We start from the raw sequence: 144179 nt of genomic DNA, 5'->3' as shown, positions 1-144179 counted from the left end.
ATGTGGGTTAGGACACTGTAGAGGATGTACAATATTAACTGAGTGAGCTTCAGAAGTTTTTGGAAGAAAATTGTCAAGCTTTTTTCAGCAAGGTGAACTACAAACAGCTAAACAGACATTCAGGCGTGTAAGAGGTTCTGATAAATAGGTTTACATCAGAAAAAGTAATAAACTTATACGCAGAGATATACAGTTGAGCTGTGCAAATCTTCTGAAAAAGTTGTTTTCCCTTTGTTTCAGACACACTCCTATATGAAATATACATACATACATATGAAAATACACACATCTGTACATTTTCTCATATTAAACTGCTTAACAGAATGGATGAGAATACAACAGAACGTTGATAAGGAAAGGAAAATAACATGGGTTTCAAATGCATTAGAACTGCAGTGTTAGAAAGCGAAAATATCCTACAGTGCCTTTGTGAGATCAACAGGAAATGTCATCCCTCTTTTCACAGTACCTGTATAATTCCATGTGACAGTATTACAGAGCTAGGGCAATGACTGAACAGGACTTGAGGGAAGAGGGGAGTTAGGAGGTGAAGCAAAGCAGCAGAAGGGTCATACACAGAGGCAGAATGCTATGAAGGAAACAGAAGCTCTAAGCCACCAGGATGGAAGAAGCCTAGGGAAACGAGAGCTGGGAAAGTTAAAAATCAATAAGAAGAAAAGGAAAATAAGCCAAAGACTGCTAGGATCAGAAAAGGAAAGTGAATCAAGATGCATCTTTCAATTCAAATAAATTTCGTGGCCATATTTTAATATTTACCTATACTTCTCAAATAAGTAGCTCAATAAAATATAATGAAACTGTTCCACTGTAGATGCAGTTCAATAAGAGCAATGACTGTGTTTGACTAACATCAAGGTCTACAATTCCCACTGTATGGAACAAAAAAAATCTCAAGATAAAGACCAGGTTCTTTTTATTCTTGAGTATGATGAAGAGGAAATACTGTAAATGCTTAAGAGATGCAATTCCTTAGTAGTACAGGATCTATTAATACAGGTTTTGTTAAGGGAGTAGTAAACGTATGCTTATATTCCAAGATACACTTGGTATATACACTCTGGAAATTATACAAGTTCTACCATTCTAGCAACACTTCCTAAAATGTTATATTTATTTCCCCACTTTTTTCACCAAGGTGAAAAGCCATGGAAATAGTTCTATTCGGTACAGCAATATTACTGAACAGGCAAAGGCTGTTTTGGTTCTGTGTTTCTAATTTCTGTTTTCCACAGCACTGCTAATAATAAACTGCCAGATGGCAAATGAAAGGAAGAGTGTGCTATGTGACCTTCACTTGCTAAAGCAGAATGAACTTAAGGGAATCCTGTCATTGAGTGACACAGAAAGATTAGAAGGTGCCAAAATTGTTGATACTGCCAAAGTCACATCAGGTAGAAGAAAACTACTACTTACAGTGGAATCATATAAATAAGGCAATTTAAAAAATTATTTCAAGTCACCCATAGGAATCTCTAATTTAAATCAAATTTGCTATTGACTCTTCAAATCTCTTTAAACAATTTTGTGAATAAAATAATATGGACTTTTACATTGAAGACAGTATGTAATATTCATTCTTGTATTAAGCTACATAAACAGAGGAGACATTAAGAATGGCAAAAACTGAACCACATTAGCATATATTGTATTAAACTCCATCTTGAGCATTGCACAATTTGTAACCATTGAACTGTCTTATATTACAAGCTGATAGTTCTTCTTCAACTTTCTTTTTTAAAAAATTGGAAATTTTAAAAGTCACACAACTCTGGAGGAACAAACTTTAATACTTCTACAATCAGGTCTCATTTCAACTTGATACTCTCCCTGCCATTTTTTCTCACCTAAAATTGTGAATTTTGCTTTTTCAATTCTTAGTCATCTGTTGAGCTTTAAAAATAAAGTCTCTAAATCAAGCTTGTGACTTTATACACACTTCAATGTAGTTTTTTTTTTTTTTTACAAGAATATGATCTGCCACTGCCTTCTTATAAGATTATTTTTCTTCTCAGTGTAGCCTACAGCCCTGGTATTTCTAGGCAGTTTCCCATCCCATCCAAGTAGTAACCGGGCTCAGCCCTGCTTAGCTTCCAAATCCTGACAATGTCAGTGAGTCCTGCCTTTGGCTAAAACTACTTAGTTTTAGATGATTAATAATGACAAAATTGAGAATATTGTCTCTATACCTGCAGAGTAAACTGCTGGCTATGAACTTTCATTCAAAACCTGAAGGAGCTTTGGATCAAGGTAGCTGGTTAATGATTTCCACCAATTCATGGGAGTGACTTTGTTCAAAACGTCAGTACCATTCGAATATTTTCCTTCCAACCATTAAATATAGTGGCAGATATAACTGAGGACTAATATTACAAAGCCCATACCACTGTAGCAGCATTTCATTCAGAATCTAGATATTCTTGTTCAAATATATGTTGATAATATTGAAATACTATGAGAAACAGTTAGTGTTTTATGTATTTCCTTCAGTTTAATTTTTCAGCTAGGTATTTCTTCAGCTTCCTGAAATGCCTTTTAAATTACAGTAGCAAAATCTCTGAAGTTTACTAAGTATACTTTTATATTAAGTATATAATCTTTAACTCAGTGTTAGTTTAGTTGAATTGCTTTCTTCGATTCTATAATAGTATTTTTCACAAACCGTTATGGGAATAGGCTTTTCTTTTAAAAAAGCTAACAAAATTAGTCACAGAATTCTATAAGACACCTTGAAGAAAAATTAGTTCTGCTTTCTTCACCAAATCTGAAACAAAATGGTTGTTAAGGAAATAACCTGCAACTTCAACTTTTAAAAAAAAAAATCCCTGAGAATTACTTAAATCTTTGGCTAAAAAAAATCCATTAAATGGACACTGCAGCCATGGACAATTAAGACCTTCTTTTTACTTTTTTTCCTAAATAATCTTCTTATCTTTGCCAGAGCACTGTCTGTTATCAAACTGAGTATATAGCATTTTTATTCATGGCTTGTGGCAGTTTTAGTACTTCTTCTTTTAAATATATGGCAATGTGGACATTTCTCAATGCATCAATCATTTTTTAATGATATGAAACCTATCTTCACCCACAATATTTCTTGCACTGTTCAAGTCTTTTCTTGTACACTGAATTTAGCAATTTTCCACCAAAATATCTGTGCTACCAGAATGAATGTAGGCTAGTTGTAAGAGCTCAACTGTATCAATGAAGTGTTTATTGCTTACAAAATGGAAAGGAATATGTATGACATTAATGAACTGAGAAATATTTTCATGTGTAATATATTATTAGTATATGCTGGTCCTTTCCTCATCTATAATTTTATTTGGAGGATTGAAATATTTACTTACTTGCTTGCTTCTGTTGTTTTATTACCTGTAATGCATTTAGTTACAGTACTATCACTAAAAGTATCAAGTTGCTAGATAGTTAAAATCTCTCATGCTAAAATGGAATCCAGAAACAAAAATGAATATAATTAATCATTCAATTCTTTTCACTCTACTAGGCATTTTTTTCCACTAATCAAAAAATGATGCAACATGTTTATTTTTGGCACAGACTTTATGATATTTTACAAGAACAGGGTTTTTTTTCTAATTTGAAATTTTCATATATTAATACTTACCATAGAGGTGACATGACTAGATGGTCCATAATATTTTCCTTTTTTTTCTCTGTTAATGTTTGTTATTACCTATGTTCTTCTGTTGTTTAATTTTTTGTTCATAGTTTGTTATGTATCTTTTGTGGTTAGTTGGGATTTTTGTAATTTTATATTTTTAAAAAACTTTAAATAAATAATTTTAAAAAGGATGCAAGACCATTTCTAACTAAAGTGACCACTCTTACAGTTCTCTTATTTTTGGAATAAGATACATTAAATTGATCTCATTGGCACTTCTATCTTTTAGGGAAAAAACATAAGATGGGGAACTGTCAGGTTCAGTCCAAGAAGGGGTAGCGAGACAGTCCAGAATCAGTTCAGCTCCTTTATTAGCTTACACCTAATAGAAAGAATCTCGCCAGACTAACTCTAATTCCGAACAACAGCAACTATAACCATGATGCCCTTAGGGAGGGGCCAGTCTCCTTCTCTTGACTTTCCCACACTCCAGCTGGGGGCTGAGGAGGTGCTTTCCCTTGAACCTCTCTTCCCCCTCCTGGCAACCTTGAAGCTCCATTGCAGAATCCTCCCTGCTCATGTCTTCCATCACATCAACAGACCTGAAATAATCATTATGGTCTGCCATGTTCCTTCAGAATAAGGCCTATCCAATAAAATACTACTATCAAGTAAGAAAATGACAAGTGGAAACTCCAGATTTTGTCTTACTATATTTTTTACTGACTGAAAACTTGGATGATAGATTTTAAACCTAGTTAATTTAACAAGTTATTAGAATTTACCAAGTTATTCTTTTCTGTAATAACATTCAACAGAATGTCTAGGAATTTCCTTATATTTACATTAACAGGAAAAATGTTTAGAAGACTCACAAAGGGAATTATTTAATTTATTAACCAATTCATACACATTTTTCTAAGCCATATCTGCATTTTAATCCACATTATATTTTCTCAATAAAAAGTTCTGATACACAAACACCCACCCTATTTTAAAACTTAAACTATCAAATATTCCCATTTTGCTGCCAGAGGAATGATCCTGGAGGGCACAAAAATGGGTCTGTGAACAGATTACCTATCTTTACTCTTTAAGTTCACAAATTGTGTTTAGCCATAATGTGGTGTGTATATTGTGGGATTAGCATGATCTGTAATTCTAACCCAAGAAAGAAAACATTATTTCCAAACCTCAGTGGATAAGTTTACATATCATACTAAGTCAAAAATAAACCATATTATGCTTTACCACAACACATTAACCAGTTCTTTGTTTTAACTAATTCCTGTTCCTTGCTTGCTCCATAATCATGAAACCATAGTCCTAGTAAGCCTTTATTTTCACAGAATGAATCAGAAACGGAGTCCAGAACTATCTAGAAGCAAAAGGTGACAGAGAAATTCAACCATCCCTCCAAGTGTTTTTTTCAGAGTTGTGGATATGGACAATGATATCATGGCATCACTGGTTAACTAGTTATGAACCATCCTCTCCCTGACACAGTGACACTTGCTAGAGTCCTGAGAAAGTTCACACAGAAATATCAATTCTGCTTATCTAACTGCAACTAAAATATGTAGGTTGTGTTCCAGCAAAACCTTACTAAAAGTCTATAATCCATTTAAAAAGAATAAGAATTTTACAGGGCATAATATACATATGCATGTGCAGACAGACAGATAGACAGTCAAGCCTAGGATAGCGGGGATATACAAGTTCTTGATTTCTATCTGATAAACCACCAACTATCATTCTGTCTTAAGAATTTAAATGCTTAAAACATTGAAAGTAAGAGGCCATTAATGTCACAAAACCTTTTCAGATGCAGAATAAAATTTGGTAAATTACTTCACCAATGAATAGTAAACAAAATAGGGTCCTACCAACATCTAAGGATAAGAATAAGGAGCTAGACTGGGACTGGAAGGTCTAGATTTAAGTTCACCCTCAACTATGAAAACTCAATGGAGACTGGGCCTTTAAGCATCCAGCCTATTTCACAAGAGTTGTTCTACATATAATTGGCGGATGGTGTGCTAGTGACATACTTTCAGCTCCTGGAGAAAAGAGAATTATACCCCTAGCCAATCAACCAACAACCAAATATTGACCTGGCTGATTAAAATTTAACTGGGGTTTGTATCAGTATTAACATTTTGAGAATATTTCAGAAATCCTATTTCAGAGTTGTCACAATATCCTGAGATGAAGGCACAGTTTAAATAACATTTCTGGGTGAATCCTATATACATGAACCTTAAAACGTTATTGTAATGATTGAAAGTGTTGGACTAGGACCAAGTCCAACCTCGGTCATGGAAGTTAATTGGGTGAATTTGGATGAGTCAGTTTCTCCCAGCCCGACCTATCTCACTTGGTGATTGTTGTGGGTAAAACTGAAGAAAGGACTGTTATGTAGTGTTTGTTGAGTTCCTGCAGAAATTTAATGGCTATAATTTAATAAATAATAATAAATAATAAATAACAATGTTATATAATTCGGCAGATGGCATGAGAAAGGAAATAAGGAATCAAACATTAGATTAAAATATTCTCTTTTCCCTCTACCAAGACAAATTCAGGCAGAAGAGTCACTCTTCTTTTGTTACATACATATAACCAGAATGTAATAATACCACCATCATAAATTTAGGATATTCTGTCACTAATATATACATTGCTCATTCCACTCATATTTTAGAGCTTGGTATTTTAGTAATCCCATTCCCCCAAATACATGCTATTTTTTGCACCGACTTTCATTACAGATCATTAACAATACAATAACAATAAATTACAAAGTAGGTTCACACTGAATTCTGGTACCCTCAACTTAATCATAGAGAAGGTATTGGGAAAAACTGATGGGGTGTCCATAGAGATATTAGCATCAAGTTGATTTGTACTATTGTGATTATGCAGACTTAGCTTTTCCCATGTAAATAAATTTTTAAAAGATTAAAACCACAATTTGGACAAATCCTTCACCTTTTCAACATCATCATGCAGTGAACATTTTTGGGAAGATCCCTTTTTGTTATTAAAGAGTGTTTGATAATAACAAAGACTTTACCAGGATCTCGTTCAAAGAAGTTTGTGAAACAGGACTTGAATACATGATAACATTCCTTTTGAGTTTTAAACCCTGAGGCAAAAAGTACCATCCAACCATTCATTCTTCCATCTTGGGAAACATTCCTTACTAGTTCAAAAGCCTGGGAAACCACATCCCCAGATACATGCCTGCACATCTTTTCCCTTGTAGAAACATGCAAGACACCAAAGTGGGTCAAAAGAAATGTTTATAACACTTTTTAACGGATATTTAACCAGGTAACATTATTAGAACATAGAACAATCATATTAATTTATGAACTGCAACATTTAATCTTTCAGACATTTATCAACCACTATATATTACATGAAAGTACTACCATAGCTTTTCCTTTCCAATCAACCTGGACATTAGGACTGTACATGCTTTGAAAATGATTGTGAAAAAGTGCTTCAGACCTCACATAAACACAGCATCTCTACTCTCTCTACTATTTATTAAAACAGCCTGGCTTTTTTCAGGGTTTCGTGTGAAAAGAGTTGGACTCATAAGGAATGAGTGGATTCCTTAAAGTAGTACCATCTTTTTTTCACCCTTATGTGGAAGCCTGAAAAAATTTGTACTCTTAACAAACAGTAGAGAGGTGCTATGTTTGCACAACGTCCAAAACACTTCTTCCAAATCATTTTCCAAGTGTGAGGCCTAACTGACATATGTGCAAATCTCTTCCCAAAAGCACAATTAATGGAAATGTTTATGTCTCTACATTGAAGTTTTTTGTTTAGACAAAAGTTTAGTGTAAATACCAAATTCAAGTTTTGATCTGATCAAAAATAATTTATTTGTAAGATTGGCAGCATAGCTCTTACTGCCATTTCTGTTGTTCTGTCAACTCCTTCATAAGGCATAATAAATTACACAAGAAATAAAATTTAAGAAAAAGATTGTACCATAACAGTATTTTTTTCATTATTAAAAATGCAGGATATAATCCTATCTCAAAACTCTACTCCACAACTTTTACAAAAATATAGGCTATTACAAAAATTTACAAATACAGAAACTATACAGACTGTACTACAAAAATATAGACTAAAAATATAGACCGTAGAGACTATTGCAATGTGCTGTACATGAGGCTACCGTTAAGAAGTATCTGGAAGCTACAGCTGGTGCAAAATGTGGCTGCATGAACAATTCTGGGTGCCCCTAGGATGGCACATGCAACACCTTTGCTGCGGGAGCTGCATTGGGTGCCAGTTTGTTTCCAGGTCCAATTCAAGGTTAACACCTATAAAGCCCTACATGGCATGGGACCAGGCTACCTGAGGGACCATCTCATCCCCATTATGTCAACCCGTCCCAGCTGATCAGGCAGAGAAGGTATGTTACAGACTCCATCTATGAAAGAATATCGACTGGCAGGGCCCAGGAGGAGAGCCTTCTCTGGCATTGCCCCCACCCTATGGAACACTCTTGCCCCGGAGGTGAGGCGGGCCTCCATTCTCCCAGCCTTCCAGAAAGAGGTGAAGGCCTGGCTCTGCAAACTCGCATGGGGGTTGAGGAGGGGTAACCAACCCTGGGAGCGGCTGAAACCTTGAAGGTGTTCCCGAGGTTAACAACTGTCACTTACCATCAATTACCTTGGAAGATGTTATTTATTAATTGAACAATGGTTCATTGTATTTTAATCAGTATTTTAACTGGTATTTATTTTTGTTTTGCTTTTACTGTAAACTACCCAGAATTGCTCATTGAGTGAGTGACTAAATTTGAAAAATAAATACATACATACATACATACATACATGTTGTTACAAGAATTTATTTTTGAATCTCAAGAAATTATAGCACATATACAAATTGTTCTTGGTCTAATCCAACATAAAATGCTTGGAGCATTCTGGGCTCTGTATGTTGATCACTTTTAAAAGTTATATTCCAACCAGTTAGGTGACTGGTATCACTCTTGCTTTCTAAAAAAGATTCTGTATATACTTAATGTGCACCCTAATTGCTTTATCAAAAGGAAATATTCAATACAGGATCAATTTACACTGATAATGTATCATGCTATAGAGATATGTGTAAACATTTTTAATAGGCAAGGGCCATGTTAATTCTATGTTTCATACAACTGCTCAATGAAGAAAAATAAATGTTAAATAATAACAGCAGAAGTTAGCAAGTTTGAAGAACAGGAAACAGTTTTTCATGCTTTACATTAATCAAAAAAAGGTTAATCTATCTGTGGGAAGGAAGGAATAAGATTAATGTAATAAAGATTTCCACACCTGGAATTCCACACTTCCAAGAATATCCCTATCCTCCTCCGCAGAGGAGGTGGACTGCTCTCTTTCAAAATATTTATATTGATTTTCGTTCCTAAATCTTCACAATTTCGTATAGGCTCCCAGAACAAAATGGCAAGAATAAACATAAATGTAGTAATTTCAATTCAACTTATTGATGGCTAGTTATATGAGTAAAAAGTATTTCTATTTGTGCAGGGCTGAGATACGGCCAATTTCCTCCCATTTTCAGCCACATTAAAAAAAAAGTTTGCTTTGGAGGATCCTCTGAAATGCCCCCCCCCCCAACAACTAAAGGTATTTGTTCAGGGATGCATGAGGGATGTTCCAGTCAAGCAGCAAAATCCTGAATGGCTTACATTTAATCACTTGCCCCTATATGTTGTTTCTCAAATATTCCTGACAAGCATATTCTATCTTCTGTCTACTTGCTCAATTTACTCTTCCCTTAAAACTCAAATGTTATTGAGCATGACAGCAGAATCATTAAACTAAATACATTTATAGTGTTTAAAATGCAAGATATCCAATGGAAATGTTTTGTTACATATTCTGTTTTCCCAAAGGAAACCCAAAGGTTAGATCTGTAATACAGTTCATGTTCCATACTATACATTATAAATTAATGATAACATGGCAAGAAAAGTTTCTCCAAATTTTGTATATTTGCAAATTAGCTGTTCTTTTGGTCCTAAAATGGTGCGAACCTAATCATAAAATGAAAGCAATAGGGAGCCTTTAACATGAGAAGGGACAGATACATTGAAGGTACTAATTCCTAACCATATTTCTCTTTCTGCATTTTATCATCCCAGATAAGTTTCTCCCAGCATCCCTAATGCAAAAAAATGAGGTGGACCAAAAGTTAAAGTTGTAGATGCAACAGAATGCAGGAAGACAAAATAAAGTTCTCTCTACCCACCTGTGGTTTAGAATAAAACATCTCTTCTGCCTGGTTAATAAATATAAGGAGAGAGCAAGCAGGTATGGCTCTCCCATCAAGCCTCCTTGGTCCTTAGAGACTCAATCTTAAATTTCTCTGTAGAATGAAGGTGAGCAGGAGCTGAAAAGATGTCTATCATTTTACAGTAGCAGTTCACTGATGCTTAGATTATCAGGGTCATCAGAGGATTATATCTAACCACTTAACTGTAATAATAATTTGCTAAATAAAATAATTTGCTAAATATCTCTGCTAGCAGGTTTCTAATTTTAGTAGTCTTGTCTTCATCATCTTATGCACAGTTGAATACCTTCACTCAATCTGAAATCGGGCTCAATATCTACCGCTAAACTTCAAATATTCTAATAGCACTTAGCAGATATATTCTGTGTGTAAATTATGACAGAAAAAAGAGAAAAAAAGCTTACTATGTGTCGGACCTTCAGGAACAAAGAATTTGATCAGAATCTAACTTGTGATGTTTTACTCAGAACAAGCACATATATGCAAATGCACACAACTTGGTCACTTTCTTCCAGTGGTATTTTCAAGTTTATTAAAGAAATAATCATAGAGATACGGACTGAAAATTAATACTATTCTACATATTACATAATTTGGTGGGCTGTACCACTTGAGAATGGGGAAAGGTATCACATCCACACGTTCCTCTAAATAAATAATAAAAAAAATAGAAATTCCTACCACGGAAGTCCTCTAATATCACAGAGACTAGTTCAAACCAATCTCTCCTTGCTGTTCTGGTGGAAGTTCTTTTAAAGATTTTTATAAATAAGAAGATTGAGGTCCTATGTTTCATTCATAATTTCTATACTGTAAAATCTTTTTCAACTGGATGTGCACTCTTGCCTTGACTGTGAAATCACACATGTTTTGATGCCACCTAAAAAAAAATTACACTTCCAACAATTCATTTGACTTCTTATGTGCAACCATCTTGCATTCTGGTTGTTGTTGTTTGGTCGTTAAGTCGTGTCCGACTCTTCGTGACCCCATGAACCATATTGTGCCAGGCCTTCCTGTCCTTCACTGCTTCCCTGAGTTTGCTCAGTTTCATGCTCATTGCTTCAGTGATGCTATCTAACCATCTCATCCTCTGCCGTTCTCTTCTTCTTTTGCCTTCAATCTTTCCCAGCATCAGGGTCTTCTCCAAAGAGTCCTCTCTTCGCATTAGGTGACCAACTAATCCAGAATGCAGCTATGGGTATGCCTCAGTATGCGTACTCCTGCTCTGCATGCTGTGCTGCCTGCCAGGTGCTTTTCATTGGGGTTCAAGGTGCTGGTTATAACCTATAAAGACCTACATAGCAAATGGTGCAGTTATCTGAGGGACTGTGTATCTCCTTTGGTGTGTGCTTGGCCAATACAAGCCAAGAGAGTGGGCATATTTTGGGTCCCTTCCATTAAAAAGCATTATCTTTCAGGACCCAGGTAGCACATCTTCTCTGTGATGGCACCTGCCCTCTGGAATTAGGTTTCCCCTGAGATCTGGGTGGTTCCCACCCTGATGGCATTATAGTGGACCTTAAAGACCTGATTGTTCTCCCATGCCCTGGGCTAGGGTGGCTGGAGTCCCTCATAGGAGGTGTTTGTATATGTCTTCTGTGTTGTTGGTCAGATCTGCCATCTTGTTGTTTACTTTTATTTTTATATGTTCTTAGTTACCTTGCTTCTTATTTATATCGTATTCTATTTTGTCTGTTCCACTGTGAGCCACCCAGAGTTGGCTCACAGTGGAACAAAAATTATTTAACTTTTTTTATTTGAAAGACACTCTAAACAGTTTGGACATAGACCCTATATTTTGAATTCTTTGCGCCTGTGAATATTACAGAAGTTTTTTTTAACAATGTTTTCCACTCCAGAAAATACAGCTGTTTCCATGGTTGCAAAGAGAACCAAGTATGTTGGGATAGCCACACATAACATCACTGAACAAGATTTTCTTGGGGAAAATAATGCATAATAGTATACATCAAAATATTGCTTAAAATAGACATTTTTTCAGTTTCACCTAAATAAAGTTCAGTAAAGTCCAAAATGTCCCTGAAGACATTTTCAAACAATCTCCCTTTCCCCCTCCCAAACCATTAATTTCATGATGAAAACCGATTTAGGACAGCTGCTCTGATTATGTAATGTTACCAAGACACTATGATATGGGTATGTTTACTTCTTGATGAGTGTATTGTGTTCACACGTAACTGACAATCAATCAGAACTTGTTCTAGGCTAACTGGTTCATAAAGAGGGTTCATCCCACAATTTCAGTTTCATGTGCAAAAGGCAAATTATTTTTGTAATTAGGGGGAAAAAAGTAAAAACTTGTATTTCAGGTGCTTGTTAAGATGACAAGCTTCCAAGCTCCCACCTTGTATATTGTGACATTTTTACATAGTCCTAATTTCCTGCCACCAGGCCAAGATACCAGGAGTTGGAACATGGGGCAAGCCAGGCCTGCCCTCCAATGATGCCACTTCTATATCAACCATCACTATCTAAAAATGGAAAAAGTCACAACAATGACTTTTGGTCATTGGTAGCTACCAGCAATGGTAGTTCCCAGCTGATTGGTGGGGGGGGCGGCCAATTCACAAGAGCCCGTAATCAACAATTCAAAATATGGCTTTTACTGTCTTCATTGTTTGTGCCAATGAATATCAATAAGTGAACTCTATTCCCTGAAAAAAATGCTAATTTGAATATAATTTTGGATTATTCATGAAATATGTACATTTTAAAATCTTCACCTATAAATCAAACTTGAAACCATTAGATCTCAAAAGGATGAGGACAAACTGAGTACAGGTTGCCATAGAGTTATACCACAAACGAAAGGGGCTACAACTTTTTCTGCCCCAGACCAGAAAAAAATCCCCACATCTCAAATAAAATCATTAAAACATCAGGCAAGATTGCTGAAATCTCTGAGTTGGATGAGATTTTGCAGAATTTCAGCCATTTTATTTTACAAATATGGAGGGTCCATATGATACTGGCAAAAGTGCAAGGTAAGGGATTAACAAAAACATGGGGTGTAGTAGCAAAACTGTTCACTAAGACAGGGAAAACTCAGGTCGAAGTCTGCCCTCAGACACGGGTATTCACTGGATCTATCACCAACTCTTAGCCTAGTCTAACTAACAAGATTATTTTCTGTTGGGAAAAATTTGGAACAGGGAATAAAGGGCAGAACATCTTGAAGGCCAAGAGAAAAGATGCAATACAAATGTGATTGTAACTACTATTACTATTCTTGACTTTTTAAGACATATTAGAATTGTGGTTTGCAGCCTATGTAGTCTGAGAAGACCTACAGCCCATATTACTATTAAAGTGCCACTACTTACTTTTCTTCCAAAAAAAAAAAAGAATTGGACAAGTTTCTACCAGGTCAATGTGGGCAAGAGCAACTGCTGAAACTTTTTATCTTTTGCATTTGTATCATCAGATTCACTACAATGGCATTTTACATTTGTGTTTATTGTTCACATATTGTGGAATGAAGTATTTTGTTCCTTGAAAGGGAGGTAAGTAGCAAACTGCAGGATTGCTGTACATCGTTAATTCTGCTCATATGCAATGTTCACAGACCACTAACCCTTTAAATTGACATAGCACATTGCTCTGTATTAGTCAGATTTTCTTTACGGTATAAAAAAACAAAATTGTGTTTTCCTAATAGTTTGCACTGCAAATTCTACTGGCCTAGTCAGTAAAGCACATTGCCAAGGATTGGTTAATGTCTCTTGTTTTATAGCACTGAAAATATAGACTTAGATTTGCTTTAATTCATTTAATTCATTAATTAATTACATTTTGTCAGTATCTCTCTCTCCATTTAGTAAACTGAGCTTTCCATATGTATGGATGCTGGATACCCAAGGCCAAGAATTCTTCCTAGGGTATGGAGAAATGCTAGATGTTCTTTTCTTCTCTTGATTCCCATTCTCTAAAGAACACACACAGGCTATGGAGAGAGAGAGCAGGTTTTCCAAAAGTTAAATTCCCCAACTTCAAATAGTGTAAACATTTGCCTGCAAAATTGAAAGTGTTGCTAGCTAGACATTATAAAGCAGCATGCATTATTTTGGGGGGGTGGGGGGTGGAACTTGCCTAGTAAACGTTCAACATATTGTTTTTTACTTGAACAGTGATATATTACAATCCCTGTCTTAAGGCACTGCACTAAAAAAAATCATATTAATTTTTAAATTAAAATAATGCACACATGCAGACCATATATCTAATACAACAATCAGAGTGAAACCATCAAATAAAGAAATGATAATATTTCCATACTGTTAGCTTTAAGATATTCCTATCTACTACCAGATTGGTGTGAATTCTGTGACTAACTTGATATTGGCACACCGAATGAACAGTCACAGAAAAAAAGACTATAAAACAAGTAACCGCATATAGGCTCTGCAGTGTCAATGCTACAACATTCATAGCAGTTCTGTAACTTGGATAGGTTGTCTCTCATTAAGAACAAAAACAAAATGGGAGAAACAATTCTGTTCTGGCACAATGGAGCCTTGAGAATAGTGCCAGGAAAATGGTTTAAATTATTTCTGAATGGATGTTAAACTAACAAGGCTGGATATAGCAATTCACAGTTATTATGTTCTAGATATTGGGATTGTATCCTATCTGTCAAAGTTGGGTTGATATTACTTTTGTTTTAATCATTTTTTTTAAGTTATCCCATGCCATTTATTTTCTGCTGTTTGCTCTTCTCATGCTGAAGTTTTAAAAATGTCTTGGTGTACATAAAGTAAAAGGAACCATACTTTTTCATATTCCATATGGTAATATGTGGTTAATTACATAGCTGAAAACAGTAATAAGATGCTTGATTTGTTCTTCACAATGAAAAGTGTTCTGTTGTTGATGCTGTTTATTCAGAGCATTTAGTATTCATTTGTAGGTCTCCCAAGTTCAGCTCCAGGAAATCTACCCTAGGATTTTTTAAGAGCCATTACCACTGCCATCCCTCAACACTGTTTATACTTGGAACCAGCAAACAAGCAATTAAAACACGTCACAGAAGAATTGTGTTATGACATTTTAAGATCAAAAAGCATACTGCTGAATTCGCCTCCATCTGTGCCAGTATAAACATTTTCTATGGCTCACCAGTGATTACTATGGATCAAAGATAAGGGGAGGGGCAAAGCGGGTCAGTTCCAATCATGAGGACTGTGATGGTAACAAAGCTTGGAACAGAATCATAGCTGTGCAGGAACATCAACATTTTGATGAGATAATCAGTAGAAGAAATATTTTAAAAGAGTGGCTGCTATATCCACTTCCCTAAAACACATACTTCGGAAAAGATCCAATGCAGAAAAAAAACCCTTGGTTTTCCACTTTGCTTTGCAGACTTGAGGCATAAACAAACCTAACGTACTCCCTGCCTCTTCATTTAATGCAGTTCTTGTAGTGGAACAAGTTTATAGAAATTCTACCTATCTTATGACTTAGGAATTGCTGGTTCTGGAATCTTTCTTGTTGCAATACAAAGTTTCTTAACAGTGTCAAGAAAACACAGACACAGAGACACACACATGCTACAAGTTAGCAGCCGGTCATTTGCTTCGTGTCTACAATGGTTTGCAAACATTGTCTAATTAATCCCCAAAGCAATCCTTTGAGGTATTACTACATGTACGTAAGAAAACTTGCCCAGGGCCACAAAACTTTTCACTAACTCATTCAGGATTAGACTGCAGAGGTTTCCAATCCCAGCTCCTAAATGTAAGGCCACACCTCTTTTTCATATGCGGCATACACGCTAGTGCAATCACACACACAGAGGACTCCTTTCTTTGCAGCTGCAATTGTCTGAAGGTTAAACAAGTAGGGCAGTAGAGCACTAACAGACACTTCTCAAAATTCCAGCCAGAAGTAGATTAAGAGATTTCATAGAGAAAACACCCACATTACAACTAGTAAAATAATAACAACAAAAACATCTAGCCTGGACATGTTACATACTTAAAAAGAGACTATGGTTCAGGGGTGCTCCATTATATGCTGTCTTGTTTCCAAACTTTTAAATTATAAAACCAAGATACATAGCAATCTATTCAGTGTCCCATTATCAGGACTTTAACTGGCTGTGATGTTTTGTAGTTCTTCCTCTTTGTGCAACTGGCACCATAACCAAGATCAAATGCTCTTCAAAGGTTATTACACAGCAAAATGTTTTAGGTTATTATGCACACACACACGCGCGCACACACACACACACACTTTCTGTAATTAACAGGCTTCAAAATAATCAGAGCCTGATATCTTACTTTATGTTATTAAAAACAATTTCTCCCTCTACAAGTAACAACCCTTTCATAAGATATTTCTTTGAACTATGCTTGTAGTATATTAGTAAACAGAATACCATCTCTAATCCTTACCTGCTTTAACTAGAATGAACATTTTCCTCATCCTTCTTTTAAACCAAGTGATACAGAGAGCATATTCTAAATCCAACCCATTAATAATAACCTAACAAATAAAAAGGGTAGTAGACAGCAAATGGGACTAAAGGCAAAGTGGATAACAGAACCCATTCCATAATCTGTGCTGACAAAATATGATCTAGCCATGGTCAGGCAGCTTGTTCATTAGGTGGTAACACAAATGATTCAAGTCATCCTTGGTGATCATACAGAACACCATGCTTCCCATCTTAAAGCTAAGAAGTAGTGATTAGCTTACAACATGCTCACCTTGTCTCCGGCTTCTACTGGATGTCCTCCCGCTTGTGGAAGCTAATGCTGGCATATGCACTTAATTCATCACTCAAGTGGTTACTCCCACAAGGCTGCTTTGGAGATTTAGGTGGCTGATGCTGCTGGGGCGGTTGCTTGACCCCTAGCAGACTAGTACTCTCCTGAGGGTGGAGACTGCGATGGTGATGTTGGCTGTGGTTAAAATCCTTCACTAAGTCCAGGTCAATGTAATTGAGCCCATTCTCAAAGCCTCCCCCAGATCCACTAGCTGCTTGCTCCCTCCGCATTGCTGTCCCAAGGCCCAAAGAAGCAACCCCCAGTGCCCCAGATGCAGGTTTGAGCCAGACGTTTTCAAAGGAGGCTGAATTGTGACGTTTTGGGTCATCAGGACCTCCTCCTGGTCCATGGAGTAGAGCTGAGGCTCCAAGACTACTACTAGGAGTGACAGAAGACGCAAATGTCTCAGAACTGTGGCGCCGCCGACCTCCTTGGGGGTCAGCACGGATCACTTTGGCACTCTGGGTGCTACGGCTGGGACCAAGACTGACATGTGTAAAGGCGCTGTTCGTTCCCGGGGCCCCAATCATAGATGAGGAGCAGGAATGGGGTAAAACCTCAGCCAGTTTGCCTGGCTGAGCCTGAGAAGGTGGAGAAGGCAGCTGCATGGGTGGTGGGCTTTTCTCAGAATAACTCAGCAGAAGGGCCGGGGAAGAAGGTGATGGGGTGTGGGCACAGACTACGTACTGTGCTCCACCACTCAGCTGCATGCTCATATAGTCCCGGTTGCTGCTGTGGGTGGTCCCACTCCGGCTTGACTGCATGGAGGCCAAGCTGACTGGGCAAGCAGCTCCCCAATCCATATTCATATACTCCTCTGAACAGGAGCCAGCCTCTCCATAGGATAAAGGTGAGGGGAAGACTGGTTGCTTAAACTCAATGTTCACATACTCTCCAGGGCTCTTGGGCTCTGGGAGCTGTTCCCGAGTGCGAGGCAAGGTGCTGGCCTTTGGGCCATCCAGGGATAAACAAGTAGGTCTGGCCAGATGGCTCTTGGTCCGCACAGCTGTTTCCACAGTACAAGCAGCAGGCTGCAATGGCTGTGTTTGGATGGGAAGAGGATACCCACCACCCTCCGGTCCTCCGGGACAGCCAAGGCTATCACTACTAGTCGAGGAAGAAGAGTCCTCAGCAGCAGCATAAAGCAAGCGGCCAGAGCTGAAGGACATACGCATTTGGGCATTTTCTTCTTTGCCTGTCTTGCGCTGTGTGTGCTTGAAGGAACGTGGCAAGGAAAAATAGGAATAGATGGGTTTATGTTGGGACTGGGCAGAACCATGCACTAGTTGCTCTTCTGAGCCTGGAGGTCCTGGGCTAGTAAAGTAACAATCTGGAGGGGTGCTGGTAGCAGAACCGCTGGCTGGAGACATATTAATATAATCACTGCCTCCACTTGGCAGCTTCCCCTCATTACTCTCCACTGAGAGTTTTGTATGATTATTAGCCCCATTTATCCACAGCTTGCTGTAGCCAGTGGGACCATTGTCTGGAGAACAACTGCCACTAGGAGACATCATCATGTAGCCATTGGAGTCCACCATGGCCTGTACATGACGACCTCCTCTCCCAGGATTGATGATCTGCTGCGGAGCAGACACACTCTTGGGGCTCATGGGCATGTAATCTCCACCTTTGGGTGTACTACCCCCACTGGGCAGAGGTGCCACTCCTGGTAACATTGGCATGTAGCCATCATCAGAGTTGGTCCGGTGGTGGTTTCCCTCCATCTGGTGCATCTCTAGACACTCCTCAGGGTAAGAATGGGTTGGCACAAAGGCAGAATGTCGGAAAGAAGAGAACCTGTTGCCACCACAGGAATACGAGGGAAGCATCTCAGTATATTCTTCAATGGAGGTCACTGAGGACTGCGAAGGAGTCTTCTGATGGGAGATGGTAGGAGAGGTTCCAGCAGAATGTGTCCGTTTCCTGAAGCCTTTTTCCAAATCACCCACATCCTCACTGCCAAGCCGAAGGCAGCATGGCACACCAGGGTAGCGAGTTTGCTGCTGCAGATGGCAGGTGCGGGGGGCAAAATGACCATTGGGAGTTGTGATACTGCAGCAGGATGAGGCAGCCTTCCCCCCCATACATATATAGTTGCTAAGCTCCTCATCTCCCCGGGCAGGAGGAGTGTGTCCCAGGGAATCAGGGGTAACACTACGAAACGAGCTGCGGAAGTCACAGGGGCTTGATTCATATTCATCAGAGGAGATGAAACCTCCGTCACTGGGAGAGCCAGAGACTGATGCACTGGATCGACGTGGGAAGAGACAGTCTGAAGTGGACCCATGGCCACTGGTACTGCTGGATGACAGGCTGACCGGACTAGTGGCAGAAGGGGAACAGCGTGAGGAAGGCATTGGGATAGAGCGACTGTGGTTGAGAGGGGGGTGAAGCCTGGAGCTGCCGCGGTGCCTATGTGAGTGGGTTCGGTTGGCACTCGGACTCATCGGACTTCCATCCACTGAAGCTGGTCTGGACATGGTACCTTCTCCATCGCTAGAGGCTCTGACACGGAAAGAGCTCGGTCTGCCTCCTGTCCCTCCTCCCACACCACTGCCAGCAGGAGAAGTGGCAGTTACGCTCTCAGTCCTGGACCTACGGGTAAGTCCCACCTGGCTGGGGGGTGGGTTGTTGACATGATGCCTGCTGCGGAGAGGCACGGATATGGGATTGGAGCAATTGGAAGACGACTGGCTTTTGCTACGAGGCCGGAATTCCTCACTCATTGCCCGCATAGCCTCCAAGATGGTCTCATGCATATTCTGTGCTACTACTGAGTCATCTACCTGCATCCAGAACTCACCTGGTCCAGTGACTGCAGAGCGCCCCACCTCAATGAAAAAAAAGTTCTCCGAGTGGCCACACCGCCGGATGTTGAGCAGCTGCAACACAACAGCTGCAGCATCCGAATTCAGCTTGACAAAACTGATGGTCTTGTTGGTTAGGCACAGGCGGTAGATTCCAATCAGGTTCTTAGTTTGGCCCAGACCCTTTGGTTTCAGGATCACTTGCCAGACTTCCTTGAACGCTGGGCCAGGAGCTGTGTCACCATAGCTATCCTCCCCTGCCTCTCCCATCCCCAAACTCCCACCTCCCACTGTGACATCTCTGTGGTGATGGTGGTGGTGGTGATGATGGTGGTGATGGCTCTTGGCACGGTTGTGCAACTGCAGCAGTGCCTGGTACCAGCTTTCTTGCTCAAGCTCATTGTCAGCAGCAATGGCAAAGTGCTCGTCCTTGGTGTAGAGAGCCACCAGATGCTTATTTTTGGAATCTGCCCTCTTGTTTATGTTGAAGCAACTCTCCAGAGGAATCGAGCGCTTGGGGGCCCCCGATTTGTGTCTCCATTTCTTTTCGTTCTCATAGTACTCCAGCCGGGCGGGTCCCAACTCACTGGCTGCCCTCAGCACGAAGAAGCGCTTATGCATGCTCTTGGGTTTGCGCAAGTAACCCACCTTCCTGACATCTGAGAAGAAGCCCTCATTATTATCCGTGGGGCTGGCCATGCTGGAAAGAGAGACAAGGTACAGCAGCTCCTGCTGCAAACAGCAGCTTTGGAAAGAAACAACAAAACAGAAATCCACACAGCAGCAAATCACCTCCTTCACTCCAAAATAAAAATAAAAACGAGGCAGAAAGACAGTTCTGGAAATCCGTTCCAAAAACAGAGGGGCGGAGGAAAGAGTGGCAGGGAGAGAACAGCTGTTCAGTGGCCAGAGCCGCCTCCCAGCTCCAGAAGCAGGGTCTGGGTGGCAGTTTTATTCCCAAATCACCCTCCGCAGGAGAAATGCAGCTTTCAAAAGTCTAGTTTCGATGTCTCCCCAGGAGAAACTGGTCTGAAGAGCCGCCGATGAGAAGAGAAAAGCGGGCATCGTTTCATCCATGCGGGGTGGAAATTCCTCCAACGCCAGGAGCAGGATGGGGTTCCCCCGTCTCTTCTCTCCCAAACAGCCCCTCCCCTTCTCAAGTTATCCCTCCGAGAGGTTTTCAGGTGCCGATTAAATATACTCACCAGAGGGAGAGGCACGGGGCAGGGGAGAGAAGAGAGCTTGTTTTGCAAGAGAGAGAGAAAAAACGTGGGACGCCCGAGGGACAGGAGCAGTCCCTTTGAAATAATAACAATGATAATGGTAATATAATAATGGTAATAAGAAGAAACCAGCGAGTCAACACCGCATAAGCCACCGTGTTTTCTTCCTCGCCCAAAACGCCAAATAAAAATATCCTTCGCGGGAACCACGGCGGTTTGCTCGTGGACTCCAACGAGCAAACAAACACATCAATATCCCAAATCAGCTCGGTGACTGCAGGCGCTTCTCGTCCAGCTTGTGCAGGAGAAGACAGCGAGCGACCTCATTCAGTCCTGCTTGGTTAGGCAGAAAAAGTGTCATTTCCACACCGAATACACGCAGGCGGCTGCACGGTCGAGAGCGAAGACGAAGAGAAGCTGCCCGAGAAGCGAAGGAGGCGGAGGCACATTTTCGCGGCGGCGGCGGCGACTTCCACCTCCTCCTCCTTTTCTTCATTCCAGTCAGGGAAGTCTCGGAAGGCAATATCGGCGGCAGCGAAGTCCCTCCGTCCTGCACCACCTTCTCCTCCTCCTCCTTCTCCTCCTCGTGCGCTCCAGAACGGAGGAGGCAAAAAGCGCTGCCGGGCAGGAACGGGCACCGCGACCGGTGGACTTGGGGCTCGCGCTCCTTTGACTGGGGACGGCGAGGGCTCCTGCCGCAGGAGTTGCAGCTCCGCAGACTTTATTGAAAAGCTCCAAACCAAAACAATCGGCTGCGTCTGCGTTTATGAGTCCAGCCCCCTCCAGCCGCCGACACTTCGTCTCACTCCGAGGAGAAAAACACGTGACGGCGCCAATGCATGGACCATCCCCATCTCCAGCCTCGGCGGCGGCGGCAATACAAGCGCGAGAAGGACTCCCGGCAGCCTAGCTTAGTAGTGCGGCATTCCAATCCGCCCTCGCCTGCCCGCCTGCCGCGGCTTTCATTCAGCACCGCAGCGAACGCGCTTACCTTTGGGCGTCGATCCGTTCGCAGCCCCGAGGGGGTCGTTCTCCGATTGGAGTACCTACCTGTCCTTCAAACCATCTAAGGAGGTGGGAAACCGTAGGGGAAGCGCCCATGCTTGGTTGAGAAGCACAGAGTAGTATTATTTTTTTTAATAGAGAGGAAAGAGAGGGAGGGAAGGAGCAGACGCCATTCAGTCATGTTATTTACAAACGAATGGGTTGCGAATTGCTCGATCGCTCTCTGCCGAGCGGTCGCTGTGATTTAAGCAGAGGCAGAGGCCTCTGCGTTACTATTTCTCCAGTTCTTGCCTCAGCCTCTTTACAGTTTGCATTATTAATAAATCTTACAAATTTGTCACATATATTGTTTAAGCCGCTCTGCATCTTGACAAGGAACAGAATGATGTACAAAGGGCTAAAATAAAATATAGCAACACCGTTTCAAAACAAGCTGTGTAGGCAATGAGGAAGCTACAAGAAAAATCCATAATCCATAATTGTCCAATTATTTTATTAGGATCGACCACATACTACAAGAGAGTAACAAGCTTTCAAGTTCTGGAATACCATTTAACAACAGAAAAAAAAAGTAATATAATTTCTGGTTGAGTAAAAAAAAAGAATAGCAGACGTTTAAAAGTAATAGATAGCAATCTGCAAATTAAATCATTTTTCACAAGTCTTCATCAATTTTACTTTTTACTACTTAATACATTATGAGGTCTGTAAGTCTTTCCCACGGGTGGAAATAAATCTCACTGAAATCAGCAGGTCTCACTTCCAGATAAACGTGTTTAGGATTAAGCTGGTTCTTTCAAGAGCCAAGGCCAGAAAAGATGCCCCTAACAAGATAAACAGAAGGGAAGTCATGGATCATGACTGTTAAAATACCAATTTCAAGGGGAAAAAAAAATAAAGCAAATATCTTCATTTTGGGAACATGCATACTAAAAGTGCACCAAGACAGGCTACTTCACTTGTAGCAAATGACACATGAATTAATGAAATGCTTTGTTTTTCTTCCACACTGACTTGCATACTTACAAAAAAAAATAAAAATGATTAAGCTTGTTATTTAAAGCTACTTCCAGGTGTGGTGTTTAATCACCTTGCATCGTTTTTAAGAAATTGTATGAGGTGTCCAGATAATGACCTTCCATTTGCAATATTTTTATGTTTTGCCTCTTTTCCCTTATTTTTCTTTCCAGAAAATTCAGTTACAGGAATAACAGAAGAGTTTCACAATGTCTTTTCATTGGTACTGATAGGAACCAACTGTTTGGAAGCACCTTAAACACTATTTGTTGCTGTTGCTGAGTTGTGTCTGACTTTGTGACCCAATGCACATCATTCTTCCAGAATTGTGTCACTAACCCCTTCTTTGAGTTCTGGTAGCAAGTTCATGCTTCAGCCATTAGTGAGAATATTTAGTATTATCTAGATATCTAACATTATTTAGTAGTGGCATTTTTAATAATGGCTAAAATGGATCAAATAATCACAGAGGCCAGGTCTGTTAACATGTGCTATGTTTAGGTAAGTAAAATCTCAATCTGCAGAAGCAGAATGTAACTCAACCTTCTGCAATCTAGTGTTGTTTCGGTGAGATGAAACTATAGTTCCCTAATACCGAACCACTGGGCTGGCTATGAGCTCTGGGAGTTGTTTGGGAAGGAACCAGGTTCAGGAAAGCTATACATACTGAATACCTGCTGCCAATAACACTAGGACAGAAATGCTTTTTGACTACTTGTAGCCCCACAGGAAACACCAGCTTTTAGCCCCTGTGGCAAATGAATATTCAACGATATAGTCCATTGGTTTGATCTATCATAGCACTTCTTATGTTCACCCTTCTTGGCAGAAGCTTAATTCTTTATTTGACAAGCATACAACACTGCTAAAGTGGGAACAGAAAGTACTGTCCAATTTCTCCCCCAGCCAAATGCACATCTGTTGTGATAGACGTGTCAGTCCTATTGAAGAAGAAATGGATCCTGTTTCTGATCCTATATCAGTCTCTGAAGAAGTCTTGAACTTTACCTATTAAATTCAATTTCTTTCAAAAACCAAACATAAAGTGGATGTTATCAAGGATATCATTCTCCTGCTATCACCTATCTTATATTTTATTCATACTTTATATGTTACATTTTTTTTCACACAAAGGACCTTACAAATCCAAGAAGTATTTGGGCTAATCACTTTTATCCCAGCATACCTCACAGGTTTATCATTCTGTGGATAAAATTAGGACAGATTATCATGTAAATTACCTTTATCTTCCAAAGAAAAGTTGGGATATAAATGTAATAAAAAAAGAAAAATGAAATAGTATTTGTCATGGGAAAGTCAGGGAACAGGAAGCAACATTCTCATGTTGTTTCAGTTCAGATAACTAACCAATCATGCTAGGTTCACATCAGTGTTGGGGCTGCTTAGTATATTGTATAAAATGGTATAGTTGAAGATGTTTTTTCTCTCATAGTTTACAAGGTTCTTCTGCACATATCCATAAACAAGGATATGTGTGTGTCTGTGTCTGTACACAGTTATTTATATTTGAACAATTACTTGTTTTTTTCATGTATTATTTATCCATTACCATTATGTCCTACTCTCATCTTTCAGGATGCATTCTGTATCAAGAAATCAGCTTACACTTAGTCTTAATCACCATAAATAAAATCAACAATAATAATAACCACAACTTTGGGGATACTACCCACAGAGCAGTTGTTAACAACTATTGATTTGTTGAGATCAGAGAATATCTCAGTATGTAAACTAGGTTATCTAGGTAAGTTAAGTAGTATCAGTAGCCTAGGTGTGCAATATCTCCAACTTCACTTTTTTTAGGTCTGTAACATCAGAAGACAAAGTAATAATAAAGTGGAAGTCTAATTCCATTGCCACATATACTCTAAAGGTGTTTTGTAACATATCATCTTTATTAATATTTTTTTTTCAGATCAATATATGCAGGAGGAAAATGATGCATGCATCAAATCTTCTCTTCATTTACACATAGTATTCTTTCCCATCTTGCAAAACACACTTCTTAATTCTGAATGTTGAATTGTGTACAAAATCATAATACGGTATTTGCTCTGCAGATTAGAAAAAGTGGATTGAGGACAAATTAGCAGAGTTTGTTATATCTGCAAGGATGAACATATAATTCACTTCCTTCTGAAAGCATTGGAACAAGAGCATGTAACATTTATGTTGTCCACTACTATCAATATCATCATTAGTATTCACATGCCATAGTTTGTTATCATTTCTTTAAGCTAAACTATTTCATGTTTCATTGTGTGGTGTGGTGATTACCATAAGATTAGTACTAATAATAATTAATAATAATATTAACACAAAAACAATAACATGGGATGAAAGTTATTAAGAATTAACCTAGAATAAAAGAATATATATATATATATATATATATATATATATATACACACACACACATACATACATACATACTTACAATAACAAGACTGTGATATCAGAGAGGAGGATGGTATGAAGAGTTGTTTTCCTTGAGAAAATAGGTAATAATACCTATCTATTTTTTCTTCAGTGAAATTACATTATGGAAACATTATTTTTCATATCTTTTAAAACAATAATAAACTGAACTAAGAAGTACCAGTTAATAATAACTTAAAATATGAAAGAGCTGCTTTCTGTATGTGCATTCCAGAATTTTGTAAATAATTTCTGAGACCTCTTTAGATCTGGAAGACATAATATAAGTTAAATGTAAAATCATCATAAATAATACAGATAAGCTATCACAAACTCTAGCATATATGCGACATGTTCTCAAATAGCTTCTCTCAGAAGTAGTTTCTGATGAATGCAATTAGTTCACTGACATACTTATTATTGAGCTCTAACTACCATCTGATAGGATCACTTCTTTAGTCATTTTGGACACAGTTCCATTTATGTCTGCAGGAATAAATATTGTGCCATTCATCAACATGAAAGAAATAAGGTTCAGGTTAACCCCATCTAATTTATTCTATTGCCTTTAATGGAATTTAGTATCAAGTATTTTAATCTTTTGAAGTTGTACTCCATCTTTCCCTCAAAGGCTCAAGATGGTATATACAGTTCTTCCTATTCCAGCTTGATCTCTATAATAATATGTCTGTGAGGTCCATTGGACAATGACTGATCCAAAGGTAATGAAAGCTAGGAGTCCTTGTTTTTTTTAATTAGCCAATTATTCTTCATTAACTTTACTAGCATAATAGTCTGGGAATTGTCTTTGTATATTTCAGTGACTTGCATATTTAGATTAAAAGACTGTACAAATAGCTTGTTTCTAAGTGAAAGTATTAAACTGGGGCTGGGGAAACCTAGGTTCAAATCCTCACTCAAACACAAAGCTCACTTTTCTCAAGTCGACCTACTTCAAAAGGCTGGGTTTGGGGGAAATTGCATTTATACTGCCTTTTGCTCCCAAGGGTAAGATGGGGTAAAAATGCAATGGTAAATAAGTCAGTTATAAGTTAATGATAATTAAGCATTTCATTAGTGATGGGATATGGATGTGATGTTTTTTATATGTGTATGTGTGTGTGTATACGTATATATACACAACTCTCTCTATGTATATGTATATACGTGTGTGTGTGTGTGCATAATTAGATTCTCTGTAGCACCAGAACAGAACTGTAATTCTTTCATGCTTGTCTATAAAGATTTCAAAATGAATCACATTTATGAAGAAGGAAAAAAATATTTTTGCCAATTCTTGTTTTTTCACATTTCTTTTTCAGCATTGTTCACAGCAATTGCCTCCCAGTTTTATTCCTTCTACCTACTCACTTTAAATATCTCCATTGTGAAATGATGTCAGGCAATCAGGGACAATGTGAGGAATGTAATTTGACACACTTGAGAACAAATGTAGTTGAGCTGGAGAAAGAATAGTGTTTCCAAGTCAGGTATGAGGTCTTTCCCTCTGATAAAGCAGCACCATAGGCAAACAGATTCCTCCCCCCCTCCAAAAAATGTATTTGCTGAATGCCTGCAAAGCACTGAAACCTTGATTTAAGAAGTGGGAAGATCATGTAGTTTCCCCCTCTACTGTAAACAAGGGTGCTTTTCGTATATGAATATACTGTGACACTTTTCCCTCCTGTTCGTAAGAAATAATGTCACATTAGTATTTTTTAAAAAGCTACGTTAATTTAAATATGGAACATAATCCATATGTTTTGTACCAGATTGTTTGGTGCATGTAAATAGTTCAAGAATCCAAAAATGGGAAATAGATTGCTCAATGCTACCATCTGTAGGCCAGTTATATTTGTTTAAAGTTTTTGAATGCAGTCAGTCCAAAGGTACTTGCTCACAATAACATTCAAAATATTTGTTCACGTACTTTGCATGATATGATAAATTATTCAGTGTGATCCCTCTGTTATGAATTAATGAAATAAAGTAGGTGGATTTTGGTCTTTTTGTTTCTATCTACCACCATTCTCTGATCAATAGCAAACAGGTAGAAAATATCACTTTACTGAATCACTTTTGTTATCTGTTTACAAGATCATGGACCTATATGGCTGTGTTTAGTAACTATGAATAAAGACTGAAGGAGTAAAAAAATACATACAGCTCTAAGACTTGATACATGCAAATGTTCCCCATCTTTCCTTCTGTTGGTCAGATTAATAATCCAAGAATTTAACAAAGTATTTACACCTATGGGAAATTTATCCCTCCATAATGTCCATCCTCCTATGAAGTTCTTCCCTTCTTCCTCTTGAAAAACATGACGTCTCACTGCTGTACTATTAAAAAGTGCAGTAAATATAATTGCTGGGTAGCAACTAAGTTGAGAACCCCTGAAGTCTTCTAGCAATAATCTTTATCATTTTTTTCAGATAAGTTTATCAAAAATAAATACTATTAATATGTTGTTCTTGCTGATACGTGTTGTATATTCTGAAATCATCTATCTAGTAAGAATTTGAACTGCAATAATAAATGATCACCAGCAATCAGGAGAGGTGAACAGATATACTTGGATACACACTCTCTCTCTCACTCACACACACACACAAATAGGTGTAAGGTGTAACATAAAGGTGTAGAGGAAGCCAACTCCAAGGTATATGTCATACTGAGTTGTATCTATTTATATACCAGAGATTTTCAATTCCATAAAATTTTGGTAAGTGAACTATGAAAGGAATTATAATGAGAGGCAAAAAAAGCAATTTTTTTAAAAAAGACAATTTTAAAAAGAGTATCATACATGTTTCTCTAATCTTTCTAATGATAAACATATTTTAATAGGCTCTAGAGTGCAATGTATTTATACACTAATAACTTAAGTTTATCTATTAAGAAATATGCAAAAATAGTTAGAGAAATGAATGGGAATGTTGGATTACTGAGCACAATCAGCCTATTACTTTGAAGAGATAAGAATCCTAGTAATCCCTGTCTAACAAAATGTCTATTTTTCACTTTCATTTGATTTGCACAGTAGTGAACGTTATTGAATGCAAGATGGTGCAGGATCTCATATGCAATTTCCGTCCTGTGGCCTAACTTCAAAAGCCTGATTTCAGGCTCTGTTTAGAGCTTCCTATCTCTTCTTGGCAGCCTATTTCTTGGGAGAGAGGTTTTGGTGTTATAGAAAAGGGAGGGGTGACTCTAAGGTGCCTTACTACTTTTGGCTGTAATTACCACCAGCAATGTGGATTTCTCCATCATGTATCCTCCAAAAGATTATCCTGAGAGCATGCAAGGGTTGACCAGGGAAAGATACGTGTCTATCCCCATCGTAATTCAATGGTAGTGAATACTGTCGTTTAGATAGACGTGCTCTGTGCATAGTACTTATGAACTGCCCGCTATCATGTTCCTACAAAAATTCACCTTTTATTTATGTTTGTTTTGCTGGCATAGTAACATAGCAGATGTCAAGGAATATCAATTCATCTCCAAGAACAATCTCCTGAGCATAACAAACTATGAAGCTAGGGCAGTTAATGACAGTTCTCAGTTTCTCATCAGATACCACACTGACAAACTTCTAACACAGCAAACTAAACATAAAATTAACAGACTCCTAAATTGCAAGAAGATACAGTTTTGTTATATGATAAGTTAATACTATGGCAAAGTAATATCCATAATTTGGAGTATTATTTTGTTTTGTTTCTCTGAATATGGCATCCTGAATTCCAGAACTTAACCTTAATCTAGAAATGGTTTGTGTTCCTGCCAAAATACAATTATATTCTTGGGAAAGACAAGGAATCAGCTGTTTCATTTTTGCAGAATTTTCCTTGGCAGCACATATTAAACCATACAGTGAAAGTCCATTGCCCACACATCGACAGAGTAGCAGTGCATAATCGCTATATGGAATTTTTGAAAAATTCTGACATAAGTAATTGTTGAAAGTAACTTTGCTTGTGCTTCCTTTTATAGGCAGCTCAGTCAGGACCATGACTTTGCATGCAGAACAGCTTATGTTTAGTTGCTGGCTTCTAAGTTATAGGACTAGATGGCAGATGATGTGGTAAAAGGTCCGAGAAGCTGGAAGCCAGTGGCAGTAATGCTATAGCCTTATACTGTAGTATAAGTCATCCAAGTCTTCTAATATTAAATAAAGGTGCATTAATAGGGAGGGGAAGTGCATGCTTTCCAGTTCAATCATTGGCATACCCCCTTAAACAAAATATTATTCATACTATTCACAAAGAAATATTACAATTCTCTAAGTCTCTGCCAGTCAAAGCAGACAATATTGTGCTTCATGGATGAATAGTATGACATGGTATAAGGAAGGTTTGTATGTCCATAAATTATGCTTAGTGATTAATAAAATGGGTTTAAAGGAAACAGCTGGCAGGATCTCTCAAGTATCATTCATTGAGAGGGGTATCATATGCCCATTTTCATAACTCGAAAGCTGTCATCTCTCTTCAGCTTGGCTTGTCATGGAGATTAGAGCAAAAGGGATACAAATTTCAAATTGCAGATTGCCATAGGAATTCTGCTACAAAAAGATTCATAGGTTCAACTTACGAGCAAATGTTCATGTCATGCATAGCTAATGTGCATTATGTAGTCATAATCTATAGCACACTGTACAATACGGTTAACTGCAGCGGCTTGCGTTATTTCCTTGTTTATTATTAGTCTTTTCATCTATGGATATGAAACCAAGGAAAATCAGTTCCAGAATTGCCATCCCAAAATGTATAGCCAGAAATAAATGCAGTGTATGTGGAGTAGGAAGCACAACACATTCACACATAGCATATGGACTTTGGCAGTTAAGAAAATGAATAAATCTACTCCAACTCTAACACATTCACAGTTGAATGGAACCTAGAATCAAATTAACTGTTGAACTGAAACTTAGATTATATATCACTGTGCTTACTAATGCAGGGTAGAATTTGGTTCCCCAGTCTGGTGCCAGGGAATGACAATGTGTCTACTGATTAATTCCTTGGCACTTACCAAATCCCCATCCAACATAATTTTATTTTTAAAAACATTTTTTTAATTAAACAAAATGGGAGGCTAACATGCTGCAAAGCAAGGCACTGCCTTTAAATCTAACCTATCTTTCCAGCAATGCTCTACCTGATCTGATGCGAAGCTCCAGAGATAAAGGGTGTCTGGTCTAATGACATAAAGACAAATGGCAAAGGCTGGGCAACGAAATTCATCCTCATGAAACCTGCTACATTATTTGGGCATTGCAGACAATTAAGTGTTAACCAATTCTTTAAGATAGCAGCGATGTTCTTTCAACTTTATTTCCCTCTTCTACATTCTTCTGTCTTCCTATCCATGCAGATTCTTAATGGATTCAGGATAATGGCAACTCTGTTAAGATTAGTTCTAAGCAGATTATACACAGCATATAGGCTTGATAGAAAAGCAAGCTTACATCCCTTCAGTCACCAGGAAAGTACTGTATCTATCAGGAGCCGCCCTCTGTTGACAGTTCTTTCCCATACCTTGGTCTACACTAAGACAGGAAAAGGAATCCCCTATTCCTGCCATTTATATCTCTTCATTGTATAAGATATTTACATTTGACTTTCCAGCTTTAGCCTGGTGCAAAACATTACTGCCTGTGTTCACCAAAGCAACTATATAAAACATAAATAAAAGAAGAAAGAAGTGAAGGGGAAAAAAAGCAATGGAACAGGTTCTCACTAACCACCTCCTTATATGGTAGTCCTCTGCAGCTCCACTAAAGGGATCTGCTCAATTTCTAGTAACATACAATTCTCCCAATACCTTTGGCTGAAATATTTTTAGAATAATAATATCGACAGGGGAAAAAAAAATCTTTGTATAGATAATTAGGATTTTAAAAAGCTTAATTTGAGGTTGAAGTGAAAAATTTAAAGAATTAGGGTTTTGACATAATCTTAAATTGAAATATGTGTTCAGTTGAAAAAGCATTGTTTTTTCAGCATCACATACTGCTGAAATCAAAAGTACAGTACAAAATACTTACCTAGAAGTGCATCATGTGAAGTAGCTGTTCATTCAGCACCTCTTGACTCATCTAGCAGATAATATAATCATGTCTCTATTGAACTTTTTATCATTTTATTTCAGCAATGCTAGTTCATATCTCTGTCTATGCCAATGTTTGTCAACTTGGCATCTTTAAGATGGGTGGACTTCAGTTCCCACAATTTCTTAGCCAGCTTCTTCTGGGAACTGAAGTCCACCCATCTTAAAGTTGTCTAGGTTGAGAAACACTGATCTATGCATTTGTATCTGAGTATCTTACTACAGTATTAGACAGCACTGATTATATAAACTCATACATACATAAGTACAGCTTGTGCTTGATCTCAGGTTGCCAGGGGAAACCAACGTATAACAATATTTGACTTAGTTCGCCTTCTGTTAGTCCTTGCTTCTCTGAAGACTCCATGACCTATCAAGTTGGGAAGAGCAGCAGGAAAATCCTATAACTGAACAATCTGTCATATTCACTATATGTAGCATTGCTCTGGATCCATTGGGGCTTCTATCTGTCAATTCTTGGAGAAGACTAATAACTCCTTCCCTGCTGCCCCACAAATGTTTGACTTCACCTCTGCCACATTCTTAGGAAGCCATCCAGCAGTAGTAGAAAAGACTGACTTTCAGTTATGCTGGATACCCACCGCTGAGGAGCTAATTCTTAATGGATTTTGAGTGGCCTTCCTGGGTTCTCCTGACTGGTGTAAAATCTTTGCTGAGTTCAAATATTTTACATGTTATCCAGCTCATTTTTGGCTTCTACTGTCTGAGAATGAAAGAGTTTCCTACCCTGAACTTCTTCAACTCAGGTACCAGATGGCTCTTTCAATTTATCTACCCCGGAGATATATTAAACACTATTTCCAAAGTAAACAGCAATGGAGAGGGTGATTTTAATTAGCGCTTAGAAATGAAGCCCTGATCTAAGAAATTCAGTCCTTTCAGTTCTGAGGTATTCAGCAACTATTTCATTTTGATAGAACAATCACTAACAATACATTTTAATTTTTGTTTCCTGCTTTCCATTTATCCTATTACAGTCTAAATTGCCTGCATCTGATGGGGTATGAGGGCTATGATACAATGGTATGCTTCACATGTGAAGGGTTCAAATCCTTGACCTTTTCTGATAGGAGGTCTCCACTGAGGATTCCTTGTTGAACTAAGACTCTAGGAGACCTGAGAGCAGAATGTCCATGTGTGTGTGTGTGTGTGGTGGGGGGGTATTCTTTAACAGGTCTTAAAGAATCTGGATACCTTTTTGGTTGAAGACTGGAACAAAAACGCTTTAAATAAGAAATAATAACTTCCACACCACTACCATTTCCACTTCCCCAAGCAGTTGGAATGGAATTTGCAACTGTCTTCACTTTTATCAACTTGAAATGCTGAGAACACAGAAGAAAATCACTGATGTCCCCTGAGGCAAGGTGCAGCATTACTCCATGCAAAAGTGTCAGCCCCACTAGGGAGGCCAGAGAAGAAAACCACAGAAAAGCAAGAGCTATACTTTATTGAGATCAAGTATAGTAATAGAATCTTGCAAGTCTAATTGTACTTTACTTCCCCTCCATATCAGGGGATTCCCCAGTGAATCAGGGAAGCATTTCCCTCAGCTACTTCCAAATACTATCCTACTTTCCAGAACTTAAATAATGCTTCAGCCCTTTGCTTAGATGGGTCCTTGCATATTTCTGTCAAGGTCATCTCCCTTTCTACCAAAAGAGGGCTACTAAAGGGAAAAGACAGAGCTGGGCATACTTCAAAAATTATTCAGAAAAAGGGGAATTTTCTCACAAAAACTTAGCACTTTGTTATTCATTAAATTAGTATATTTTTTCAGGTATGCTCCTTTAAGAAATCCATTCTTTTACGTTAATATGAGGTTTAAAGCAGCCACATCATTTTTTTGCAGGCTGATGCAGAGCCTCAAAAGGTAATCTGCTTTAAAGAATAGCAGAAAGGTGCTTTCCTAGCACCACATCTGTAGCATTTATTCTAAATCCCAGTAGCCTTAATAAAAACCCAGAAGCAGCCTGGCATTTTGCACCCTGGCCCACCCAATGTTGAAGAAGAGGAAACTGATAAGATGCTTGTACATTTGACCTCTGCATTTTATCTGGGCAGCTACAAAGCCATCAAGCAGTATTTGTATTAGAAGAAATACAAAGCACAATATTTGTATTAGAATTTTCTATTCAAAATCTATTTACTTACTGAACATCTATACCAAATTCTCTGACCAGTTCACAGATGCAAAATATTAAACCATTAAACTTAGAGAATGCTACTGCTAAGGCTGAAATCTGATGTACCCTTATGGCACAGTAAGCTCCAATGAACCCAGTCAGACATATTTATTCAAAGGATTATGCTTTAAGTGAACTTGTCTGACCCAACAGGACTCTTTATATCTTCTTAAATTCAGAATTGGACTGCTATATTATTGGTGAATCTACTGGAGTAGTGAAGAAGTAAAGTGGAGCAGACTCTGAAACAATAATGTTGATGCAACATACAGAGGAAATAAACTCATATACAATGTGACTCGTTTTAAAGTCTTCAAATGAAATCAACATTAGAGGCAGACAGAGGCACAAACTGTACACTATATAATTGTGACATATACTATAAAATAAACAGGACTACAATTCTGAAATTATACAGATTAGAGGAATAAAAGCATCCATACCAATCGTTCTTCCTTAGATTAAAAGCAGCTGATTACAACATATGTCTACATGATCCCTCTAAGGCAAACCCCACACATATTTCTTAAGTTCTGGTGCTCTCAGCATGTGCATTTCTAAAAGGAGCTAGTAATTAATGCAGATTTAGCCAAAGCAAATACTCTGAGGTTGGGGGTGTAACTTCTCAACACTTCCTTAAAATAATTCTGGCATTCCAGATATGATACAAATATACAAAACAAATCATAGATTTTTCAGTTGTTTTTTACTGGCAAAATCACTTCCAGGTAATATCATGGGAGATAATGTATGCATTGATGTTTTGCTAGTCAAAAGTAGATCTAAATCTGAACTTGACAACAGATGTCACATCCTTATATACTGCCTGTGTTTACTGGAGTGGAATAGCCACAACCAATTGCTTACTGCTATGTAGATGATATTGATAACACTTTCCTCTCTTTACGTTATTTGGATATTTATTCATTTCCTTCATTCTGGGGAAATCTCTTTTACAATGTGCCAAGATGCTGAAATTTTTTGGCTCTATTTTGTGATTTCACCCTTTGTGACAGGTATCCAGCCAATACCAACTGTCCAATATTTTAAGCTTAATGTTCCATTCATATTCTTTAATTATGCATTCTAGTATGTTCAGTGCTGGAGACTGTTTTACTTTACATACTGCCTTAGTTTTTCATTTGGAGAGCTTATCTTTATTAGAGAGCAGTAGTTATTCCATTTTGACCTCTAACCCAAATCTTATTATATACTTTTTTTTGTCCTGTAAGCCCCAACTGAGATGTTCACAGACTTCATAATTTTTTGCTGTGGTTGTTTGGATATTTTTCTTACTATAGTTATCACTTTTAGAATATGTGCATTACTAAGGAAAGCATTTACACAGGTGTTAAATCTCATTTGGCTTCCTAGTTGTATCACAATGATCTAATCGTTGATCTTTTTTGTTGAGGATGGTGGCTTGATGAAGTATTTAGGTAAGAATCTATATACGTCTCCTTTGCATATACTTCATGGTTTAGAAGTCCATCATTACCTTGCTTAAACAGCACATGCAAGAACAGGAAACTACAATTGTTTCTCAATTTCCACCATCAATTTTATGTTCTCATAAATTTTATACAGAACATATTTATTGTACTCTGGGCTGAATTATGCCTACTTGCAGTAGAAAGGGGTTTAGAAGTAATAAGTAACCATATGGATGATTTCAAGTCTTTCTATTTAGCATTATTTTAAAATTCTATTTTCATATTATTAGCATAATAAATTCACAAAGATCTGTTTTTAGCATTATTGTACTTCACTGACATTACTCTAAAATGTTTAGAAATAAACTCAGCAATAATGTTCCATGGATTGTGGTATTATCAAATTCAGAAACCATAGCTGGGTGATTTTTTAAAAGAAGCATTATTTATTTTATTTATATCCCACGGTGAGTTTGATCTATCCAAAGCGCACTCATCCATTTATTGATAGAGTAATAAAGCAAGCTAGTACTCAAACACAATCTAATTCAACAACTACCTTAATAGGAAAAGGATTTATAACACTAGCAAAATAACCTCACAGCATTATATACCTTTGATCTTAAATGAACTCACTGTAAAATAACCTCATCCTGAAAAGTTATCTGTCTTTGAAGAAAGGCTAATTTGAAGACAGTAATTCGATGGCTGCGTCCCAAGTGCTGTTAAAAACATATGACTAGTTCAAAACACTGCAACTGTTCACTTAAATATAAAGGTCTCACAATACTTCTGAAAAAAATGCTTGAGCTGGAACTATCGTATGTCTAGAGGAAAAGAGGTGGAGCACTAATTGAGAAGGAGTGGGATAGCTTAGCGCTTTGCCTTTTGGCACAATGAAAAATACACACTGAGAAGGGATAGGAAGGAATGTACGTCTCTCCCTAGCAACTAGTTATGTTTCCCTTAGGGGACCTCACAGTTTTAAAAGCACTAGAACAGCAAGAGAAGAGTTGCTTGTGTTCCGGGAAAAAAAAAAGTTTCTGAAATTCTACATGCGACTGCTGTAGCAAACCAAATGGAGCATGAATCTGTTGTTTTCTTCATTTGATTACACTTTAATGATATTATTTCTACCATGAACCAAAATAAATTGAGAGATAGTGATTAAATCATTTGGCAAAAGCAGACAAAAACGAGAACCCAGCCTTCTGAGTCAGTGTCTCAGCCACAGGACTTCATTTTCTCCTGAGTTCAACCCAACCAGCAAAAAAGAAGGTTACTATGTGCATATGTAGCACTTCAGCTACAATGTACAATCAGGAGTAACTGGATTGCGAGGGGAAACCTTCTTGCAATTGAAAGACAAAAGGAAAAAAATATCACATGAAACAGCTGCAAATGTTATAATCATAAAAGAAATCTTCCCTGACTAGCCATATGAACTTCTTTCTTATTTTCATTTCTAGGATAAGATGTTCATTCTTTGATGTAATGACTCATAAAAGTTTGAGTTAATTGAATAGTGGCTGGAAGAGCCTTTTAAAGAATGAGAAGCTTACTTGAGAGTTTATATTGAAGTTGTCCTGCTTTTCTGCCAAAATTTTATTTTTCAAAATAAAGAATAGGGAAAATTTGCTTGCTTTGGCAAATTCAACTCTTTTCATTCTACCTCCACCCCATTTCTAGGAATGAAGCCTTTTCTATTATGAGCTGCATGATATTTTTGGAAAGGTAAAATATATTTTTTTCATTACAAATTCCACTACATATTTTGGTAAATTGTTAACTCTTGCCACAAATAGCCAAACTGTTACACCAAACAGGCTTCTTTGCTAAAAACTCTAGTTCATCACTGCATGAGTTTTACTATGCCATGAATATGAAGAATATACCATTTTTATCCATAGGTGCATAAAAATGCCAAATCCAGTCTAAACTTCTGGCTGACTGTGCGACCAACAACAACTGTAACAAGCCTTTCTTTTGAAAAAATATATGAAATGTATTACTCTTTGGAAAAATACCTAAAAAGGAATTATGGTATAGTCAGTAGAAAATAATATATGTAGCTCAGGGTTGGTGTTTTCTTGCAAACATTTTGTTACCTGGCTAGGTAACATTTGCAAGAAAACAACCAAGCTCAGAGAACTCCAAGGACTCCACAGTTCAACCCTGAGCTACATATAATCTTTTCTATTGAATATACCATAATTCCTTTTTAAGTATTTTTCCAAATAGTAATACATTTCATATATTTTTTCAAAAGAAAGGCTTGTTACAGTTGTTATTATTCTTGGTCGCACAGTCAGCCAGATGTTTAGACTGGATTTGGCATTTTTATCCACCTATCGAGTCCTTCCCAAGGACCTGGGATAGGCAGATGTGGTTGTTGGATGGTGCAAAAGGTATTGTCACAGGATGTAAGCTGTTCCAAGTAAAGCTGCCTTTTGCAATTGATGGTGATTTTGTCAATGCCAATGGTCTTCCACTGGTGCTGCAGATGTTTTGGGATTGCACCTAAAGTGCATATAACTATTGGTACTATCTTTGTTTTCGTTTGCCATAGTCATTCTACTTCCATTTTCAGGTCTTTATCTTTTGTGATTTTCTCCAGTTCTTTCTTTTCTCTTCTGCTGTCTCCAGGTATTGCAATGTCCACCATCCAGACATTTTGTTTTTTCTTATCAACAATTGTTAAGTCTGGGGTGTTGTGTGGCAGGTGCTTGTCTCTTTCAATTCTAAAGTCCCAGAGGACTTCAGCTTCCTTATTTTCTATTACTTTGTCTGTTTTGTGGTCCCACCAGTTCTTGCTTGCAGGCAAATGGTATTTCTTGCAGATATTCCAGTGCACTATTGTTGCTACTTTGTCATGCCATTGTTTGTAGTTTGTGTGATCTTCTTGCAGCAGCTAACTGTTCACTGTTCGCTGTTTCTTCAGCTTCTTTGCAGAGGCAGCATTCGCTGTCTGTTGCTGTCTTCTCAATTCTGGCTTTGTATGCATTTGTTCTTAAGGCTTGGTCTTGTGCAGCCAGAATTAGCTTCTCTGTCTCCTTCTTCAACTTTCCTGCTCTTAGCCATTGCCAGATCTTGCCTGCTAGTGTGGCTGTGTGTGTGTGTGTGTGTGTGTGTGTGTGTGTGTGTACTGGCCATGTAATACTTTGCTTTGCCGTGTCTCTTTTCTATTCTTCATTTGGACTTTCTTGTAGTCCAGTTTGGTCTCTTCAGTATTCAGTAAGCCTTCATTGTGTACTAGCTTTGGTGCATCTTCTTCACTGTCCTTCAGATATTCTTCCAATGGCCTTTTTTCTTCTTCAATTGTCTGGTGTACTTGCAACATTCCGCATTCACCTATACTCCTTGATAAGTAGAGTCTGTCAACATCACTGTGTGGATGAAGGGCATGATTCATTGTCATTATTTTTCTGATCTTCCTATCCAGAGCTTCTAGTTCTGCTTGAGTCCAGTCCACTATTCCAGCTGTGTATCTAATGAATGGAATTGCCCAAGTGTTAATTGCCTTGATGGTATTTCCTCCACTGAGTTTGGACTTTAAGATCTTCTTGACTCTCATGCTGTATTCACTACTAACCATCTTCTTCTTCAATATGCTTGATGTTGTCAGCTTGAAGGATGCCCAGGTATTTGTAGTGATTTTCTTCATCCAGACACTTGATGTTATTTCCATGGGACATCTTGATTTCTTCAGTTTTCAATATTTTTCCTCTGTTGATGGTAAGGGTGGCACATTTGTCCAGTCCAAATTCCATTGCAATATCTTGGCTGCATATTCGGACGGTATTGGGCAGCAATTCTATTTCAGATGGTGTTTTTCCATACAGTTTCAGATCATCCATGTAAAGGAGGTGGAATAATCTGGCAGATGTTCTTGACATTTGATAGTCATGTCCTGACTTGTTCAATATTGTTGACAGAGTACTCAATGCAATGACAAACAGTTGTGGTGATAGTGAGTCTCCTTGAAAGATTCCTCTCTTGATGTTAACCTCTCCCAGTCTATCACCATTCAGCAGCAAATGTGTTCCATTGTGCTATTGATCTTTGCACAAAGCTCCTGTGTTTCTACTGACTTCTGTCATTTTTAGGCACTTGATTATTGGATCATGTGGCAGGGAGTCAAATGCCTTCTTGTAATCAATCCAAGCTACATTCAAGTCGGTCTTCCTTCTCTTGAAGTTTTCCAAAATCATCTTGTCAATTAGGAGCTGATCTTTTGTTCCTCTGCTGTTTGGGTGGTTTCCTTTCTGCTCAGATGGAAAGAGCTTGTTTTCAACCAGATGCTGTTGGACTGCATCAGTTACCATACCAGTTAGCAATTTGAAAGCTGTTGGTAAGCAGGTAATTGGCTTGTAGTTGCCTGGTGCTGCCCCTTTTATTGAACATTTTATTATCAAGTAGGTTTTGCCAGATGTTAACCAATCTTCAATTTCACATCTGTGCAGTATGTTGTTAAACTGCTTGGCAATGAGTGGATGCAAACCAGTCAGATGTTTCAACCAAAAACCATGCAGTTCATCTTCACCTGGTGCTGACCAATTCTTGATCTTCCTTGCCCTTTTCTCCACCATTTCTGCTATTTTTACAAGTTCTTTCATTTCAGCTTCTTTTTTATTCTTACCTACCTCCTTTATCCAAGCTGCATTCTTGTTGTATTTCTTTGGGTTGTCCCATAGCTGTGGCCAGAACTGCACTGTTTCTTCTTTGTCAGGTGTTGACTGGTTCATTGCAGTCTCTCCATTGATGGATTGGTAGAAACATTCGACTGAAATTGAAGATTCTGCCTATAGTGTGCAATTCGAGCTTCATATCTGCTGATCCTTTTGGCTATGGCTGTTATTTGCTGTTTTATTATTTCCAGGGCTTCTTTATCTTCCTTGTTTCTGGGTGATATTTCTTGATCAGGTATTCTTTGGTGTTCTTGTTCTTCAGCTTCTTTTCTTTCATCTGTTTTGGCTTACTTGCATCTGATCTTAGCATGCTGATATTTTTTTTTTCCAACCTGATCATGCATTTTGATGGTGCACTGTTTGGCTTTTTTTCTTGTTTGTTGATTTTGCATCCAAGGTATTCAGTTATAACTGCAGCCATGCTGTACATCAGTTGGTTTGTTTCTTGTAGTGAGCTGGTGCTTATATTTGATATCACAGTATTTGCATCTTTCAATACTTGTGCTAGCTGTTTCTTTGTAAGAAGCTTCAATGCAGGCAACCTTATTCTGTTCTTTTTGTGCTGTTCTAGATGCTCAGTTATTTGTTGTTTCAATTTCTTGATTGCATCCCTATTCTAAATTAAACAAATTGCTGCTCTGGAAAATACTTCCAAGCAGGGTGCTGCTAAACTCATTCAGCTTCCATTATATCTTTCTAGTTTATTTTTTTCTCAAATATTCTCAACTCTTGGCCACTGAACATGTTCAGTTCACACTGGGTTGCTTGAATAAGGAAAAGGAAAAAGTTAAAATTTCTTCCTTTTTACATTTGCATGTAAAATCTAGACAATATTGTGTTTTCTTCTTACTGTGCAGAAATTAATTGTTAACAAAAGTATTAAGCTTATTACAGTGCTCTCCTGGCAGCATTTGGTTGTAGAAACGTATTTCAACTTCTTTCATTCTCTTAATGTTCCTATCCCTCCAACCTTTTACAGGACATTTAAATATAGTAGCTAATCATAGTGGAAAGCCACTGTATGAATCTGTAGGGGGAAAAAAAACCTATTTTAAAATTATCTGACTTTGCCACACCTATTTTTATATACAGTTGTATTTCCATAATTTCTTGGTTCGTCCCCTTTAAGGTTTTATACATACAGTAAACATAAATCTCTAACTCTGCAAAAAGTTTCTATGACGTAGAAAAATGTTAAGCCCATTCCAAAATGCAGTAAAATAGATCAATAGTCACAGAGGAGGAAGGAACACTGTACTCTGAGTGGCATAATATGCAAAGCATGCTGCACTAAGAACATCAGGAAAAATGAACTACATAGGAAACAAAACACTAAAAGCGGCATAAAGACATTTAGCTTCAGAAAGAGACTTACTACATAGCTGACTAGTAGAAATACTCCATAGCTTCTCTTTAAAAGAAGCAAGAAAATATTGCAAAGCAACCAGCCTGAATTTAACTACATTTCCTATGAATTACCAAAGCCAAATTTTTAATTAAAAGTAGGAATGTGAAAGCGATTTCTTGCCAGGTAGTTTGGCATACCCACTAGAAGTTTTTTAAATAACAGAAAATTATAAAACTTAGTTGTTATACAAGTGTTGTATCATATCTTGCAACAGAAGGCAGAAAATCTGAAAAAAAATCAGTACAGACTATTAAGCTATAGGCTGCAACTGCAGATTGTGATGTCCTTTTTTCAAAAAACCTACAGTACACTAGTATCTGTAGTAGCTGATCACTTCTTGTACAGCTGCCTATGCAAAGATTTTTGCAAATAGCAATCAGAGTGCCTGGCATGAAGTCTATCAATATGATTGTGCTCTTGCGGTCTTCAGTGATTTCTGTCATATGTAGGTAAGAAGTCACAAACACAACTGCATACATTCAAAATTATTAATTCTGCCTTTCCATTAGAAGGCATTATGTCTATTTGTGCATTTCTTTTCCTATTGTGTCTTTTCATTGTACCCGCAATCAAACTGTCATATTTAATGTTCTAACTGCCAGAATTAGAATTCCCTATTTAGAATCTCAGAATCAACACTAGTAGGGAACTAGCTGATCATCCGGTAGCAGAAGACTCTGTCTCCAATCAAGACAGTACCCATTCAACCTTCTTTTGAATACATTTTGATTATGATTCAATAGATTTAACCTTAATTTGCTTCCAGATTATCCTTTTTGTATTACAATGGCTTGAACAGTTATTTCTTTCTTGTCAGTAAGAGTAATAATAGAAGAGATGGAAGGGACCTAGGGGTATGTTTAAGTCAACCCCCAGTCCAGTGCTGGATTCTGCTGCCACAGCACCTCCGACAGATGACCATTCAAGCTTTCTCTAAACACCTTTAGCAAAGATTTCATCACTCCACTGCTGAACTCTTACTATTAGGAAAATTTCCTGATGCCCAACCTAAATCTACTGCCTTGCAGTTTAAACCCATTGTTTCTTGCCCTGTCTTCTGAAGCAATTGAACAATTCTGCTCCTTCTTCTACGTAACAGCCTTTCAGGTTCATGAAGGCAGCTGTGATCTTCCCTCATTGATTTCACTTTTCCAGGCTAAACATAACCAACATCTCCCACTGTTTCTCATCTCTTTTTAAAACTTCTTACTGGCCTTGTATCATCTTGGTAGCTCTCCTCTGGACACACTCCATTTTGTCAATGTCTTCCCTAAAATATGGTACCCCAAACTGGATGCTGTCTGACAAATACAAAATAGAAAGAACAATGATTTATCTGGATCTTGACACCGAATTTCTTTTGATGCACATTTGTTTTTGCAGTCCCATCACACTGTTGACTTATGTTCAATTTGTAATCTACCAAAGCATCCAGATTTTTTTTAATGTACAGTACAGATAGTGTCCAGTTTTAGAACGAGTTCCATTCCCAAAGTCTGTCCTTAAGTTGAATTTGTATGTAAGCCTGAACAGTATTATTGTATAATACTGTATAAGTAATATTGTGTAATTAACCTGAACCATTGTGAATTTAACTTGAATCATTGTGCATTTAACTTGAATTTTACTACAACATGCTCCATTCTTAACTATGGGTTATCTGTAAACCAGGTGTTCTTAACCTGGGGACTACCTGTACTGCTGTCAATATTCATGTCTTTAATTTTTCCTACCCAATATATGATTAATTTAATTTAATTTTACAGTTTAAAGCCTACCCAACTCCACAAGATTCTGGGCAGCTTACAACTTTAAAAGCAAGAATAATAAAAAAGTGAAAGCCACAGATGTCCAGACAAACAATCTATAACCAATGATAAATACTATACCCACCCTGCCCCAAAGCCTGGGAGAATAGCCGTATTTCCGGCAACCTTCTGAACATCATCAGTATGGGAGCCATACAAATCTCTGGGGAAAATGCTGTTTCAGAGGGCAGGCCCAGCAAAAGACACTCATCTTAGGTACTACTAGAAGATGTTGCTTAATTGAAGGGACCACGAATGTGCCCACTTTGCCTGATCTTACATGATGGGCAGAGACTACTGGAGACAGATGGTCCCTCAAACAACAAGGATCTATAGAGCTTTATAGGTGATAATTGATTGTACCCAGAAGCCAACTGGTAACCAGTACAGCTCCCAGACCAATGGTGTCACACAGGCATACTGCAGCATGCCCATTATTGCTAAACCACTGCATTCTGGACCAGCTATGTAGCCTTCAACAGCACCCTACATATATAAACCACACTGCAGTAGTGGCTTCTCAGGTGACTAGGACATGAGTGACCATCTGAAGGGCCTCCTAATCCAGGAACAAGGTACAACTGGTATATTAGATGAATCTGTGTGTAGGTCTTCATGGCCACAGCTGCTATCTGTTCTTTGAGCAGGATCTGTGAGTCTAGGAAGACCCCCAGATTGTGTGCCAGTCTTAAGTAGGGAAATGCTACCCCATCCAAGACTGATGTGGAAAGTCCCCTAGCTCTGTTCATTCAAATACCCACTCAGTTTTGTCAGGATTGAGCCTAAATCTTTTTCTTCCTGTCCAGACCCACATAGCCTTCAGACACTGAGACATGGCATTGACACATCACTTGACCTGCAGCCAAATGTACAGTTGTGGGTCATCAACTTACTGATGATACTGAATCCCAAACCAATGGATGATGTCAGCCTTTCAAAATAGGCCAGTTCAAGCAGCAGATGCCACAAGAACTACTAGAACTCTACTTCACTGTTGTATGCTATAATAACAGGATCTTGAAAGCCTGCTAGAGTTTTCCTCTGGTTCCTTTGATACTATACAGAAACAAGGAGGGGTTATTCTGATACTGTCCTCCAGAATGTTTGCTATTTCCTTTATCTCTGTGTCATCTGCAAATCTGATATTTTCTAACCCTCTGTAGAAATCATTTATAGATATACTGAACAACACAGGGCCTAGAATAGAGTCTTGTAGTATGCCACTCAATACTTCCCTCATCTTGACATGAAGTAATTGATATACATTAATGGTAACATCTCATGATAGTCCAGCTCACATTTCCTCATCTTCTGTACTAGAATTTCATGAGACACTTGTCAGTTGCTTTGTTGAACTTGAGGTACACTATGCCTGCTGCATTCCTGTGGCCAATTAAATTGTTGACTCTATCAAAAAAGGAGATCAGTTTGGTTTGGCATGATTTATTCTTGATAAAGTCATGCTGGCTCTTGCCAAGTAATGCATTCTTTTCTAAATGCTCACAACCCAACCACTTAATAATCTGTTCCAGAGTTTAATCCAGTATCAATATTAAGCGGTCTGTTTGTATCTGGGTCTTGTAGCTGGTTTATAACTTTTTTTCTTTCTTTTTAAAAATAGGAGCCCCTTCTCCAGGGGCCTTGAGAACTCAACTCAACCTCAGTGATTTCTCAAACATAACAGAAATGGGTTCCATGATGGCAAGTGCAAGTTCCTTCAAAGGCCTGAATGTAACTAGCCTGGTCCTGGAGACTTAAATTTGTTTATGGTGGTCCAATGCTCCCTAGTAATCTCTTTACTTATATTGGATTGCTATTCCCTCCTTTGTCAATTGATCTGCTTAGGTCTATTTGAACAAAGTGGGCAGAAGACTAAAGGAAGAATAGTAGCTGAGGAGCTCTACTCAATCCCTTTCTCCCATTATCCTATCATCTTCTAGCAATGGACCCACTCTTCCTTTTTCTTTCTTCCTTTGGCTACTGACATAGCAAAAAAAAAAAAAAGTGTTGCTTTTACCTTCCATTTCAAGCCTAAATTCTTTTTGTGCTTTTGTCTTGCTAACTTTTTTTCTACAGACATTAACTTTTTCCTAGTTTGCTTCTTTGGTGATTGCACCCATTTTCTTTTATCTATGCATGTTCCCTTTAACAGTTGACTCAATTCAAAATTTCCTGGGCATGTACAAAAGTTTCTAAAAACATATCAATGTTTTTCTCATTGATATGGTATCCTGCAGTCCTTTTGATCCAAGGATTTCTGTCCATGAGAGTCTACCTATCCTGAAATCTAATGTGCATGTATGACTATAGTTTCTCTTTTTATAGTATCTTGAATCCCTAGATGAGGTTCACAGTCCTTTTTCTTCTTCAACCAGTTCTTTCTGATTAATTAGGATCTGATCTGGAACATCCAATTTCCTTGCCTCTTTGCAACCTTCTGGAAAATGAAACAATCAGCTAGAGCTCTGAGAAATTTTAGGGTCCTTGCGGACTTGGGTAAGTTGATTTTCCAACAGATGTCTGCTTAGTTATGTCTCTATTATTGCTATGTCTCTTCTCTTTGTAATCTAGTTCAGGAGAGCTTTATCCAGAACTTCTACCTGGCTGGAATATTTATAACATATACACCTCACCACAATAATAACTAAATCATTTTCCTTCTTGCATTAAGATGTCTAGTTTTTACTCTACATTTACGAATTCTGTGGATTTTATAGATATTGGAATCTTTCAGTCTTGTAACGTGACCCATTCCTGCCAGTATTTACAAGGTTATTATTGGCTGCTTCCACTTCCTGCATACCTCTCCCAATCCCAGTCCCAATACTTGATATCTCATTTTTTTTCAGGCTGTTTTCTCCCTCACCCATAAGATTCAGTTTAAAACCTCTGTGTCGGGCTTGCAAGACATGTTACAAATGCATTCTTTTGAGTTCTTCAGAGGTACAGCCTACCTCTTGCCAGGAGTCCTTCACCTTGGAAATGTATCCCATTATCAAAGAATCCTAATCATTCCCATTGGCATGGTCTGTGTAACCAGCTGTTTAATTCCAATATTTTATTTTCCTGGACCACATTTCAACTGGAAGGATTGGAGAAAACACTACTTGTGCCCCCAATATCTTCCAATACCAGGGCTTCATAGTATATTGCAGTATCTTCAAAGCTATGCCTGGCCATGTCATTTATTCCCACATGAATCAGAATCTTGTGAGTCTTTCCATCACACTCTGCCATGTGTCTCCCAGGAAGGGATCAAACTTTTCTTAATAATCTGTCTAGCCAATAATTGGTGCTTCAGTCCCTCTTAGTATGGAGTCTCACAACCACCCATTGTTTCTTTCTCTTCAGGGCAGAGATAGGAATAATTCTTTTTGCAGAACTGTAGAGTCACTGAGGCTTGTGCCAGCTGCTCTTCATCTAGCAATCAGGACTGGAATCTACAGTATTCTTAACCTCTTGGGAGCTTTATGTCTCATTCCTGCAGCTCTCCATTCCTTCCACTTGGCATCCTTGTATCTTAGGTGTACTAATTTCATCACTCACACAAGGAATATTTTTCTTTAAGTACTCCCTTGTTCTCCCCCAGCCAATGGTTTCCAGTTGGAAGACTATGCTGCTTTAAGGATGGCTGAGGTGCACTGCACAAAACAGTAGAATTGATCAGGGGCATTTCACAAGATGCATCACTTCCAAAGCAGCCTTGGATATCTGTGGTCCTACACAGTATTCAAGAGCTGAATAAATTATTTCTGGCTCAGCTGAAGTGTATTTGATACTCCCTACTCTAACAATTGCAACTTTGGGCAGCATACAATTAAAAAGAACAACAAAATTAACATCAGAATTCAAATTCCTATTACACCACTCTAGGTGGGAACTCCGATCAACTTGGCCCCACTGCCTCAGGTTTTTGACCTTAGTAGGCAATTCAAGTATAAAGGTGGCTTGATAACTTTTCACTTTTTTTTACAGGAAACATTTTGTTGCTTTGCATACAAGACAAATGCATACAACATGAAGAAAATGGGAGGCTCAATTTTTAAATTTCCTTTTTGTGTGGATTTGAAGGAAGCAGCTATTTTTACTCCAGAAGTTGCAGCAAACTGAGGTAGCTATTAAATGAAGTTCTTTGCTCCTCACTCTCAGCATTTTGAAATCAGCAGAAGTGAGGACTGTTCATAAATGGCTTTGAGAGACTAGGAGCAGAAACGTGCCAATGTGGAGCTATAAAATTCTTTTATGATGGGAAGATACTCCTGCCTCTATCATTGGCTTTCCAGCTAAACCTTCTGCTGGAAAGCAAATGCACATTTGTGACTGTATTGGAACAGCCTGGCAACCGTAATGTTATCCTCTGTCTGGCTTAGCTCATCCCAATGTTTTCCATGCTGCAAAATCCCTGTCAGCCACAAAACTCAGGAGTGCAGAAAGAGGCGTTTCATTATTAAGTAAACAGGTTTTTCCTATTCCCATAGCAAGGGATGGGTTCTGCCAAGGCTTCCTTCTGCATAAAGTTCGTAGTCTTTTCGGGATAGTTGTTTCATAAATTCATTAGCTGGATCCAGCAGGATTAAAATAAAGTGTTGGGGAAGTTTAGCGGTTAAACTTCTAATAATGGAAGGACTACCCTCTTGCTCTTAGCAGCGCATTCAAACCCTACGAGCCGCAGCCGCCGCCCACTCCTTTTGCTTGCTCCGTTCTTCCGATGACCCTGAGAAGCCCAAGTCTTCTTGCAACGACTTCCAAGGCGGGAGAGCGCAACTGAGTGATTGCCAGGTCCTGCCGCAATAATCTCTTACCCACTATCATTGTGTATTTAACTCGAATTTTGTTACAATAGGCTGCATTCTTAATTATGGATCGTCTGTAACCCGAGCGTTCCTAACTACCGTACGTTGCTACGGGTCTTCAGGTAGGCGCTACTCTCTCAATCCCCACCGCCGCCCCACGGCCAGAGCGCAAGGAGTGAATAAGGGGGATGTTCTCCCAACCCAACGCGTTGAACATCGCCGCCCCGGAAGAGCAGGCAGCGCTTCGAGCTTTCCCTCTCGCCCCCCACCGTGGGCCTGATCCTGCAAACCCACTGGGGGCAAAGAAGCGAGGACGCAGCCACCCGGGCTGCCTACCCGCGCCTGCCCGTCTCCGCCCTCTCGCCTCGCGCAGGAGACAGCCTTGTCACGCCCGTTCAACGCCGCAGTATTATTACCACTTTTGCTCAAATAAAAATAAATAAAAGGGCTTAACATTACTCTGAAGTAAAGTCGAAATACAAGTTAATAAAAACTGGAAATAAGCTGTAAATTCATTTTATTTTTACAGGAAAAAAAGCCGGATAAACTACCTCCGTCCCAATAAGATAAAAGCGCAGCTCCACACAACGCATGCGTCGTTCTGAAGGCCGCTTCATCACGGACGGAACGCCCTTCTTACCTTTGATTGGGCTGAGTGGATCACGTGGGGCGTCCCCCCCGCGCGGGGCCTCGTCTCGTCTCGCCGTAGTTGCACGCAGCGCCAGGCGTAAGTTGGGGCTGTGGCGGTCTCTGTGGGAGCGTCTAGCGGAGGATGGTTTTCCATTTCCGGTAGAGGGAGTGGAAGCGCATTATGTGGAGGTGGACAGGGTCTTCCTCTTCCTCCGAGTGGAAAAGGGACTCTCCACGGAGAAGAGTTTGGCCAGGGCGGACTAGCTCTGCTTTATAACTTTTGAGTAGATCAGATCATAAGGTTGTAAAACGGAATGGGGAGGAGCCACTGTTGTAATCTTTGATTCACCGATCTTGTTATGGGGCTTCTCCGGATTGGCATAGTCTCGAACTCGTTACCCGATCGCCCCAGAAATCATAACGTCTAAGATGATTGCATATTCTCTTAAAATTTAATCATTACAGCTTACTCTGTTCTACTACTGCCCTTATCCCCTTTCCGCCCCCCCAACTTGGTGCCCTCCAGGTGAGTTAGTATCTAATGGATTTGAAGGCCCCCAGCTCGGGAAGACTTTTTTGTTGTTATTAATAACATTTGATCCTTCTGACTACGGGGCAGAGGTGGCTAAATAAGCACTTGAAATAGAAAATTAAAAATATTTAATGAGTTCTACTTCTTTTCACTTAATTTTCCAAAAGTTTGGTCAAATAGGAAAAGTCTGATTAGTGCTGCTTCTCAAATACATTCAGATTTGGACTCTAAAGTTTGTTGAGGCAGAAGCAGATTCAGTACAACTGACCTTTGTTTTGTTACACAGCCGTAGTGCTTGGACTTGCTTTAAATTTGCATCTGTTACAATTGTTACGTTTAGCAGTAGAATGTTGAACAATATTTGATTATTTAATAACTTGAAGAGAACAATATTTTTGGATAATTTAAAGTTTGGAAATGGTATGGGGAAAGGAGTTAACTGCTTCTGCTGTTACTCCTAATTAAATAACTTTTTATCCCAACACCAATGCCTTTTAATTGAAAGAAAGGAGGAAACCTATTACATCTTATATTTGGGCTTGGCCCTTTCGTGTATATCTTTAATAGAATTTGTGATATTGCAAAAGATTGAATGATCCATTTTCTTCCACAGATTATAAAAGAATCAATTATTGGTCTCAAGCATAGCTTGTACAGTTGTATTTAATTTATGCAAAAGTTTTTACTCAGTTTGTTTCCAAAGTGACGATAGCAGATCTCTGCAGCACACATTTGAATGTTCTTTCGTCTTCTGTCCAACAATTTGTTCCCCAGAGTTCCTCTTATGGAACTCATGTTAACTTAAATTTGGTATTATTTCTTGTTTAAATTACTGTAAAATGCATTACTAAAGTTATGCATTTGCATGATTTATTACCCTAGTACAATGGCAACATGTGACATTTATAAATGGTGGGTGTTTTTTGGTTAATATTCCCTTATTTCCAGTTACACTTTCTGAATCTGCCAGACATTTCTGTATATGCCACCTTTGGTTATGAACAGAAGAAATTTCTGCTGAATTAATATACTTCCAATAAGCAAATAAGAACACTTTAGACCTCCAGTTATATGCATACAGATAATTTATCAGAGAAGGAAACAAATCACAGTTAACTTCAGAGTATAGTTTGTTGTGGTGGTAAATAATCCAGATGCTTTCTGCTTTATTTTTGATAACTATAGCCTCCTGTTTTATCTAAATATGATAAACTGAGATTAATTTTAATCATGGTCTGTTTGAGACATGTCAATTGCAAAGCAAGGGTTATGAAACTGATATGGTTCAATGAACCAAAATTAAGAATAAGCAATTTTCCATTGTGATGTACTGCTAACCTATGATTAATCAAAATAGTCAAAAATGCTATGGGAAGATCTATGTAGCTCATATCACATAAACCATAGTTTATTATGGCACTTTAAAGCAAGGGTGCAAAACTTATGGGCCCCTTGAAATATCTTTTGTGGCCTCTGGAACCCTACCAGAGTAGATGGGGCAACATTGTATGTATTTTTTGCATTATAAGGGGCTTGAGAGATTCCAAGGGGATAAATGGGCCCATGACATTTGGACCATGACAGATTTCAGATGTAATCCTTTTGCATTTATTACAGTTAGATCAGTAATTAAATATTCTTATTTCACATAGGCCCGCTGCAAAAATTAGTATTTCATTTGCAGTTATCAATCTTAAACTCATTCAAAAATCCAAGACCTGTTCTCTGTCATTTCAGATAGAAGATAATGGATTTAAGTTAGAGGAAGCTAGATTAAGAGAAATTTGCTAACAGCATAAGCAGTTTGAGAGTACAACCAGTCTACCAGAGAGGTGGTTGGCTCCATTGCCCTGGAAGTGTTTAGAATTAAATGCTTTAATTTGATTTCCTGCATGGAAAAGGAAGATATGATGGCCTAAATTACTACTTCCAACTTTATGATTCCATTGCTCTTTTACTTCTAATTTTATCAGTGAAGTATGTTTTTCTGAAAGAGTTTATTTCTGTGAAAATGTATTTAGGATTGTGAATGATGCTGAAGTTGTAGGCCATCTAAGATTGTTGTACTTAAAAATAATATGGAGCAATTGAGTTGCATTTGTAATGAACTTCATTGTGGCTTAGAAATTATTGAGGGATAGAAAGTGATGATCCCATATGAGCAACAATACATTAATGAGTATAGTTTTTAGATTTAACATGTATGCTTCATCCTCTAAATCAAATTATATTGCTCCTTTTTACTTGCATGGAATTTTAATGTTTAAGAATAATATGTTTATATGTACACTAAAGAACCCTTCAAAAATAATCTGGAGATTGTTGTTATTATTGTATTTGAATCCGATAGCTGTATCTATCAAATAAAGCAAAGGTGTTCGCACCAGATCTAAAGCACTTAAGGTCTGAATATTGCATAGCCCTCTATTTTTGAGTTTGGAATAGCATCAGACTGCTTCTGCTGAGGTCAGAATAATCTGTTTTGAGCAAGAAAAGACTTGTTCCTGGGATAGCTTGCTAAGCTGTAAATTTGTTCAGTTTGTTCCAAGGTTGGAGACATGCCTCTGACTTCAGATGAAGGAGTCTGACATTGGATTCTTCCCTCTCTTGCTACAATAGAAAGGCAGGAAAGCCCCACTTCTCTTGATAAGATGAGGAGTATGCCACATTAGATGGAGGGAGAGAATCCTAAACCCCAAGAAATTTATTGCTTGCAGTAGGAGGATTTTTTAAAAAAGGGAAAGCAGATTAACAATAGTGAATGCTATTTTTTCCTACTTCTGTTTTGCTGGTGAATAGTTGAAGGAAGCGCTCAGATTTCCATTTAGGATTGCTTTGTTTGCTTAATACTTTACCCATTTACTTGGGAGTAAGCTCCACTGAAGTTAATAGAACTTTTTATTAGATATGTGTCAATTGTGCTATTTGGATACCTTCAAATATAAAACTGAATAATTAAACTTAGTCTTAATTTTTGCAGAATTTGGTACTGCATGAAAATAATTACAGCCTAAATGATGTAATCAGTACTGTCTAATTGGTCAGGTAACTATCTAAAACAGTTTCCAACTTGAATAAAATTAGAGTCATAATTATTTTTTTTCTTTTAAGTTAATATGCATGTATATTCTTGATTAGTTCAAAAATTAGATGGAAACATGTCACCTTAACTATGGAATAAGATCACTTCAGGGTTGCAATTATTTTTTAATGGAATTCCTCTGCATTAGTTGTAGTGTAGAGTACACTGATGAAACCTAAGGAGTTTTGAATGTCTTAATTTAATACTGTATTGCTGCCTAAGGATTAGTATATGGAGAAGAGTTATCAATACTTTCTGTGCCTTCCCTGTGCTGAGAAAAATAAAAGAATGGATGCATCTAGCATGGCTGCTGAATTTTTCAAGGTGTACTTCAGCTCTTCACATGGAACAGCATCAGAACAATCTTTGTTCTTCGATCTGCCTGTAATTCAGTGGTTTAAACTTATTTGTTGTTTGTAGAAAAAGGAATTACTGTGCTTGTACTTCAGGTTCTTTCTGGATAGTGTTCTTACCTTGAAGTTTCCAAAGAAGTGTACCGACTAACTCCCATGAAACTTTCAGAAGATAATTCCTTCTTTTTAATTAAATCTTACACTTAGTTTTCATTTTTGTTGCTCAGTTTTATTGTATGTGTTACTATATTAAGTTATTTTGTATTCTTTTAATGTTGCATGTAGGCATTTTGGAGGCTGAACAGTCGTAACATGTAGGCAGACATCTGATTAAATACATAATTGGTAGATCAGGACTATAGCTGAATACAGCCTTATTCTAAATCAGTTGCATGAATGAATGATAGACCCGTCCAAAAAAAGGTGATGGCATACATGGTTTAAAAAATTAAAAGCTGTATAGTATTACATATTTAAAAAAATGCCTGGGTCTTCATCCAGTTCATTTGAATAGACTTAATAGGAAGCAAGGGAAAGTCAGTTTGGTCTAGTGGCTAAGGCTCCAGGCTAGAAACCAGGAGACTGTGAGTTCTAGTCCCGCCTTAGGCATGAAAACCGGCTGGGTGACTTTGGGCCAGTCACACTCAGCCCCCAACATCAGGCTTGGGCAATGAGCTGGTCGATCAATTCATGTCAAAACCAATGGATCAACATTCAGTTGATCCAAAAAAAGCAGACCCTGCACATGCAGGAAAAACGCTAGGAAGAAAAAAATTAGAAAGCAAGGCCTGTTCACATCAGTGGGAACTACAAATTATTTTATGATGGCATGTTGTAACTATTAATATTATGGCTGGATTGTATGCAAAATTAACAATAGGAATGAGCTTGAGTTTAGTAAATTTATTGTATTTATTTTCTGCATTGGATTTACTTTCAAAAGAATCCTTGAAGTTGTATGCAGGATTTTTTTTCAAACAAAACTGTCCATTGTTATTCAGTGTAAACATGCATCTTTAAATATTTTCATTTATGCAGTACAATAAAATTCTTAGAATATGTAGTCACAGACATTTATCTTGTGTAGGTGAGAAAAATGTAAGCATGTGACTGTCTTAACTTAAAGACAAATATCCACTTCAAAATTAATCTGCAAGCATGTACATTTTGAAAGCTGTGGCATGTTTTAGAAATCATTGGAGGAAACAAAATAAATCCTGCATTGTCTACCACTTCATTATCATTGTAATAAGCATAGAAGAGGTTGGAGAAACAACTTTTAAACAGTTGAAAATATTATGTTGACAATCCATTTCATGAAACCATTCAGAATAATTTTCTCTGGTTAGCATTTCATTAAAAAGACTCGGGTAAAGTACACCTTATACAGAAATGTGGAATACAACTTTGAAAAAACAGTTACTTTCCTCTAAAATTTTTCAGCAGAAATTATTCTTTCCAGCTGCATCCTTCTTCCCAACACATCTGCCCACATTTTCAGTCTTGCCTTGGACAGATACAGGTAGTCTCTGCTTAACGATCACAACTGGGACTGGAATCTTGATCGTTGAGTGAAGTGGTCATTAAGAGTGAAAGAGCTGCTCTTAAATGTTCCTGCAAACGCCAAAGGGTTTTCCCTCCCCTCCATGCGTGGAGCAAAAGAGTTGCCTGCTGAACGATTTCAGCAACCTTCCCTGCCAGCTTCTCCATTGACTTTCTCTGGAAGCTGGCAGAGAATATTGCAAATGGTGATCACATGATTGTGGGGCGCTTGGCAATCAGTCATAAATGCGAGCTGGTTGCCAAGCACCCAAAACGCCAGCACATGACTGCCGGGGGGGGGGGGTGCGATGCTTTATGATGGCCGGGAGGACTACCTGTATTGCTGTATTGCAAACATAAGTATACTTATTTTGGACCAAGTCCCATTGAAAATTTAGATTTAGTTTTAATTTTGTATGTATAAAATTGTAAAAATGGTCTACTGGTGAAGAATTTTGGAATAGAAAAATGGTAATAGCCAGGACAAGCACCCTCTCTTAACACCCTGCTTCAAATAATTCCTCCCTCCACCATGTTTTATTATAAGAGAGAAAACAGTGTCATCAGGACCCTGAAGGGGGAACAATTAAAGTTATCTGCATGCAAATTTAATCAATAGATAAATTGGCTATAATTTTAAAAAATGAATGACAGTTTTAGGAAAAATATAAATATTATAAACTAAAGAGCAATATTTTTTCTGGAAGAAAATATTACTTAAATGGCATCCAGAGACTTCTGATGTGTTTTTTTCCTCCATCTCTTAAAAAATAGTTGGACAGCATATAGGAAGTAATTTTTCGATGAAATTGTTTCTATGTCTATCTTCCCACCTGCTAACTGTCCTTATAATGTATGTCTGTTCCATTTTTCCTTGAATAAAGAAAAAAACTATAAGTAATATGGAATACTTGTTTCTTATTAATATGGTAATTGCAAATGTATCTGTTTTTCAGAATCTGTCTGGATTTCTGCTGTACTCAAGTTTCAGTGCCAACTCAGTTCAAAGAAGCAACTATGCAGCGAAGGCACAAAGGATTCAATACTGGAGTGCTTCTCCTCCTTTCTCAGCTCTATCAAGTTGGGTTTAACAACATTCCACCTGTCACACTTGCAACTTTGATAGTGAATATATATATATTTTTACAACCCCTGAAACCCTTGGACAAAGCATGTATTAGTGTCAGTTATTGTCTTTACAAAAAAGATTGGCATCGTTTGTATCTTTCAGCATTTCACCATGCAGATGACTGGCATCTATATTTTAATATGGTCTCCTTGCTTTGGAAAGGAATTAAATTGGAGAGAAGGCTTGGAAGTACATGGTTTGGATATATAATTATACTGTTTTCCCTACTAGTTGGAGCTGTATATATATTTCTGGAAGTTATTCTGACAGAACTTTTGGGTGATCCTTCATACGAAGACCAATGTGCTGTTGGTTTTTCTGGTAAGGTGTTCCTCTTTATTTTTTTTTTCTTCTTTTTTATAAGACTATTATTATTTATTGCAAATGCTAGCTTTTAGGAAATAGATAATATGTATTTAGGGAATGTGAAATTAACATGTTCTTGAATGACACGGTGAACACAAGTTTGTCATTGCTATATTTTTCCAGATATCTCGCACAAACGAAACTAAAAGACAAAAACCTAAAATAGAAATGTACATTTGAATATACATGTGCTGATCTCAAACAGATAGTAGCACCTGGCTGATATTTTCTAAGTTTGGAAACCAAACAAATCTGGTCTTGGGCTATAGGCTAGATAGAGAAGTGAAAAAAAAAATATCCTGGAATAAGGTAGTACAGTAGTAAATTACCTCTTTTCTCTTCACAAAAAATTGCATGGATATAACCATGAAGTCATGAAGAGCTGAGTTTTATTTCAAGACTAATACATATACTGGGAGAAAGCTGCTAAAATATCAGTGGGAGTCAGCAAGAAGCACATTTCCATTGCAGTTTTTTCAGATGTATAGAGTCAATCTTTGCTATTCAAGCAAGGATTACGACAGTCAGCACAACAGAGTTATTTTTAATCATTTCTAATTTTAATCAAATTATCAGAAGTAACCACTTAATATGCCAAGAATTGATGTTTTGGCACTTAGAAATCTTTCTCTGTTCACTGTGTTACTTTATCAAGCTACCCAGGGACCCGGTAATTTAGTTATGGCAGACAGATGCTCTATTCATGAAGTAACACCACAACTGATAAGACATTGACATCTGTTAAAGATAGGAATGTCTTCCAATCCTTACATGTGGCAGGTACAGTAAACAACAGTCTTATACAATAGCCTAAGGACAGAACTGGCTGGTCCTGTTCATCACTACCCTGATGATATCATTTGAGAGGTGTCAGAATTCTGCCTTTGCCCTGTGCAACATTATTTGTTTGTAGAAGTTTTGCCAGTTTCACATATTTAAGTGCTTTCACTGGGCTACTGGTGTCAGCTCCTGGTGTCATTTAAATGGAGGGTGCCTGACAGACTAGACTAGGCTTGCAGGCCTGAAGTTACCTATCTGTGCCCTAATGTTGAGTCTGCTCTTGATCTTCCAATGGCTTCATATCCTTGATTGTCTGCCTTTCTCAGCCAAAGTTTTAAAATAGGTTTACTTTTCAATAAAGTAAATTGAGAGATTTTATCAGGCTTTCCTCAGCCTTTGGTTTGAACCTCTGATCTTAGTTCCAGATATATTTGCACAACATTGCAATTTATTAATACTAATGAGAATTCTTTCTTTCCCCAAAGTCACTGGCAAAATATTAAAATAGTGTTCTATAGAATTTTTATTGGTTCATATTATGCTGAATATACTGTTAAGATACTTGATCACTCTTAGGGATTTTTTTGTTTTGTTTTGGGAAAAAGTACTGGAATTTTTTAGACGTACACACAGATTTGCATATTTTTGCCACTGTAAAATATTGAAATAAATATTGTTATAGAAACTATTTGAATTGTGTTTGAATAAATGGAATGCAAGGCATACCAAGAACAATAGATCCTCCACATTCTTTAGCTTTTATATTACTTAAGAATTTCTCTTGATATGATTTTTCTTTTTTCTTTTTATATAGGAGTGCTATTTGCTTTGAAAGTTCTTAATAACTATTATCATCCAGGTGGATCAAGCAACATTATGGGGATGAATGTATCCAATAAATATGCTTGTTGGTTGGAACTTGTAGCAATCCATGTATTAAACCCACGGTAAGTCTGCTGTCAGTCATCTAGAATTTAAATTACTCTGTATATATGTATCTAGATGTTACTGTAATGAATAATGGTTACATATCAATGAAGTCCTCATCCTATTTGGCTTGTGGTTCTTAATGGAAATATTTGTTTATTAGAGAATAACATAGGGGATATAAGAAGGATTTGTCTGGATTTGGCCAAAGTTCTATTTTATTCAGCATCTTTTTCCCATTGTGCTTAACCCAGACCTATGGGAAACCTGAAAAAATAGAATATGAAGGCAGTAGCCTTCTTCAGCTATCACTTGAACTATAGGAAACAGGAGACATTAGTACAGTCTGAATTCCTGTACTAACTACTCAAATACTTTAATCAAAGTTGCATACCAGACCCTTTACTTTTCAATTTTTTTAAGTACACTTTACAATTTAAAAAAGTCCACAAGACTGCATGTACAAGGGAAAGCTCACACAAAAGTAGATTTGCAAAATATGTATTTTTGTTCTAAGAAAGAGATGTACAAAAATAGATTCATTGCCACAAAAAGCATATACCTTTGTTTTGCAAATTTGGGAACACAAGCTTATATAGTGACGTAGAAATAAATTTTAGTCAAGAAAGTTGAAGTTGAGGAAAATTAAAATTGACAATTCACCCTTCCTTAATTCAGACACACCCTTAACTTTGGTAATGGTTAGTAGTCACTGATATCCATACCAGTCATGCTAGTAAATTTTCAGTGAGTTCCTATTTTTACACATACTCATAACAACCTAGATGATACCAGCATATATTTTCTCACATGCATTTTGGTCCTTTAATTCATAATTAAAGTTACACTTTCACTTTTCAGCTTGTATTCACCATTCCTCAACGGCAACATTAATTCATTCTATTACATCCTTCCCATTTCTCATAACTAAACAGACACAATCTATTTTTCTTTCCTTTCGTTCATTAACTCTTTTCTTATTTTTCCTACATTTTAAGTTGTAATCTTTCATATGCTGTTGTCATCACAGATAGGTCTATAGATGATGATCCCTGCTGTCCAGGGCTTTGACTAATTAAAGCATTTTAGAAAGATGGAAAAGGTTTAGATTATGTTACCAGCATACCATTATCTGTATTCCACGAATAAAGAGGTACAAACAGTGTGTTGATAAACTCCTATTGTATAAAATGAATATGTAATTCATATACTTGCTGTGTGGTTTCCAAATCTTTAGTAATACAATTCTCATGACAAAAAGCCTTCCCAGATTTAAGTAAATAAAGGCTTCCTTGAGGCATAGTTGACTTTGGTAACTGCATAGAGACACCTATACTGTTTTTCACTTCCTTCATCTGGCATGTTTTTGATTTTCAAATTAATTTAAAGCTCTAGAATTTCTCCATGATCTCCAATCCAAGTACTAACCATGCCTGATCCTGCTTAGCTTCAGAGATCAGCCAGAGTTGGCCAGATGCTACTAGTTGTTGAAGCTTTTCAGATTTAAATAATGCAGAATAAAAATATGTGACCTGAGAATATTCAGTTTTGCAAAACAACGGTATATGCTTTTTGTGGCAATGAATCTATTTTTGTACATCTCTTTCTTAGAACAAAAGTACATATTTTGCAAATCTACTTTTGTGTGAGCTTTCCCTTGTACATGCAGTCTTGTGGACATTTTTTTAAATTGTAAAGTGTACTTAAAATTAAAGTAATATAAAAGCTACATCATATTTTCAACAAATAGTTCAAAGAAATATAAAGTAACAAATCCATGTATGTCCAAATTTAAGAAGCAGCTTTTATTTATCCTAGCAACTTCCATATCAGGACTCTTTCACAATTGATATAATGATTGAAGTTTAGTCATTTGTGAAAATGGTTTGTGCAAGATAATTGAAAGGTTTACATAATGTGATATATAAGCCATGGTTTGCTTAACTGTAATTAACGAACAGCAAATATGTTACCAGTTTACCATGGTTTATAAATCACAGTGACTCATTTCATGCAGCATATTCAGAATCAAACATTATAGTTTAATGAGATACATGAAACTCTATCTGTATGTAAACAGAAGGAACGTTCTAGTTGGATTTGCATCTAACTAATTTTATAAATTCAGTTTATGTTTCCTAGGGCTCAGAGGGAATTGAGGAATGCATCAATTTTAATTTTATTTTAGATTTGAGGGACCTAAAAGCCATTTCTCAGCTTTTATGAGTTGAACCAAGATTAGCCCAGTCTTGTTGCTCCTTCCTAGATAGAGCTATATGGGGGTGCTTTTTTGCAAACAAAACCGCCAATTCTCTCTCATAGTCATCTGGAATGTGGAAACAGCTATGTTTTAAGCACCAGGAATATGTGGTATCCCAGGATAGCTCCCTTCATTTCAGCTGGAGGTGCCAGATAATCATTCCCACTGGGATAACATCTTTTTATAGTAATTTGTCAATTGAAGTTAGCTTAAAGCATAGTCATTTTGTAATCTGAAAAAGATTTTTTCCCCTATTGGCAAGTCTTTTATATCAAACATTTAAGTTCAAATGGATTAGAATCAGTCTTATGTACAGTTAGCATTTATTTCTTCAGGTTCTACTTTCCTTTAGTTTATGAATTTTTTAAATGGTTTTAATACCTGAAAGTTCTGGAAATGTAGATAGAAAGATAAACCCTCTATCTTTTCCTTTTAGCTCTTTATCATCTGAATAAAGCATTTGGATATGAGTGTGCAATTTAATAGGTCAGAGGAATTATACTGGATCATAAAAACAGAGCATTCTTTTAGATTATTGTTATTTCTCAAAATTTTTGAGGAATTACATGTTGCTCCTTAAAATAGATTAAACAAAATTTTAAATGCATCAAGTGGAGCGAAGGCTGCAAACTGTGACTAATTTGTCTCCACTGGGATAATGAGGTTACAGAATGTTCCTAATCAGGAACAACACAACATCTCACAGAAGGTTGCTTTCATTTTAGGAGTTCCTTTGCAGGGCATCTGGCAGGTATTCTTGTTGGCCTGATGTACACCATGGGACCTCTGAAGATGTTCATGACAGCATGTGCAGGTAATGATGACCCTAGAACTTCCCAAGCATTTGGTGTTCAGTATAACTTTAAAGTGATTGTAAGTTGTACTTCATAACTTTAGAGTTACGGTATATGGTATGTGTGTATATGAATGTATGTATGTATGTATGTATCTCCAGTATAAATTATTTGATATTTCTTTACAATTCTGATTATATGAAGTTTGATTTAATATTGGATTTTATTTTAATGTTTAATGTTAAAAGCTACCTAATATGAGGTGACTGGTGGCATACAAATTGGTGTAAATACAAACAAATGAATAAATAAGTTTGATGATCCCAGAATATACTATAATTTTTCTACTTTACCTATAGGAGAGAGAAACTTAGATTGTTCTTGAGTAATTTGTTAATGAAGGTGTGCCAGTGGCCATGACCATTATAGTGGGAATGACTGTTGTGTCTTAGCAAGCAGTTCAGATTATTTTGCATAATTTCACACTGTGGGCTCCTTTGAAGAGCATGTACTGTTGCATATGATGTGCTCGTGAACAACACAGAAAGAAATTACGTATCTTTAAATACAAATAACTTGTGAACTAGCTGTGTCCATCTGAGCAAGCTTGAATTAACATTATTCTCAACAGTCTATGTAACTTTCCACAGTTCATTCTAAAGGCTATGCCAGTACTAGCTTTTTATTGTGTTACTTTAATCCTGGAATCAGTATTATCAAATTAAAAAGCCAGATACTAAATAAAATAAATATGTATCTCAGCTATTATCTATTCCTATATTGACATTCACATATGCTTTTACAGACAAATATCTTCATTTAAAGTTTAAACTTGTTTAAAATTAAAGGAACAAATTCAGTAAATATATTACCAGGTAAGAATCAAACAAATATACTTTTGCATAGAAAAACTTGTTAACTTTTTTTTTATGATAGTATGATATTTTACATGTTTATGAATACTCGTTATAATTTTATTTCTAGGTGGCCATATATCTCCAACTGGCTTTTCAGAACAAAGGAACAACTACAGCGCAGGTGAGTAATTTGGATTATAATCTTACAAGTTTTTATCTCAGAGAAAGTTCTGTTGTACACCGCAGGACTCACTTTGTATCAATGTGCGTAGATTAATGCTATCTGTCATCTGAAGTTGTTACCTAGCCGGGTAACAAAACATTTGCAAGAAAACAACCAAGCTCAGAGAACCCCAAGGACTCAACAGTTCAACCCTGAGCTACACATATTCTCTTCTATTGGTATCTGTCATCTGTTAAAATAACTCCTATCTTATTTCTTCTCTATTACAGTTATAACGTATTCACAATTCTGTTCATATTATTCTTTAACATTAGCTCAGTATTGCAGGAAATGTGTTCCACAGAATTGAATCCTTGTTTATTCTGACATTTATAGCTCTTCCTCCATATGTCAGAAAACTTTCTTACACCACAATTACCTTGATCAAGCTGAGCATGCATGCAGCCTTTCAAAGAAACTACAGCCCTGCTGATCAGCTGGTTGGTGAAGAAATGGGACTGGGGATGGGGAAGGGCTGAATTTAATCCTTTTCTAATTTTTCAAAGTAGCTAAAAGGCAGCAATTTATTGGGCTCCACAAGTGCCTATTATACTGTATAGCAAAGAAACACTTGCTGGCTGGGGAATTCTGGGAGTTGGAGTCCACACAGCTGAAAGCTGCCAAGGTTGAGAAACACAGCTGTATAGCAACCACTTGCATTAGAGTCTCAATTCAGAGAGCCTATTTTCCGAAAAGCTGTTTTTGCATTCTCAATCAAGGCAGTAATAGTTGTACTTTTGGGGGGATTACTGATAGATACATATAGTGTTTTGAAAAGGATGGTTGCTTTCTAATCCAAAAACAAGCTGGTTAACAATATTCCCAATCTGTTATCTTCCACCTGCACTGCTTGGGGACTGAGGGAGTTATAGTCCAGTTAACATATCAACCTTGGAAGCCTATTTTACAATGTAGAATTGAATCTTCTTGGCATAAGACACTATTATTTATTATAAGGCACACATTTTACATGCAGTTTATTATATTGTATTTTGTTAATATTTAGTTCTGTGCTTCAGATTCCTTTCATAATATTTATGAGGCAATAGATGTTAAAATTGAATAGAATATTGACTTCTATATATCATACAATGAAACGTCAACTTGACAGACTTCAGCACAGAGGACATCAGAGGAAACTGATTCCCATTGTATTTAGGTTATTTAACATTAATGTAAATACAGTAATATTACAGTATTTATAATGATGGCATTATTATGCAATGATGTAATTGTTTCCATTTTGTAATGACATTGTGATGGACAATTGGGAATTATTGATACCTAATCACCTCCAGTTAGTCTGTTAAATCAAGACTTTGCTATGAATTTATTTCTGTTATCTCTTTCTGTACAGGGAATTTTAGATATTCTGGTAATCCATCCCGCCCACCAAGCAATTACAATATGTATACTGGTGGACTTACTGAGGAAGAACAGTTTGAAAGGGCAGTAAGGAACAGCTTGAGTGAAAGAGGTAAGGCAAAATAGCTGCAAAGTGAATGGCATGTCACAGAATGCCTCTTTTTAGGGTGAGAAGCAGTCTTAAAACTAACATGAATGGAGCCTCATGCAATTATGTACTCCTTCTTTCCAATTTCCAGCTTACATTCCCTCAAAACTCAGACTATGTCAATTTCCTTCCACTGATGCAGGTTCCTATTGCTCCTTGTTCAAAGAAAATAATACGACAATACCCCTGAAATCTTCATCCAAAGGAACACACAGTTGTATACCTATATGTTAAGTAAATTCTAACCTAGGTTGAACTACTTCTGTGATGTATTTCTTCTACCCAGTGGGCAGCCGGAGAGGTATCTTTACCAAGAGCTTTGGACTGCAAGAAATGATGTCATCTGCACAGGGTTTGGAATCTGTGCATACTGTAAATACACAATCTCTCCCTCAGTGGCATATGGATCATCAAGGCAGGGCGGTAGCTGCCTTACGACTTGCAGGTTGAGGGTGCCCTACCAGATCTTCAGTATTTAAACAGCAAACAAACCTAGTTGTGCCCTGCTACCTTGGTGGTGCACACTCATGGAGGAATCTAGGTATTTGCTCAGAATGGCACAGTGGGTGGGCATGGCGGTCTCGGTGCCTGCTGGAAAGGACAATTGCTAGATGGTGGCAAAGAGACACAGAGAACCCAGATCTGGTAGTCCTAATCTAAACAATCTGCCAACACTGCTTCACCCAAAAGAGAGCTGCAAGTTCTTTCCTGAGAGCAATTTTTGTGTGCAAGCCTGAACTTCAGTTACTAGTTCTTTAACTGATTACTGATTACTTATGTTGGGATAGGATATAAATACACATTTGTTTTAGGGTTAGGGTTTTGGTTAAAAGGAGTTTTGGTTAATATCTTTGCCTCCTGCTTAATTAAGAACAATTTACGATACAGCATAGTTAGTCCCAGCAGATGGATAAATGAGCACCACAGGCAAGACTGTGGTTAAAGCTCTTTGCCTTCCTTATGAGCAGTGAGGAGAAGGAGGAATCTGTGCTTGAGATGGGGACCTGGAAAAGATAACTCAGAAATCACTTTCCAGTAGTGGTTTGCCTGATGTCTGGGCCAGAAACTGCTGCTATTGTGCTGCCCATCTTTTTCAGACCTAACAGTTGATGTGTTTTGCAGATGTCTACACAGAGCTGTTGTTGTTACTCATATTGACCACGTAGGCTTGACAGCAATGGCAAAACTCTTTATACCTCTGTAGATGAGTTCTTCTATCCAGAAGGGAAAGTGGAATCTTGTTTTTTTCCCTGTCCTGCTGTTTGTATAATATTTGACTATAACTGCTGTTGTGTAATGTGGCTAATCTCAGACTGTCTGAAATAACACATCACTTTTAAGTATCTGTCTGGAATTTTTAATATGCATAGTAAAGGCAAGAGGTTATGTGGACTGCATTTGTGGCTGGTTGAATCAATTCAAGGGTCAGCTGTCCCACTTTTTTTATATCCCACTGAACACTTTCCTGCATATAATGCAGGACATTCCCATTTCAATAGCTGATTGTACTCTCCCAGTTTTTCCCCTAATAGAATGCAAGTATTTAAAACTTGTGCATATCCTCCAGTCCTTCGCCAGGATGCAGGAAGTGCCAAGTGCTGCCTCTTATATTGTGTTCAGTGAAGGTTTTAAATAGCCCTGGATGCTCATTAGTTTGTGTTCCCAGGAAATACAGTGACTTATGATTGGCTTCTGTTTACAAAGCCACAGCTGGGTTAGTTTATTTCCCACATGAAAATAACCATAGAAAGTCAGAGATACTAATTGAGATACTAATAATATGTTTTGAAATCACTAAGAAAAAAGATGTCATAGTTATGGTATCTCTAGTCAGTACAAACAAATAACTAGAAACAACTGAATGCTGAACATCCTAGGGGTGTGGAGACACAAGCCTAAGAGATGTGTGTGTATGTGTAAATAAACAAGGATGCACACACATACATTCTAGAAGTTTGTACCAGATAAGAATGAAACTCTGTACCTCATTCTTGACCTTGCCAAACTTTGTTTTGGTAAAGATGCCCAGAGTCATAATTAGCTGATAGACACACTATTATTAAAATAGGTTTAAAAACAAAAATACATTCACCCCTTTATCATGATGCATCTTGCAAAATCAATTAAGCAGAGCAAAACACTATGTAATCATTTTGACCACATAATATAAAATGTCTAAGGTAGCAGAAAGGTGTCCATCTGAGTTGTTTCTTACCCAGTGCAGGAACTCCAGTGAGAAAGACTTATTGCCAACAGGATAAAGTTGGAAAATATAATGTGAGAAAGCATATAACAACATCTGATATTGTCCCACTTAATAATTGTGAATATTACTGGACCTGGAATAAAAAGCATAAAAATTACAATTTTTTAAATTGTGTTTAATTTAATTTTTCAATTACATGTGTAAATCTTAGGTTCCTATGCATTTGATTCCTTCCCAAATGTTTGGCAAACCCAACTTCTAACACCAAGTTGTCATACTTCCTTTTATATACTGTGATTGTGTGCAGATAATACTTTTTTGGAAGTTTGCTTTATAGAATAGATATTATCCACAGCACACTCTTTTGGGCCACTATAACTTGACAGCAAACTAGTTTGGCAGGTTTTCTTACTGTGTTGAGCTGTAAAATCTTTAATTAACCCCTAGAAATATGAACTTTACCTTGAAAGTTGCACTGAATATATTTTATTATGGTTGTCATAACCATCTATTAGGTGTTCCTTGTGATAAGATGCATGTATGTACAAGTACAAACGGCCACCCAATGCCCAAAATACTTCTGGAAAGTATAAAAAAAATTATAGAAGAACAATAGTGTATAAAAGCACATGTACTCTTTGACAAGCCTATAATTAGAAAAGCTCTAAATAGAAAAATACTTAAGTGCTATCCCCTGATAGGAAGTGCTCTATCTCCTGTCCCATATAATGAACCTACTGAGGCTAGATCAGGAATACTGTCAAAGAAGTGATAATCATTTCAGTAGAAAGTGTTTTTTATTTATGTGTGGCCTATGAGCAGAAGTTATGTAATTTTGTGTTAGAACACTGTTCCTCAAACAGGCATCCTCCAGATGCATTACTTATTCTACTTATTTTTATCATTTCTGGCTTATGTTTCTGCTTGTAGAGCTCTCAGTGTAACTAGGAATTTAAAGAATAAACATACAAACTTAAACTCTCATAAAAGCAGTTCAAATCTCTATAAACCTAACTGGTGATAATTTACACATATGTCTCATTTAGAACTCACTGTATTTTATGAAGACTTTTAAAATTTGCTTTAATATAGAAATATATAAGGGAAAGAAATAAAAGGAAAAACAAAAGAGAAACAGGAAAAGGATGAAAGCATATTGTAATACATATAGAAAACAGCTCATTTTTAAAACACAGCATTAAAACTTGATTGCATAAACTCTCCTTTTAGAGTTACTAGCTTAGTAGATCAGAGGAATGCTGTTGACCATGAATTCTCAATGGGGATGATATTGCCCCAGGGGTGAAAATTGGTTCTTGGGAAAAAATCTTAGATATTGCAATGGCTTGTGGCCCTTCAAAGTTCAACCCTGCTCAACAAAATCTTATTCTTTAATATTTAATTTTTCTTGTTGGGTTTTCTTGGGTATCACATGAGCAGCACTGACATTGAGTTCAATGATGTCTGTCATTGGAGGTCTTTCAGTCAATCAATTTCTTGATCTTGAAGTCATATCATGAGAGGTGGCCTCTACATGCCTATTGGCTACTACTGGCTGCCTTGTGGAAGTTGTTTATTGTGGTCTGAAGTGGCAAGAGTGCTTCTTTCTTTTCCAACATCTTATATGGTTGAAAGTGGTTTTAGTTCAATAGGTAATATATTAAAAAGGAGTGAAACAGAATTGATATGTGTTTAAGAGGAGACATTAGAATTAAACTTAATAACATCACACTGAACATTGAACTTTTAGTTAAACAACATCAGGCTCAGGGATCCCACGGGCTAGTTCATGGACATGTTACTTTCTTTTGTAAGCTAGTTAAATTAAATTATTTTCTCATATCAAGCAAAAGTTAAGTTCACTAAAAATAATTTTTAGGAAATTAAGTAATTTTTTCAATTGCTTTATTCTTGCTGGAATAATAACAGTTTTGAAAGATTTTTTTTTAAAAAACTGATTACATTACTATTAGGTATTTATAAAAATTGCTAATTTGCATATGTAATTTCATACATTACAATTTATATAAGTAAATAAATTACATGAAAAGTTACATTTATAAAGTGAAATGTTAATAGCTTTTTAATTTTTAACTTAATGTTTTTCTTCAGTCATTCTTAACTCTGTGTTGAGAGCCAGTTTGATGTAGTGATTAAGGCACCAGGCTAGGAACTAGGAGTCCATGAGTTCTAGTCCCACCTTAGGCACAAAACCAGCTGGGTGACCTTGGGTCAGTCACTCTCTCTCAGCCCTAGGAAGAAGGCAGTGGCAAACCACTTCCAAAAATCTGCCTTGACTAGTCCAGGCAGTTGCCAGGAATCAATACTAACTTGAAGAGACAAAAACAAAACAAAACCCCCTACATAGAATAAAAAGAGTAAGCTTCATACTTATTCTTTTTACATATAAAGCACAGATATACATACAGTACATAAGTATACAGTATATATGTGGTATTAAAATTATGTGGAGTGGGTAATTAGGAAAAAATGTCTAAAAAAAGCTCCTTAAGGGAGCGATTATGAAAAAAAAGGTTGAGAAACATTGCTGTAGACAGAATGTATCTGGACTTCAGGAAAGCCTTTGAAAAAGTTCCCCATGAATCTCTATAATAAAATGGGGAAATGTAGATATAAATGACTTTTTTTTTAAGAATTGTACCCAAGAATTCTTTGAGTTTATTTTTTCTTTATAGATATTTATTTTAAAACATTTGAAGAATAAAATAAATTACTACATAAAATAAAAAAATAAGAAAAGGCATAGTGGCTAGAAAATAAAATATCAATAAATAAAGAATTTACAATTGTCATAAAATTTAGACATTGTTTTATTATTTGATTAAATAATTGAATATGTAAAACTAAAATTGTATGAACTTGAGAAATGATTATAAATAACTAAATAACTCTAATTTGTAATATTTATATTGATGATATGTATTGATGTCACCATTATTTATCATTTCCTAAAATAAATGCACATGATTTTATGAAAAGGAAAAAGAAAAAAACATTAAAAACAATCAGTAAAAGCAATGTTAAGTTCTAAATTGCCTCCCATTGTACCTGACTAGTGATTACATCAAATTATTTATTAACTTTAAAATTGTTTCTGGTTAATATCTTTATATTAAATTTTCCCCACTTAAGAACCATACTCTAAGTATCTAAGTTTGCCTTGTTATGTGGCACATAATATATAGGGAAGCCATTCTTGCTTAAATTTATTCAGACTTTTGTTCTGGATGTATACTGCTAATTTTGCCATTGCTGCATATCTCCAAGTTTGGTTTCTCAGTCTGACATTTTTGGCAAATTATGTTTTTTCCAGTGTTGGGACAGACTTGTACTTGCAGTCATCAGCATGTATCTCAATAAATTGTGATTTTGAAAAAATTATTTATTCTGGAAAGATTCCTAGTAGAAAAAAAATTGAGATTTCAATTCACAGTTTTTAAAATTTTCTGAATAATGCTATGTATTTCTTTCCAGTATTTTTTAATGTTTTTACTTAACCACCACATATGATAAAATGTTTCTTCTCTACCAAACATTTCCAACATTTATTATTATATTATTTATCTTTTTACAATTATGGACAGAGTTATGTACCATTTGCAAAACATTTTGTCCAAATTTTCTTTTAAATTATACCTTGAGGTAACTTTTTATTGAGTTTTTCCATAATCCTCCCATTGTTCTAATGTAATTGTTTCTTTAAAATTTTGCATCCATTTTTTTATCATGCAGTCTTTTATTTGTTCTTTGTTTCATATTTAATAGCAGTTTTATATATGCCCTATAGGTTGTCCTGGTTCTATACAAATGTTCCATATTCTGTCATTTGTCTTAAAAGCCCTTCTTCCTTGAGGTCACTTTTTATTCTTCCAGCATTCTGTAAATACATCAGCTGTGGTAAATTTCAGGCTTTGCCAAATACTGTGTCCTTAGTTTATGTCTGGAATCTGAATGCACCATAGCCACATACATACCACATATACAGGTAGTCCTCAACCTACAACTATTTGGTCAGCAACCATTTGAAGTTAAGATGGCGCTGAACAAATGGTGGTTATGACTGATCCTCAGAGTTCCTGCTGTCCCAGCACCCACGCAGTCATGTAATCATTTGGCAATTGGCAACCAGTTTGCCACTTACAGCCAGTTGCAGTTCCCCACAATCACATGATTGCCATTTGCAACCTTCCCTGACAGCTTCCCTGACAGCTTCCCCAGAAAGTCAATGGGAAGGGAAGGTCGCAAGTTGTAAGTCTTCCGCCACCCACGCACTATCCCCCAGCCCTTCTGTGCGCACACTGTGCCAGTCACTCATACATGCCTGCACACCCTTGTGCACCTTCCCTGACCCATGCTGCACCTGTTGCGCACCCCTGTACACCCTCCCCAACCCCATACCGTGCAACCCCGTGCATGCTCCCTGACTCTCACACCTCTTGTGCACCCCCCACGCCCTTCCTGACCCACACTGCACCCTCCCTGACCTGCACCCCATCACCCTCACGCACCCTCTCTCACCCTTGCCACACCATCCACACACCTCCTCGCTCCCTCGCCCACCCAACAGCCACTTACCTGCCTTCTAGCCTGGGAACTGGCACTTTCCTGCCAGTTTCCCCACTGAATTGGTTGTGGGAAGCCAACAGGAAGTTGCCTCGCCTGACGACCATAGGATTCGGTTAATGATGGCAACCAGGACTGCAGGGATTGCCGTGCCTAAGCGATGCGGTCGCACTTTACAAGCACATCACTTGGCGATGGAAATTTAAGTCCTAATTGCCAATGTAAGTCAAGGACTACTTGTATTAGTGTATAAGCCCATCTGCCAATAAGCTGACCCTTGAATTTTTAACCAAAATACCATGAAAAATGGAAGAGGGAAGGCAGAGAAGGCACTTATGCATTCCCTCTGTTTAAGATGATTATAATTTACTTTTGTAATGATGATTTGCATCTCAATTAACTCCTATCTAGATTGTATTAAAACCTGGACAACATGTATTAGCTCTTCTACTTGCAATGCATGTAAATCTTACATTTTTAATATATTTTTTATTGTTTTGCCACTGTCCTTTGTAGTAGAAGAATGCGTATTCTTTTAATACATTTTGAGCTGAAAAAATCGTTCATATTCTATTCTTATTCTTGATAAGGATGGATGCTCCTTGTAGCTGCACTCACTTCTAACTGAGTGCCTTTCAGATATTTTTGGAGTACTTTTCTCATCATCCTGACCTGGTATCTTTATGGGGTGATAAGAATTTTAACCCAACATCAAAGGAATCCCAGATTGGGAAAACTTTTCTAGAAATACTGTACCATACAGATCTTGAGAGTACCAGGGAGATCTCTATATGCTACCAGGTATATTGTTTAAAATTCTTAATTTAAAATAAATGTCAAGCATTTGTACATATATTTCATTTCCAGATTATAAAGATAAAAGTGTGTTTCTGTACTTTTTCAAGCTGACTAAATCCTATTATGAATCAGAGTTAGGATGTTTGTTACATTGCTGATCTTTCCAGAAAAATCCTTTGCTGCATAAACCACATAATAGCATGTTTAAATTGTGAATTCAACAGCGGATTAGTATGAAAAGTGTCTCTCTGTGTGTCTGCGTATGTGTGTATTCATCCTTTTCACTCTATTCTGCATTAGATGAAATCCAGAGTGACACAGAAAATGCTAGATACTTGCAAATAATCCCTGGGCTTCAAATAAGGCAGACGATAAACAACTCTATAATAGTCAGAGTTGCAGCTTCCGTAGACCCCATCTGTTTCAAAATAACCCTAATTCTGCTTACTATGCGGAATGCTTTGTTGACTGGGGTTTGGCCTACTTTCTCTAATGTGCTGCCTGTGAGCCTCTGGAGACATCTGCTGGAAGAGGTGAAGCAGGACCCGAGATAGAATTCCCACTTTACTGGAACAATCACTATTAATTTGTTTAAAAGCTATGAAAATGTCTCATATGTACTCATATCATAGTGTACGCTATCTTTTTTATTTACTCTGAGGCACAAATTCATTCTCTTGAAAGAAATGAGAGTGCTTCTGAGACATTTATTGTCATATTTACACTGGAGATGAATGCCTTAGGGGTCTCTGTTGGTATGTTCTCCATTTTTGCTCCCAGATTAGGGTCAGAATTACAGCTATTAAGGAAGAGAGAGAATCCTTTGTCCCAATCATCAAAGTCCAATACACCACTACAAAGTACCTCATCAGTATGCTGGCTGAAAATGTTGAAGGTTGCAGTTTAATTGACCCTGGATGATACAAGTTTTGAAAATGTTCTCTATATACTGAAGACAAAGACACTATAAATGTCACTGATTTCCTGATCTCAAAGGAAGAAAGACCCAAAGGAAGAAGAGACTTTACTTTGACCCACTGTATTTTTTCAGGCGTCTAGGACAAGAAAGAAAGTGAACTCAACCTTTTGGTTTCACAGCCACTATTTTGATTTCTTATATGCATGTTGTGTTCTTTTTTGAGACTGGTTGCATTCAAGCCCAAGCTGGGAACATTAAACCAAGAAGTTACTTATCTACATCTTTAAGGAAGCATTAAGGTGTCTTTAGCATTTCAATGTTTCAGAGACACCATTTAGTTCAAATAGCAACGTGGTTCTTCAGCTGTTACAGCAGCTGTAGGAAATGTAAGATGACCACAGTGGGATAACTCATCTATCTCTGTTACGGATGAGAATTTTCAAAAGGATGACAGGTTGATACCGTGTAGCACTCTATTTCCAATAGCATCTGGGAGGCTAAAGCAGTATATAATTCAGCCATTCCCCAGATAGGGCCTTTCTTATGCATTTGACTTCCAAATCCTAGAATTTAGAAGTGCTTAAAGTGAAGTGCATAATGATAGCAGTCCTCACTGTTTTGTGCCCAGAATTTACTGTTGAAGGAAGCAGTTTAGCTTCCTGTTAGGCCTGTCAATTACAGTTAGTTGTACCTCCCCCAAATTCAAATGATCCTTTTTAAAACCACCAAATTCCAAGTAAAAACACAATACTTGATCTACTGTATGAATTGTTCCTATAGACAGCTGTTTTTACAATAGTAGCCACAATTAATAACTGAGAAGCTTTATCTTCCCTACAAGTTGTTTATACTACTTTTGGGAAGCCTATTATTGAATTGTGCTAATTATGAAATATCACTGCAGCTTAGCTAACAATTTGTTCATTTCTTTTTTCAAAATAATAACTAAACAGAAACAAACTTGTATGTATGTATGACCAAAAAGTCAGTTTCGTTTGTTCCAATGAAAAGGCCTTAAAACACAGAAAATGTTGTTCCTGAGAATACAATCCCCAGTTGGACTTCTTCAGGTTTGACAGTACTGGATATAGAAAGAAAGCATTGTGTGTAGATGTTTCACTGTATGCATATATATGCCTAAGTTTTGGATTACATCCAAGGATTGGAAGTTTCAAATCAGTGCATATCATATTGTGAAAAGGGTATTGCCTTAGAATCAGGAAAGAGTTACCCAGATTTCATTTAAAGTGGTAAAACTTTATGTACTTCTCAGTTTAATATATTAACTACAAAAATAAATTTGGGCCTGGTACAACATTAGAAGAATGTATATTAAATTTGTCTTTCAACATTTGTTTCTTCTTACAGGCGGCAGTACAAGGCATTACAGCAGTGAAAGGAGGCCATATGGCTTCTGGCTTTCACCAGAAGAACTATCAGCTGAGGAACTCAGAAGGCAGAGACTTAATAGATTTGAGAGGTGGCAGTAGTCTGATATAGACTATATAAAGGGCTCTTCATAGCTGTCAAGACATTGGCGGATATTTTTCATTTAAGCTATCTCTATTTCACAAAATATGTTTCGTGGAAGCTATCTGAAGCTGAGTGAAAAAGGCGAACCTGCTTGACACACGGACTACCAAATTTAAAACTCAAATGGAAAAACATTCTTGAAAAATTAAACACCTTAATTCACTATATCGTGAACAATTTTATAGCTACTTTGCATATTAGTTCTTCTTTTCAGTGGATAGCTTTTGGTAACTTAAGAATTTGGTCAATAAAAGTTTACAGAATAAAATTTAGAATTAAAGAATAGATTTGGTCAGACTATTTTAAACACACGATTCATGATTACAGCACTTAGGATCTTCATGCAGAAAGTGCTGAAATTGAAGAGTACAATGATTTACTATAGAAATGCATTTCTCGAAGAAGCATATTTAGAATATGACAGCAGCATACAATTTTAGTATAGTTGAGAAAGTAACTGCATAACATGAACATGTTGTAGCACTAACTTTAACTATTTTGTGGACAAAAAGATGGAGCTTTGTATTTTTATTATGTCAAGCCAAAGTTTGGAAAGTTTGAATTCTTCAATCTCATTTGAAGTAGATTTTGGAATTTACATTGATTTATTTGGATGCGGGCATCTGTATTTTCTTATTTACAGGGTATTGTGCTTGTGAATCATTGACACATTAAATTCCAAAAAGGTTTATCAGAATGTATTTGTGCACATATACACGTACACACACACACGTACACACAGATCTATCATAAGAAACAGCTGAAGATTAATGTGGGAAAAATATACTTGATCTGTATTAATGTATCATCAAAAGATTTCTCAATACACCAATCTTTGACAATATATTTTTGGCAAGTTTTAAGTTTCTGGATTCATAATTTCATCAAGGAAATTCCAATCTAGTCCAAAATTGTGTTACTGCCACTTTGAAACAATTTTGGTCTGCATGCTTGCTAGCTGTATATATTTTTGTTCATAAAGAATTAATAATTTATATACCTTCCCATTTCAATTTCCTTTTTGGGGACAAGCTCAATGTAACAAATGTTTCTATTAAACATGTATATTAAAAATAGAAATTCTAGGAAACTATTTGAGTGTTTGTTTTATAGAAGGATGAAGATTCTCTTTTACTTGGTCCTTTGACATTGTTGTTTCCATAGGCAGAAAGACCGTCATTGAAATACGAAGTTTAAAGTTGTTTTTGTTAGGACACAGGGAAGGAAAAGATTACTAGATTCTGAGGTACGTTTATTTAATGTTAGTTTAGTCCTTTGTTACCAGTTGTTAATTGTGTTCCGCCATTAGGCCTTACTAGTTTTATTTTAAAAGAAACAGTATAACTTTCTACATGTTTAGTTATTATGAATCTGTAAATATAAATTATTTTGGTGGCCCATCCTTTATCCTCTACCTCCCCCCCCCCCGCAGTACTCTGCACGGGCTTCCCAAAATTGATAATACTTTCTAGAAAGGAAAAACTAGAATTGGCATAGTTTGCCACAGCCATAAAACATTCCTATGTAATATTTGTCACCAGACATTATGATTTGTGAATTAACTCTTCTGATAAAAAGACTCTCCACACTGTATACTTCAGTTTATATCAGATATTTTTTTCTTAAATCATTACAATATTTTCTAGTTGAGAATTACTCTGTGCCTTCTCCAATAAAGCTTTTATTAAAAATCATATTTATTTCAAGCTTCTGGAATATTTATTTTTCAATGCTTATAGCACTGTTGTCTCCATGCTTTCATAATGAAGGATCAAAGGACTGCCACTGAGCTGTGTGCTGCAACCTGATGATTTACATCTTATTTACAGCCTTAACAAAAGCAGATGATCCCATGCTGATTTCAAGCTTTGGATCAGGAACCAGAACTGATCATGGCTCTTCCCCAATATGCTTGAAAGACATGCAAAGAGGCTGTGTTATGCAGCAGTGAGCCTTGGAGTCAGCAAGAAAGGGCCCATGGAGGACCATCCTACAGAGAAGCAAAGAGAGACTGATTTGAATGATCTTCCTCACATGCTTTCAAGTGTTCGTTATATTTCTAGATATATATTTTAACATTAAACAATGAATTATTTAAAAATAAATGTTAAAAACTTCAATCCTAAGTAAAAAATGAAATTTTAATTAATTTTCAGTCTAAAATGGGAGGTATATTTTGAGTACCATTAGATTTTCTGTTTGAAGTGAAATTTTAAAGCAGCCATGAAATATACTTCATTTAAAGTAAAATATAGTACTTCAGTGACAGCCTAAGCACTGACTGTAGAAGTTACCATGGGAACAGTACATTTCTCATGACAGCCCAGCATATTGGTGTATAGGGCTAGAATAAATTGTCAAAATATGAGTAGCCAAAAATGCACAAACATCCACACTCACTTCATTTTGCATGAAAACAAAATAATATGTAGGGTTTTTTAAAACATTTGTTACGAGCTGTAAGTTTCTTTGATGCCCTATATTGCTAACATTTAGTAAAATGAGGTTCAGGAATTTATTCCTCCCTGCCCTCCACCCTCACCCAAAGTGATTGTTGAGAAGAGATTTATTCTCAAGATAAACTCACTTATTGCAGTGTTCTGTTTATAGATTGAATAATGTTATAATTAAGGAAAGACCTGGTTTCATGAAAGTGCTATGACATAAATAGCTTACTGTTGACAGTCAGTGATACATTATTTAATGCATTTAAGAAAAACTAAATTTATTATCACTCTGGAACCTAATAGGATTAAGTCCATTCTGTATTATATGTATTTTAAACATATTATCTGAAGTCAGTGGTCTTCATTCAATATAACTAAAAATCAAAAAAATAAAGGACTGAATATCTAAACATTATTTCTGTTTTCTGAATGGAAAGGACAAGCTAAATCTTACGTTTATTTGTGGCTTTTAGCTTTTTGTATCATGCTTCCTATAATGCAGAAATGTGAGGTGCAACAGAATTTACAGTATTTAGAACAGTTATATACAGCCCACTTCCATAATAGCTTTTGGCAGGGTCACATTGTTTATTCAGTGTTCCTGCTTTTCCTTTCTTCGTAAACAGGCAATCCATAGGATTTGTCCTTTTTAAAAGAAGTATATCACTAGCTTTCTCCTGAACACTATCAGTTGGAGCTCCTGTTGTAGAGCACAGATTGGCAGTGCAGCTTGCAACACATTCAGATGGGGCTAGGGAAGTCTTAACTCAAATTTCATATTTAAAAAATAGTTGAAGGAAACTTCAAAATATTTCTGAGGTAGAAGAGTTCTGTAGGGAAGAGTGGAAAAAAATTCCAAAAGGAGGATCCGAAAGATTCTAAAGTAATTACAGGAAACTTTTGGAAGCTGGTTTGCCACTAAAGAGATGTCATAAAATATGGACTGGAAAGATGTCCTAACTTCTGCACCTGCCATGAATAGTATGTAGGCACTCAAATATGCAGAAGGAGTTATAATTTGCTTTGTCTTGTGAAGAGTGAACAGCTTCCATTAGAACATACAATTTGACCAGGAGTGCTTAAATCTTTTGGCATATAACAGCATGGCCTCCAAAATGAAAATCTCACTTTTCAGGAGAGGTCCACCTTTTAAGATGCCAGTAGTCCCAATAGTGCCAGGATATTACTATCTACTGTATAATAGTTTGCAGTGAGGCTTGAATTGACTGCTAGTTTTACTTAACATAGAACTAAAACTAAAATATTTTACAGAATTAATTCAATGACAAGTATTGAAAATTATACTTGATCTTGGTCGTAAATCATCTTACGACATTTTATTATCAAAATGTAAGCTTTTAACTTCTGCATTACTTACAGCTACCCACAAAAAGCAACCTCTACCTCCATTTTTTTAAAAATTAAACTCAGTGCACCTTTTGCTCAGAAAACCTTTGGCTTTGCTTTGTCCAAGCCAGAGACTAATGGTGAGTTTCTAAGATAAAGACCACTGGCTATTACATTTCTAATGTTCCTTAAAAGTGGAAACATTGCTAAATCTGTTTGTGCTTAAACAAGGCAACTAATTTATCATTGGTACATATAAAAATCTGAAATACTATAGATACATAGATGTATCTCTCATGTACTGAAAAGGCAAAATACTTTTTTTTCTCTGCTTTCTCACTGCCATAGAAAAAAAATCAAGTGGTATTTTCAAGTGAAGTGGAATTTTTAGTACAATGTTTTCTGTCTCTTCTCATTCTCTCTGGACATGGAAAAACATATCTGATGGAAGTAGTAAAGAAAACAATATTAAGTTGTGATGATGTCACTTGGATCCCCAACCCTAAATAAAATTATATGAATCAATAAAACCAACTGAACAACAAATGAGCTGGTGTTCTTCTCTCATCTATTGCAGTTGGTTTATGCCAGTTCTTTCTTTCCTGGGTGCCATCTACATGTGCCCTAAACAACTCTCATAATTCGTAGTCAGTATATAAATGTAATACTGACACAGGCCACCAAGATGAGAAAAGCTGGTTTATTTTTGTTCAAGAAGTGTTCCAATATCCATTAGGCATATTTCATGCAAACCTGACATCTGCCGATATTTCGGCGTTGTTCTTGTTCATCTTTGATAGTCCCTGAGAGAGGGGATGATAAAAACTGTGACTCATTATTCACTGTAGCTAGCCAGAAACTGTATTCATTAATAAAAAAGTGACACGTCCCTTGTTGACCCTGGCACTCAATAAAAGGTGCTGATCGGAAGTCCTCCAGGCAGCTTCCAGTTGACATGAGGGACTGTCCCCCTCCCTGGTCACCAGATCCGGTGTGCTGAAAGAAAAAGATAAATATCACCTATGCCATCTGACCATTCATATTCAGGAATAAATGCTTCTTTTGATTTCCAATCAGATTGCAGTCTCCAGCTACAGTTGTAATTTTAATTATTCAGGGCCAAAGCACACATGTTTAATATGCATCGGGCAGTTGACCTTTCCCATTTATTCTTACTACTGTTCCTGGATGGAATCCTAATCTGGACTGGAGCCAGTGGAACTGTAGCAGTAGTACTTCTGATTAGTGTGCACTTCTAACTAAATGCAGTCCAGGGGGATCAAAATTATATACAATATCAGTCACAGTAAAACAATACAATATTCACTGTAGGATATTTCCTAATGCAGCATAATAGTATAAACAATTCTTCTTATTAGCATTACTTCAGAATAAATCTACAACGAATAATGGTGGAGGACATTTTTCCAGCTTCCTAAAGGCCCTGCAAAAAGAAGAATTTTAAGTTTTTGAAACTTCTAAAGATCAGGCTACAACTGTAACTCAAGAAAGTAGGTACTAAGTGGGAAAAAAATCCTAAAGCATGAGGTGGCAATTTTAAAACAAAACATTAATAAACTTTGAGAGCACACGAACATGAAGTACAATCAGGGTATTTCTAAACACGTATCTGAAAAGGTCAATGCCAGCAATTTAAGCTGATAGTGTTCCTGGCGATCCAACCAATGTAGATATTGACAAAAGACAAGGTAAATCCAGGACCAATTAGATTTACCAGTAAGTCTTCATTACTTTCTTCTTACATAACTTAACCCTCACACCAAATAGAATCACAAACCTCAGGGAAGCCTAATCTTTACTGCCAAGAGTATGGCTTGGCATCAAGGTATTTCCAATATAATTTCCTCCACTCAATTTCAGCCACCTGATGTGTTGTTCCTGGGATAATTTATTAATAGTTTCCTGTTGCTATATAACTGGAGAAAGGAGACCCTCAAACGTTTTTCTATGGTGGCACTGATGTTATGGAACTCCTGCCTGAAATCCGATCAGTTCCTACCTCATTACGCTTCAGGAACTGATTAAAACCAGAACTGTTTAAGAGTAGTTTTGATTTATAGGTGTCACCATCTATTTTTATTGTTTTTTGATCTGTTGTTTTATGATTATATCTGTGGTTTAATTTTGGGTAACTGTTTATTGTTATTATATAATTTACTTGTACTGTAGACTTTTATTGTTGTGATCGTAACCCATTGAGAGTCTCTTGATTGTGACGGGCAAAAAATTCATATAAATAAACAGAACTGCTCCACCCTAAAAGTTACTGTTACTCATGGTAACTCCCTACCATAACATATACATAAAACTACCACTAATCATAAACATTCATCAAAAAACTAACCTTACCATTAATTTAACCACGTATCTCATGGAAGGATAACCCAAATGCTAACTCAGTCACAGACTGAGCCCCTGCTGGCAGTAGTAGCCATTTTTGTTTTCTAGCGTTCCTTCAGACTAGATTGGCATAAATAAATTCAGATTTCATCAATGTTTGAGACAATAATTAAGAGAATGTGAGTGATGAGTTGTGAGTTTGTGAAAGCAAAGACTCACTACCCTGGTTCATTTTCATGTAAAATATCTAAAAAGAATAGAGAAGCATACTTAAAGAAAATCCAAAGGCTAGCTTATGTTAAAGATTTTAGAATGTGTCTGAGAACTGTACTTAGAAATTTAAAGCATTAAACATTCAGCCAAAAACCCATCTGAAGAGATTGTTATAATTATCCTATATAGCTATGGCCTTGAAAACTGTTTGAAAACTGCAGCTTGTTCTGAATGCAGGAAGCACATTCCTCCTTTGGTTGATCCTGGGGAGCATTCTCATCATCCTGCCACATTTAGTGGGCTGGGGGTAGGAGTGGGGATAAATGTTCTGGGCCAATTGGCTTACAATCTAAGGTGCTAATTTTTATATTTCAGCCCCCCAAGATTCTGTGTTAGCTATCTTAAGTGAGCAATGATTCCTAAGTTACCCACTCTGAATTTCAGTATTGTAATCAGGTGAAGGGTGCTAAGGGGAAAACAGGTTCAGACTTGAAGTTCTACAGATCAGGTATTCATTCCCTCACTCTTAGGGCCTATGGACCTAAGCAATTCTATGCTGTTGCAACTGGGCCATTCAAACTGCTTCCATAGTCCTTTTGGCCTAGGAATTTATCCTGTGCTTTATCCTGTGGCCATATAAATATGATTGATTGATTGATATAGAGATAGATAGAGATAGATGATAGATAGATGATAGAGATGATAAAGTTAGAAAATGATAGGTGCCTAATTCAAGATTTCTGGCTAACGTAAAAATTACTAAACTTGCTACATTCCTTCAATTTGGACAATTTGTGGTAAAGAGTAGCCACCAGGCTTCTAGACCTGCTTGCTGTCCATTGGGCTAGCCTTCTCACTACCTGACATACATAAGGCCTGAGACTTCTGAAACTGGAAGGAAGGAAGGAAGGAAGGAAGGAAGGAAGGAAGGAAGGAAGGAAGGAAGGAAGGAAGGAAGGAAGGAAGGAAGGAAGGAAGGAAGAAGAGAGAGTTGGTAGAAAAATAAAACCCAGATTTAGCTAGTTATAGAGCAAACCATTGGTTTCTGATGACCATTGCTACTGCTAAATATAAATGTGGACCATCAACCATACAACAGTATCATACTGAATAAAGCTCTAACAAGTTTCTGCATTTCACATAAACCTAGAGTTGGGCTGGGACATTTAGACTACCACGTCCAATCCCCTGCTCAGCCCAAAAATTCAAGCATCCCTAGAAAATTACTGTCTAGCCTCTATTTGAATACATCCATTGGAGGGACCTAATCACTTCTCTGGGTAATTATATCACACCACCAAGATGGGGACTTAAAGTTCTTCCCAGATGCTTAATTTCTGAATCCTTCTATGTTAAAAAGTAAATTCCACTGACTTCAGTGGGGGTTCTTCTAATCTTTACGTGGCAGTTTGCAAATGAAGCAGCTGAGAGGAGCTCTGATGGAGCCGTCCTGTACATTTCTTGTAATAAACATAAAACGAGCAGGGTTGTCTGTTTGCTACACAGTAACATAATATGTAGTTTGCCCCTTAGGTGCTAGTGAACCTATTACGATGTCTGATAATTAAATATTATTCTGTATGTAATGCTACCCAATGCTTCTTATTATAATAAGGTAAAATGAATGCTTGGATTGCTTTACTACATTTTCTGCCACCTTTTAACCTGTTAAGAAATATGTATGGATGATTGCCAACTTGTTAGCTAAGTATTATACTCCTCTATATTTCATTACACCAGGTCTGACTGAGAACACTTAACTCTTGACTGTTCCCAGATGTGCAACTGGATGTCCTGAACAGATAAATAGCATTTTACATATCAAAAACCATAAATTATTAAAATATTTTATTTCCTATAGCTATTAAACGTAGAATAAGCCATTTGTTTTTTTAAAAAAAGCTGTAAAGACATTTTAGTTATTTGCTCAATGGCCAAAATCAATGGAATTTTACAATAAATGAAGGAAACATGCAAACAGTGGCATTTAGTACATAATAAAGGCTAATATGATATGAATATATCATACTCAACAGAAACGAAAGAATATTATAATGTATGGCAATCTTCTATTTACAAATTAATGGAAGAGCCAGGAACAATGTAATCAACAAATGTAAAAATGGTACCAGAGTTGTTTCTGGTAGATGGGCAGTCATGTAAGTTTGGGAAGGAAAGAAGGAAGGAAGGAAGGAAGGAAGGAAGGAAGGAAGGAAGGAAGGAAGGAAGGAAGGAAGGAAGGAAGGAAGGAAGGAAGGAAGGAAGGAGAGTTGGTAGAAAAATAAAACCCAGATTTAGCTAGTTATAGAGCAAACCATTGGTTTCTGATGACCATTGCTACTGCTAAATATTTTGCAACTTAGATATTTCAGTATGTTGATCTTACAACAGCTGATCTGTAATTGATTATGGTAGACTGAAACCTTACTAATAATTGGCTTAATTTGTTCATGACTACAGGACTGTGAGGTCCAGAATAGTCCTCGCTTAACAACTGCCCTGTTTAGCAACCATTTGACATTACGATGGCACTGAAAAAGTAACTTTATGACCGGTCCTTGCAGTTATGACTGTTGCAGAGTCCCCGTGGTTTATGACTGTTGCAGCACGTGATCACCATTTGCGCATTTCACAGCCAGTTTCTGACAGAGTCAGTGGAGAAGCCGGCAGTAAAATTGCAAGTCACAGTCATGTGATGTCTCACTTAATGACTGCTGGTGATTTGCTTAATGACCACAGCAGAAGTGAGGTCATAAATCTGTCATGGTCACATGGTCTTGCATAACAACTGCATTGCTTAGTGACAGAGTTGCTGGTCCCAATTCTGATTGTTAAGCAAGGACTGCCTGTAAAACTATTATCCCCCAAACAATGAAATCCAAATGTAAAATAAATAAAATAATAAAATAAAATAAATCTAGGGGGAAAAAAGCATTACCATAGTTAATGGAATATATACTTAAATAATATATGGGGGACTTTTCATTCAGTAAAGTTGTCTGCTCTATGTTTACTTTTTAAAAATAAGAATCAAGTTCATTATACTTTTATTGTACCAATATTTAATAGGAAAAATGTAGAGGTGAAGTAAATGTTAACTGCAATTTTCATTTTTGAATAACAGAAAAGAAAAGGCTGCTTTTTGGTTTATATCATACTCATTTACTTCTCATATAGGATCAACTGCTCAGTTACAGTATGCTTAAGCATAAAATAAGATACTGTGATGATTTTATCAAATAATACTCAGAAAGAAAGAAGCATCTTCTGTTAATAAACAAATGAAAACTGCAGTTATCAAGTCAGTATCACAGGAATTCATACTAAGTTTTTTGATGACTTAATATTCCATGTTAGATCATACTAGTATTCAGCCTTACCATTAAAAATGAGTAACCTATCCAAAGACTTCTCCAGTTTGGTGGACAGGAAGGAATGGATTGATCTTGACTATGAACCGCAATGGTTTGGGCAGGAGCTTCACATACAGCACATCTACTAATATAGGGCTCTATTTCTTCATCTGAGAGGGGCATCATGGGCAAAGGAGATGCACTTGAGAGCCAGTAAGATTTATCATTTCGACTTGCATAGTAGCAGACTTGATTGACATTGCAATAGGTAAAAGGCATAGTGCTAAACACAGGGAGACAGGATCCAGCGAGACCTAGAAGCCAATTAAGATTTAATAATTACCAATATTAGCAATATTAATAATAGCATGAGTAGCTTTATTCCTTATCTCACTTTAGTTCTACATAACCAGTAAGTGACTGATACATAAGGATTTTTTTTAATGTATTTACAGAATTTCTAAACAAAAGCTAATATCTGTGTCCCAGAATAAGCAGCTACACAAATCAGACAGTTTTTTGTTTTCTGTAGAGACTGAATATTTTTAAGTGCTATGTAGAGGTAGTCCCAGTTTAAGAACGAGTTCTGTTCCCAAGGTCTGTCCTTAAGTCGAATTTGTATGTAACCCGGAACAATATTATTGTATAATACTGTGTAAGTAGTATTGTGTAATTAACTCGAACCATTGTGTATTTAACTCAAATTGTTGTGTATTTAACTCAAATTTTGCTACAGTAGGCTCTGTTCTTAACTGTGGGTTGTCCATAAACTGGGCGTTCTTAACCCAAGGACTACCTGTAATCAATTTTCTTACTATGGGAATTTTAAAATAAAATTAAATATTTTCAAAACAGAGAAAAGATACAGTCCAGTCGGAGAAAATAAATGTCAAATGTCAGTTTGCAACATCATTAGATAAGACTAGAACGGTCTTTTGTCTGAACCCCTGATGAATCAAGCCTACTAAATATCTCTGAGATAAATGGACAAATAGTATGGCACAGAATAAGTGAGGTTACATGTTTTGCTCAACAAACCACCATAAAAAGTTTTGATTTCTAATTCATAAATTCAGGTAATAGGCTACAAATTGCAACCCCAGTCTTCTTTAGAGAAAACATCAATGATGTTACTATAACCAATCCTTTAATTTTGATTATATGAATATTGTTCCAATAGAGGTGAATAAATGTTGTTATTTACACTTAAATATTTTTTAAAATGGAAGTAGTGGCACTTGTCCATAATAAACAAAACACTTGGACAATGCCTTTTTTGAAATGAACTAAAATGCCACGAGAAACTTAGCCCATTTTAAAATGTTTGTAGTAACATCAGGATTGTAATGCTGTCTCCAAAATCATGCTTGAAATTAGTAATGATTGAGGGTGTGCTCAGGCATATAAAAATTATTACAAATAAACCAAAGATACAACCTTTTTGGCATTCAACCTTCAGCAGAGGCAGCCTGATAATGAAGGTTCAAGCAGGGGACGAGACAGAATAACTATTACGTGAAAACACAAATGGTACCTCACAAGATTGAAAACAGTCCCAATCCTATACATTTGTGGAACAGCATAGACTCAGATTCAGGTGCTATGCCTTACAAGAAAAAGTCTGATAACATCAGTGTCTAAGTAACTTTAATAAATGTCATATATGAAAATGAATGGAACTCATTGTTCCAAGTAAGCTGGAATTAACACATATTAACTGAGATTTCATACAGGGATCAAATATTTGAAGCTCCCCTTTAAACCTAAGAGAAAATCTTCAATTACATATACTTCTTAAATACCACCATTGGCAATAAAAGTACAAAGCATTACAATTCCTTTTTTTTTTTTTTTGATAAAGATATAATAATGCTCACCAAGGTCTTGGTTATGGGCTTTCTCCTGCCCTTCAAAATAAAGCAGGCTGTATCCAGTCCATAATCTTGGCATTCCCTCAGGACAAAAGGGTTCTGTTTCTGACTGACTATGAAAAACAAGCAGGAACCCGCTACTCCATTTGGATTCTGGCCCTGGTGGCCCTGGAATCCCAGTTTGGCCTGGAGGACCTTAAGAAATGGAGAAAAGGTAGACAAATAAGAACCTACTTAAAAGTTGGTCCCATTTCTACATCAAAGATTTACTTTTCTAGAATTAGTATGAGAGTGGGTGAGGAATCTTGATTCCTAGACTTTGAATTAAATAGAAATAAATATATATATATTAGATAGCATGGGCAATAGGATGGCAAGTTTCTCAATTGAACTTCTTCAGAGATTTGAGCTCAAAAGTGTAAAGGACTCAGATTCTGCTCCTTCAGAAACATCAGGATACAGGTTCAATAACTTCAAGTAAAAATCACAACCATGGGTATATAAATATAATCCATTTGCAAAAGAAATATATTTCTAAAAGGAGAACAAATGAAATAGAATATTTACCTTGTGGGCCTGTGCTTCCTTTTTCTCCCATGTCACCTTGATCACCATGAGGTCCTTGTGGTCCAAGCAAGCCTTCCAGCCCTTGCTGACCTAATGAACCTTCTTCTCCTTTATTTCCTAAAATACAAAAAATTTATTAGAAAGTAGATATGATTCAGCACTATACATACATACATAGCCATCCTCTTTTCTGTCCCTAGAACAAGCACCAGACTTCTACTGGGTTGCCTACCACAGACTTTCTGATGACTAAAAATAGATTTGGCATTACACTTCTATCAAGATATATAACACTTTAAATCAGTGTTTTTCAAACTTGGCAACTTTAAGATGTGTGGAGTTCAACTCCCAGAATTGCCCAGCCAGCATGCTTTAGATGTCGAATAAGAAATTTGGTTCAATGGAAGGAAAACACCGTAAAAACGTGTGACATAAACCTCATGGTAAAATGAGGGTGCACAAACTTAGGGATGGGCCTGTTCTTCAGCCTTTGATAGATATACTTTGTTATGCCCTGTCAGGGAGCTACGCACAGCATGACCAATTACAGGATATTACCACAGTGCTGGGGCTGAAATGCTCAGCCTTTTTATTTTAGGGACTGGGGAGATTTCAGAACTCATTTTATACCTTATTCCCAAAGCAGAAAAGTGGCCACTTCACATTTCTAAAGTAGTTCTTGGATGCTTAAGATACCCATTTTGGTCCCTAAGATAAACCTGCCCCCCAAAATGGACCTAAATTTTTTGGCCTTCCAATGTTGGCCTTCCTACTTAAGAGGGTAGGGTCTTGAGGCCACAAATGACAGCATTCCATCCACAAGTTGCCGAACCCTATCTTGGGAAGATACATAATAAAGATTTTTGAGACTTTGTCTCTTCCTTATTACATAGTTTCTGAAGTCATACAATCTTTTACCTGGGGGACCAGGAAAGCCAATTGGCCCTCTTAATCCTACAAAGCCTGGTGGTCCTCGTGGGCCTAATACTCCAGGAGGCCCTGGAATCTTAGGACATGAGGAGTAATCAACTTTTCCATCTTCTCCTGGATCACCTGAAACACACAGCATTAAATACTTTGTGAAGAGTGCATTAGACAGTAGCAAAAAGAGATTCTTCTCAATGTTTGACTAAATTGTTTTGTTTTATATTCAGTAGAAAGGGAATACAAATAACTCAAATAAATAATTATGTGCAAATGTGTACATTTTGATCAACATGATTTGGCTTAAGCAGCTGCATTTAAGGTGAATGGATATTATTGAACAAGACTGTTGCTATAAGGAGACTGCTCACTTTTTTTTTTTTTAATTAGAAATGGGAATTATGGCTCACCCTCCAGTTTTAGGAGTGTGTGACAGTTAAATCAGATCTTAATAGGACAGCGTTGCTACAGAGCAAGTATAGGCAAGTTCTGAGGCATGAAGGGCCTGATGATAATTTCTGTGATGTAGAGGTTTCTCAGGAGGACATGCTAATAAAGGCTGGGATGGCAGTTTTAGCAGCTGCTCAGGCAGCAATATGATTAGCCATAGAATCCTCTCATAGAAGCTGCCAGTGGGGTGCTAAGTCTTCAAAACCTGATTGTCCTATAAATAGCCACATTTTTACAAGGTCAACACTGGCAGAGTAACAGAAGCAAAGGGGAAGAGAACTGATAGTACTGCAGAATGGATCACTGAAGGCTACAGACAGATTGTGTACTACCATTGGCTCCCACCCCTGTAGATAAAGGAATGTAATTATTAAACCTGAACAAATGCTTGGATAAAGATGTTTCAGGGAGGAGTCTTTTTGGACTCACAGCTCTGGCTCAAGAAGCAGGGGGCAGCTGTGGCCAGGGAGGCCTTTGCACAGATTCATCTGATGTACCAATTGCACACATTCCTGGACTGGAAGGCTGCCTGAACAGTCAACTCATGCTTTGGTCACCACACATGTGGACTATTGCAATATGTTCTACATGGGGCTGCCCTTAAAGAACACTCAGAAGCTGCAGCTGGTTCAAAATGAGTTATGGGCATATCATAGTACACCCATGTAACACCTCTACTTTATGAATTGCACTGATTACCAGTAGGCTTACAGGTGTAACTCAAGGTGCTAGCTATGATTTATAAAGGCCTTCATGGCATATGGCCTGGTTATCTGAGGACTCATTTGTCACCTGTGTTGTCTGCCCATCCTGTTTGAGCCGACAGAGTTGGCATACTTCAGGTCCCATTGATTAAACAGTGTCAATTAAACATTGCCTGCCTTCTAGAAGAGCATTTCCCCCCCCCCACCTCCACCCCAATATCCGTATGGCCCCTACCCTGACCTTGCTTAAATGAGCCCTTAAATCCTAGCTCTTCTCCTAGGCCTTGGGCTAGGATGGATGGCAACTCCTTTGAGGAAATGGCTTAGGCAAAAAAAAAATAATAATAATAATCTTGCTCTTCCTGGATGTTCATCACTCTTTTCTGATTTGTATTGTTCTAAGTCAAGTGGTCTTACAAATTTGGAAAATAAATAAACAGTATAGTATCATCACACAAATTTTCTCATTAGGCTCTCCTTTCTCCCTGTGGTTTCCAATTATTATGCAATTCCAGGAAAAGATGCAATTCTTTAAAGAGATAGGTGCTATCACTTGCCCCTGTGGACTCCAAAGCACCTTTTCCTAATTATTTCCAAAGCACTCTACAGCCCTATTATTTATTCATTTCTGTGCAGCACTGAGATAAAAAGCTCCATTCCAGTTACTAAATATATATAACTTCTTCCAAGGGATTGTCTTTCCCGGTACTTGACCCTGGCCCCCACATCAGTAAAACAGCAAGGGATGGAAAGTTTCTGAAGAGTGACTTTAACTTCTATGGTCAGGAGGAAAGGAACTGCAATATGTGTAGAATGGAATGTTGTTAGAACATTTTAATTAAGACGACAGAATAAAATTTGAGGCTAAATGGAGAAGCAAGAAGCACTCAAGGAAATACTTTCTAAAATACACTCATCTTCTGTAGCTTACCTCTGTGACCTAGTAGAATAAATGCCAAGAATCAGATCATGACAGCCATTTGACATGCAGGAAGAAAATCATGGAGACAGATTAGCATAGGAATACAACAAGAATTGCTATGACTTGGAGGGTGAGTTCAAGATTTTTCTGCCTTAGGAGCAATAGCAATATCTATTCTAGTTTTACTGTAAACTGCCCAGAGTCACTCCACAGTGAGATGGGCGGTGACAAATTTGAAAAATAAATAAACAAACAAACAAACAAACAAACAACCCAAGATGATCTAGCACCCAAAGTTAGTCAATGTATTTATTCACCACTGAGAATGAAAATGCAACAAGATATTCTCCCCCTCCTGACAATAAAAATGAAATTATAATAAATAAAATAAATAACAATGTGTTTCCCTTTCAGTGATCTGCTTGAGATGACTCAGCCTAATGGCAGAGTCAGACTAACACATCTGGCATCATCTTTCATTGTAATGGTAAGAGAAAAAATTATGAGTAAGCTATCTAAACTGACTTGGAGAATTTTTATCCACATCACCGGATTTCAAAATTACTGTTATTTATTGTAATTTGGCTATCAGAACATACATTCAAAATTGTCAGGAGAAAAAAATAAATGCCTGAAATGCTAAAAATTACCTTTATGGCCCATAGGACCAGTTGGACCCTGAAAACCTTGAGCCCCAGGCTCCCCAGGGGCACCAGGCGGTCCTTGCAGACCAGGTGTCCCTACTGGACCTTAACAACGAGAAAAAAAGGGATCAGTGTCATATCCCTACTACAAGAAATTTCCAATGTGAAACTCAAATCTAATATATGCTAAATCAATAATTTCAAACATACCTTTTGAGCCTTTTCTTCCTTGGTTTCCTGAAATACCTTTGGTTCCCTGTTTACCACGTGGGCCAGGAGTGCCAGGTGGGCCCAAAGTACCACAATCCCCTGGATCTCCTTTAATAAGAATAGTTTTTCCTGGAGGGCCAGGTTTACCTGGAAGACCTGAAATAAAAATTAAAACAATTGAAAACAAAACAGACTTCAGAAATAAGTGTCTGCAGACTTTCCCTTTAGTAATTTTAAAGGTCACTGTGGCTTCTAATTTGTAAGGTAGACAACTAGCTTTCCATTCTTGTTTGGCTTAATTATAAGTAAGAAGCTGCCTTATACCAGTCAAACATAATTCAGTGTAGTCTACACACTGATAGCAGGTTTGGGGTTTTAATTAGGGAACTTTCCAGCCATTGATGGAATTGTCAGAGATCGCACCTGAAATTTCTGCATACGAATCATGTTCCTTTTCACTAAACTGTATTTTCAATCTGAATTTTTAGTTCTTCCAATAACATTTAAGAGAGGTTAGGGTATTGTGTGTGTGTGTGTGTGTGTGTGTACACACACAAACACACAAATATTAATACACACAACTCAAAATCTTATAAAAGTCAAATATAAATTACATAATACCAATAGTGAAGCATTTCACTATTGTGAAAGTAACAATCCAGTGCTCACTTCAAAAATTCATACCAATAATGCAGGAATTTGAATTATCTTTTTTTATATAAGTTGTACACATTTTTTATTTTCATGCAAATTCAATAAATTTTGTTAATTTAGCTATTGAGACAATGCACCGCCTTTTTTCTCTTTGTCATTCTTTAAAGAGGTTGTACTGGCTTGCCTCCATTAGTAGCTATGGTTAATTTTGCAGCTGTTAAAGATGCCCTATCAGGTTTTGCATGTTCCTCTATTATAAATCTCTTAAGTTGTCCAAGCAAGATGATCAGAGAGCTCAAAATAAAATATCCAGTCACTCTGTTCAAATATGCTGTAAGTCCCCTGCCCCTAAATAATTGTTTTTATTTATTTTCCATATGTGATTGAAGTTAATAATTTCCCACATTTCTAGCAGGCACATAGGTACATATTTTCTGTGATACAAACCAACATATTTTCCTTTGAACAAACACATGGGAAGATTTTAAATCAATCACAAAGAGCAGTTATCTACTGATTTTTAGAAATATGAAATGTGTGGCTAACGTTTCCCATTTTAACTTAAAATTATTTCCCTTGTCCCTATACACTTCAATTGTCTGATAACTATAATATAAGAATTTCTTAGTTTTACTTCTTAACCTAATATATAATATTACTTCTTGTCCAACATAGATAGATCTTTTCTTGCTTACATTTCTTGTTCTCGCGTGTTTGCCAAAAAAGCCTGTGGCACTGAAAATATTGAAATTTTCTTATCACTATTTTGTTTCTTTGATTTGCCAAAAATATTAATTTTAAATATCACAACAGTAGATGTCATCATCCCCAACCAGATGAAAATATGGAATTACATTTACAGGATTGCTGTAAAAAGTTTTGGAAGACTCCTTTATGCCTACAGGGCATACTATTCTGTTCAGATTATCATACATATCTTTAAAGTTCTTTTGATATGCCCAAGACAAATCTTGCTGGGTAATCAGTTTTGTTATTCTAACTAAATGCAAGCAAGCAATTCATCTGTAACATTTTTTAAAGGCTGCCCTTGCCCCAAAGCTTTTCAGTAGCTGCACAACAAAAACCTAGTAAAAGACGATTTTTTTTTTTTTTAGATTCTCTAAGAGGAGGGTCCTTTTCTACTTCCAGTATGGATTTAAAAACAAACAAACAAAAAAAGTTCCATAACAGCATTTCTGGAAGAAGTCAAAAGATTTTAAGTGGTTCAATCAACTCTTGCAATTCTGCTATTCAAATATTGTTTTAAAAGTACCTCTAATACCATCTGAGCCAGCTGGACCTTGGTCTCCTGGAAAGCCACAAAGTGTATTTTCAGAAGGCTGACCCATAGAGCCTGCAGGCCCAGAGATACCTGGCTTACCTGCAAGGAAGGTGGAAGTGAGATAGGTGGTGACAAATTTGAAATATAAATAAATAAAATAAAGGAAAAAAAGAGTAGAGATAAAATATTAATATTGGCCATGTTTTATATACTTCCTTTCTCCTATCACATTTACTTAAGAAAAGTTTCCTTATATTGCACATCTGTTGTTTTAATCATTATGCGAAAAGTGATTGCATGAGAATGCAATAAATTATCACTGTAGCTATTGAAAGAATCAAAACATTGTTTATCAACTGGGTGTGGAGCTTTAATGCATTTGAATTAATTTACATTAGTCATTTACTTAGAAGCAGAAGGCTCTGATCCTGGAATGGAAACACATATTGGAAATCAGACTGTTGCCCTTCTTAACAGTGTGAAAAGGAATGGTGTGAAATGATGCAATATATAAGGACAATAAAGTCATTGATTATAGAACTAAATGATGATTCCAGTAACATAAAATTCTAATAGCGTAGAGGCATGTAGGGTGCCAAAATAAGGTCATCCCCAAATGTTTTATCAAAGGCATTCTGGTTTAGAGGTCATACTGTGATTTGCAATATTTTCTTTCATCATTCCTTTGTAACAAACCCAAAGTATATAGCCTGTAACCTTGCTATGCTCAGGGCTCTTCTGCGTTCCTTTAGCGAGGAGCCCCATAATCACTGTAGTTGTGCATGCCAACAAAAGATACTTTGTTTCACTTATCTCCAGTCATTTTGGTTCATAATTTAAGTGGGCATTTTTCCCACAACATGGATAACCAAAGACATTTTTTTTTTAATTAAGAAATCCACTACTTACCAGGAGGACCTCTTAGGCCTTTCTCTCCAGGGGGGCCTGGATGGGTACTTCCTGGAACCCCAGGTTCTCCTCTGTTACCTTTTAGCCCTGGTTCTCCAGTGCACCCTGGAGGTCCCATTTCACTTAAACCTTTATAACAGAATAATAATGAGAGAAAGGGAATGAGTGTTGGATTTAATGACATAAATGATTCTTTCCTTTGATTCTATCCAAGTGAAGCTAAATTTATTCAATATGTGATTTTTCAGCTTTCCTGTTTGGGATATCAAATCCTTCAGTCCTTCCAAAAGACAACTAAGGTCAATAAATTCTGCAAAGCAACATTGGTGAGAGGCTGCTGCTGGAAAGTACCATGGGTAATCTTGTAATACTATGTGTATGCACAAAGACTCATTAGAGTTTTCTCTGATAATTAGCCTTTCTTTTGATTACATCATGAATGTTTCATTCAAAATACAGTCAGTTGATTTTTTTTTTTGCAGTATAATTGTTTCCTTCAGTAGACATTCCTGTATAATAATATTAATTATTTCATGTCTTTACTAGTTAGTATTAGAAGTAACTAATGTCATTAGGAGCCAAGCTTCATAATTTTATTAAATTTAAACTATTGTTTCCTGATATTGTCTTTAATTTAAAAACATAGCATAAAATGTTTCATTCTTTACCTGGGGGTCCTGGCAAACCCTTTTGACCTTCTTGTCCATTTACACCATTTAATCCAAGTGATCCCAATAAGCCTTTAATATTTTGGGAAAAATAGGGTGGAGTGAATTAAGGAAAAGACAACAAATGCATTTGAACAATTTGTCTATCAAAAGTTTACCTGAAGTTTACCATGTCAGAATATTTAGCAGATGTAAACTTTTTGTTACTTCCAAAAGGATAAATCCAATTATAAAATCATAATTGCAACTTTTTTAGTCCATTACCAACCTATTCCCTGGTATTTCGCAGAACATATTTAATACCTGCCAAAGACTTTCTGAAGGTGGTTAAAATGGAATGGAAGTATGAAGTAAAGATCCTAAATTCCTTTTATTTGATTTCATTGAGAAGGAAATATAAGAAGGGAATAATTGTTTTGATTCTGAGACAAGATGCAGAAGTTTGGAACTTGTCTAAATTAGAATTGTTGGCTCAACAGTTCTTTAAAAAAGTATGATTCTTTAAAAATATATTTCTATGGTATTTCCCTTGCATCTGAAGCAGAATGCTATAGTAGTTTATTCCTGCAGTTGGCACGGAGTCAGACTAGAAGATCTCCTTTACATTCTATGATTTTATATTTCTATCACTTATGACATGGTCAGGTTAGGGTTGCTGACAACAGATAATAGCTTCTACAGAAACGTAAGAATCATTAAGCTGCCCTATCTCCAAATTCTCATGAATCCAAAAAGATTCCTAACACTGGGGGAATTTTCCTACTGACATGTTTAGGTAGTCTATCATAGCCCTAAATATCCCGTCATTTGCAGATTTTGAACTTTGCCTTGATTTTCTGAAAAGCTAATAAGAAGGTATCTAGAATGTAAATACCTGCATGGGTAAAACCAGCCCATTCTGTGTGTTCTTCCCACTTGGAGATGCATCATGTTCCCACATAAGAAAGTGAGACGAGTGGAGATCTGGAGATAATTTTCTACCTCCACTCTATGAAACTGTCCTATCCACCCCAAATCCAATTTGCACCACCCTGGCATTGTTCTATAAAGTTGTTAAAACAGAACTCTTCTGCATAGCCTTGAAAAGTTAGTGCTGCCTTGATTAGAGTTGGCAATGCTTATTGTTTTATTTCTTATTTTATATTATGTGTTTATGTTTTGCTATGGTTACTGTTTTATGGTCTTATAATTGTGCATTATAAGACCATAAAACAGTAACTTATGTTTTATGTCTCATCTGCATTGTAAATCATAATGAGTCGTTTTAGATTTGGTGATAAACAAAGAAGCAGTAGTGTTTGAAATTAACTGAAGACCTATTTGTTTTCTCCTAATTTGACCAAAGGAGGGAAATGAAAGGATGATCAGTGGCCCAGTTTGATGATTTTGCACAGGTTTGAATATAATAACACTTGCATCTGTTTTTTATTTTACTTTTGAAACAAAACTGTGATGCCAGATGCCTCATCAAACTTGTTAGCTGGTTTTACTTATCAGTTGCAAGCTCAAATGCAAAGTTACTACTATTATTCGTACTTGTTATTTGGATACCCAGTGCAGTGACTTGGACCTTAATGTACCTAATGACACCCCCTTGGTGCCCACCAAGCTCCCTTTCTCACCTGGCTTCTTTAGAATATTATTTTATTTCTTAAAAAATAAGAACCTAGCATTCTGCAAAGAACAACCTATTTCCAAAACTTTTTCTGGGCCCCACATAGCGGTATGTTGAAAGTGTGCTCATCCCTTTAGGGAAAAAAAAGACTTCTCTCCACTGGCAGTCCCAGTGAAAACAAACAGAAAAGTGTGCAGAACCCCAGAGAAAACAACTGAAGTAGCTGTGTGGAGGCTTTCAGAGGACACAGCTACATTAATGCTTTGAAGAGAGGTGCTTCAATTGCACAATAAGCTTTCTGGAGTCACCCTTTCCAATGGAATGCCTCGCCCTGCCTGGTAACCATGACATGTTTCAAATTTCCAAGTTGCCAACTAGCATCCCTAAACTGGGGACCGTTGGACCATCATAATTGGTTTCATGGTGGCTGAAATGTCTTTAGGATACATCCATTTAACACTGTATCTACACATCAGCGTAACGACATATGTCAATCGATCACATCTATGCCCAAACACCTACAGTTTTATAATTTGACAGTAGCTACACCTAAGAATTGGTCTGTATAGAATGCATACATCTGGGCCAATCAAATTATGAAACCTGCATGCACAATCTATTTTGATCTTCCTACTTTTGATCCACAGGTAATTCAAAATTTTAAATCTCCTTCCACTAAAGACATACCCCTAACATAATGGAATAAGTAGCCTAGACATTTGTTTTCAAAATACCAGTTTATGCCCTACATTTACATTAACAATCATGTTTGCATTTTAATGCTATGCTATGCACTGACATCTGTAATAATTTTTCTCCACAATATTTACCTTTTCTACCTGGGCTACCAGGTAATCCTGGGAAACCTGGAGGTCCCAAATAACCAGGTTTACCTTGTTCACCTGGAGATCCTGCAAATCCTGCAGCTCCCTGTGCACCTAAAGTAAAACAGACATTTCCCATACAGCATTTATTATTCTCTCTCATGTTGTTATAATTCTCCCTAATATTTTATTTAGCAACATGGTGATGAGAATCTCTAGAAATAACATAAATCTAGGAATGCATTCAGAACCACCCAGAGGTGCTTTGCAGTAAGATCGGCGGTGACAAATTTGAAATATAAATAGTGGCATATCAAAAATTAAAGCACATTGGACTGTGGATTTACTATCCTTTTGACACAGGCCAGCGGGAAACAATATACAGTCCACCCCACAACACCCATTTTGCATTTAAGCACATTCAAGCTTAAAGACCTATTTTTCAGTTTAAACCTGCCCAATCACCTCAAAACCAGAAGAAGAAGAAGAAGAAGGAGGAGGAGGAGGAGGAGGAGGAGGAGGAGGAAGGGGGGGACATTTGGAAATGCCATTGAATGCCCCTGCAGCCATCAAAGGCAATCAAAACATGGACTAAATAGTGCAGCATTTGGCCAAAACAAATTTGCTTACCCCTGGCCTAGGCTGAAGAAAAAGGCTATTTTTTCACATGGCTGTGAGGATAATATTATGAATGTATAAACTACATTTCTATTACTGTCTTCCTTTTAGTCTTATTCCATTATTCATATCTTCTCTTTCACTGTCTTGTCCATCATCATATTTCATAATACTTGTTTTAATGTTCATCCAATTTTTCTTTAGTTCTTCCTCACCTGGGAATCCAGGTGTTCCTGCATATCCAGGCAACCCTTTGGAGCCCTGTCTTCCTGGTTCCCCTTGAACACCTGGTACACCTTGGTCTCCAGGTAATCCAGGAAGTCCTTAAACAACCACAAAACAATCAAATTTTAGTGTAAACATTTTTCAGTAGAACATGCTTATTTCAGTTCTCATTCTAGAGAGATGGATATTGCAACTGGCATCTAAACCTAACCATGAGCCTGTGTTCATCATCAGATAATGATCTACACAAAAGGTAAAGAGAAGAATAATTCTGAATTACAATGAAAGCATTCTAATAACCATAATATTTATAGTTTATAGGTAAGATAATGAACTTTTTAAAAAATAGTTATTTCAAAAAAAATTACAATAACTAGAAGCAGTGCAATAAAATTCAGCGCATACATATAAGGGTTAAAAAGGGGGCAAGAAAAACAATTAATAAAACCACTTATTAATAATTCCTTAATATATCTCCTACACATTAATATATTCATCTGGCACAAAACAGTTATGCTTTCCCTGGTTAGCATAAGATATAAAATCAGACTATATATTTGAGAAGGCTTTAACTTTAGCTTGACCAGAATGCAGTTGAAGAGTGTAGGTCAATTTCTCAGCTATGGCAATATGCCATAATACCAAACATTTTGGTATTAAAGCTCCAACATTATAGTTTTATCTTTCCAGTGTTTAGCTATGGACATTCTGGTGGCAGTGAACAAAAATACCACTAATTCTTACCCCAGCCAAAAATGTATAAAGCAATATCAAACCAGTGCTGGAAGTGTGAAAAGGAAGAGGAGACTTTTTTACCATGCATGATGGACTTGTGAAAAAGCAAAGAAATTTTGGTGCAAATTCATACAATGATGCAAAAAATACTGTGGATTAATATTAGGATGAAACTAGAATTATTATACTGTCAGCTCTCTTGGTTTGTCATTTGTATATCCCTTTTTAATTTTAAAATCTCAGCCAGATTCTTTTGTAGATCCAGTGAAACATCCTTATCTAAGTCATTCTCTTGGCTTGTCAGTTGTAAATCCACTCGATACCATCTCTATCTTGTCAGCTAAAATCTGTTCTCCATCTGTCATTTCTTCAATAACACCTTTTGGACATAGTTTATCCATAGAAGAGACATCTTTACTGACATTGTTGATATTGTGGCTACTATTTTCTGATTCCATTCTTCAAAAGTCTCCTTCAGTATTTTCACTGTTAGAAGATTTTGCAACACTTTACAGGCTTGTAAATCTTTCCTGTACCTAAAAAATTTAGTTCCCTCTAGTGCCCACTTTTTGAAATCATGAAATTGTTTATCTTTGTTTACTCTATTTCCCACAAGAAGCTTTGAAGAAGTTTGTTCTTCATAATTAATTCCAAAATCTTATTGTAAAAGTTTCAATATTCCAGTTTTATCTGGACTCTTATTTGGTTTATAACTTTCTAAGATCAAAATCTTATTTAGCTTTTTTGTTGTTTATTTCAGATTCTTTCAATTCTTAAGCTTATGATTAAAATTTTCTTTCATTCAGAATTGAAGGCAGACTCACTTGGCATTTTCAAACTTGTCAGTCCAAAGATCTCTAATAACTTAGAAGTAGTTAATGAGCAATTTCTGAAAATGATTAGAAAGTGATGTTTGCTAACTTAGTGTCCTTTAAAAGTCTCCACCTCAGTTGCAAGCAAGATGGCTAATCCCGTTGCCTCCCAGTGCTCAAACCCACAGAAAACCGCTGTCCTGCAGTCTCCTCATGAGGAACAGACATCTGAAGCTCATGTAGGTGATCTCCTGTCCTCTCCTTAGCCAGAGAGGTTCCAAGGAACTGGCCTACTCCGTAATTCCTTGGCCTTTGCCACAGTCATCAGTTCTACTTTCACAGAGCTCCTTCTGTCTTATTCCATACCTCCCCCGGAAGCCGCAGCAGATAATTTCTTTTTCTAGGAGTTCTATGCAAAACCCATTGGAAGACAACACAAACATTTTTGTACTTTCTGCTATATAGTTAAAACAGACCACTACCCAGCATTGTCAGACATATGCATTAATAAACATGCCATGAGTCCAAGATTACCTATATCATAGCTATTCTTCTGCACTAACGGATATCATCTTTTCAAATGTAATGCTGTTTGTGAGAATATTTATATACATAGTAAATATTTCTGCAGTATAAAATATGGACCTTTTATTACACAAAACAAAAGTTGGACAAGTTAGGTAACAAACTTGAAAATTTGTTGTTAAATAATTAAAAATAACATCACCTGGTGATCCTAGAACTCCTATAGGGCCTTTCTTGCCAGGTGGACCATGATGAGTAGCTGGGTCACCTCTACTACCTGCAGAACAATAGAAACTGATGTTATGAGCAAAAGCTATCCTTGCCTATCAAGTCAGCAAGTAGATCACTTTTCTTTGCACCTGTCATGCCAATATCCACATTTCAGACTATTCAGGGCTTTTCATTTTTATAACAGCATGACCAAAATCATGAAATTATTTTACATAATTTAACAGAATGATTTCAAAAGACATTTCTGACTCTCTGTAACTAAAGGAAAATTAACATTATTTTTTAAAAACTTTCTATAGCATCAGTTATATGAGAAGAAAGTTGAGCCATTTTCTACCACTTCTTAAGCACTGTGAATTGGAACCCCGTTTCAGTTTAGCTAATTTTGCTTTGACAGATGCTTCTATCTATCCAGCTCCAGAAACTGTATGAACTGAGACTCTTTATGCAGCAAACTCACATGATCTTTCTGAAATACTATATTATTATAATATCACTGTTAACGCTTGGTACCATCATCTTCTCAGATGAAAATCAAGAACAACTGCCAGAAGCTGAGCCTAAATCATCCTCCCTTAAGTTTTTTCTGCATGCAAGTAATTTGTTGGTTTCCTTCAGAAATGTAACTTACTATGTTATCTGAACTAGTATCAAATAAGGGGTTTAGCTTCCTTATTTTACTCCATTATTCTCAGTTGTACCAAAATTATGCAATTAACTATTTATTCTTCTATGAACATAAGACAGAATCATGTAATTTTTAGTTCTATACTGAATAAATTGAAGGGGTACTTCAATTCTATACAATCTACCCATTAATTTTTCTTTTTAGAAATGCATGCTATCAATCAAATTATGTCTTTTACTATGTTATCTGAACTAATATTTGTGTTTTCTGGGAACCAAATATTGTTGTTTACAATGGAGTTGGCTTTCAGATACACCTGATTAAGATTTCTTTGGCTCAGTCCCAAAAATTTTCATTAACTTATTAATCATGTTCTTCCAAATCATTTTAATTCAAATTAGCTTATTATCAGCATTTCATCTGGAAATGATTTTTCAAATCAGCTATTCTGTCCATAATCCCTTTCTTAATGCATACATACAAATTCAAAGAGCAAGCGAGTTTCAATCATTAATTATTGGTATTATTGTTACATCACTACCTTTCGATCCTTTTCTGCCACCTGATCCTGGACTTCCTGGAGGACCTGATTGTCCCTGTGCGCCCTGATTGTTGGATTAAAAAAAAAGAAGTATGTCATTTATTGTACATGAAATTTAAAATTTCCCCAGCTGGAGGAAATCAATTAAGTTTATCATATATGCATCAAAACCTGATCATTGATGATACAGGGAAGTGAGTACTAAATGATCTTATTGGGAGCTGAATGATATATAAACAATAAGAATGCAAATAAAATAATTATAAATAGTTCTAGTTCTTCCTCTGGACTGGTGCCTCCTTTCTAATTTGTACTATTTCTACAGGAATTCTTTGACTTGCATCACATAAGTAAGAGAATTTAATCCAACATGCTGACCAGGAATTTTACTAGATGCAGAGGTTGATCTACCCAGAGCCCCAGGGAATTGTGAATTCAGCAATTCCTCAGAAATTCACATTTTTAGTATAACCAAGCCAGATAGAGGTTTTGGAGTTAAACAAAAACACACATATAAAGAAGGAATTAAAAAAAAAAACAAGATTGTGCTTTAGTATCCCATCTAGCTTCTCCAGAATGTTCTCTACCATCTCAATTTACTTTTTTTTCTGGATGTGTGGATATGCTTCCCAACAAAGTGCTCGGCTACAACTTCAACCACTGTATTTTAAGACTGCCTCTGGATTCACAAGTGGCTCAGAAACATTGTTGGAAATACTTATGCTTGAGGCTCATGCTTTGCGACTTGCTTAGCTCCCCAAAAATAAGATGGGTGGGAGATTTCATGGGTACATTACTAAGCACACTGGCACCTGTGGATATTATTTTAAGGATCTAAGATCTCTGCTAATTATTTGATGTAATAAATATTTGGGAATGTAGTGCTCAGGCAGTTTAGAGAAAATGTATTGATTGTATGTTCCATGAAACGTCATCAATACTTTACTATGCAATCTAGAAAATAGTCATAAAGATTTAAAGGTCCCACTAGACAGCCACAGGTGAATGTCATGCTCCACCATAGATGGATCTGTTTCTCAGCTTGGGTTCTAGGAGCTAAGAAATAGCAGCAGCATATACTAAGAATAGTATTATGATATGGTCCAACTCTACAGCAATACAGTATAAAGATAAATATAGTATGTCTTCTTAGCATACCTGATCACCTTTTTGTCCTTGAAAACCAGGAATCCCTCTTAAACCTGGAGGCCCTGGGAGGCCTGGCAAACCCTGGGAACCAGACTGTCCCATATCACCAGGCTGACCCTTTTGAGTGCCTGAAGTTGCATGCTTGCCTGGCAGTCCTGGGATTCCTCTGAATCCAGTGTTGCCTTTGTCACCTGAAATTATTTCAAGAGTTCATTATATATTAATAGATACAGGTGTTAAGATACATTGTAATATCAAATAATAAAATAAATGTTCTTTCCATGAATCTTACTTGGCATTCACACTTTTATTCCATATTGTAGGTTGATTACTGGCACATTTTATATTTGATTTTACTCTAGATTTTACTATCTTTTGATTCTTTTTATGTAGCCCCAGATAAAGATAACTTTTATCTTAACAGAAAAGAGGTAAGTATTTACTTTAAAAAATTGTTCTTCTTTTGAAATGGGGTCACCCAGAACTATATGAATGAAATGTGAAGGATTACTTACTAATGCCTAATACATTTTGCAATACTATATGATTTATTTAATGACTTTCATTTTAGACTAAAGTTGCAGCATTTGAAACCCAGCCCTATCATTTGGCAAGTGTAGGCAATTTCTGAGGTGTCTAGGCCTACAATTGAGCCTCTTGACCTTCTAGAAGGCTACAGGAGGCCCTCTAATGGTACAGCAACATCACTGCAGAGTGTGAGTGATGTTTGTTTGTTTGCTTGCTTTGGCTGATGAGGATAATGTTGTTATAAGAGAAGGAGGCCTATAAGAGGAAAGCACTTCCATTCCCATTGCTAAAATGGCACAAAATCGTACCCCTGAAATTTGGCAGCTGCACTAAATTTTGGCAGCATTATCTTGGGTTGCTCAGGAGCACAACTAGGATCCTGAGGATACATGCAGCTTGCAGGCTCCCAGTTTGTGCATTAGGTAAAGAACAGGTGCTGCTTCAGTCAGCTGATAATGGGTGTGATGAAAGGGTGGCAAACTGTTTTTAATTTTATTATTATTGCACCTTTCTGCCTCAGATGCCTAAATAATTTAGTTTGTCTTGAATATGCAGTATCTTGACAATGTTGGATGGGGCACGGAGGTGGGAAAATGCCTTGTTAACATACATACATGAAAATGCCTTGTTAACATACATACATGTGGCAGAAATATTTGGATTTATTCATATGTTAAATGAATAATTACTAACCAAAATGATTAGCTAGAAAGAAAAACAAATTCATAATCCCTTAACTAAGAGTCATCTGGTCAGTTTGATCACCGAATCATAGAGTTGGAGAGGCTAGAGAAGCCATTAAGTTCCATTCCCCGCCCAACGGAAGAATTCAGTATAACGCATCTTAATAACGTCAGTTTCTGCTCCAGTGAATCCATGAACAGGAATCCACTACCTCTCTGAGTTATGGGTTCTATTGCCCAACTGCCCTGAGACTCTATCAATAGTCTTCTGTCAGTGGAATAATTTTAAAACAGACTACACAATTATTAATGTGCTCCAAAATATATACAATATATGAAAGATGCTGATCAGTCTGATTATAACATTATGATTACTGGCTTGTGTTTAATTTAGAAAATAATTTGTTTGGTTACCTTGTGTCCCTGGTAATCCTTCATCACCAGGAAGGCCTGGTTCTCCATTTTGTCCTTTTTCTTGCAGGACACTGATGTAGCCATTGTCCCCTTGAGATCCTGCTTCACCTTCAAAATAGAATGTATGCAACAATTTACTCACAATATAATTGCTTTAAATCTACCATCTCTGCCCCTGGGATCTCCACAGTGATTTAAATCTTAATTGTGCTGAATAGATACCACATATTAGAAGTGTGTTTGCTTGATACTTAAAGGACATAAGCATCAGAATTCTGAAAACCTCTTGATTCACTTGGAGAACAATGAAGATTCAGCATGGATGTTCACAGGAAGCAATAATAAATATGCGTTGTTACTTAATGATACAAACTCCACCTCTTTTTTACTTGCATCACAACACCACATTATGGGGGGCTTGCATCATAATGTAACAAAGCACATTTTCTCATGTTGATGAAATCTCAGCATCATCTGGATGCCCTAAGTCAGGCTCCATATCAGCAACAAGAATGCCCATCAGATGAAATTCTAATCCCTTATTTAAAAAAAGCAAACCAACCAATCATCCAACTTTTTTGCTTAGCTCTTTAAACAGCAATGTGACAACATGTAACCAGGACTACATCATACTTCTTATCTAGATAAGAGCTCCTGGGAACATTGAGGCCTAAAGGTATTCTAGGATAATAAAGATGATCATCTTTAATTAATTTAATTAAATTAATTTAATTGTGCATACTACTCCCATGCAAATGAGAGTCCCATGCAAATGAGATGGGCGGCCATATAAATTCAATACATAGATGAATGGATGGACGGACAGACAGACAGAATAAATTCAATAGACAGACAGACATAATAATTGCAGTGGCTTTGATCAAAAAGTACGCAAATAAATACATAATCACCTACTGAAAAAATATGCAAAAGGAATAGTTATAAATTCTGGCTGAATATCAACTGATTTTGCACAGAAGTCAGTTATTCATAAATACAAACATTATTCTATGTACCTTTGGAACCCTTTGTTCCAAATTCTCCAGGAGGACCAGACTGACCAATTTGTCCTTCTTCTCCTTTCACACCTGATGCTCCCATTTCTCCTTCCTTTCCTGGAAGGCCTGGGAAACCTTGCATGCCTTGGGAACCTTTGTCTCCTTTAAAGAATATTGAAAGAACAGGGCCATTAAATTATACACTATTGATATGTTGAATGTATTGACTGGATTCACACAACATACTAACCCATGGCCTGATTGAGTTCACCTTCCCTGTTTTTAGACTTTGAAACCCAAAATCAATCAGCTCATATCCATTTTATTAGAAGTGGTGCATAAGTGTATTAAATGAAGTGTTATATTTGAAATTCAGAGTCATATACCCTTTTTTCCTGGAAAACCTGGCAGTCCATTTTCCCCTGAAAATCCTGGATCTCCTCTTAAGCCTGGAAAGCCAGATGGTCCTTGTGTTCCATGAGCTCCCGGCAAGCCTTTCATTCCAGACGGGCCTGGTGCTCCCATATCTCCTTGGAGACCTTTAATACCCTGCAATCCTGAAGGGGAAATGCAGCAAGAAATATATTATCACTCTTTCCAAGTCCATATCTACTAACTGAATTCTTCCAGGCTTGTTCCTCTGCACTCACCACATCAAGGAATCCCAGGACTGGAGGAGGAGAAGGAAAGCAGACAAGATGGGCAAAACCAACTAGCTTAGAACAACTTTTTAAAAATGTTTTAAAGTTTTACAAGTATAATTTGAAAATCTTGGGCCAATTCTTTCTACATGCATTCTTTAGAGCCATGTTGATGCTGTTTCCCTCTATAAGCAGACATATTTCTGTCAGTCCAATGGTTTCTTCATTGCTAACACAATGTTCCAACAACCAAAGTGACACCTATATACATGGACATCATCAGGTGAAGTACACAGAATTCAAAATGACTATATTATTGGTACAAGGAGGTGGAAGAGCTCACTTATAAACAGCAAAGACAAGACCAGGAGCTGACTGTGGAACATATCACAAGCTACTCATGTACAAGTTCCATCACTAAGTGGAATGGTAAAGGAATTGATAAAACCCTGGCACAATTTTATACTTGGGATATGTGGCAACCATCTACCACTTACTGCAGATTACTGCTGAATGCTATTGATAAATTATTCCTTTGAAGGCCAAACAGGAACTTGGCTGAAGGCTGCCTAAAACCTAAATCCAGCTGTCTATTGAGTCAAAATGGTAGGTATTAGTTGCATAGAGAATATAATGGATTAAGATATGTGAATTTGTTTTCACACATATTAAGTTGCGATGTGTTCACCTTTAGGTCCTTGTGGTCCAAAGGAGCCTGGTGGTCCTGGCAACCCCTCCAACTTTTTGTCACAAGCCAGTCCAGGTGATCCAGGATAACCCATCACTCCTATGTCACCTTTTTGGCCTCTGACACCTTTAGCTCCTGGAAGTCCTGGTGTGCCAGGTTGCCCTGAAAGCAGATTATTACATTGATAAGGTGGAGGTGGAGTAGAGATCAAACAAATATCTCACTTTCCCAGAAAAGTTGAAAATTAATATGTCTAATGTGGCAGATACCATGACATTCCTGGAATTTTAAATCCAATTTATTATAAAGTGGCAGTTTAAAAAATAGAAAAATCTTACTGTCTGCATACTTTCACACAATATTGCCCTTTCCTGAATTTAAAAGAGAATTTTAAATCTAATTTACTATAAAATGACAGGGTAAAAAATTATATCAGAAATTGACTTCACTTTATGAACAGTGTTTCTCAAACTGGGGAACTTTAAGATGTGTGGACTTCAACTCCCAGAATTCCCCAGCCAGCATGCTGAAGTCCACACATCTTAAAGTTCCCCAGGATGAGAAATACTGCTCTAGAAATACTCTGATAATGATGGCAAGGTAGCATCATGCTCACACAAAACTGATCCATCAGTTAATCTACAGCTTCAGGAAATCATATCTACCTAAAACAACTCTAGCATGGAATTTCTGAAGACAGAACAATAGGGAGTAAAAAATCATTTATCTCTCAAACCTTAAAAGCACTGATGTGGTCCATTCAGTTCCATTGATAAAGATAGAAGAAAAGATTGTGAAACTACTATAGAAAATGGAATTTGCCACACATAATTTAATTTAAGTCCTATGATGTCGCCATGCTCATGGGCAATCAGAAAGTGACAAGATACATCAGTTTGTTTGACTGAGAGCAAAAATGACAATAACTTTATACAATATTTATCTAATTCCTGACACTTTGGCTCTTACACTACTTTTTACTGAGTTATCTCCTATTTTTTTCGGATATTTTGATTAATGCACTTGCTGAATAAACTATGGTTGAATTGTTCCTTATTTTTTTAGAAAAGGAAATGCAAGTGAATGTGTTTCTGAATAGAAGAGACAAAGTAAAAATAAGTGGAACTACCTGGGTAATTGTAACGGACTGCTATGTCTTCCCACTTTCCTTCTTTCTATTAACTCCTTTTTAAACTGTTTCCCCCAAATATAATTTAACTTTGTGTCCTTCAGCCTCTTATACTATAAATACAGTTTAATTATTTTTATTCTGCCCTCTTTTCTGACAAATAATGTAACTGAAGGAATTCAAGTACATCCTTGACATGTACCACTGGACCTCTTACCTTGAAGCCCAGGAAAACCAGGGTCACCTCTTAGGCCTGGCAAACCTGGTAATCCGGGAAGACCTCTGTTGCCTGGGGGTCCTGGAGGGCTATAAGTAGTGCGGCCTGGAACGCCTTTTGGACTTTGAAGCCCAGGAGGGCCTGGCGATCCAGAAGCACCATCCAGACTTGAACCTTGTTCACCTGGATCACCTGGATCACCAGTCTCGCCCCTTAAACCTAAGAATAATGACATCTAGATTACACAGATGAATGCTTAATTAGCTTACATTCAGCTTCTAATTATACAATATACAAAATAAGAATATAGAAAATATTGCTTAATCCGAAATATATCTAGGTCAATCTTCTGGAGGTCTATTGAGATTGCAATTGCAGTAACCTTTCAGATGTGATACAAGCCCCATAATTCTCAGCCCTTATACTCTGGGAAGGTGTTATGTTGGAGCCTAAGCTAGTTCAAAATTTTCTTTTTGTGGTAAATTACCAGAACCTGATGTAACGCGTGGAAGGAATGAACTTGCAGGACAGGAGGAAGAGCCACTACCAAGACAACAATCAGATAAAAGAAACCTGACTCCGGGGCTGTAGAACTGTAACATGAAAAAAATATCAAACAAGACCCTCCTTAGTTCTCACAAAGTTAAAGGGAGGGAAGGGGGAAGCACATTCAGATTTGCAAGATGCTGTTACCATAACTTTATAATAAAAGTAATACTAGCCTGCATGACTTTGGTTTCCTAGTCTGGTCTACCATGAACTTATAATGGGGGTGTTAAGGAAATAGCTTTCATCTCATGCTTTGGGTATAGAAATTAATATCCAGTGGCATTCAATCTGTGTGTCTGGAAGTTCAGTTCTGAACAGTTACCTTGTATTAGATCTAAATACTGCCAACACCCAGCATAGTCTGTGAGAAAGTGGTGACTGTCAATTATTTGAGCAATATTAATCTCTCATTGTTTAGTGCAAGTGTCTAATGTGGAGAAACTCTTTAGATTATTGAAGCTGCAGTTTTTATTGTGATTGAGGAGTATGCCGCAAAAATTCTTAACTAGGGATAGGAAATCAGACCATATCAACATTCATAAGTAATTCATTAAGTTATAGATCCAACATTTAAGATTGGAAAACTGGAGTTGGCCAGCCAATAAATTTAAAATAATGGTGATGATGATGATGATGATGATAATGATGATGATGATAAAAACATTCTATATTTTCATGAGATTTTGATGTAACTTTTTATACTTATGTATTTGAATAATTTATTTCTTTTAATTTCTTTAAAAATAAGATTTTCTCTTCAGGAGGCTATGAAGAATGATTCCAGATTCATGCTTTCAAAACAACTGGAATTTCCTGTGGAAAGTACATGGTCATGCCACATAGTGTATAGAAAAACACAGCTATCTCTGTTGGGTCACCACTGGGTTTTTGTTTTTGTTTTTTTGGTAAACCTCTTAATAACAGTGTAATATGTAATCACATATATCCAAATCAATTCTGGATACATTTTGAAAGCATACAGTAGAAACCAGTTTTCCTAGCTTCTTGGTATATGATTTATATTTTCAGAAGTTACAAGAAATTAAGAAAAGAAAATTATTAAAAAGAGATTGGATCTCATGATGCTACTGCGATTTTATTAATAATTTGCATATCCCAGTGATGCAGAGATCTATCACTATGCTGTAATGTGATCCTAAATCTGATTTTAATTAATGATTTTGCAGCACTGTCTGTCTGCATTTATGTTACATTACTGCATAAACTCCAGAGGAGAAAAGCAACAATAATTAATGCAGTGTAGAATTGTTCTTGTAGATTCTCATCTTTAATAAATAAAATATTTGGACTTTCTCACTTACCTTCTGGACCAGGATTGCCTGATGCTCCTAATCTACCCTTCTGGCCTTTGAGACCATCAAAACCGTTGGGCCCAGGTGGCCCAGGTGGCCCTCTTAAACCTTTTGGACCTGAATATACAGAAATTATGGTGCATAACTGGATTTTGAACATTTTGAACATTCTACGAAGAAAATTAAAATTAAATGAGCTGTAGTCTGAAAACTAAAGGAAGGGCTGCATGTTAAATGACTTTTGTACTAGATAAATCCATCCAATACCTGCTTTGTTTGGCTTTTGAAGACAACTCCACCAACATGTAAATCACTGTCATTCAAATTTCTATATTTTAAACTGACTGTTAAACTGAGCAATACTCATTTAACATTAAGAGATCACAGAGATGGAATTACCTGAACAACTAAAATTGCATTTGGTTCTTTCCATAGTATTTAAGTTCACAGATTTCTTAAGGTTTGCCTTCCAAGTCTCCTGAAGTAATAAACAGAATGATCTACTTATTCTACAACTTAGTTCTTTTCTTCATTCCAGAAGAAAAACATTGTATGTGTGTGCATGAGTGCATATGTGAGAGAGATGCTGGTAGTGTTACCACCACTGATAAGATCCTTTGGGGAAAAAAAGAAATGAAACTAAGTAATCCACAATGCAGAGTAACTGAAGTACTGCAGGCTTGAGGGAAGCCAACATAGCAATGAGAAGGAACTCCAAAATCAAACAGAAAAGAAGTCAATAGCTTGTTGCCAAGAAAACTTATGGATATAGCTATAGTATTTTGACAACTTTGGGCATTGTATAGTGAGACTGTAGCATTGGAAGGCATTCTTTAGTTATTGGGACAAAGCATCAAACTTTCTTGGCTAGATCTTAGTATGATGATGTAGTGCAAGAAAGTCTGATCACTGATGATGCCAGTATTAAAAAAGAAGTAACTCAGAACACGGAATGAGAGAACCATGAACCATTGAAAATTTGAAATTGAAAATAAATGACAAAGTGAAACTGAAACGTATTTTCAAATTTAAGAATTATTCTTAGGAATACATGAAATAAGGTACACCAAATAATTACATTATATGCTATTCAGACCATGAGTTATTGAGAAGGAATGAAGTGACAATTATGGACAATACTAGATATGTGCTCAGTGCTCCGCTATAACCCTATAAACAACAGAACCATATATTTCAATAGAAGAGAATATACGTGGCTCAGGGTTGAACTGTGGAGTCCTTGGTGCTCTCTGAGCTTGGTTGTTATCTAGTTGGTAATGAAACATCTGCAAGCAAACAACCAAGCTCAGAAAGCACCAAGGACTTCACAGAAACATATATATTAGGATGAATGAATCCAGTGTCTTACTATAAAACATAGAAAATGTAAGATTTCGAGGAACTCTATGAAATATTAAGAGGTACTAGATGTGAAATCAAGAAAGTATCAATTTTAATGTGTCTAATAAATAAAATTATTATATGTATGGGGAATAATCACAACTAATATATTTAATAAATGTTTGACTTCAACAGCTTTTTGGAGCATCAGTTCAAACATGCCACTTGAAAGCCAAGTACGAACCTGAACCTGGAAAGAACTTTGGATCCTTGTTCTAAGCAACAGTATTAGAAATTCATTTAAATCGGTTTTAATATTTGGCAGCTGGCCAAATGCATCAGTGCAAGCAACTAGATCATCATAACACTGAGTTCAGTTCCCAGAATGTTATGAAATTATAGAGGAGACAGATTTCATCCCATTTTTCTAGAAGGACATGACAGAATTCAATTAGTGAATCAAAGAGAATCAAAAAGCAAAATACAACTGAGACTCATTATTAATTTTTTATAAAGATCCTTCATACTAATCAAGTATATGAGTGTCTGTATATATACTGTGTGTGTGTGTGTGTTGGGGGGTGTTAGTTTCTCACTAAACTCACAGCCAATACAAAACGTCATTGTTCTCTTACACAGAATATCACAAAATAGTCTCTCCTAACTTTTCGTTTTGGATCATTCATTATCACCTTACCCTTATATTTCTGTTTTGATTCTAAAATGATTTTCCCACACTTAATTTTGTATGAGTCTAAATTATAAAGGGCTGTTTTATTACTGTATAGCATGAAGACGAATAACTTGGTCTAGAGAAAAGAATTAATTTGTTTTTGTGGCCATACCTGGTACACCTTTAATTCCTGCTATACCTGGATTTCCGGGATACGCTCTTCCATATGGAAGACTAATACCTAAAATAGGAAGAAGAAAAAAAAAGAGCAACAGTATATGAGTCTCAGCTCCTAATCTTCCAGACCACTAAACCAACAATGATTTTATTAATGGGCTGAAAATTATTTGTAAGTAAACATCTTCTAGTTGTGGCAATATTTTAAGTAATTAAAACCACTAAATAAATTTATATTTATTTCTAAATAAATACATGTAGGTATCAATATTTTATTCTTATATTAGTGCTGCAATAACAGCTCTATGTCAGTGAAATATCCAATTGAAAACTGCATTTCCCTTTTTTATTTTCAACATCACCTATATTACCTTTTTGACCCTTTGGCCCAGGTGTTCCTTTCATGCCAGGTCTTCCTGGATCTCCGGGTAGACCCTGGATACCTTGTGGGCCCTGAATTCCAAAACCTGGTGTCCCCATTTGACCTCTTGAGCCTGGAATTCCAGGGGCCCCAGGGAATCCTTTGTCACCTTGTATAGCTCTTCCATCATCTCCCTGTTCACCATTCATAGAAATACAAAATAATATTTGTGAGCTTAATGACACTTAAATGTTATTGCATTCAAGTTGATTCAAAATCCTATCTAGATGGATAGATACATGGGGGCAAGGTGTCTATTCAAAATTCTAATTAAATAGCTTAAGACTGTTACATGATTAGCTAAATGTATAAAGTATACTTCATCAAAATGATCTCAGAGTAAAACCACAATGTACAACTATAAAACATTTTAAAAACCCAGAAATTGATAGATTCAAGAATGAGTTCTAGCAATATGCAGGCCTGAAGTAATAAAAACATTTTGCCTGGCAACTCAGTAATAACAAGCTAATTGTTGAGCAAGACCGTCAGGGGAGAAAATACTTCAAATATTGTTACTTTACTTTACCTCTGATGAAGAGAGCATTACATGTACATATTAGGAACTTATGGCATACTCCATAAACAATTGAAGAAGTCATTTGGATCATGAATAGACCATTCCAATAGTGAGTAACTGCTCAGTCCAGGAGAGGTTTAGAAACCTCAAGTAAGAACCTGCCTGGAAACTAGCCAGAGCTAGAAACTATGTCTGCTTACAAAAACAGTTTGCCATTGTCTTATTCTAGGTTTCTTTTATTTTGGTTCTTTTAATGTCCCAGTCTAGGTTCTAGCCCTGGTATTTCATGAAGGTCTTCCATTCAAAGATTAAGGAGGTTCAACCCTGTTTAGCTTCAAGCCCAGCCTTTGCTATACTGTATTTTTTATTACAGATTGCTGAGCCCAGACACAGATGCTAGGTACCGTCACCTCTTGAAACTTCTTTTTAAAAAGAACAGAAATTGATTTACAATACAAGACAGGCTTCAAGATAATCAGATTTACCTGAATCCCTTTATCACCCAGCAATCCCCCATCTCCATTCTTGCCAGCAGTGCCATTTATTCCTGGAGATCCAGGCACCCCTGGGACCCCTCTTTGTCCTTTTACCCCTGCAAACGATGGAAAGCTTATAATTAGCATCTGAAGAAATATGTATCTGTTACAACTCAAGCCAACCTCAGTTAACAAGAACCATGATTTTAGAAAAAGAATATATGCAAGGGAAATAATTATGTTGTAGTAAGCAACAAAACAGAATGTGTAACATAGAACTCTGCAATGTCAAAAATTCCCTTCCATCCTGCAAGGAGTATTAACCAAAAAACCCAGCAACCACCAACTTTAGTACAGGATATCTATACAGAATGTGCACAATTTCAGTCTATTTCTTAAAAAGTTAATAAATTATAATGGAGTCCTAATGAGACAGATGAGAAGATATATTGTGAACATTTGAAATTTAATTAGGTTTTATAATGAGTTCGAGTTCTGTAAATGTAGATGTTGGACAAAACTTAAGATGTCTTAAGAAAACTAGTGCTATAATAACTAGGTTGCATACTTTATATCAGGAGTGGACAATTTAGTTTTTAGGTTTTCTTCTTTTTTTAACAGCTACATTTCTTAGTGAATATTTTATCAAGACCTTTAAGAAAATGGTAGGTGGGCTTAATGGTAGGTGGACTCAAACAGTAGATGGGTCCATAGACAAAATTAGGTGGCACTATCTAATCTTTCTCTTCTAACACTTTTTCTTTCTTTCCGACCCTACTATCACTATCACCTCCTTTCCTTTTTTTCTTTTCTTTTCTTTCCCTCCTAGTCTACGTACATACACAAACATATACCTCAGTATACAGCAGGTTGGGACAAATTGCTCTTTCTGGGTTCTTAACTAAATGATTCAAGAGGCTTTTTGGAAACACGCTGTAGGTTACCTACCTTCTTTACATAATGAAACAGAGAAATAAGTAGTACTCAATGGTGGGATATGTGATATGGTGTAGACTGCAGTATTTCCCCACATTATTATTAATAATGAATCACAAAAATGAAGATGAGAGATTTATTCTGACATTTATAAATTAAATTTTGGGAGCTGACATCAATCATATGATCATTATTTCTTATTTCATTTTCCATTCCACCTACATCAGACCTATAATAAATCAAAGCCAGGTGCTGCTTGATTGATGTATTAAAACCAAATGGTTTAATCCTATCTTGTGGGGTAGCCTATTTGTATTGATTTCAAGGGTCTGCATACGTCAGTTAATGTAAGAGTTAAATTTAGTAAGTTTTTGAAAAGAACTTCAGTGTACCTCTTTGTGAGCAGAAAATGTGAGCAGCCCAGTGTCTGGATCTCAGGCTGGTAAACAAACTGAAGGATAATTTATATGTAATGAATTCCTGTCTTACCCTGATAAAGGCTGCTGAAACTTACAGATGCACACTATATGACAGAACTGGCCATGCAAGCTTAATATTTATTTTCGTGTTATCTTTATCCATCTGCTTGTTTCATGCTGGTAAACTAAGATCAACTCAAAGTTTCCTGGTTCAGAAGGAACAGAGATCTGCAGCTTAAACAAGCCATCATAAAATATATGGCCCAGTGTGCAACAGGAGAACATAGCCATGATGCTTAATTAAGCTAGGACAATTGCTCCATTGCCTTTATCTGTATTGCTTGTTCTCACCTTTCTTTTTTCCAAACTGCAGTACAAGATTTGGAGATACCAAAGCAGCAGTCTTCAAATCTTATAACCATAGTAGTTTGCATAATTACCTTTGATCCTTACTCTAGTTGGGTCACCTTTATCTCCTTTTTCACCAGTCAGTCCAAGTGGACCTGGTAATCCCTTAGAAATTTAAAAATAACAGGTTATTGTTAAGTTCGGTTGAGTATTCATTTGAATTAATAAAAGATTGCAATTCTAAACTTTATTCAATTAACAGGATGGAAAAAGAGTGCGGTGCTTACTTTCTCCCCCTACTTAATATGAAGTTTATTCTCTTTGAGAAAGCAACATACTGATTATCTGATTGCATTTGTGACATAGTGTGTAGTAGTAATCTCTTATGAAGATATTAGATACTGTTTAATGATTTGTTTTTGTGCGATTCAGTTCTACTACAACATATGCAGATTAATATTTGTTTCCAACAAAACCTGACTGAATTCTTAAAAATGTTATTTGTTAAATTATAATTTGTACTCTATTTACAAGGTACTTCAGATAATGCAAAAAATATTAATACTTAGAAAGAAAAAACAGATAGTATTGAAACAATGATTTTCGTGACATATTGCCTGCAATTGCTCATGAAGGATTCTGAACTTGTTCTATTATTGTTATATTCAGACTGAAATCAACAGGGTAGTTGATACCCTGTTCTAGCTTGATAATTCTGCATTGGATATATTTTTCTTGGCTATTTCCCCAATATTTGGAATCTGCCAAGGCATCAAGAAGCGTGGACATCGGGGGCATTAAGGTTGACTAAGACAATAATACAACACTGACGGAGAAATCTAGACCTGATTTCAGCAAAGTAGAGATGATTTGTGTTGTTTGTTAACATTTGAATTCGGAGTAAGTTGGATTGTTTCTGATAAGGAGCAAAGGGCAAGACGACTTTTGAGCAAATTATCCAGAATTATTTTCTTCCTTTTCCTTTGTTTTAATTATGATTAATTTTGAGGCCCTGTTATCTTATTTATACCCTTGCACATGTCTATATTTTTTTCTTCTGTTAATTAGTTTGATGTAATTTTTAAAAAGCAATTACTCACTAAGGATCCTGGTTCTCCTCTTGTACCAGGAAAACCAGGATCACCTTTTCTTCCATATTTTCCAGGTACTCCCATTTCTCCTTTTCTTCCAGGTATTCCTGGAGGGCCTTGTTTGCCAGGTAGACCACAAGGACCAGGCCCACATGAGCAGATCCCTGGATTCCCTGTATAAACAAAGCAGTTACATGAAGCAAGTGAGAAAACTAAGTAATAGTTTACAATGCCACCTTCCCTCCATCTTCAGAAATTCTTCTGATTGCATGAGAAATAAATTGTGTTGGAGGATACATCCACTGTTTGCATTGTTTTATTCTGCCTTTCTCCCTGACTTCACATCCAGTGTGGAGCTCTGAAAGAAAATGTTACTGTTGTTCACTTCATGTAATCACAGATCTTAAAAAAAATTCAAAATCATATGGAATATTGCATTCATGTTTGAAGAAAACGTGGGTACAATACTTTCTTCAAGGAACACAAGATAGAGAAAAGAAGTGCATGGCAGAAAGATGTACAGTGCAGGGTCAGGATACACAGCCCTTTTCTATTATCTAATGTGACTGACTCATTTATTTTAATGCACAAAAGAGCTTTTACTTTAAGGACATCAATGACTAAATATCATAGTATTGAAGTATTTGGTTTGTGATGGGTGCATATACTTGCCTTTCTCTCCTTTTCCACCTCTTTCTCCAGGTGATCCTCTTTGACCTTTAGCTCCTGGTTCTCCAGGGGAACCTCTCCCGTTACAAGCAACACCTTGAAGTTGTAAAATAATACATGTTTATAATGTAAATGTATTGTTTTTTCTCTGTCATTTAAAAAAATTCAAACTTATCCTCACTCTTAAAGCTGAAAAGATAGACAGGTGGCTTTGTAGGACTGAGTACAGACTAAGTCCATTTGAAGTAATATTCTGTCTCCATTGCATCTGCATATAAATGACTAGCACTGCTAATTGGACCACTTGCAAGTGTTGCAACAGTTCTGCTTCTAGCTGGCTAGGTGATTCCAGTCAGTAGTCATCAAAGGAAAGTGGTTAATTCCTGGTTACTCCATTGTAGGGAGCCACATGGGTCTGTTTTTTTTAAGTTATAACTTAAGTTAGGTATACAAGTATCAATATCATTGTTCTTTATTTTATTTATGGCTGGTTATATTCCTACCTTATTGTTCACTACCCAGAATCTTAATTTATTGGGGAAGTCTACCAACATTGTATGTATGTATGTGTGTATAAACAAATAAATAAATCCTTTGGGCTGGGATATGGTACTGAGATTACTTTAGTCATCTTGATGTATTATTTGTGCCAGTAACTGGATAGGAAACATATGAAGCTTTCTCAGAGCTCTCACTGTCTATAAATACAGCAACCTTCCATATCACATGTCAGGACTTAGCCTAGGGGTATTGTTTTACCATATCTTTGGTTTTTCCTGTCGGATCATGTCCAGAAAGTGTTTGGCACCAACCCCTTCTCTGCTGTCTACATGAAACCATTGGGAGATCATCCACACCTTTTTCAAACTACATATGTAGGCTAGGCAGTAAATCACTGGTCTCCAGACACTTACAGCCTTTTCAGTTTAACCTGTTAGCAGCCCCACAGATACATCATGGTTAGATTAAAATCTTTATTGCAGATGAGAATGAAGCCTCAAACCCATTTGATTGCCAATTTCATTGCAAATATGTCACATAACTGTATGAGTTATTATTATTCAGTCCACTGCAGGGTGGGGCCTCTTCATTGATAGTTGTGGACCATAATCTTCCATGTTGGTCCAGTGCTGGCTGGTAGACATAGATTTTTTGATTTCCCAGTCTAGACTGAGAGAGAATGGCCCTAAGTGAACCAACTAACTTCCATTCCAAGGGGAGGGCCAGAATTTGGGTTTCCCTGCTCCTAGTCCAGCGCCTTAAGTACTACACCACACACATACTCCCTCTCTATCTGGACAGGCTGAGTGAGGGCAGAGTCCAGGATGACTACTGTACAATGAAAATGTCTGAAGAAATAAGCCTGTTCCTATACTGTCCATGCCACCACCCCCATAGATAAAATAAGACTGATTTTATATCCAAAACTGTGTTCTACTTAGTTAAAATATATTCATATTCCTTATTATAGAGGAAATGTTATAGGAAATGTTAACTGCTATCAGGTGATATCCTGGAATTATTAATCCAATTCTTATGCAATGCTCAAATATTTGGCTTATCTTACCGGGTGGTCCGGGCAAGCCTTGGCTTCCTGGTATTCCTGGAAAACCAGGTAATCCTGGAGATCCTGGCCTTCCTGGAGCTGTACTAGATTGACCTGGGACACCAGGGTCACCATGAAAGCCTTGAGGACCCTGGACTCCCAATACACCTTTAAGGCCAGGTAAGCCTATGGAAGAAAGAGAAAGGAGTATATATTGAGCCTTGAAACAGGAAAGGAAATACAGTGATACCTCGGGATACGAACGCCTCTGCTTGCGAATTTTTCAGGTTACGACCAGCTCTGGCCCCAAAATTTTACCTCGGTTTGCGAACTCCGCCTCGGGGTACGAGCCATTTTCCGCCCGTGCCACGTGGTCCGCGGCCATTTTCTGCCCGTGCCACGTGGTCCGCGGCCATTTTTCCGCCCGTGCCACGTGGTCCGCGGCTGTTTTTCCGGCCCTGCCGCATGGTCCGCGGCCGTTTTTGCGCCGCGCCGCGCCGGGCCGTTTTCGCGCCGCGCCGCGTCGGGCCGTTTTTGCGCCGCGCCGGGCCGTTTTCATGCCGCGCCGCGCTGCACCCGGCCATTTTCGCGCCGCACCACGCCGCGCCCGGCCGCTTTCCGTGTGGTCCGTGGACGCCAGAACGGATTAACGGTAATTACATTGAACCTTATGGGAAATTGCCTCGGGTTGCGACCAAATTCGGGCGGAGGGCAGAACGGATTAACCGGATTTACATTGAACCCTATGGGGAAATTTGCCTCGGGGTGCGACCAAATTCAGAGGGCGGAACGGATTAACCGGATTTACATTGAACCCTATGGGGAAATTTCCTTCGGGTTACGACCAACTCGGGATACGCCCAGAGTCACGGAACGGATTAAGTTCGTATCCCGAGGTACCACTGTAGCTGCATTTGAGAAAAGCACTATCTGTCAGAAATAGGGCTACCAGACCTAGATTGCAAAAAGCCAGATGACCACTGGATAACAGCAAAGAGCTTTTTCTGTATCTCTTTGCTTCAATGCAGGCCACATCAGAAACAGTCTACCATCATACTTCTCTGAGCTTTTCATTTATTGAACATTTTAACATGATTTCCTCTGGTATTGCAGTTGCCTTAATTTCTGAATTCTCCCAATTTTTATTCAAACTATGTTTTCAAGTATGCCAGTGAAAGCAAGTTAAGAATTAATGTAGATTCATACACATATCTATAGATTTTTTTCTTAGACTTCATTCCTGTAAATCAGCTTTAGTGGTTCTGATTACAACATTCATGTTTACACATTCCAAAATCAATACTTCACGATAGCCTCTTGAAATACATCTTAACTAGTAGTTAGATACATTATGTGCAACCCTTTCCACATTTCTTCAGTTATAAACTCCTGGTGAACCAACCAGAATTGAGATCTAAGCAGACATGTACAGAACTGTATACATTAGCTGAACTTTATTATTACTGAAACCATTTAAAACATCCCTAACTTATCAAAAAGATCTGTATAAATCCAACCCACATTTTCAAAAGGTTTGAATCTTCTTGTAAGAAAAACATAAATGTAACAATAAATAGTGGGTATAAATCAATCCAGAGTACTCACTCAAGGCAAAAATGACCAGACTCAAATTATCATATTTTAGACACATTATGCAAAGGTGGAAGGAAAAAGAAGAAGAGGATGACCAGCAGGAAGGTAGCTAGACTCAATTATAGAAGCAATGGGGATACTGTTGGAAGACCTGAAGGACAACTTGGGGAATATTATCCTGGAGCTCTATCTATGTGGTTGCTAAGTGTTGACACCATTTTGTGACACATAATCCAATAGAAGAGAATATAGGTGGCTCAGGGTTGAACTGTGGAGTCCTTGGTGCTCTCTGAGATTGTTTGCTTGCAGACATTTCATTACCCAATTAGGTAACATCATCAGTGTTGGTGAGTGTGGGGTTTGCTCCCTGCTAACTTGCCCTGTTAGTGTTGGTGGGAGTGTGGTTTTCTCCTTGGTAGTTCCTTGATTAGGCTATGGTTTTCTGCTTGATTGTTTGCCTGGTGTTAATCCCTGCTTATGTGTTCTGGTCTTTTTGTTTCCTTCTTAGCTTTTTTATTGTCTCTTTTGAATGGTGTGTAAATGGGGTTTATCTCTATGTATCTATTGATGGGTGATTTATCTGAATGTCAAGCTTCCAGGAATTCCCTAGTGTTTTTGGATTTATCTTGGTTTAAATTCAAAACAGGGAGCAAGCTCCACACTCACCATCACTGATGTTACCTAGTTGGGTAATGAAATGTCTACAAGCAAACAACCAAGCTCAGAGAACACCAAGGACTCCACATAATCAATCAATCAATCAATCAATCAATCAATCAAAAAAGCCAAAACCTAAAACACAGCTATAAAAAGGTCCTTGAAATAGATTCAAACAGAACCAATAAAATATGAGGTGAAGTTGCTGGTGCCTTTTTTGTGACAGGTGACGTACCAAACTGTCAAGATCAGGCTTTTAATGACCATTTCAATTAGTAACAAATACAGCAGGGCAATGCTTCAAATTTAAAGATAAAAAAGCTGCTTCAGAGTATGCAGAATGTGTACCTTGCACCTATCTGCAATTCCATAGAGGAAATTTGCCTTTATTTGGGATTGTGTTGCAGCTGTAAGCAGCATCCATGCAATCTCAAGAAAAGATGCAGCCACACTCTCCTTTTTCTCTTTACATCCTAAGCACTGCGCAGCCCTACAAACTAGGACTAACTTGAACTTAACAGGATTGCTATTGGAATTAATTACATAACCTAGGAGAATACAAAGAAGCACAACCTACAGTTGCTTTGCTTAAACAAGGAAATTAAATAATCTTTAAAAGCAGTAACATCAATAAGAAGATATGTCAGCATGCACCAGCTAACAAAATGTAAAGAATTAAAAGGTGACTATTTTTGATATAAATTCTTACTAAAAACGTTCAAAGCGTTAGTTGTTATGCAATCAATCAATCAATCAATCAATATAGTTTTCATTTGAGAATATGTCTCCATAACATCTGTGGAAAGAGTTGAAAGCAGATGGTACCGTTTAATTCCACCTAAATAAGACAATTAAAATGTTTCTTACTGATGCCATCTTCCCCTTGCCTTCCTTCATCCCCAGGAGAACCAGGAAATCCATCTTCTCCTCTCTCTCCAGAAAGACCAGGGTCACCAGCATCTCCTTGAATACCTGTACAAGATAATTGAAAGCATATTTGCTTTTAAAATAATTGGATGTTATTATGGTGTATGTTAAATGAATATAAGATAGCAAAGTTAGTTTAACCCTTTGGTCCAGGGTGTGGAGCTCCTTGGGTTCCTGGTGGTCCACGTTGCCCGTTCTCTCCAGGATCCCCCTGTAAAAATGGCAAAGCTGAATGACCTTTCACTAGAGGAACACAAGGTAAATGATGAGCTCTGACGGTGAGATATAATTGCATCCAATCACATGACCCCATTGCATTGCTAGGCAATGGTATGTATTGAGTAAAGAATGGATAGAAATACACACCTGAAGCTGCTGCCTTAATTGACTTTCATTGCTTTAGTGTAGAAAAAGAAACGGGGGGGCAGGGAAGGAAGGAACCACAAATTCAACATTGCTAACCTTAATGCCTGGCAAGCCATCTTGACCAGGAAATCCACGTGATCCAGTTTTACCCTGAAACAAATTGTGGAATCTGTTTGTTTCTTTAAGAGGATAAAATATGTTAAAAGTGATTAGGAATTCACAAACGCATGGAAAATATTTTCATTATCTCACAGACAGTGGAAGATGTGTGCATTATTAACATGGCAGCTGGAGAAAGCTATTGTATGTTCTTTGCGCTGATTACAAAATAGTAAGAGAAATCAGACAGAAAGCCTATCTGGTTCAGGATCGTGTTTCAAGGGTAACTAGGTAGTTACTGATAAGAAACTTATTAACCCTCTGTAATTCCCCAGTCACTGTTTTTCAGAGATGTATACAGTACCTCTGATCCTGAAAATTGCGTATAAGCAACCTGACTAGTTACCATTAACAGTCTTAATCGCCATGAATATCCAGCATTATCGTATGAAATGGAAGGTCAGATCTTTCAGCACATAAAGAGTCAAATTTATTATGGCAATTTAAAGAAAAGTCTTTTCCATAAGACTCTTAGCTGTTTTTGAAACACATTTGCCATTTTAGCCTCATTTCCACAGTTTGGAGACAGCTATAAGAGCTCTACATGATTCTCTTCATTCCCCTCCCCACCTTTTTTATCACCTTAGTTAATTTGATGAAATCTTGATGCAACTTCAAACTTGGCTATCTTCAATCTCCAGAACTTTTATGAATAGGTTAAAAAGCAGCACTACATCTCCCTGGAGAACAGGGAATATATAGTATATATACAGTATATATCTATATTGTGACAATTGTCCAATTATTCTTATTCTCTCCTCTCTGTTTTTATCCAATTACCCATGCATAAGTGGATCCATCTGCCTTAAAAAGACCATACAGATAAGCAATGCAATTTCTGTATACACTACCTTGCTCCCTGGAAAACCCAGAGAACCATATGAGCCAGGAATTCCCTACAGGAATTAGGGAAAAAAAATATGTAAGGTTTTACAGATACCAAAAAGACAATGAAAAAGCAAAGGGTCATTTGGATTTTATAATGAACCAAAACATTATTTAGAATAACTTTTGTTTTATACATGGCAGAAAAGATGTCTGATGATAGACAAACTATGTGAATGACAAATTGATGAGAATTTATTAAGTACTTTCACTAAATTACAATAAAAAATAAAAAGTAATGCTCTAGACTCTTTTATTAAAAATATAGTCCACAAAACATTTTTTTTCATTTTTCTAGTTCCTGGGTAAATTGATCGATCAATCGATTGATCTATCTGCATTTTTCAAACTTGGCAACTTTAAGATGTGTGGACTTCAACTCCCAGAATTCCTTTTTCACACCACACCTTACCTAATTAAATCCTAGTCTGTGTATCTTTTCCACCCTCTGGGGGAGATGGGTGGCATATAGATTTAATAATAAAAATAAATTTTTTAAAAAAAGTCCCCAGCCAATATGTCAGCTTTCTCCAACCTGGTACCTTCATGACTTATTGACCTGTAACTTCAAATTTCTCAGCTAGTAGAAAATATAACCATGGATTGGAATTGTAAACCAATCCCACTGAGAGGCTACCAGAGTGGGGCGGAGTGTGTATTGTTTTTCTGTGAAGTCCATATTATACTCAAAAGAATAGGCATACAGATCTTCTACAGGAATGTTTCTCAAACTTGGCTACATGAAGATGGGTGGACTTCAACCCCCAGAATTCCCCAGCCAGCATGGTTGGGGAATTCTGAGAGTTGAAGGCCATCCATCTTAAAGTTGCCAAGTTTGAGAAACATTGCCATACAGAAAGATTTTGGTTAATAAGAAAATAAATACAGAATAGCTTTGGTAGCCACAACTTCTTTTATGTACTTCTACTATATGTGGATTTAAAATAGAAGTGGCAACCTCCTTCACAATGCTCAACTGATGGCTCATAAATTAAGCATTCCAAATATCAATTTGCAATAATATTTCATAAAATCATAGTTTAAAAATCCTACATAGAGGATATTAGAAAGTATAGAAAATACTTTTAAAACATTGTACCATTAAAATGAGATGAAGATAGCATTCTGGCATTTCCTTACCTGCATTCCAAGAAAACCAGGAATCCCCTTTTCACCCTTGTCTCCAATCGCAAATCCACCCTGTTGTGTTTCAAAACACACCGGTTACATAATTTGAGGATTGGTTGCCATTTACCTCCAAGGAAATTAGCAAAGGGGTAAATGTGCTCAGTTGGATTAGGATTACAGCCACAGAAGGGAGCATATTGTTAAAGGGGGCTATGCTTTTTCTAATTTTGAAAAAACAAACAAACAAGGGCCTCATCTCATTAACTCCAAAGACCTGTTGCTACTGTCATCCAAGTCCAGGTGGATCTAATGGCTTACCCAAGAACAATTAATTTACTTAATTGCATCCCTCCCTGCCATTTGTTTAGAGATTTATTTTAGAGCAGTGTTTCTCAACCTTGGCAACTTGAAGATGTGTGGACTTCAACTTCCAGAATGCTGGCTGGGGAATTCTGGGAGTTGAACTCCGCACATCTTAAAGTTGCCAAGGTTGAGAAACACTGGCTTAGCTACATAGCTGAGCTGTCCTTTTTCACACCACACCTTACCTAATTAAATCCTAGTCTGTGTATCTTTTTCCCCTATTCTATACACTTGCAACTGGTTTTTCACTTGTATTGTGCTGGGAAATGTGTCATTTATCAGGCCAGAAGCAACATATACCATTTTGGGGCCATGGCACTCTTTCCCAATATCTCTTCTATCGAAATCTGAAGACAAATCTAACATACAGTATGTACTCACTCAGGGAGATGACAGTTGATAAAATGGGATTACACATATAAAAATAAACACACATTTAATTGAGAAACCTCCTTCTCAGCATACTAGGTAAGTAGTGTGATGAAATGAATGCTATCTATCCATTCATGAAAACGTGTCACTTACTTTGCGGCCAGGCAATCCTTTTGAGCCAATAGATCCAGGCATTCCCTTTATTCCCTAAAGATTAAAATGTTCTTGCTTTAATATAGTTTAAATAAAATAATTTTAGCGCTGTTATACTCTGTACTGCAGTGCTTTCATTTTAAGAAGATTAAGTCAAAAGGATTAAATGATCAAAATTAACTCTATAATTATTTTTCCCCAAAAATCTATTTTATGCCAGCAGCTACTTTGATATAGAGAATAATGGCTGATTTCACTCATTACATTAAACCATGATTTGTTCAAATTGTGGTTTATTTAATAATCCAGAATAGCCTGGTTCATGCACAATGTTAAGTTACAGATCAGATGTAAGCAGCCTATGGTGTTCCATAGGTTGCTGAACTACAATTCCCAGCATCTCTCACCATCAGCCATGCTCCTAGGTTGTAGTTCAGCGTTGTCCAGCATCAGGGCCACAAGTTGCCTATCACTGCCATAGCTTGTGGTTTACAAACATCAATGACAGATTTCACATACCATGCTAAGTCAATACCAAACACACCATATTCTGGCTTATTGTAATGTAAAATCAGCCATTAAGAATGTCTAGCAGGTCCTGGTAACCCAGCAGAAGAAAAAGGACCATTACAAATGACACCTCGGCCCAGGGGAGGGGGGAAGCATGAGAAAGAAACTCGGAGCAATTCAGCCTTAATTACACTGGGTGTAAATTGAGCAAGAGAATTGCTTTGACAGGTTTTCAAGATTCTGCTACATTTCCCTTTCCAAAATTCCAAGGGGTTCTTGCTTCCTGAGTTTGCCAGCCTTGCAGAATATAAATTCCATGGAACTATCACATACAGCCTGCTAAGATAAATTTAGCTGCTCAGGATGTTGATATGGTAATACAAGTACCTGTCTCTTGCATTTTGCCATAGCTTATTGCCATAGCATTTTGCCATAGCATATTCCAAGATAACAAAGTGAGTTTCACTTCAATTAGTATGCTTATTGCTGTATTAAAATACATTTATATTGGGATCTTGTGATTAAACAAGTGCAAAATTGGCTTACAATCTGTCAGCCTTACCAGGTAGACCAGACAGGAAATACAATCAGATAAGCTAATTCTACTTTATTGTAAAGCTACTTAACAGAATCTTGCAAGTCTGAAAGTACCATTCTTCCGTTATCTCCTTTACAACACAAGAAACTAGGGAGGGTCCCTTCTGAGCCTCTTGCCCTCCCCACTATCCAGTTGTGGGCTATGCTGGCTCTTATCTGACCATTCCCTAGGCAGCATCTCTTTGCCCCATCTTCCAAGGTCTTTCTTACATACCATTACACTATCAGAACGGTAGTTTATAATGTACATACCTTTTCTCCTTTTAACAGTCTAGAACTAGGAGGTCCAACCAATAATGGCTGTCCTGGAGATCCAGGAGGTCCTACATCACCCTACAAAGAATGGAAAGAGCAAAAACAGTGAACAATCTAATAAAAATGAGTTGCAGATGCTGAATCTGTAGATAAGAACCTGACACTCACCTTTGCTAATTCCTTCTCATGTTGTCTCTTTTTCTATGTATACAATATTTTAAAAATCACAGTGTATTAATTTATCTACCTATGAGAGAATGAACTAATTAATAAGTTCAAGTTTCTCCTACTTGCTGAAGATACAAAACTGTATACTTCATTTTTTAAATAATAGAACCACAAAATCATTAAATTGTAGTTTTGGAAGAAGCCATTTGGGCAACTGAATTCAAATGCTTGCTCTGAACAGGAATCCAAATTGAAACATTTTCACACTATAGCTGTTTAGCTTCCACTTGAACATATCAATTAAATGGGGAGTGAACCAGTTTTCTGACAATTGGTTAACATCCAGTTGTATTCTGCCTTCTTGAAACTTGAATCCATTATTTTTATCCTGGACTCTAGAATGATGGGCAATATTACTGACCATTTCCTGTCTGACATTGTTTCAGGTATTTCAAGAGTGCTATCCCTCTCAGTCTCTCTTTATAGACTCATTGCTCTACTCTAAACCTGTTCCAGTTTTTTTCTGAATCCTTCTTAAAGGATTAAAGTATAATACTTATAATTGGACAATTAATTATTCTTATTAATTATTAATTAATTCTAAATAATTATTAATTATTCTTAAAGTATAATACTTATAATTGGACAAAATACTCAGTGAGGAGTCTAACCAATGCAGAATAAAATGGAACAATTGATTCTTGTGATCTGGAAAATTCTCATGATGTAGTTTAAATCTGCATTTGGCTTCTTGCGGCCATTTAAACTGCTGATTCCTACTCCATGTGCAATCAATTACTATTCCAAGAATGTTGGATACATATTAAAATGTCACAAATGATGTAATAGAGATTAAGTTAGATCTGGTTCACTTGAACACAAACCTAGGATTCTACTCAGACTAAATAACCACTTCTTTGCAAAAAGATAATACATTTTTAATGCTTCTTTTAAGATAAATCTCTGTTTGACCATAGAAAAGGCATGCGTTAGCTTCTATTGGTAATAAAATCTTTGCCTAGAAATTTTCAAAAGCTCAACTTCTGAAAAAAAAAATTATAATCTGAAGTTACAATTTCTTGTTCTTGCTAAATATTTCAACCCATAATTCCCATTTGCAACTTCTTTCCTTACCGGCTCTCCCTTTTGTCCTTCCACTCCAGTTCCTGGATTCCCCTAATGAAATATTAAAATATTAAAAGAGGAAAATTACACTGATTATCCACTTTTAAACGATACACTGAACTCGCAGTTTAATGGATCTTGTGTAGTGAGCCATGGGTACAATAGAAATATTTTTCATTTGGACCCCACCCTCACTTAATGGACTAATGTCTGCTAAATCAAGGGTTTGTTAAATCAAGGGTTGACTGCAAATGACACTATTTGGAATAATTCTGAAATTCTTTAAATCACATGTATATTCAGATTTAAAGGATGTCCCCTCCCTCCATGGTCCATTAAATTAGAGTTTTACTCTATTGGCATATGTTTTTATATTAAAATATAATTTTTTATTTTTTATTTAAAAATTGAAGTGAGTATTTTCAAAAGTAATTATCAATATGCAGACATTGCAAATGTTTCCATAAAAAATAACCTCTCACCTGTTCACCTGGGAAGCCAGGATGACCATGAGAACCCTGTGAGAAGAAGAATTTGATATAATCAGACCTGGTCCTCTCTATAAGTGTTGGATTTAAATTTTCAAAATCCCACATATTGAAAGCCATGCTAGCTGGGGCTTTAAATCCAACACATTTGGAAAGATTAGGCTGAGGAAAGTACTTTTCTGTCCTTCTGTTATTGTTCTTAATATTTTCCCCTACTAATGTGTTGCACTATTACTATATTCAAACAACTCCTCCCAACAGAATATGCACTAAAAATAATTTTCCCTAATTGTCTATATTGCAGGCAAAAAGTTTTACTTTTGACACTGCTAGAGAAAGAAGTGTAGAAGCAAAGAAAAATAATTTTCAATTAACTTTGTACAGATTATAATTAGATTTGTTTGTAAAATTTACTAGAGAAGGGGTAAACTGCCAACAGAATTATTGGAGGAAAGCAACATCCGATCTCAATCTCTGCAATTCCTATAGAACTGGTAGGCAGGAGAACTAGGAGACAAATAAAAGACAGGCACATTCTGACATGGTGTCAGTTGAAATAGGAGATTAAAATGTTAAAATTATACCTGTACACCTGGTTGGCCTGGAAATCCAAGTGAACCCCTTGGTCCCTTTTCTCCTCTCAGGCCCTAAAAACAGATAGCACAATCACACAATAGTATTCTTATTGATATAAGTAGTATTTATTTATTTATTTAAGCAATTTAAGCAATTTATATAGCCACCCATCTCACCACAGGCAACTCTGGGCAGTGTACAACAAAGCTAAAAACAGTCAATAAATATATTAAAAATATAAAAAGCAAAATAAAACAGAGAATAAAAGGATGTTAAAAATAAGGGAGGCACCTCACCAATTCCCCCATCCTCTGGGGAAAATATTCTACTTTCCCTCTACAAAATCTCTAATAACTTACCCACTAACTTCATTCTTTACCAGTTAGGAACTTGCCCCAGCTAGTAGAAATATTCCAAATACTAGCAATGACCAACTAGTTTATTTGTACGATGATTAATATGCTAGAATATAAGCTAGCTACCCATTATAATACATAAATAAAATAGTATCTCAGGTATTGGTCTGAAGTTACAAATGCAACAGAGGCAGATGAATATTTCTGTGGGGAATGCAATAATGAATAAAATAATGTGAAGTAATTTAATAACAAGAAAAATGTTTTCCCACCATGTAGAGCAGGGTTCCTCAACCTTGGTAACTTTAAGTCTGGCTGGGGAATTCTGGGAGTTGAAGTCCACCCCTCTTAAAGTTGCCAAGGTTGAGGAACCCTGATGTAGAGCATCTGCAATGCATAGCGACAATGTGTTATTTTGAAGGCAGGCAATTAGGTCCACTAGAATTATATAACACAATGAAAGAATGAAGGTTTTTTTTCTTTTCTTTTTTTGTCCTCTGAAATCTCTCTAGTTACCGAAACAAACAAATAAATAAACCCCTCAAGGTGGAACTTTGAAAGAGGACAATCCTGTTAGCCGAAAAGAGGATATACTGTAACAATTTGTAGATGGTCTCTCATATTTATTATTAATGAGGCTTCTTAACTTTTTTCTAAAGAATTTGGCAAGGAATGGCTTACAAACTGCAACTTTTACATGGAAACTGTTCTAAAAATCCCTGGTATGGTAACAAACTGAGGTACCAGTTATAACACATATATATCCTCAGGTCTGATAGGTTCTGAGCCTGGCATGGACACAGATTGCTGGTAATCCAAGTGGTGAACTGCGATGTGGGTTAATGGCTCTGCAGAAAATTTCAAACTAGATGGAAAAGGTGAAAGAGAAACAAATGTATTTCCACCATACAAATTGATGAAGGAGCTTACAGGCATGCCATGAGGTCCAGGATCCCCTCTTTCTCCCTGTAACCACAATCACTATGTTAGATAAAAGATGACACTTATTTGTAACAATTAATTATTACGGCTTACCGATTTATGTGGAAAAAAGGAAACACATAGAGAACATACACACACACACACACACACACATATAGAAAGAATATATGTAAACCACAAATAAATCATTTATGTGTCAAAATAATTTAAATAATTATTTTATTCCACTCTGGATTATTTCACTTTTTTTTGCAATCCTGTGTACACTTATACTGGACTAAGAATCATTGATATACATTGAGATCACTGTTTTTAACTTGTCAGTCTATAACTTTTACATATAAGTATTAAAGCTAATATTGATATGTCTAGTCATATGTATGTACTCCAAATTAAAGTACACTGAATTCCACAGAATTCACTTTCAAATAAGGATGCATAAGATCTCACCCCCACAATAAACTATATCAATAAAGATATGCTTAAAAAGACAGTGCATCTTTGCCCATTTTATTTTCCATTTATAAATCCTAAAAAAAAAGAATTTAAAAGCTTCTGACTTGATCTTCATCATTTTTAAATAATAATAAATTCTTAAAGTGTATATGGAAAATATACTCTTGATTAAAAATATGGAAAATGGACTTATGATTCCCTAATCAACCTGGATAAAGTTCCTTCTCACAGTATCTGCTGTTATACTGTAATATTCACTTTCAGAATTTCCAAGGATTAACAATACAAATCTTGCCTAAACCAATGAAATTCTTTATGTGTGTGAGTCATGGCTCTTATTTATATATCTATAATTATTTACATAACTCTCTATCATGAGGCACTATTTGAACAATGATATAACACTCACAGAAGCCCCTTGAATGAACTCAGAAATATATATGGAATTTCCTTTTTCTCCTTTTTGGCCAGGAATACCCTATAAAACATGTTTAAAAATCATTATAAATTACAGAATGATGTTATGAGTTTGCACAAAAAACCTGAAACAATAAAGTAATGACTACCATGGTGTTTTGATACTCAATATACTTAGTCTTTTTGCCATAATGTGATTTTTTAAAGGAAGTTTTTGTTTCTGGAATGTACTCAATCAAAAAAGTTAGACAAACTTAAAGGAAAATAATTGGTAAAAAATATGTTTGGCTCCAAATATATCTTTCCCATACGAGAATAGAATAGCGTTCAGCAATTATGACCAATTGCTACTTTGCCCTGTCCGGATCTGCTTTCCAGGAAGGCGCAGGGGACACCAGTGGCAATAAGGATTCCACACTTTTCTTCCAACACTATGGCAAACTATATGTGTCCCCTTGAAGCTTTGGAGTGATCTTTTTAATCCCCTTCTCATTTGCTACCCCAAAATAACAGCAAATAGTTTGCCCCCAAATTTTCTTCGAAAAATTATCTGACTGGAGTGGTATATACTTAAGACTTAAGCTAAGTTTTATTAAAAGCTAAACTTCAGAAATACTTTGAAATTTATATTCTTATCTTTTAAATTTAGCTTTTTTAATCTCTTCAATTACCACCATTTGATTTTAAAAAGTAGATTAACTGTATGCATGCAAAATAAAAATTTTCTAGGTTTTTTTTAACAGTTTAGCTATAAACCTACAAAACTGTATACATATGGGAGCAGTTTAGGTAAATGTGATTTCCTATCTTCTAAACTTCCCATGCCCTTTTTCTGTATCTTAATCTCTGCTTAATCTCTGCTGGGAACAGAATACTTTTTTTTTTTCATTAATGTATGTAAGTTATTAAAGTTTCCTTCCTTTCTCTTCCATTTCCCTGGGCTATACTCAGACTCAATATGATTCCTGGCCCAAAAACAGTTCCTTATACCTGCTCTGGTCATACTGGAACTGAATGGAAGTCTGAGTCCAGCTCATATTGAGCTTACATTCCTCTCTCCACTATACTTTGATAAAATTTTAGGGAATTCAAAGATGTTATAGAACATATTAAAATGCATCTTCATTTCAACAGAGGAAATACATCTATATGCACATCTTCTATACAATGAAGTGAATCCTGCATACTTAAGAAGATATACATAGAAATCAGTGGCATTTACAAAATAATCACAAACTATGTAAAATCTAATAAAGTTCAACTCACAAATGAGCCTTTGGGTCCAATGCATCCAGCCTCTCCTGGAAATCCTGGATCTCCCCTTGAACCATTACATCCATCTACCCCAGGCTTCCCTCTGGGCCCTTCAATTCCTGGCAGCCCCTATAAAGTAAAAAGCATTAATTCTGTATGTTTGCTAAAACAACTCATCATTTACCTGTATATATTAAAAGAATACATTATGACACCCAGGATCAAAACCCAGATAAGTTGTCAGGTATCTCCAATAAGGTTGGTAACAATCATAAAAGTTGAAATCCAATATATCTAAATGACACCAGATTGGCAAGGCTGACCTTGATGATATTGCCCCTTTAATGGTTAAACATATCTGAAACTGAAAGCTAATGTTATGGGTACTCAGAGGAACAAATTAGGCATACATTAGGCATGTATATGAATCCTGTGGTTAAAATTCTACTCTAATTTTTATAAACATTAACAGGAGTTCCAAATACAAGCTGTTACCATATTGTATATGAACATGCATGCTTTTGGTGTCATATTTATCCTGTCATTTTCTCATGGAGCGTCTTCTTTCAGCTGCTAATTGCTCCAAATGTGGCAAGCTGCTTTGGGGGCAAACAGCAGCTCCAATAGGGATTTTATTAAAATTTCTACGCCACTTTCATACTAATTTCTACCCAACTTTCATTCAGATAAAAACAACAACAGGAAAAAAAACCTAATAGACCAGTTTCAGTGGAAAACCAGAAGATTCACAGAGAGGAAGAAAAACTGCTGCTAACTAGGTTCTAAACTAGTCCATCTTACTGCCCAGCTCAAGGATTATAACAGTCCTTTACAATGAAGATGTTTGATAAGGACCTTCAGAGTCCTGGGTTTTTTTCAAGCGACTTCCCTCTTCTCCTCTTCTAGGTAAGGCTAGCTGTTGTTGCAGGTAATGAACAGCTACTTCTATACTAGCTAATTTCCTCATAAGCTGCAACTGTCTTAGAGGCGTGTCTCACATATTTAAATGTCATCAAATAGAATGTTTTGATTAGGCACTATAAAGTACATATTATCAGCATCAACAAACATCTCTAGGAAAGGTACTGCATAACTGGGGTGCCACTGTTGAAAAAATATATTATTTTGGGGAATTACATAATGTAGTGCACAAACCTATTGTGTAGGAACGTAATGCACAAACCTATTGAAATATCAACACTCTACAGTCTTACATGATATACAGACACGGGCAGCAAACTTACAGGCATTCCATCTAGACCTGAAAACCCTGGGACTCCAGTTGGACCCTGAAGAAATTCAACATTACACAATATTAAAATATGCATGGCTTTAAAAATGATTTGTAGAACAATTTTGTATAATTTGATTTGTTCTTCTTACCATAACAAGATTGAAAGGCAGAACACTCAGTCATCAACTACCATTAGATAGAAGTAAATTGCCACTTTATGTAACAAATCAGAAAAGGCAGACATCTGAGTCTAAGCCCACTCATTACGTCAGCAGGGGGTGACACTTGGCCAATTTGCTCAGAATTGTAAAGTGAAGTGGGTCTGATTTATATTCAGGTGGGAGACCACCACAGAATACTAGGATTATGGGTTAGATTGCAAACAAGCAAAAGCAGGTCCTTCTCCTGACTTAGAAGACATATTTTCACTCCTGTTTTTTACTTCTTATTTTCCAGAATTGATTACGTCATATAGTTATGACCTAATCATAACTATATGACCTACATAAGGTTCCAGGTACAGTAACACCAAGCAAGAGTGGGAAAGCAATCTGACAGTTAGGAGAGCTACTATCATCAAAGTACGCTACTTTCATCAAAGAGGCTGGAAGGATAAACAGTGTGACTCAGTATAAGATAGTTTCATAGAGATTCACAATCAACCATCTAGACCAAGCTAAAGCAGTAGCATGGGCAAGTTAATCTTACTGCGTTGACTTATACCACAGTCTCTTTCAAATTGTGTAAATAGCTTCATAAGCAGATACCCTGCTTTTATCTTGAAAATTAATTAAAATATATTATATCTTGCAATATTTAATGTTAGGGCTGTGCAACACTTTGAATTCTAAGACAAAAAGATGCTTTGGAAAGCATGAAGAGAATGTAATTCTGCAAGTCCTTAAACCAAATGCATATTTTCCCAGGACCATGCAGCAGCTGCAGAGGATCGCCACGAAATTCCAAGAAAAGTCAAAGCTGCCTTAAGGAGTTGCAGATATTGCTACATTTGTGCCTCTATATGCTCCAAATCCACCTTTCTACCTTCATACAGTACAGTATATGAAACATTGCACAGCTCTGTTTAATATCCTTAATTTGAATACTGCAGACTAAGCAACACTAGGTCAGTAATTTCAGAAAGGCTGCATAAGACTATTGTATGTTATTATTTATTATGCACCATATTTCCTCTTTCACCAGGTGGCCCAGATAGACCAGTATCACCTCTCTGGCCTTTTTCTCCTGGCACACCGATGGGTCCAGTGGAACCCAGACCACCAATTGGACCCTGGACTCCTGGCTGGCCAGGCTGCCCCTGCAAAGTAAAAATAATTCAGATTAATCCCTATGTAAAAATAGCAGCAGCAATAACAACAAGAAAAAAAATTCAATGGAAGAAAATAGATTATGCAGATGTTAACGTTCATATATGATTTCATATCTCATAGTGTACATATAATACTGAATACATTATATTGTAGCACAGATTTACATATAATATCGCAGCCTTGTGCTAAATATACTTTGAAGCCACAATCTAGTAAAAAGAAAATATATCTTAAATATAACCACTAGAGGCAACAAAAAAATTCAAATTATATACTCCATTCACAGAAATCACATTTAGATAAAATTAACATAAATACACATACAGAATGAAAATACTCAGATTTGAAGGCAGCTATCTCAGGGATCTCTTGAACAAATTACTTCTCTTTGACACATATGTGAAATAAATAGACCTCTTTGAAGGTTTGGTTTAACAATTATTCCAGCACTAATCTTATAGGCAAAACAAATATCATTTATGGCTTACTCGCTGAACTAGCATGAATCAGATATTTCAATTCTTTTCTATAAAGATGTACAGTAACAGAAACAGGCCTTTTAACTGGGTCCTCTTTTCCCAATAAAATCTGTACACACCACAGCAGCAATATACTTTTGATCCAAGTGTACCAGGGGCTGTGCTGATTGGCTACTCCCAACTTTCTACCTATTTAGTTCAAATTATGATTTTTGTTTTCATCACAAGTACACGGGGCTATCAAAGACAGTGCTTTGACTGAGATACATTTATTGGGAGATGCATACATAGCAATAATTATATATTCTAGTTATATTACAGATTAGAAATTAGTGTAAATAACTACAGGGGCTTCTCCTCTTGAGCAAAGGACAACTTGTGAATAAGCCTATACATCTCAGAAGACCAGATATGGCATGGTGGGATTTAGTCAAATCTAGACCCAGTCAAATATGGTTGTGTAAATGCTTCAACAGAGGTGCAATGGGCAGAGTACCTTTCTTTGAATCATTAAAGCAGACATGTCTTTTTCCAGGGTTGCACAGCTGTTTTGGAAACTGCTTCTAGCTGTCTCAACATGTATATGCACATACAGCCACTCTTGTTTGCTGGATGAAAGCCTTGGAGACAAAAGACAACCCCAAGATCCAGGGATAATAGTTCATCTCTACTTATTATGGAATACAAGTACCCATTCATTCTTTTTTTTTTTTTACAAGTTAAGTGTCTATGTATTTCCTCCTCATTTAAAAAAAAAAGGATATTAGAAGGATAGCATAAAACTCAACACTGAAGCACTTTAGACCACTATTTCCCATTAAGTTGCAAAAGAAATGAATCTCTCAAGGAACAGATGGCTCCGTTCCAATTAATATATTTTTATCTCTCCAAGGAAATCATTTTATTTATGTGGATCAATTAATTTCAAAATATTTGAAAATATGGTCCAGATAAAGAAAGGCTTAGAGCTAGGGTCAATCCTATTGTTAACATTTCTCTGTGTGTTTGTGTGTGTGCGTGCATGTGCACACCTTTGAGTCATTCCTGACTCCTGGCAACTGCCTGGATGAATTCCTGCAGTTTTCTTGGCAAGGAAGAAAGGGCTTGGAAAGGCTGACTGGTTCAAGGCCACCCAATTGGCATTGTGCTGAAGGCAGGACTAGAACTCACAGTCACAAATACTGCCATTTAAGCCATTAGCAAATGCTCCCATTTATTTAAAAATAACTGAAGATGTTAGAAGCTACATATAATATGGAATGATAGTGCTTAGTATAATTAGAATAGCTGTTTAGGCATAATGGAACTTACTATTTTTTCAGTGGCCATATGCAACCCATGGACTGCCAGCTGCCTAACCCTAATTTAGAGAAGTAATAGAACATGCTAACTAAATCCAGAATTCACAGTGAGGTTAATAGTTGATTGATTCAACTTAAGCACACCATGTGTTCCTGGTCTTTCTTTTCACTCAAAGACCAATTATGAGTAGCAGCTTTGTTAAGAACAAGTTGATAGCATCTATAACATCCATTATTTGCGCTCATCTAATGTGACCACTGTGGTATTTCACTCTCAGGGCAGCTGTAAAAATAAAGAGGGTGAAGGAAGCCATGCTTAATGTGAAAACAACAAATCAGCTCAGTGAAATAGGCAGAATGTTATGCCTGGCATCTCTTCCTAATTCTAATAAATTCCACTAGCTTGCTGTAGTGTTCCTGCAGAAGACTGGCAACAAGGTGTAGTGGTGTGATCCACTTTTCTCTTGGTATCTTACATAAACTCCATATTACTCTGTACCACCCCATATTGTATTATTTCTTTCCTTTGCACTCTGACTTTCTTTTGATTATCCTCTAATAACCTTATCTTGTATCGACCTTATTGCACACACTGTCCTAGACTTGTGTTGTTTATCTCAACCATATCGCTATAATGAGGGGATGTATAACTCTTCAAAAGGGAGGGTGAGTTGATAGATGCCAAGAAAAGACATCTCCCCTGGAATATTCTTAGCAGGCATCTCCAGGTGTTAAATTAGATCACTCTCTCTCATTTATGGAAAAGTATTTAAGCCAAGAGAAGTCAGGGTGATATTGTGAACTTCAGCATAGACCCAACTGAGAAGATGCTATGTTCCAGCTGGCACAAAAAAGGAGTCTGTCTGAAGTCTTTTTCAGAGTTCCTGTCTGCAGAAAGGATGTTTAGGTATACTTTCTCTTGTAGTTTATATACAGTGACTTCAGTAAACTGTTGGGCACTTTGCTCTATGAGTGTGTTTGTTGTCTTGAATCCTAAAAGAACTTACTGGCACCTATCTGGGCATTGGGCAGCAGAACACTTGCTAACTGTCTAAGTCAGGAACATTTCCAATGCCAAGACCAGTCAATCATACTTTAGCACATCCTGGACTTGACCTAATATAGATGGTTGAATTCAAACCAAACCAAACCAAGCCAAAGCAAACCAAACCAAACCAAACAGCTTCATTTGAAAATGAGATGGCTCTCATTAAAGAAAATATTCCTTAACCATTTTTTTAAGAAGCAACAATACTATGTATCATATAAATGTAGAATATGCTTATTTTCTTTATTTTCTGCCTCTGCGATTATGACAAATTATATGGTTGTGTTTTCTTCTGCAGGAAATCTAATACTATCTCAGGAACAGAAGCCCTATAACAATATAAAATTGAATCATTTTTATAAAGCAATGGTACTGAGATTTTCTCAAATTTCAGCTATGAATTTTGCATTAGATATATTTAGTCCTGATTCATTTGGGAGCCTTTCCATAAAATTTTCTTGGCGAAGTTTTACAAGGTAGGCCGCCAGGTCTTACCTCAACCCTCCCCATTTATCCGGGCTGGGGACTGGCGTGCAAGTGCATGGCTGGCTCCTGCACATTCCTTGGTCAGCAAAGGTGACAAACAAGCAAGTCCTGGAGTGTATAAAATCAGACATATCGCTGGAGGGTAAAATAAAAAAATTACGCCTTACTTATTTTGGCCATGTCATGCAATCAAACTCACTGGGAAAGGCAGTTATGCTCGGAATGGACAGTGGTAAAAGGAAACAAGGCCACTAAAAAACACGGTGGCTAGACACCATCAAAGCTGACACCAGCCAGAGCACAAAACAACTAAAAGAAGCCATACAAGATCAGAAAATGTGCAGAGAGCTGGTCCACAGAATTGCCGAGAATTGTACATGACTGAACAGATAGCATCATCATCATATTTAGTCCTATTTTTTGTTCAGTATGTTTGATATTAAATATAACTTTTGGTGGACCCGTCCTTTTTTCTCACAGCTAGAACAGATTCCTTAATGCTTTTCCTTTGATGGGAAAGAAATAATGAGGGATTATAGTGCACTAGAGCTCAATATGGTAGACCTGGCCAGCTGCCTCTCTAGCAGGTGCTGGTCCTAAATATGAAACTTTGGAACATCTACAGTTGCTTAAAGGTGAGAAATATGTAATATATACTCTTTTTATCTGAAAGGAAGACTGGTTTTCCTTATAATTTATTTTTAAAATAACTGGGTCTTGTTAGATTTACTGGGAACATGGTAATGGAAACAAACATGTCTGTTTCTTCTTTAGGGAACATGTTAAATTCAGGACCATCCTCCTTTCAAGTAAAGATAATAAACTGAACATTTTTCAGAAAAAGCACATAAAGGATTCAGTATGTAACTATTTTTCTCATTAAAGGCATGTCTACTTTTTTAAAAATATGAGATAGTTCAGTATGTTTTGCAGTAGCTAGAAATAAACATTATCTTTTTTTGATGGGAATATCTCCTGTGCTGCTAATTGTGTTGCAAAGGATTTAAACAGAAACCTTGAATGTTCCTATAGTGATTTATTCTGCCATAGAAGAATAGAGCTCAGCTCAGAGTTCATTTTGAAAGTTCACTGTGGAAAAACTTTTTCTCAAATTATAGGAAATCAAAAGTATTTCTCTGGTTTTCTTTTTTATTCAACAACCATATATTAATTATGGCTCTGATGAAACTGTATAGAGGGACTGAAAGGCTGACTTTTAAGTGTCTAGGGATATGTGCACTCTCAGTCTCACAGGGTGGGGAAACCTGATGCAGTGAGAGTGAAGGCACTGTAGAATTTCTTTGTTTTTTGAAGCATTTTGCAGATTTCCTGATGGGACTATGTGTGTGTCTGTGTGTATTTACAGAATATACACATACATATGTGTGTGCGCATATGTATGTGTGTATTCTGCAAATGATATAAATATAGATATCCAGACAGATATATGAATATTGTAAATTTCATGAGTGTATATGTATGTATAAACTGTGTGTGTGTGCAAGCTTATATATTTATATGCACAGACACACCCCTACTGATACCTTCCCCACTGCAGATGAACTTATAGTGGGGCTGTTACTAGTTACATGGGATGTGCAAATATTCAGAAAATACATAAGGGTATTCCATATAAACAGTCATTCATTCATCCAAGGATGACATGAATCGGTTTATCAATGCTATCATGTCCTATAGGAATCCTCAGGAATTCAGTAGTGCCCTAGTGATTTAAAAAATACAATTTGAATTTAGAGGGGTGAATTCAGGACTTAGGTTTTTAAAATGGCAAAATGTTGTACTGTTGGAAGTATGTGTGAGCCTTCCCAGGTAGACCAGAGAGGAAATGTGTCCAGATGAGCTAATTCTACTTTACTGTAAGGCTACATTAACAGAATCTTGCAAGTCTGAAAGTACAACTCTCCCGCCGTCCCTATTTACCGCCTGATCAGTTAGGGCAGGTCCTTTCTGAGTTTCTTTCTGTGCAGCTGTGGGCTCTCCCCCTCTCTTATCTGATCATTTCCTAGGCAGCATCTCTCCTCCCCCCTCCATCTCCCAAGGTCATTCCCATATATCATTACAATATGGCAGTTGAAATCACACTTCAAACTGAAGATGCTTTTAACAAAATTATTTGGTTTAGTTGTTAAAAAGGGAGGTATTCTGGTATAGAAATACATTTTCAAGGTCATTTACAACAGACTGTCATTATGTGGCCTGATATTATAAACAGTATAACATTAATGTTCTTTTTTCTGCATTAATGCTATCCTCCCATTGTTTTTCTTCATTGATATTCTATGTATATATAAAATTAACAAGTCACCAGCAGATGTCACTATTTCTTTGTGAGAAGAAAAAGAAAGGAACAGGGAAAACAGGGAATAATTATTAGACACCATCAGAATTCCAAAAATTAAGAGTGTTTGCAAGCAAGTATTTCAGTACCTTGGACAGAACTAAAGAAACATACTATTTGTTCTGGGTCCTTTTAATGCTGAGTCCAATTGCACATCTACTCCTTATACCTGATTATATCTCTATGAAATTTGGAGCTTTAAAAGGCTAAAAGAGCATCATATTTTTATTTGGTAGTAATTGTGCGAGTTTCAAATTTCTTTTCAGGCAAAAGTGACCCAGAGTTTGAACAACAAACAAAAATAAATAAATCTGTAGGTATCAGCAGTATCCACTCAAGAGTTCTTAAGGACCTGAAATATGGATGATCTTTTCCCAAAAATATGCAACTTCTCTTTATTATCAGCATCTGTTCCTGGCAATTGGATAATAGCCAATGTGACCTTGATTTTTAAAAATGGATTGAGGAGTTTTAAAGAAAACTGTAAGCCAGTTAAATTTAACATCTGCTCTAAGGAAAATGGTTGAAACTACAGGTTAGTTATTAGTTTAGCACAATAAAAAAATACATAAAACAGATGTTATTAGAGTTGTAAAAGGTACAAAAAAGGGCAGCCAAAATGGTCAGTAATTGGAACAGCTTCCCTACAAGGAAACACTACAGCAGTTGGGGCTGTTTAATTTGGAAAAAGGAGGTGTAATAGAGCTATATAAAACTATACATGGCATAGAAAGGGTAACACGAAGACAGGTAAATTTTTCTCCCACTTACAGTGTTAGAATTCAAATTTATCCCCTGAAATTAAACATTGGGAGATTCAGGACTGATAGAAGGGAACATTTTTCCACAAGTAATTGAACTGTGGAATTTGCCACTGCTGCTGATGAAGATGGGGGCCAATTTGGATGGCTCTGAAAGGGAACTGGACAGATTTGTGGATGATCAGGCTATCAAGCACTACTAATTACTCTTCCAATCTGCTGAATCGCAGCCAGCATGCCTTGAAGGGCTGTTGGGAGACTTTGTGGAAGGGAGCCTTGTTTTCATCCCAGGCTTCCCAGATGAATCCTGTTGGCCACTGATCTGGATAGTCCTATGAGCTGATCCAGAAGGGCTCTTCTTAGGTTCTGAAACTCCATATTACTGAGTCTTACATGGAAAGTAAAACTGATCCACTGAAAATTATCCATTTTTATACACAGCATTTGTTGCAGTTTTAATTGAATTGCTTAAGCATATGCTCATTAGTTACATATTTAAATACGCAGACTGTAATAATATATACAATTGTTTTAAGATTTGTTTTCAAAAATCTATAATAAATACTTGCTGAATCAGATATATAGCCTATCTAACTCAATATCCTAGAATAGTCCATTATTGCTCCCAAGAAGCTCACAATAGAACATAATGGCAATAGCCCACTTTCAGTTTTGTCCCCAACAATTACTAGTTGGAGAAATATGACCTCTAAACATAGCTCTTTAATAGTGGCTAATAAGCACTGACAAACAGGTACCTACGTTTTTTTCTAAATCCACTCAGAATAACATTACCCAAGTAAAATTACAATACTTTACAAGATATTGTAAAAAAATTGCATGTACACTATTGCACAAGCTGGCCCAAAACATCTTGTTGCCTAAAAGAGAGGGGGGAAAACCACCTCCTTTCTATCTACAAAAGCTCATTCATCCATTGAACAGTGTTCTTCATTACAACTAAAGAGAGCAAGTTACCTAAACATGTGGCATACATTTATTAGAATCCAAACAAATTAGATCATATCACGAATAACAGCTTCTTCTCATGTTCTATCAGCAAAAATCAAAGTAGTAAATGGGATTAAAGACTAAGATAAAACCAGGTCATATTGTGGGCCTTTCTACTATTAAAATAGATTAATTTGAACTACTGTAGTTATTTTTTAAAAAAGCTATATTTTTAAAAATTCTCAAAATCCAGAAAGTACACCTGCAGAGTTATAGCAGAAGAAAAAAGAACTAGTTTTAGAGAAAAATAGCAAATAATTATTATAGAATGAAAGGCAAAATACAATCATATGTTTTTTCTATATAGATTATGTATTTTTTCTATACATATTATTTTAAATTTTGATTCCTTAAAATACAATCTCCTCATAGGGTCCAATTGCCGAAATATAAGTTGATAACTGTACAAGCTCCGTCTCTTTCTCCTTTGCCTCCTCCTTTTTCCCCACTGACATGCTCATGTTTTCCACTCAACAGGATTACTGTGGCTTCCTGTTGTCTGAATTAGCATAACTATGTTTGTATTACCATTTCTTTTGAAACAAAGATTACATGATAGCTACCTAAGTTTGATCAACACAATAAGTAATTTATTACTAATGATGAAAAGGAAGAGAGAATTCAGATTAATATAGGTAGAATACTATAATCTTTTCACTATGATGTAATAATTGAGCTCTGTATCTTTTAAACTGGACTTGATTTGCTTTTTTTTTTTTTTTTAAAGGTTCTGTTCCTTAGAATTTAATCAGGCTGAAATATGGTTACCAAATGCAATACTGTAGCCAAAACTCAAATCAAATCAATAATACAATTCTTTTATATGAGATAATTTGGATTTTCTCATCAAACAGAGAGAGCAAGCAATCCCAACTTACTTTTGTTCAAAGATACTGTTATGCATAATAGTGATTTAATACATTATGTGAACAGCAAGTGGAACTAAGTTTCAAATGTTTGCTTCCTTATGTACTTCTCTTTTATTTGATCTTGGTTTAACATTTTAAAGACTGCATTTTTTAGCAATTAAAATTCCAATTCATTCAAGTATGGCATTTTCTAATTTTCCATGATATGGTTGATTATCCCCCAAATAAACCAAGTATGCAGCGTAAAGAAGTGTTTCTAGATTTAACAAACTCATGCATTAAATTCTATTCTTGCAGATGGGAAAAAGCTATTAATATGATACCAAGGATTTTAAATATCCAGCTTGTGAAGTAAAATTAAAATGCTGTATCTGCATTATTGTAGAAATATGGATATCTCTGTAGTTTTCATCTTCTAAAGCCATTGTTCCAACAATGTGATGAAAGGACATCTTTGTAGCAAACAGCTCTGTAATGCTTTTTAAAATGACAAGTTACCTCTAGGTAACAGGCATAGAGTTATAAGAATCAGAAAGAGTCTTATACCTTTTAAGACTAACAACTTTTATCATAAGACATAAGCAGCCCCACACGTCTGATGGAATGAATCAGACTCTTTCTGATTTTTGTCTAAATAAGCTAACATGGCTCTCCTTCTACAATGTCTACAAGGAGATATTGAAACTAATCAAGCACTTGAAATGAGAGAAAACTTCAGTCTCTGCAGTACTTCTTTCAGGATACATTGTTCCTATCCTACAATTAATTCAGCAGTTTGTTGGAAACAGGCTACATTGAGGATGAATATAGTCTTTATGTCATGGCAATTATATGCACCTTTTCTTAAGACACTAAACTAATCTGTTCTTCATTTTACATACATACATACTATAGCTCTCCAAAATAAGCAGAGTCTTTCTTAGTCAAGAAAGTCCTAAATATTGTATATCACCGTTATGGAATATCTCTAATTATTGTATTCCTTGGGTTGCTGCCTATTGTTATACAGATTTTTCATTGAAAATGACTAATATATATTTTAGCTATATTTAGCCTAAAACTACTTCTCGTTCCTCATAAGAATTAGCATGCCAGGTATTGTAGATTAATGGTTATAATCCTTGGACAGAGGTACTTGACTATCAGACAGGGTTTTGGACTATCCAAAGTCCCAAAGATTCCATCCTACTGATCCAGACTCCAAACTTTACTAAGCCTATCCATGAGGCTCCCTGGAACAATGCGCTATTGGTATGTACCTATGTTTAGAGTTGTACAGTAGGGACTTAATATTGCTGAATATAAATTGGTGTTAGCAGCACCTTTAAACCATATTCCTGGTGGAATTAGAATTTCCTGAAATTAATTTAAGACACTGGTTTTAAATTTTAAAACTTCAAATAATCTAATGTCACAAAATTCAGAAACTGTATTTGTGTTTGTATGAAGGTCAAGAAGCCTGAATATTAATTTTCTGAGACCTTTAAATCAGCCATCAGACTTTGACATATGCATGAAAAAATTGAAATATAACTTTTTGGCAGAAATAAATAGAAATGAGTATTTTAGATTCTGCATCCAGCTTATAGAACGTTTTCCTAAAGAATGACAATTTCATTCTTCCATTTTTAGATGCTTTCTGAAAACAATTCTGCTTTAGTGAATATTCTTAGATTAAGAATTCTGAGTGTACCTTTCCATATATGCTATTTACCTTTATCATGATTTGCTTTGTTTTTATACTTGTAATCTAGCTTCAGTAGCTGTTAATGAAGAAAAGCAGGACAAAATAAAGGAAGGGAATTTAAAACCTACTCTTGAGCCTTTCTCAGGAGAGCACTGACAAATGGAACAATCTTCTCCACCACAGCGTCCAATATATGTACCCTAAGAAGAAATAAAAGTTATTGCTGTTTTTATCCCATTTCAAATCTGTTTGGCAGCCTCAGATAAATGTGTATGGAAGCTTAAAGATGCTTAATCATAAATATGGTTATTAAAAAAAACTGCCTACAACTGCATATGAAAAAATAATGGGTCAGATATAAATTGATCATAATATTAAAAGGTCTTTAGCTAGCTAAGCTTATAGAACCACTAAACACACACACACACACACACACACATATATATATATGCATATAAAATTAACACAATAGGACTATCTTTAGACAGCTGAAGTCAAGAAGGGGCTATAACAGATTTTTTTTAAAAAAGAAGCAAAAGGAACAAAGAGTTTTTTAAAAAACCATAAAATCAGGGAATTAGCTAAGGATGATTATGGATTTTTTAAAGGTTCAGTCATAACAGAAACACACACAAAAATAATAGCTCTTGGAGGAGGCACAAGAGATAGGAACCAATCAGTGATGACATGAAGTTCAAGAAAATGCATTATTTTAAGCAAAAGAGGGTACGTGTGAGATCTATAAAAGATAGCAATCAAGAGTCTAGAAATTGTCCTTGAGATGCTAGAAGCAGAACCTGCTACTTTGTGGGTAACACAATTCCCTAACCAGAAACCAAACAAGAAAATATCAAGATATTATTTGGAGCTCTGAAATTTTCTGAGTCAAAGGTTTACTTCAACATTTTACAGGAAGAGAAACATTTATCTTACAAAATGTGGCACTTTTATGGACCTAAATTGATTCTTATATGATACTGGGGAAGGGATGACCTTTTAAAAGACTTTTTAGGCAAACAGTAAAAATTTCAAGCTGATAAAATGGAATATTATCATATGTTGGGGGTCACAGTATCAGATGCCTAAGCAACACTGTATAGTTTACATCAACACTTACTGTATTAGCAGAAATATGTACAATAAGTATAATATACATATAATGTGTCAACTAATCTACAAAATTTGCTAATTTCATATGTGTATCACTGCCACACAATATATGTAAACAAAAATTATGTGCATTTATTGGTGATACAATGTATTTTGCATTCTTGAATTACCTGACTTTTGTATCTCACTATAATTTTAAGTCTATGCCTATTACCAAAGAGGTTTGTATTTTCATGGTTTCATTTCTTCACAGTTTTCTCATTAAATGGATTGACCATTTTTCCTTATCCAAAATATTTCCAAAACATTTTGTTCTCTTGATCTTTAGTGGATGCATACATAGTCACACAAAGAATGATTTCACCCATTTTATTCTGAGGCAAGATTCCAAGGGAAATATTAATCTGTCTATTGCTTGCTTCTTTGGCGTTTTAGATGTATGCTTCTATGGCAGTGTTAAAAAGATTCTGGGGCTTTCTCCTCCTAATTAAAACAACATTTTATTATCATTCTAGGAAAACTATTTTTCAGTGTTTAACCTTACACTGAAGATTAAAATACTAAAATAGTCAAAACATAGATTAATCACAAAAATTTTGACTATTTTTCATTTAGCAATTTACAGCTCCCAAAGAAAACTACCAGTTATTTTGTGGAACCATCAGGTTCCTTGCAAGCTGACCTTGAGTTCCTTAGCGGAAGGTGTGTAATAATAAATGAACTACATTTTTGAGCTTCCCCTGCAGGGAACGTCTGGTTTTTGTTCCACTCTTAGTTCTCTTAAGATGCCACCAGCAGCTAAAA

General features: G+C 36.7%; 3 protein-coding genes across 5 annotated transcripts in view; 1 reads left to right on the top strand and 2 right to left on the bottom strand.

Moving 5' to 3' along the window:
- IRS1 (insulin receptor substrate 1) overlaps positions 1–22572 on the bottom strand; it is a 56136-nt gene extending 33564 nt beyond the window's left edge. Inside the window, exon 1 of one of the 2 annotated variants that reach the window (XM_088131927.1) lies at positions 16703–22572. In XM_088131927.1, coding sequence (XP_087988053.1) covers positions 16728–20282 — 3555 coding nt within the window. In that variant the 5' untranslated portion in view covers positions 20283–22572 and the 3' untranslated portion in view covers positions 16703–16727. The remainder of the gene's footprint in view (positions 1–16702) is intronic. The other variant, XM_007420457.3, reaches the window with a different exon arrangement.
- Positions 22573–48377: 25805 nt separating this feature from the next.
- Positions 48378–74440, top strand: RHBDD1 (rhomboid domain containing 1). Of its 2 annotated transcripts, none has more exons than XM_007420456.3 (7): positions 48378–48445; positions 54814–55307; positions 56947–57079; positions 60045–60133; positions 61098–61151; positions 62551–62670; positions 72582–74440. In XM_007420456.3, exons 2-7 carry the CDS (start codon positions 54875–54877, stop codon positions 72701–72703), a joined length of 951 nt encoding a protein of 316 aa, XP_007420518.1. In that variant the 5' UTR covers positions 48378–48445; positions 54814–54874; the 3' UTR covers positions 72704–74440. The 2 variants fall into 2 exon arrangements, with proteins under 2 accessions (XP_007420518.1, XP_025021215.1); XM_025165447.2 differs by lacking the exon at positions 48378–48445 and adding an exon at positions 48466–48874.
- A 2529-nt stretch (positions 74441–76969) lies between these two features.
- Positions 76970–143610, bottom strand: COL4A4 (collagen type IV alpha 4 chain). Its single transcript, XM_088132224.1, has 45 exons — positions 143590–143610; positions 142394–142465; positions 132117–132251; positions 130944–130988; positions 129712–129828; positions 128438–128506; positions 127561–127596; positions 126283–126345; positions 125693–125728; positions 125220–125261; positions 123915–123995; positions 122556–122609; positions 121680–121739; positions 120506–120550; positions 119592–119645; positions 119271–119340; positions 119070–119174; positions 115974–116138; positions 114410–114502; positions 113747–113910; positions 112739–112811; positions 110953–111059; positions 109898–110081; positions 109522–109590; positions 107345–107452; positions 105474–105692; positions 104128–104289; positions 103185–103355; positions 102817–102960; positions 101801–101908; positions 100185–100366; positions 99027–99090; positions 97829–97903; positions 95545–95652; positions 94718–94825; positions 92273–92344; positions 91605–91733; positions 90687–90794; positions 88760–88915; positions 88556–88654; positions 85824–85958; positions 84906–85022; positions 84345–84533; positions 82495–82781; positions 76970–77536 (listed from the first exon to the last, which is right to left on the bottom strand). Exons 1-45 carry the CDS (start codon positions 143608–143610, stop codon positions 77273–77275), a joined length of 4965 nt encoding a protein of 1654 aa, XP_087988350.1. The 3' UTR covers positions 76970–77272.
- Positions 143611–144179: the final 569 nt, after the last annotated feature.

This window comes from Python bivittatus, unplaced genomic scaffold (assembly GCF_059951505.1).
Source record: "Python bivittatus isolate LINGU-HERP-01145 unplaced genomic scaffold, Pbiv_v1 ctg000980_np1212, whole genome shotgun sequence".
NCBI lineage: Eukaryota > Metazoa > Chordata > Lepidosauria > Squamata > Pythonidae > Python > Python bivittatus.
Note: the sequence above shows the minus strand (reverse complement) of the source record. Positions and strands in the feature narration are given on the sequence as shown.

Bases quoted from the DNA above. Each gene is read 5' to 3' on its own strand.
- RHBDD1 (XM_007420456.3), top strand. From the start codon at position 54,875: ATGCAGCGAAGGCACAAAGGATTCAATACTGGAGTGCTTCTCCTCCTT. The intron at 55,308-56,946 runs GTAAGGTGTTCC...CTTTTTATATAG, and splicing joins ATGTGCTGTTGGTTTTTCTG to GAGTGCTATTTGCTTTGAAA. The intron at 62,671-72,581 runs GTAAGGCAAAAT...TTCTTCTTACAG, and splicing joins GAACAGCTTGAGTGAAAGAG to GCGGCAGTACAAGGCATTAC.
- COL4A4 (XM_088132224.1), bottom strand. From the start codon at position 143,610: ATGAAAATACAAACCTCTTTG. The intron at 125,729-126,282 runs GTATAATTTTAA...TTCTTCTCACAG, and splicing joins CAGGCCAACCAGGTGTACAG to GGTTCTCATGGTCATCCTGG. The intron at 109,591-109,897 runs GTAATATAGGTG...TTCCTATTTTAG, and splicing joins TGGGCCAAAGGGTCAAAAAG to GTATTAGTCTTCCATATGGA.